Raw genomic sequence first — 144,179 nt, forward strand, 5'->3', positions numbered from 1 at the left:
AAGGAGGCAGACTTCCCTAGTGGAAAGCACATGGGCTTGGGAGACAGGAAACCAGAGTTCTAATCCCAGCTCTACCATTTGCCTGCTGTGTGACCTTGGGCAAGTCATTTAACTCCTCTGTGCCTCAGTTTCTTCATCTGTAAAATGGGGATTCAATACCTCTCCTCTCTTCTACTTAGGCTGTGAGCCCCATGGGCCAGGGATGGTATCCAATCTGATTACCTTGTATCTTCCCCAGTGCTTGGCACATGGTGAACACTTAAAAACATTATTATATTAATATATAGATTATTGGTTTATAGTCATATAAATAAGCTATTTCATTTAATCACATTCTTGCTACTGCCAGTCATAGCCATCTTCTTCCTCCTACACTCAATATTAGTAAACAAATTTTGTTGACCTTTCTCTCCTTTTAGATTGTAAGCCCTTTGAGGGTAGGGACCTGACTCTTGCTTATGTTGTACTCTCCCAAATGCTTAGTACAGGGCTCAGCACACAGGTGCTTAATAAACACCATTGACTCTGTGTTTGACTGTCATGTGATTGGTATTAACCAGTTTTAGTGAGGGAAATTTTATTTGGTTTTCTTATAATAATAATAATGTTGGTATTTGTTAAGTGCTTACTATGTGCAGAGCACTGTTCTAAGCACTGGGGTAGATACAAGGTAATCAGGTTGTCCCACGTGAGGCTCACAGTTAATCCCCATTTGGCAGATGAGGTAACTGAGGCACAGAGAAGTTAAGTGACTTGCCCACAGTCACACAGCTGACAAGTGACAGAGCTGGGAGTCAAACCCATCACCTCTGACTCCGAAGCCCAGGCTCTTTCCACTGAGCCACGTATATACATCTAAAGGATAAAGTCATTAAAAAATTCTTCATGAATTAATTGCCTCTAGCTATCTTCCCACTGCATTGAAATATGCATTTCAGTTTAACAGCAACTTTAAATGTATTGGTTTGATTTATTTAAATGAAGCCTGAAAATGAATAAGATGATGAAGATGATTGTAAGGTATATGAGCCTTCTCTTTTGGCATTTTGTGGTATTTAAAAAATAAAAATCATTATTTTTGTGATCAAATGATTGATTGTTGCCATTTTCCAGAAATCTTAGTCCTCCCTTTTGTCCTCCACTTCCTATGCTCTCAAGAAAAATCATTTGCAGTTATAGGGTTTTTTCACTTTCATAAATTATTTTAATGAATTAATATCAATAAAACAATCCATCTAAAAATCTCAGTCTTGCACTCTTTCAACTATATCATCTTACTGTTTCTGGAATGAATGCTGTTTTTTGACATGGTCAGTTCAGTCCACACCATTGATTGGGCACCCATTCTTTGCTTATTATTCAACTAAGTGCAGCGAGACTGTGAAGGAGAAGAAAAGGTCCTGGATTTCTAGGAGTTTATGGTTTTATTACTAGAAAAGGAATAAAGATAAGAATAATATATGCTATTACTACTAAAATAACCCCTGTCTGGTAGACTTTCTGATGAAAGCAGCACGAGAAGTAACATGGCCTAGTGGAACGAGCACGTGGTCTAGTGGAAAGAGCGCAGGCCTGGGAGTCAGAGGACCTGGGCTTTAATCCCTGCTTCACCACTTGTCTGCTGTATGACCTTGGGCATGTCACTTAACTTGGCTGTGGCTCAGTTAACTCATGTGCAAAATGGGGATTAAGATGGTGAGCCCCACTTGGGACATGGACTGTGTCCAACTGATTAACTCGTATCTACCCCAGCACTTAATACAGCGCCTGGTACATAGTAAGAAAAAATACCATTCAAAAAAAAGCCCCCACAAATTGCTCTGGAATCTTAATACCTGAAGCCAACACTTGAATACCCCATATGTGGATTATCCTTACTCCTTTCATCCAACTCCTATCCTTCCTACCTGCCTTTGAGTTATTGCATTAAACAATTGCATTTCTATTAGAAACAGGGCAAGGAAAAGGTAGGGAGAAGCACATCAATCCATTTTTCCTCCTCATCATTATTCCCAGTAGAAGGTTTCCAGGGAGAGGGGGTGAAATTCATTACTTAAATGAGATGACTGGATCTCATTTATGCACGTACTCCCTGTTGTTCTCCCATTATGTTGGATTATTGAGAGAAGACTGTAGTTGAAAATTTGTTTAGTGGTGCGCCTATGCTAATTTCCACTTTCGGGGGCCCTAAAGCAACTTCACTGGAAGTCAGATTGAAGACTGTATTTAAATATGATATATTATGTAGATGTTTGTCTCCTCTTCTAGACAATAAACTCTTTGTGGACAGGGAACATGGCTAACAACTCTACTGTATTGTTATAGAAGCAGTGTGGCTCAGTATAGAAGCAGCATGGCTCAGTGGAAAGAGCACGGGCTTTGGAGTCAGAGGTCATGGGTTCGAATCCCGGCTCGGCCACTTGTCAGCTGTGTGACTCTGGGCAAGTCACTTAACTTCTCGGTGCCTCAGTTACCTCATCTGTAAAATGGGGATTAAGACTGTGAGCCCCACGTGGGACAACCTGATTCCCTTGTGTCTACCCCAGTGCTTAGAACAGTGCTTGGCACATAGTAAGCGCTTAACAAATACCAACATTATTATTCTCTCCTAAGCACCTAGTACAGTGCTAGGCACATAGAAACTGTTCAGTAAACACCACAGATTGATCCATTTCATGTTAAGTGGCTTGTAATGGCTGTTTGGCATATGACCTCATACGCTAGGAAGTGTGAGGGGCTGATAGTTAGAGAAGTGGTCTGGGCAAGAATGAGGTGACAAACCTTACTCTGAATGCACTCTGTATTTCAGCAGTGCTCTGGGCAAGCACTTCCCCTTCCTGGGCCTCTGTTTATTTGGGGTTAAAATGTTGGTTGTGTGAAACGTTTGTCCTCAGAGGAATGCTAGAAAAAATAAAAACATGTTGATCAAAATATTTGCTGTTCTCAATTCCATGGGCACCCTACAAAGGGCAATTAGAGTATGCAGGGCACAATTGACATATGATGATAATCATTATCAACAGCATCAATTGAAGTTTTGTGTGCAGAGCACTATATTATGCCCTTGGGAGACATACAGAAGAAAACAATTTTCCAGAGAAATGATTATGTATAAGGTATACAGTGCACTTAATCTTTCGTTGACTTGTGGATTTAACATTTTACCTGAGCTACTCTGCTTTGATGTTTTACATTATTATTGTGGATCTCTGGAACAAAACCCCCACAAATAAAACAGACCAATCCTGCAAATCTTAAAACTGGTCCCGAAATTGGTTCCAGCTGCCATCTCCATTTGGGAATTTGAGACTCCGATGAAGCCGAGGCCCATCTGGACCCCTTATCTGACATTCAGTTAAGTTCCCAGGGGAACTTCAGGAAGGGGTGAAAATTTCTAAGGGCTTAACTGTTTCTGTTTGTGGTTTTGTGGTTCTCAACAAATCCCATGAACAATGAAGTTTGTCATACTTTTAAAGATAACTCTATGTGTGTGTACACATATACATATATTCATTCATTCATTCATTCAATAGTATTTATTGAGCGCTTACTATGTGCAGAGCACTGTACTAAGCGCTTGGGATGAACAAGTCGGCAACAGATAGAGACAGTCCCTGCCGTTTGACGGGCTTACAGTCTAATCGGGGGAGACGGACAGACAAGAACAATGGCACTAAACAGCGTCAAGGGGAAGAACATCTCGTAAAAACAATGGCAACTAAATAGAATCAAGGCGATGTACAATTCATTAACAAAATAAATAGGGTAACGAAAATATATACAGTTGAGCGGACGGGTACAGTGCTGTGGGGATGGGAAGGGAGAGGTGGAGGAGCAGAGGGAAAAGGGGAAAATGAGGCTTTAGCTGCGGAGAGGTAAAGGGGGGATGGCAGAGGGAGTAGAGGGGGAAGAGGAGCTCAGTCTGGGAAGGCCTCTTGGAGGAGGTGATTTTTAAGTAAGGTTTTGAAGAGGGAAAGAGAATCAGTTTGGCGGAGGTGAGGAGGGAGGGCGTTCCAGGACCGCGGGAGGACGTGACCCAGGGGTCGACGGCGGGATAGGCGAGACCGAGGGACGGCGAGGAGGTGGGCGGCAGAGGAGCGGAGCGTGCGGGGTGGGCGGTAGAAAGAGAGAAGGGAGGAGAGGTAGGAAGGGGCAAGGTGATGGAGAGCCTTGAAGCCTAGAGTGAGGAGTTTTTGTTTGGAGCGGAGGTCGATAGGCAACCACTGGAGTTGTTTAAGAAGGGGAGTGACATGCCCAGATCGTTTCTGCAGGAAGATGAGCCGGGCAGCGGAGTGAAGAATAGACCGGAGCGGGGCGAGAGAGGAGGAAGGGAGGTCAGAGAGAAGGCTGACACAGTAGTCTAGCCGGGATATAACGAGAGCCCGTAATAGTAAGGTAGCCGTTTGGGTGGAGAGGAAAGGGCGGATCTTGGCGATATTGTAGAGGTGAAACCGGCAGGTCTTGGTAACGGATAGGATGTGTGGGGTGAACGAGAGGGACGAGTCAAGGATGACACCGAGATTGCGGGCCTGCGGGACGGGAAGGATGGTCGTGCCATCCACGGTGATGGAGAAGTCTGGGAGCGGACCGGGCTTGGGAGGGAAGATGAGGAGCTCAGTCTTGCTCATGTTGAGTTTTGGTGGCGGGCAGACATCCAGGTGGAGACGTCCCGGAGGCAGGAGGAGATGCGAGCCTGAAGGGAGGGGGAGAGGACAGGGGCGGAGATGTAGATCTGCGTGTCATCTGCGTAGAGATGGTAGTCAAAGCCGTGAGAGCGAATGAGTTCACCGAGGGAGTGAGTGTAAATGGAGAACAGAAGAGGGCCAAGAACTGACCCTTGAGGAACTCCAACAGTTAAAGGATGGGAGGGGGAGGAGGCTCCAGCGTAGGAGACCGAGAATGATCGGCCAGAGAGGTAAGAGGAGAACCAGGAGAGGACAGAGTCCGTGAAGCCAAGGTGAGATAAGGTACGGAGGAGGAGGGGATGGTCGACAGTGTCAAAGGCAGCAGAGAGGTCAAGGAGGATCAGAATGGAGTAGGAGCCATTGGATTTGGCAAGAAGGAGGTCATGGGTGACCTTAGAGAGAGCAGTCTCGGTAGAGTGGAGGGGACGGAAGCCAGATTGGAGGGGGTCTAGGAGAGAATGGGAGTTAAGGAATTCTAGGCATCGATTGTAGACGACTCGTTCTAAGATTTTGGAAAGGAAGGGTAGTAGGGAGATAGGACGATAACTGGAGGGGGAAGTGGGGTCAAGAGCGGGTTTTTTTAGGATGGGGGAGACGTGGGCGTGTTTGAAGGCAGAGGGGAAGGAGCCCTTGGAGATTGAGTGGTTAAAAATAGAAGTTAAGGAAGGGAGGAGGGCAGGGGCGATGGTTTTAAGAAGGTGAGAGGGAATGGGGTCCGAGGCGCAGGTGGAGGGGGTGGCACTTGCGAGGAGGGAGGAGATCTCCTCTGAGGATACTGCAGGGAAGGATGGGAAAGTAGGGGAGGGGGTTGTTGGGGGGGAGGGGAGAGGCGGAGGGGTGACTTTGGGGAGCTCAGACCTGATCGTGTTGATTTTCGTGAGGAAATAGGTGGCCAGATCATTAGGGGTGAGAGATGGGGGAGGGGGAGGAACAGGGGGCCTAAGGAGAGAGTTAAAGGTCCGGAACAATCGGCGGGGGTGACGGGCATGGGTGTCGATGAGGGAGGAGAAGAAGCTTTGCCTGGCGGAGGAGAGGGCAGAGTTAAGGCAGGAAAGGATAAATTTGAAGTGTGTGAGGTCGGCTTGGTGCTTGGACTTTCGCCAGCGGCGCTCAGCAGCTCGAGCATAGGAGCGTAGGAGGCGGACGGAGGAGGTGATCCAGGGCTGTGGGTTAGTGGCGCGAGAGCGGCGGAGGGAAAGGGGGGCGAGAGAGTCGAGATGAGTAGTGAGGGTGGAGTTGAGAGCGGAGACCTGATCATCGAGAGTGGGAAGAGAGGACAGGGCGGCAAGGTGAGGCGAGATGCTATTGGAAAGACGGATGGGATCGAGAGAGCGGAGGTCTCTGTGGGGCAGTAGCGAAGATTTGCAAGGGGAGGGAGTGTGAGAGATGAGGCAGGTGAGAAGGTTATGGTCCGAGAGAGGGATTGCAGAGTTGGTGAGTGAGGAGATAGTGCAGCGGTAGGAGATGACGAGTTCGAGGGTGTGACCGAGTCGGTGAGTGGGCGCGGTATGGTGGAGGAGGAGGTCGGCAGAGTCGAGGAGGGATAGCAGGCGGGCGGCAGAGGAGTCGTCGGGTACATCCGTATGGATGTTGAAGTCTCCAAGGATCAGAGTGGGCAGAGAGAAGGAGAGAAGGAAGGTGAGAAAGGGGTCAAGGTGGTTGAAGAAGTCGGAGGTGGGACCGGGAGGGCGGTAGATGACGGCGACAAGTAACTGGAGTGGGTGGTAGAGGCGAATGATATGGGCTTCGAAGGAGGGGAAGGAGAGGGAGGGGGGAGGAGGGATAGTGCGGAAGCGGCATCGGGGCGAGAGGAGGAAGCCGACGCCTCCTCCCTTACCGGTGAGTCTGGGGGAGTGGGAGAAGGAGAGGTCTCCGCTGGAGAGAGCCTCTTTATAAAAGATCTCAGGAATGTACCTATAATAATGAACAAATCTGCCTGATTTACCTGCTTTGAAGTTTTCTGTAAGGTATCTAAACATGAATAATCTGGACAATGCCATTAATTTGTTAATCAATGTGTGTATCAAATTATTGTTTTTCCTCAGTATGTGTGGTTTTCATGCCTCGTTTTACTGCTGAGGTGATTTTAGTAGTCCCTTTCTTAAATAATGCAAGTAAAACGTGGCTAAGATTATAGACTTTTACCCTAAATCAGATGACTTGTTTAAAGGAAATAATTACTTCCAGGATATTGTGATTGGAATTTTTTTGATACCAACAGTTGATGTACTCAATAAAGTTAATGAAATGGTTCTAAATAAGGAGTTTGTAATCTATTCTGCAAAGCTGGAATTTTAAAAAGTAGCCTATTAATCAAATTTTATTTACAAGCATCCGATTGGTGTGTATCCCTGAAAAGTGTGGCAAGTTTTCAAGGGAAAAGGAAAATCTTGCTCAACCATTTTTCCCCCCACTCTCATCTCTCTCTCAGGTTGCTCCCATGCTTCTGTTCAGACCGAATGTCTCATTGACTCAAGTCTGGCATCAAAAGCATGTGGGAAGTTGCAGTGCCTCAGCCCTCTACAATGTATTCAGCAAACTGGAAAAAGTCTCCAAAACAAGTCTCCATCACCCAGAAAACATTCTCTGCAAAAACCACAAGGTAAGTGTTTTTAGTTCTTCCATTTTCATCTTTTCCTTATGTACTCTAGTTTTGGGTTTTTCCATTAAAATAATATAGATTCAGGAAATACACATTCTTCTGGAGATAAATGCCCATGCGGATTAAGCAGAAATTGCTCTGGTGTCATGACTATTTCATCATGATCATTGCAGAATTTGAGATGCAGAACCATAAAAATAAAGACCGTTTTGCCCCGAAGGTTATGTCTCGTGGGTACATATTGGGTACACTTGAAGGGTGCTTTTACCATTTTACTATTTTCAACTAGTTATGACAAAGGCAGTCATTTCTCATTGTGCTAACTTTTCATTTAAGAGCTGGCCTAGGAAAACTTGGAGGATTTTTTCCTGCATGGACCAAATCTTTCAAGGCAATATGACCAATTTACATCCCCTCTAGGGCTGAATAATCTACATTCAGCATATCAGAAATACTTTAAGCTTGTTGTGGGGAGGGAATGTGTTTGCTTCTTGTTATATTGTACTCTCCCAAGCACTTAGTACAGTGCTCTGCACACAGTAATTGCTCAATAAATGCAATTGAATGAAATATGACAGAGGAGCAACCAACTCAACTTCTTGATGAGGATCCAGTACCAAGATCCATGCACAATAGGTAAAATATGTAAAGTTTACCTCCCTCTAGTCTCTAGTCTAGTCTCCCTCACCCACATCTGCACCCTTTTCCTCCTCTTCCTCCCCCGACCCCATATTACTATCAGGTGGACAGGCTAAACTTAGTTCATTTACTGCATCTGCTCAACCAGTTGTGCCGCTGCAGCCAACTCAGGGTCACTCGGTGGGGTCAATGTTTTTATTCCCTGGAGAGACCACAGAATGCAACTCTGATATTGGATAAACCAAATGTAGCTCCTCTTTGGGACTTCTCTGATACGGGGCTTGTAAGGACTCTGGGGGGATTCTGAGTGATCGTGGTTGCACATAGCCCCAGATAGTGGAGCAGATGTGATGGTTCGATATGGGAACAGAGTGTTGTAGGAGGCAGAGACCACTGCTGCTTTGGAAGAAGAATGTTGTTAATATCCAGGCAATGGCTCAGAGCATGCGGGTCTTTTTCTATCTTGACATTTTACTGTAATACATGAATTTCATACTGAATATTGCCTGAATGAAAATTTCATCCACCCTCCGCTGATGTTTAGTTCAGGTGGGCTAATTACATCAAGATTGTATCTAAAGTCTTCCCCCTCTGCCCCGCACTGGGCAGATCAAGAATGTATCCTGGAACTGTGGAATCTGTAAAGATCAGAGAATGCTACAGCTCCACCAAAAACAATCTAAAAATGTATAATGCTTCATTTAGTGAAGTACTGAGATTTGAAATGCCTTCCGGTTTCCTGAGGTTGTAGATTTTTAAGGGGAAAGAAAATAACACCGATTTCATTTTGCAAGCTAGTCAATGGGCTCATTTGGCTGGATGAGTCATATGTCTTTCTATAGTAATACATCGTGCTATCTCCATGCTCTTCTGGCATTTGGATAGCTTGCAGCATAATTTCTTTAAATGTGGATAATGAAATTTCTGGTAAAGATTCCTCTTCCTGTTCTAGGCAATGAGATTTTTGCAGTTATCCAAGAGACAGAAGGATAATAGATATAAGCACTTGGAATCTACCACTGGTAGAAGGAGGGCTTTTAATAATTAAGGACACAAGTTGCTAAGGAGATTTTAAATCTAAACACTTGCTAACCGTAATAATAATAATGATGGTATTTGTTAAGCACTTACTATGTGTCTAGCACTGTTCTGAGTGCTGGGTTATATAAAAGATATTCAGTTTGGACACAGTCGCTGTCCTACATGGGGCTCACAGTCATAATTCGCATTTTACAGATGAGATAACTGAGGCACAGAAAAGTGAAGTGACTTGCCCAGGATCAAACAAGCAGACAAGTGGTGGAGCCGGGATTAGAACACAAATCCTTCTGAATCCCAGGCCTGGGATTCTACTACTATCTACTAGGGCTCTATCTACTAGGCCAAGCTGCTTCTAGGCTAAAATACCATATATATGAAAGAATGCCTTGTCTCTCTCTTTCTTGCTTTTGCTCTACCCACATCCCACTCCCTCGATCAACCAAGGCAAAGCAACCTTAGAAAACCCTCTAAAGTGAGATAATGGTGTTGTCAACATTTAGTTGAAGGGCTTCCTAACAGCATTTGAAAATGTAAAGATAATCAGTAGGCCCACTAGCCTACAACAATATGTGTATGAGTATGAAGCAGCGTGGCTCAGTGGAAAGAGCCCGGGCTTGGGAGTCAGAGGTCATGGGTTCTAATTCTGGCTCCACCACTTGTCAGCTGTGTAACTTTGGACAAGTCACTTAACTTTTCTGAGCCTCAGTTACCTCATCTGTAAAATGGGGATTAAGACTGTGAGCCCCACGTGGGACAACCTGATCACCTTTTATCCGCCCCCAGTGCTTAGAACAGTGCTTTGCACATAGTAAGCCCTTAAATACCAAAATTCATTTATTTTTATTTTATACATCTCCCTCTTTAAATAAACAGAAATATGACTATTCTTAGCCACTCTGCATTTCTGTTGGCTGTTAAGGCTAGAACATATACTGATGGAGTCCCCCATCAGAAATGACAGATGAGATTCAATCCTGGGATTTTAGGAACAAGAACCTGCATCAGGGAATTAATTATATAGTTCTAGTGGCTTGCCCTTGAAATCTCTCCTCCTTCCCAGTCCTATTCCTGATATGGCCTAGAATGCAGCAAACAAGTACCTTGTTGCGGGCAGGGAATGTGTTTGTTATAATTGATATATTTTAGTCTCCCAAGCTCTTAATTCAGTGCTCTGCACAGAGTAAGCATTCAATAAATATGATTGATAAAGCAGGCAAAGGTGCAGCACATTGTGATGGGCATGCATGGTCCTCACCCCTGTTAGCTAGCTACAGGAAGAACCAGGATTAGAACCAATTCCCAAAGCAGTGATTTTCCTCAGCCCCCTCTCTCCACCCCCCCACTCCCCGATTAGGCCAACAGCAGGGCTACATTTATAATTCATGGAGAAAGGATTGATTTTTGTTTTTCCCTAACCATGCAGATTTTATTCACCAAACTGAGATATCTATTAGAATGGAGTTGTTTTGTGGATCTCCAATCAATGTTTGCTGTATTAATCACATTATAATAATTCCTTCTAAATCGACTCTTTTTTCAAATTTACTTTGAAAATAACTTATTCAAAGAGGAATTTTCTGGGTTAAACTTTTAGTATTTTTGTCACTGAATTGTTTAAGCTTGACAGACTACATAAAACCACCATTTAAAACAGTGCCAATTTGCACTGATTTCATTGTCATTTATTTAGATTTTCAAGGGGGGAGCCTTAAGTCGAAGTCGTTTTCACTGCATATGCATCCGTTGCCATGGTTAATTGTGTACATAGATGCAAAACAACACAGGAAGAACTCATTTATTATTTTCTGAACCTTTTTCAGAAGTTTGTGTACCTGTAACTTGATGCTGAAAAACTTCAGGCTGAACCTTTTCATTAAATTCTCCTCAGCCAGCTAGATGTTTTTTAACTGATGTTTTTATTTGTCTTGTTCAACAAAAGAGGAAGGAAACTCATAAAGAAGATTCTGCCACAAGAGGCAGGGGTTCAGAATGGTGGGGGAAACTGGGAATTGTTCTTTTCATTGTTGAATGTTGCACACACAATGAAGTGTTTGAGCTTCTTTTACACAACTCCACAGCAATGTGCCAAATTGACAGGCTCCAAACTTGGAGAAGCCAGCAGAAGAAGGGAGTTAATTTGCTGGTAGAAATCATTGCTATGTTTACTCTTGCAAAACCATTTCTTTTCCGTATGTGAGAGGCATCCGGTTGAGAAATGCGGAAGTGGTTATTTTCTTTCAGTCTCTCTGTTCAGTGAAAGACCTGGTCAAAAGTCTGAAAATTAGAAAGCAAGCTGGTCATCCTTTTTTTTCCCCTCTCCCCTTGGTACAAGAATGAGATAAAATTATTGGTAACCTCTCCTAGGGTTTGTGAAGGCACCGGAAACAATGGAAGGATAAAATGGTGAAGGGGCAGATTCTAAAGCATGGAGTTCAACAGATGGTACCTTCTTCCTAGTTGATATAAATTTAATAGGATGAAGATGGATCCTTATTTTCTTTTGAAATTGTATTTTATTAGTACCTCCTAAGCCTGTCCATCTCAAACCTGTTGGATGGAAAAGAGATTTTGAGTTAATACCTCCAGCGCCTTGTAGACCTCTTCCTGCTGACCCCAGACTATCCAGAAGCTCGCTGCCAGTAGAAGGAGGATCACAAGCATCATCGGACATCAACTCTCTAATTGAAAAATTTGAAAGCATCTGGTAATTATGTCTTGGAACTTTTTTAGACTATGATATTTCATTCAGTTCATTCATTCAGTCGTATTTATTGAGCACTTACTGTGTGCAGAGCACTGTACTAAGAAATGGATATAGGAAATACATTTCAACTGAGAATAAAACCTACCTTTTTATCCTGATGTTCCTATGAAATGATCTGTGGACATGAAGTGAACTGTATCTTGCCCACATCACAGAAATGTTGTAAAAATGTAGCCAAATGTCTAATGAGCAGTTTGAAGTTTCCAGATTTGATATGGAACTATAATGCCTTATTGGATAGTACAAGCAATTACAGGATATTCAGTCAATGGTATTTATTGAGCTCTTATTGTGTGCAGAGCACTGTACTAAGCACTTGGGAGAGTACAATACAACAATAAATTCCCTGTCCATAATGAGCTTACAGTCTAGAGCGGGGGAGGATATGTGATGCTCACTCACCAAACTACTTTGTTTTTTTTTGTAAAATAGCTTTTAGATTTGAGAGGTAGTTTACAGGATTAAGCATGTTTATGACTACAATTGACATTATCCTTTTTTGGAAGTAAGAACTCCATTTTCAAAGCAATCACTTTTCCAAGGTTTTATTTGAAACTAAATTGCAGAAAGACCCGTAAATTCCAATATATGTTACTTGACAATATTATTCAGGGCACAAAATGGGTAGAATCTCAGTTCTGGGTTTTGCTTTTTGGTGTGTTTTTGTTTATTTGATTGTCTGGGGTGTATGAAATGAATCATATGCCTGTAAATACGAGAAAAGAAGGGGCCTGGTTTGTAAGGCTGTTTTTTTATCACTAAAGTCCTGGATGCTGTAATTCTATCAAGCCTCTGACTTACAAAAGCTAGAGAGCAATTCTATTGTAAAATTCTCATTGATATTCAGAAATACATCCTTTCACACAGTGTTTTATTATCCCAGGTCATGCTGAGAAGCAGCGTGGCCTAATGGAAAAAGTATGGGTCTGGGATTCAGAGGACCTGGGTTCTAATCCTAGCTCCTCCACTTTCTTTCAGTCGTATTTACTGAGTGCTTTTCTATGTGTAGAGCACTGTACTAAGCACTTGGAAAGTACAATACAGCAATAAAGGGACTTGTCTGCTGTGCGACCCTGGGCAAGGGTTTCACTTCTCTGGGCATCAGTTACCTCATCTATAAAATGGGGATTAAGACTGAATGCCCCATGTGGGACATCTACCCCAGCATGTAGCTTAGTGCCTGGCATAGAGTAAGCACGTAACTATTTTTTTATGGTATTTGTTAAGCACTTACTATATGCCAGGTACTGTATTAAGCTCTGGGGTAGATACAAGATAATCAAGTTAACAAATACCATTAGTTTTTTTTTTGTCTCCCTTTTGGATCTGTGTGCAGGAATGTGATTTGTTTCTGTAAATGGGTTTGCTCCAAAACCACATTTCTCACTCCAGCAAGACGTGCTTATGATTTTAGGTGGCAGGCTGGACTTCAAACAAAATCATATGGTTAACCTGGCTTGTTTGGTTTTGCACCAAAAATCACTTATCATTTTCCCCCCGTTTTCAGGCAACCCATTCACGTCTTTCAAAGAGGCCAGTTAAGTTTAGCTTTTAAGATGGAATCAGGATTGGATTCTTCACCACAACCAAATGCAGCAGACCAAGAGCAGACGGCAAGTTCTGGCAGCTCTGCAAGCGAAAGAGGCGAGCCAGATGAGAAAGAGCCAGATGTATTATGCACTGCAGAGCAATCTAACACAGACCTAATAAAAATTAAAGAACTCAACATCGGGGAGAGCCAAAACTATGAGGACCATTCTCCGGTGAATCCCAGTGAAGAGCCCAGAGTAGAGCACGGGGCTAAAGACACAGCTGCCGAGCAGAATGGAAATGGGAAAATACCAAATCGAGACAGTGGAATTGACAGTCCTTCCTGCAGTGTGGCAGGAGAAACCTTTCCAAACGAAGAGGGAGGAGAGCCCAAGAAAGGTGTTGGAGCTGGAATCCTGACCGGGATGGAGTCTGAGGGAAAGGGTAGGAAGACTTCACCTGCTGAACCCAAGAGAGATTCGACCCAGGATGAAGATAGTGATATTGATGAGGGGAGTAGTGAAGAGCAAGAGGCAGCTGAAGGTCCAAAGTTAGAAGATGTAGATACAGCCAAGGTAAGACACTGACTTTTCTCCTCTTTATCATTTTTCTATGTCGGATTGATGAGATATCTTTCTCTATCTAAAAAACGTATTGCTTTTCCTCCAAGATGTAATAATTAATAGCAACAATGTTGTCTTCACTATCACTCTATTTCTGACACCAGATTTTCTTAGGAATGTTATCAATTCATAAGAGAACAGCAACAAAAATAACTAACATCACAAAGGAAGAAAAAAACCCCCACTAATTCCAGTAAAATTATTAAATTATTTGGAGGCTTTCTTGGAATATAGAGTCATATAGTGCTTGCTTGTAGTGCCAGAATTGTAAAGGAAACCTTTTGTTAATCAGTACAAAGTGGGAAGCAGCATGGCCTACTGAAAAGAGTATGGGCCTGGGAGTCAGAGGATATGGGTTCCAATCCCAGCTCCACCACTTGTCTGCTGTCACCTAATTTATTTGTGCCTCAGTTACCTAGTCTGGAAAATGGGGATTAAGACTGTGAGCCCACGTGGAACATGGACTTTGTCCAACCTGATTAGTTTATATTTACCCCAGTGCTTAGTACAGTGCCCTGACACACAGTAGGCACTGAACAAATAGCATAAAAAACCTCGTTGCTGAAATAATAGATTGAAATGATAATCACAACCTATATCATCTTTTTTTATAACCCCAACTAGATACAGAGTGAGTGTATAATCACTTTATTTGTACTGAGGGAAATTAATTTGACATTGGGCTTGTTTTTAAACCATCAAATGTAAGAACCATCAAGGCTCCAAATGAGTGAAATTAAAGGCCAACATTTGCCCTTTCCTTAGATGTTATGGTGCTCACTGGCTTGAATAATAGCTCGCTGTTAAGGTAACACACAAAGGTTTTGCTGGCATTTGAGAATGCTTTTATTCCAAGGGGGAGTTCTTTCAATTTTTAATGCAGAAAATGTGACTGGTACCTAATATTCTACATTCTGTGAGCTCTGAGTAAATATCAATTACCATAGCAATGATCATCCAGAACAAGAGTAATACCTTCCTTATAAAATTCCCTTCACGAATAATCACCAAGTTCTTTGAAGCCTTAAAAACTGACAGGCCATCTTCTTACAGAGACCATTTCAGTTATCACTGATGAAAAAGCAGCTGCTCCTTAGCTGAATACAGTACAATTGAGGAAAGGAAGCAAAGGTTACCTTATCTAATCGAAAACTGCAGGGGTAATTTTTACATAGACAGGATGTAATTACCCAGTTTGGAATTTGGCCCGGTCATTGGATTTGGGGATGAACTCTTATCAGAGAATGAGATCAGACCTTTAATAGCTGCAAATGGTCAGGACATTAGATTATGACCACTCCTGACTGAGGATTTGCTCAAAAAAAGGACAGGACTGTGTTTTGTCTATGACTTCTTTTAATGCATGTTCAGGTTAAATGAAAAAGTGAAAGGACATTTCGGATCTGGTTTTAATTTTTTTTAAAAGCAGTAGCCCTTGTTTTCCCTTCTGTAGATTATTAGAGAGATTGACAGCTGTCACTTTTGTAACTGCTGATCACTATATAAAGTCATCTGTTCCCAGATGCTTTGCAAATCTAATCTGTTGTCCAGAATGGCTTGCTTCCATTTTATAGTTGGGGAAAATGGAGATGCAATAATAATAATAACAATAACTATGGTATTTGTTAAGCTCTTACTCTGTGCCAAGCACTGGTTTAAGCGTTGGAGTAGATACCAGGTGATCAGGTTGTTCCATGAGTCTCAATCCCAATTTTACAGATGAGGTAACTGAGGCACAGAGAAGTTAAGTGAGTTGCCAAGATCACACAGCCTAATGACAGAGCCAGGATTAGAACCCAGGTCCATCTGACTCCCGGGCCTGTGCTCTATCCACTAAGCCACACTACCACCTAGGACTATAGGACCTTCGCATAGAGGTGGTAACTGAAGCTGGAGCTAATGAATGTAAAGTGAGAAACTAAGGGACCCAGAACAGAGTCTTGAAGGCTACCCAAGATAGGGTGCAAAAAACAAAGAGCTAGCAAAAGAGATTGATGAGGAGTGGCCAGAGATGTAGGAGGAGAAGTGGTGTGCGTAATCAAAGGCAGCGGAGAAATCAAGGAGAATTAGGATAGAGCAGAGCCCATTAGATTTGGCATGGCGGAGCTCACTGGTGATCTTGGAGAGTTTGGTCTCAGTAGAAGGGAAGGGGTAGAAATTAGATTGTAGAGAGTTCAGAAAGTGGTTGGAGAAAAGGAAGGGAAAGCAGCGGATGTGTACAACTTGTTCAAAGAGTTTAGACAGGACTGAACACAGAGAGGTGATGGGACCACAACTGGAAGGCATAGTGAGCTACAGAGAAATCATTTTAGTAAAGATGAATTTTGAGTGTGGTCTAAGGCAGAGGGGAAGGATACATCAGAAAGGATGCAGTTGAAGATGATGGGCCTACTACACATCAGTTTGCACATTCTGCTCCTCCTAAGCTCACCTTCTCCAGTTGCCTTCTCCTCAATTCTACCTCTGACCCTGGCTGAGTCAAGGCTTTCAAATATGCCTGTCATCTTCAAAACCTTTCTGAAATTCCACCTCTTCCAGGAGGCTATTCCCAATTAAACTTTCTTCTCCCTGAATCATATCCTCCCAACTCTCACCTCTGTACCTTTGGGCAAATCAATTCCTGTAGAGTACTATTTGTGTACTTCCTATAGATCTGTAAATTATTTCGTGTCTGTCTTCACTAGAATATAAGTTCCTTATGTGTCTTTTTCCCCTTTGGTGTGTCTTCTACTTTTTTTGTACTCTCCCAAGCATTTAGTACATAGCTCTCCACACAGTAAGCAGTCAATAAATATTATTTATTGAATGAAGATTGAATGAAGAAAAACAACAAATCATGTGAGGTAGCAGTAGAGAGTTCAGCCCGGTGTGCTACAATTAGAAATGGGAAGACTGCCTAAAACATTGGCTTTGGGAAGATTGAGACATCAAGAAGAAGGAATGAAAATGTGGGTAACTCGTACAATCAGTTAATCATATTTATTACCCTGAGCATAGCCCCGTACTAAGTGCTTGGGTAGGTACAATATAACAGAGTTGGTGGACACATTCTCTGCCCACATGGAGTTTCCAATCTGTAGTGGGGACACAAAATAGGCAGCAAATCTATATCAGCACGTCGTGTGGAAGGGATTATAGGTCACATGTTGGTTTATCACATGTTGGTTTAACAAGCCACGCTTGTACACCCCGCCCCCCCCCCGAAAAAAAATCTCCCCAGCAATAGTGTCATCTTTGAATCTATCAGTCGTATTTATTGAGTGCTTACTGTGTGCAGAGCAATGTACTAAACACTTGGGAGAGTACCGACACAAATTCAGTTAAAGAATATAAATTTCATTGGAGCATCATTCATCTTTACTAACTCCATATTACTCTCCCAAGTGATTATGCCAGCTCTCTTCACAGTTAAACACTCAATAAAAATAACAATTGACTGTGTTGATCTTCGTATAGCTATTTTTTAGGTTAATTATGCTTTTTTTCTTCAATACTAAGAGGCATAAGGAGTGTTTCCAGCCTTATAATTGGAAGCATCATAAAAGCCAATTTCATTGTTTTCTCATTAAATGTTTGCATGTGTTATTTGAACTTAGATTTTCTTGGCAATGCACAAGCATTGTCAGTTAGAAATTATCCAGGTTGCCTCAAATTACGGTTAAGATTTGTGATGTGTTCATACTATTTGATTTGTTTATTCATTCAATTGTATTTATTAAGTGCTTATTGTGTGCAGAGCACTGTAGTAAGCACTTGGGAAAGTACAATACAACAATAAACAGTGACAATCCCTGCCCACAATGAGCTCCCAGTCTAGAGGGAGGGAGACAGGCATCAATACAAATAAACAGACATCCATATAAGTAAATAAAACTACAGATATATCCATAAGTGCTGTGGGGCTTGGAGCAGGGGGAAGAGCAAAGGGAGCAAGTCAGAATGGCACAGAAGGCCTCTTGGAGGAGATGTGCCTTCAATAAGGCTTTGAAGGGGGGCAGAGTAATTGTCTGGCAGATTAGAGGAAGGAGGGCATTCCAGGCCAGAGGACGGATGTGGGCCACAGGTTAGCAGTGAAACAGGAGAGATCGAGGCACAGTGAGAAAGTTAGCACCAGAGGAGTGAAATAAGTGGGCTGGGTTGTAGAAGGAGAGAAGCGAGTGAGGTAGGAGGGAGCAAGGTGATGGAGTCCTTTAAAGCCAATGGTAAAGAGGTTTTGTTTGATACGGAGGTGGATAGGCAACCACTTGAGAGTTTTGAGGAGTGGAGTGATGTGTCCTGAACGTTTCTGTAGAAAGATGAAATGGGCAACAGAGTGAAGAATGGACTGGAGTGGGGAGAGGCTGGATGTTGGGAGGTCAGCAAGGAAGCTGATGCAATAATTCACATGGGATAGGATGAGTGATTGCATTAACATGGTAGTAGTTTGGATGGAGAGGAAAGGGCGGATTTTAGCGATGTTGGGACAGTGGGACTGACAGGATTTAGTGACAGATTGAATATGTGGATTGAATGAGAGAGAGGGGTCAAGGATATTACCAAGGTTATGGGCATGTGAGACGGGAAGGATGGTGGTGCCATCTACAGTGACAGGAAAGTCTGGGAGAGGACAGGGTTTGGGTGGGACTATAAGGAACTCTGTTTTGGATGTGTTAAGTTTGAGGTGATGGGAGGACATCCAAGTAGAGATGTCATGAAGGCAGAAGGAGATGCAAGCCTGGAGAGAGGGAGAGAGATCAGGGGAGATGTAGATTTGGGTATCGCCTGCATAGAGATGGTAGTTGAAGCCATGGAAGCAAATGAGTTCTCCAAGGGAGTGAGTGTAGGTGGAGAATAGGAGACAGAGAACTGAACCTTGAGGGACACCCCACAGTTAGGAGGTGGGAGGCGGAGGAGCCCACGAAGGAGCCTGGGAATGAACAGCCAGAGAGATAGGAGGAGAACCAGGAGAGGGCAGAGTCAGTGAAGCCAAGGTTGGATAACGTTTCCAGGAGAAAGGGGTGGTCCACAGTGTCAAAGACACCTGAGAGGTCAAAGAGGATTAGGATAGAGTAGGAACCATTGGATTTGGTAAGAAGGAGATCATTGGTGACCTTTGAGAGGGTGGTTTTTGTGGAGTGAAGGGGCCGGAAGCCAGATTGGAGGGGGTCTAGGAGAGAACTGGAGGAGAGGAATTTGAGACAGCAGGTGTAGACGACTCGTTCAAGGAGTCATGATGGCATGATATTAGTTTCCAGGCTCACTCCCATATCCCTTCCGAGTTAAAGGTGATCGGTTGCTCTATGAGTGTAACTGAAAAGACAATTGCACAGACCTTTCCTCTACTGTGCAGGACTTTCTTTGGTTAGCAGCTATGTCTAGCTTTTGCGAGGCCTATCACTATTGGCAGTATTCTCTTGGTCTCACAGGCTTTATAGCCAGTTTTTCAGAGGAGCATCACCTCCTAAGCACCATGTTGAACTGTTTTTATCTTTTCTACTTAGCCACATGTACTCCTTATCAAACTCATTTGTTGGTTTCATTCCATTCTGCCTATCTGCTTAGAGATTTTCCTAATAGGGGAGGGCAAGAATTAGTGACTATAGTAAACTCTTGACCCCATTTGCATGCTGTAACCACTACCCCATAGGCACAAATAGCTTCTTCATGGTTTTGGACATTATCAAACTCACTTATTGGTTTCATTCCACCCTGCCTATCTTCTCAGATATTTTCCAAACAGGTGAGGATGAGAATTAGCTACTAGAGTGAACTCTTGACCCTTCTTTCATGCTCTAACCACTATACCATATGCACAAATAGCTCCTACATGGTTTTGGGCATTAGCCCAGGAGGTAGTGGGGAGAAATAAAGCTATAAAAGGATATGTGGACTATTAGTTTGTTTAGAGTCTGCTAATTTTAGTAGTATGGTAAAGCATATCTAAAATTTTCATGTGCTTTTCTTGTTTAAACTCTTAGGCAAATGGCAGCTTAAACCAGGTTCAGCAACTTTTCATTCTGAAAAATCTATTTGTTCCTTCTCTATTTTCTCTTTTCGGGTGGCAGGATACCCTTTGGAGGTGGCAGATGGAGTTGAGTTGTTGTTTTTTTAAAGAATGTCTTGGCCTCAGCACTCTTCACTCTCTTCAGCCGTAGAAGGGTAGATGCTAGTCAAATGAAGAAGTTCATTCATTCAATAGTATTTATTGAGCACTTACTTTGTGCAGAGCACTGTACTAATCGCTTGGAATGTACAATTCAGCAAGAGATAGAGACAGTCCCTGCCCAATGACGGGCTCACAGTCTAATCGGGGGAGACAGATGGCAGAACGAAACAGAATGAAACAAAAACAAGACAACATTATCACGATAAATAGAATGAAGGGGATGTACACCTCATTAGCAAAATAAATAGGGTAATAAATAATATATACAAATGAGCACAGTGCTGAGGGGAGGGGGAGGAGCAGAGGGTGGGGGGAGCAGAGGGATGGGGGCTCAGCTGAGGGGAGGGAAAGGGGGAGGAGCAAAGGGAAAAGGGGGAGCTCAGTCTGGAAAGACCTTTTGGAGGAGGTGAGCTCTCAGTAGGGCTTTGAAGAGGGGAAAAGAGTTAGTTTGGTGGACTTGAGGAGGGAGGGCATTCCAGAACAGCGGTAGGACGTGGGCTGGATGGAGTTGGATGGTGGGATAGGTGTGAACGGGGGACAGTGAGGAGGTGAGCGGCAGGGGAGCAGAGTGTAGGGGGTGGGCAGTAGAAAGAGAGAAGGGAGGTGAGGTAGAAGGGGGCAAGGTGATGGAGAGCTTTGAAGCCAAGAGTGAGGAGTTTTTGTTTTGTGCGGAGGTTGATAGGCAACCACTGGAGTATTTCAAGGAGGGAGTGACATGCCCAGAGCGTTTCTGTAGGAAGATGATCCGGGCAGTGGAATGAAGAATAGACTGGAGTGGGGAGAGACAGGAGGAAGGGAGATCAGAGAGGAGGCTGACACAATAATCCAGTCGGGATATTATGAGAGCTTGTACCAGCGTGATAGCCGTTGGATGGAGAGGAAAGGGCAGATCTTGGCGATATTGTAAAGGTGAGACCGGCAGGTGTTGGTGATGGATTGGATGTGTGGGGTGAATGAGAGAGCTGAGTCAAGGATGACAACAAGATTGCGGGCCTGTGAGATGGGAAGGATGGTCGTGCTGTCCACAGTGACAGGGAAGTCAGGGAGAGGACAAGGTTTGGGAGGGAAGATAAGGAGCTCAGTTTTGGACATGTTGCGTTTTAAGTGGCGGGCAGACATCCAGGTGGAGTTGTCCTGGAGGCAGGAGGAGATAGGAGCCTGAAGGGAGGAGGAGAGAACAGGGGAGGAGACATAGATTTGGGTGTCATCTGCATAGAGATGATAGTTGAAGCCGAGGGAGCCAAGTTACTCATTCAGTTGGTCTTTGTCTATCTGTTCAGAAGTCTATAGAAAAATAAGTAGCCGTGATTGCATATTGATCAAGTACTCTAGTAGAATTTGTTTTCCTGGTAAAGTCACTGTGATTCTTAAAAGAAGGAAAGTTCTCCTAAACACGTTAGAAAAACAGTGGACACCCAAAGGCCCACTAGACAAAGATGCCTCAATTGTCGTCTAGAGTGAGAGTAGTTTGCTCATATCCTTCTTTCCTGCCTTAATTCTGGCGGGTCTTAGAAAGGACAAGGAGGATAGATGTGGTCTAGGTCTCACAACCTCTAAATCACATTTCAAAGACCTGGTGGAAATCCAGACCCCAAGCCGACTTCAACCACTTCAAGTGACTTAGTGGCAAGAGCATGGGCTTGGGAGTCAGAGGTCATGGGTTCTAATCCCGTCCCCACCACTTGTCTGCTGTGTAACCTTGGTCAAGCCACTTCACTTCTCTGGGCCTCAGTTACCTCATCTGTAAAATGGGGAGTGAGACTGTGAGCCCCACGTGGGACAGGGACTGTGTCCAACCTAATATGCTGTATCTACCCCAGCACTTAGTACAGTGCTTGGCACATAGTAATTGCTTAACAAATACCACAATTATTATTATTCAAGTTCATTCTCTCTTGCTATAATTCAGCTCTCTCTTCAGATCAGCAACTGTTCTACTCCTCTCTCATTGACTTCCATTCCCACAACCCACACCAAGTATTCCAAATTTTTAACTCCCTTTGAAAGCTTCCAGGGCCTCTACCATCGATTCCCATTCCTAGCCTCCAGCAACCTCAATAACTATTTTGGTGGCACAATAGAAATCATCCAGAGTGACCTTTCTACAGTCCCTTCCTCATCTTGCCATTGCTCTGCCAGTGCTCCTTTTTGCCCATTGCTCCAGAGGAGAGCTCCTGGCTGCTCTCTAACTTTACTCCCTGTACCTGTGCCGCTTTCACTGTTCCCTCATATCTCTTAAAAGCACTTGCTCCCACTCAGCCCCTCCCTTACTGTTATCTTTAAGTCCTTTCTCCTGTTGATTCCATCCCCTCTGCCTTCAAACAAACTGGAGTCTTCCCTACACTAAGCAAATCCTCTGAAGATATCGTCACTTGCCTGTTTCCCCAGTCCTGACCAAATTCTTTGAAGGGATGCATCTGCTCCCTTCATTTCCTCTCTGACAACTCTCTTCTCAACTCAGGTTTTCACCCCCTTCACTCCACTGAGACTGCACTCTTCGAAGTCACCCATAACTTCTTCATAGCCATATCCATTGGGTTCTAGCTTATCCTAATCCTCCTGGACCTCTCAGCCACCTTTGACATGACTATCCAATTTTGGTTTTGCTGACTTGGAACTCTTCTAGTTTTCCTCCTACGTCTCCTACTGTTCCTTCCGTATTTTCTCTTCCAACTTTTTTTGTTTTATTATGGTATTTGTTAAGCTCTTACCATATCCTAGGCACTGTACTAAATGCTGGGGTAGATACAAGATAATCAGCTTGGACACAGTCCTTGTCACACCTAGGGTACAGAGAAGGTAAATTACGTGTCCTAGGTCACAAAGGCAAGTGGAGGAGCTGGGATTAGAACCCAGGTCCTCTGGTTCCCAAGCCTATGCTCTTTCCTCTAGGCCACGCTGTTTACCTACTACCTAATATGTGGTTGCCTGGGCCCTTTGTTTTTGTGCTGGGTCCCTTGTTTTCCCTCCTTCTACACTCTCTTGGGGAACTCATGCACTTGCATGGCTCTATGTGGGTGACTCAAAAATCTCCCTCTTCCCTGATAGCCAGTCCCACCTCTTCTCTTGCCTCCAGGGCATCTCCACTTGGATGGCACACCAGCACCTCAAACTTAATGTGTCCCAAACTGAACTAATCTTCTTCCTTCCCAACTTCTCAATTGCAAACACCACCACCCTCCCCGTGACCCAAGCACACAAGCTTAGTGTGATCTTGGCCTCTTGCTCATTCCACTCTCACATCTAATCTACTATTACAACCTGCCAATTTTTCTTCAAAAGCATTATATGGATCCACTCCCTTCCTCTCCAGCTATGCAGCCACAACCCTGGTTCATGTGCTCCTCACATTATGATTGTGGACTATTGTGTCTGCCTCCACATTTGTCTCCCTCCCTCCATGCACTCTCCCAACACTATATACTGCTGCCTGGATCATCTTACTGAAACATTGCTCTCAGAGCATATTTGCCTACTTTTCAAAATACATCTCATCAAGGACAGACCATTGACCTCAAAACTCTGCACCTACTTTCTTCACTGTACTTATCAGTACTCCTTACCCACTACTGTTCTTACTGTACCCTGTGCTCCTCCTAAGCCCACTTCCTGGCTCTTCCCTGCTCTCATCTTGCCTGCCTCTGACCCCTTGCTCACATGATCCCCAGAACTCTCAACACCCTTTTCTCCAACACACTGGACTTCATCTCTCCCAACCTCAAATCCCACCTCTTCCAACAGTTCTTCCCTGAGTAATCATCTGTACCCCAAATATTATCAACACTATAGCCTCCTGGATAAAGGCAGGGAGTAATAATTAATGATAATAATAATAATGTTGGTATTTGTTAAGCACGTACTATATGCCGAGCACTGTTCTAAGCACTGGGTTAGATACAAGGTAATCAGGTGAGGCTCACAGTCTTAATCCCCATTTTACAGATTAGGGAACTGAGGCCCAGAGAAGTGAAGTGACTTGCCTAAAGTCACACAGCTGACAGGTGGTGGAGCCGGGATTAGAATTGATGACCTCTGACTCCTAAACCCGTTCTCTTTGCAGTGAGCCATGCTGCTTCTCTAACGCCAACACGTGCTTGTCCTATACTCAGAAAATTGCACTCAGATACCATCAATTAATGGATTGATCTGGACTCAAAGTCAGAGTGCTTACTCTGTGCAGAGCACTGTACTAAGCACTTGGGAAAGTACAGTACTCTAGATTGGTAGATGTGATCCCTGCCAACAAGGAATTTACAGCATATGGGGGAGACAGCCATGAAAATAAATTACCGATCAGAGAAATAGGTCCCAAAATGTCTTCTGTAGGTGGTAAATAACCCAGTGAAATTAACAATATAATTAATTTCAAGTGTGGCTTAGTGGAAGGGGCACAGGTTTGGGAGTCAGAGGTCATGGGTTCTGGCCGATCATTCTCGGTCTCCTACGCTGGAGCCTCCTCCCCCTCCCATCCTTTAACTTTTGGAGTTCCTCAAGGGTCAGTTCTTGGCCCTCTTCTGTTCTCCATTTACACTCACTCCCTCGGTGAACTCATCCGCTCTCACGGCTTTGACTACCATCTCTACGCAGATGACACGCAGATCTACATCTCCGCCCCTGTCCTCTCCCCCTCCCTTCAGGCTCGCATCTCCTCCTGCCTCCGGGACGTCTCCACCTGGATGTCGGCCCGCCACCTAAAACTCAACATGAGCAAGACTGAGCTCCTCATCTTCCCTCCCAAGCCCGGTCCGCTCCCAGACTTCTCCATCACCGTGGATGGCACGACCATCCTTCCCGTCCCGCAGGCCCGCAATCTCGGTGTCATCCTTGACTCGTCCCTCTCGTTCACCCCACACATCCTATCCGTTACCAAGACCTGCCGGTTTCACCTCTACAATATCGCCAAGATCCGCCCTTTCCTCTCCACCCAAACGGCTACCTTACTATTACAGGCTCTCGTTATATCCCGGCTAGACTACTGTGTCAGCCTTCTCTCTGACCTCCCTTCCTCCTCTCTCGCCCCGCTCCGGTCTATTCTTCACTCCGCTGCCCGGCTCATCTTCCTGCAGAAACGATCTGGGCATGTCACTCCCCTTCTTAAACAACTCCAGTGGTTGCCTATCGACCTCCGCTCCAAACAAAAACTCCTCACTCTAGGCTTCAAGGCTCTCCATCACCTTGCCCCTTCCTACCTCTCCTCCCTTGTCTCTTTCTACCGCCCACCCCACACGCTCCGCTCCTCTGCCGCCCACCTCCTCGCCGTCCCTCGGTCTCGCCTATCCCGCCGTCGACCCCTGGGTCACGTCCTCCCGCGGTCCCGGAACGCCCTCGCTCCTCACCTCCGCCAAACTGATTCTCTTTCCCTCTTCAAAACCTTACTTAAAAATCACCTCCTCCAAGAGGCCTTCCCAGACTGAGCTCCTCTTCCCCCTCTACTCCCTCTGCCATCCCCCCTTTACCTCTCCGCAGCTAAAGCCTCATTTTCCCCTTTTCCCTCTGCTCCTCCACCTCTCCCTTCCTATCCCCACAGCACTGTACTCGTCCGCTCAACTGTATATATTTTCATTACCCTATTTATTTTGTTAATGAATTGTACATCGCCTTGATTCTATTTAGTTGCCATTGTTTTTACGAGATGTTCTTCCCCTTGACGCTGTTTAGTGCCATTGTTCTTGTCTGTCCGTCTTCCCCGATTAGACTGTAAGCCCGTCAAACGGCAGGGACTGTCTCTATCTGTTGCCGACTTGTTCATCCCAAGCGCTTAGTACAGTGCTCTGCACATAGTAAGCGCTCAATAAATACTATTGAATTGAATTGAATTAATCCCGGCTCTGCCCCTTGTCAGCTGTGTGACTTTGGGCAAGTCACTTAACTTCTCTGTGCCTCAGTTACCTCATCTGTAAAATGGGGATTAAGACTGTGAGCCCTACATGGGACAACTTGATTACCTTGTATCTACCCCAGAGCTTAGAACAGTGCTTGGCACGTAATAAACGCTTAACAAATACCATTATTGTTATTTTCTTAAGGAAACGATACGATTACTTATAAAGAATAGACTTTTAGTAATTGAGGAGGGAGGGACTGCTGGTCTTTGGTCAGACGTTTTGGTTAAATATGCATACTTAAACTTCAAGCAGGTCAGAAGGATTCCCTTTGAATTTGGAAGAACTCTAGCAGGTATTTTCCAATCCTTCCACTGCTGAATCCCTTCACCAGATCATCCATTCTTTTCTCTGAGGTTGAACTGAAATTCATTACTCTTTCTAATATTGTAGATTGGTATATATATTAGCAAGATTGATGGATTAGTCCTTTTATAAAGACTGAATTGCACATCTTAGTTTCATCCTGGAGCTGATGGATTTTCTCAATAGAGTAATGCTATCTTTTCTAAAGGAAATTCCTTCTAATTATCCTGTACCATATGAGGTTCACAATCTAAAATGGAGGGAGAGCTGATATTTTGTCCCCATTGTACAGAAGAGGAACCTGAGGTACAGAGAAATTAAGTGATTTGCCCATAGTCACACAGCAGACTAGTGTGCTCTTTCCATTAGGCAACACTGTATCTCCACCTCAGTGACATGTCTAAATATTTGAGTTAAAAATTGACTTTCTAAGCTGTGAGGCCAGGAGGAAGGGAGGGAGGGAGAGAGAGAAAAAAGAGAGAAGAGAGATGAGTCACTGTCTTAGGTAAGGGACACTTGTTCAGATGTTTTTTAAAAAAATGCTAGAAGAAAATGATATCACTGTGATCTACAATGAAACATTTGGATATAGTGCACAAATGATTTACCAGTAATAATAATAATAATGTTGGTATTTGTTAAGCGCTTACTATGTGCTGAGCACTGTTCTAAGCACTGGGGTAGATACAGGGTCATCAGGTTGTCCCACTTGAGGCTCCCAGTCTTCATCCCCATTTTACAGATGAGGTAACTGAGGCCCAGAGAAGTGAAGTGACTTGCCCACTGTCGCACAGCTGCCAAGTGGCAGAGCCGCGATTCGAGCCCATGACCTCTGACTCCCAGTACTTTTAACAACTATAATAACTTCTGCTTTCTATTTTTTTTTGTTTTTGGTCCTCTGGCTTTATAATATTTGGAGGAAAAATAATCCATATTGAGTGTTAGCTACCCTATAGTGTACTACATCAGTGGGGTTTCTTTGTATAAGCTTTGCCTGTGAGTTGCTAATATACTAATTTTGAACTGATTTTTTTTTCCAGTGTACAGAGCCACAAAAGCTATTCAATATTGCAAATGAACTTCTAAGTACTGAAGAAGCCTACGTGAAAAGACTGCATCTTCTAGATCAGGTATTTCAATCAAAATGTATTACTCTGTCCATTCTGGTCATTTTTTTTTTTTGAGTAAAACTGAAGTTTGCTATATTTTTAGACAATCAATATGTATTCTTTTGGGTGACAATTTGGCAGGGATACACAACTCTCAAGTCAGTTCTTTCAAATCTTCTGGGATGAGAACACTCACTTAAATGAAAACCATCTATGTGATCCTTTTATAAGATGCTTATCTAAATCTTGATATGACCTCCAACCATTAATGATAATAATAATAATGGTATTGGTTAAGCATTTACTGTGTGTCAAGAACTGTTCTAAGCACTGGGGAGTTATACGCTAATCAGGGTGGACATAATCTCTATCCCACGTGAGGCTCACAGTCTTAATCCCCATTTTACAGATGAGGTAACTGAGGCACAGAGAAGTGCAGGGACTTGCCCGAGGTCACACAGCAGACAAGTGGCAGATTAGAACCCAGGTCCTTCTGACTCCCAGGCCCGTGCTTTATCCATTAGGCCTCTCTATGACTGAAATGTCAAATAATGAAACATTGCTGCATGTGTCTAGGCCCAATCAAACAACAATAGAATCTTGGACTAAATAACTGTAACCTTAAGCAAAGATTGAACTTGAGTAACATACTCCTGTAGAAATTTAGTTGACTATAGAAACTCCTCAACTACACTGAGACTTTGAGCCTAATTTATGTATTTGTGGTGGTGTTTTATTTCATCATTCCTTATGTGTCTGTCTCCAATCCCTTCTCCCCACTTAAACTCTTAGATGTGACCCACCCCAGGAGTAAGGGACCATGTCTAATTCCCACTTGTGTATTCTCTCCCAGAGTTTAGTACAGTTCTGTGCACACAGTAAATGCTAAATAAATACTATTAAAATGACTACTACTACTACTACTACTACTAAATAAAACCTGAGGAAATGAGAGAATCTACAATTTCATGACTCCTCCATAAATTCAGCTTGATATTTTTTGGTGAATCAGGGAATTTTCTTTCTGGCAGGGTCTCTTCATCTACTTTATTGGGTAGTCCTTAGGACCTGACATTAACTATGTACAAGCCTGTTTTCAGGTTATAGAGTTTTTTGAGTCATTGGAAAATAATAAAAGAGCATAAATGGCAACACGAAAGCTATGTCCCCAAATCATTTAAGTGATTGATTTTTCTATGCAACTCTCTGCTAAGAAAAACTAATCCTACCCAAAAGTTCAGACAATGTACTAAAGCAAAAAATAATGTTTTTAGAAGTGGAGTAACTTTATCAGTTGTTTTTTGTTAGGTTTTTTGTACCAAGTTGGCTGAAGCTGGGATTCCATCCGAAGTGACAACTGGCATTTTCTCCAATATTTCTTCGATCTACTGTTTCCATGGCAAGTTTCTTCTGCCAGAACTTCAAACCCGGATTACTTGCGAGTGGTGGGTACAAATTCAAAAATCAAAACTGAGGCTGGGGTTGCACAAATATGGCTGCAGTGGCTGATGTTTTCTTCCCTCCCTGTGCACAACTATTGTCAAATGCTTTTTGTAGCTCTGTGTTTTCATTTCCCAGGCCTTGTGATGCCTATTGTTTAAAATGGCCCATCTGTTGTTTCTGCTTCCCAGCAGTTAACAGCTCCACAGCTCCAGTGTTTTCATTGGTAATAAGAAAAATATTTGCAAATATTAGTTTGTCATTATGTTAAATTTCCTCTATCTTGATTTTCTGGAAACTACTATCAATTTCACTTTAGCACTATAATTTTCTGCCTAGCTTTATTTGTCTCAATCATTTATGGGATCAGTTTGGTTCATAATGTGGTATTCTGATGTACATTTGATGTATGTTGTGGAAATCCTTGCTCAGTGCTCACACATTTTGCCTTGGAAGAAGGAAAATAATTTTAAAGGTAAAATTATTATTTATCATCAATCTGCACTTCTCAGCAGGATGCAAATTCCATTTGTAAATCTCAACATCGTGTGCCTCTCTGATAATAGCTCAGAAACTAGTAGGAGCCTGAAGGGAATGAATGAGAACTTGGTCCTATAGCTGCTTCATATTTTAAAGATCCCCAGGATTGGGGATTCCTTTATGGTGTTTCAGGGTTTGATGGGTTACACGCAATCAAATCCTTCTTGAAAAATCTCAATTTTGATTGTTTTTCCCACCTTTGAAATCAATATAAAACAAAGAGTTTGGAATGGACAGTTTTGCAGAAGTAATACATTCAGAACTATGAAGATCATTTTCCTTAATGATAACATTTATTAAGCCCTTACACTAAACTCTGGGGAGGCTCACAATCTCTAAAATGCAAGAGGTGAAGATATTCAAATGAACAACGACAATGCTAACAATTGATTATTGGTTAGGAGGGATGCCTTTGACTCTCCGACTCCATTCTGCTCCCATGTGAAATACTGATCTAAATGGTCACAGCTTTCCCAACATTTTAAATTTTGGAAAGGAAAGTTTAGAGATTCTTTCTTTTCATCAATGTGTAATATGGATTTGAGCTTATCCATTTTTGAACTAGATCTTTTCTGAATTTATTTTAACTAGCCAAACTGCCAAATGCAGCTTTTCAGATATTAGGAAAGTACTTATGAGGTCTATAATATACCAAAGCATTTAAATCACAAGAGCTATAAATCTTTCAAGATGAAATCTAACCTGTTCCATTAATGTTGGTTATACCATATATCACACTGTTTCATTTGACTCTGGAGCCTTTTGGAAGATAAACTGCTCTAATCATAACCATATTAATTTTTTCATTGTGCTTGCTGCAGTTAATATTTCGTGGGGCACAAGCAATTGTTTTAGCTCCACATTTAATGAGACAATTTTGCTGGAGCAAGGTGGTACAGTTTTCTGCTAGTTATACATTCAAAGAACTAAGGAAAGAGAAAGGTGCAGCTTTGATAAGATAAAGGAAATGAGATTTGAACTTAATTATTGGCTATGAAGGTTTTTCCCTGCCCTGCAAAATTGGGCACCTTAGAATCATGATACTGAGATGGGAACATATGCCTCCCTTTCACGTGGTGAATTTTGTATGATATGCATCAGCAATGTAATGTTAGTTTTCAGTGAGGGTTGAATATTCTTATTTCATTGGAAATTGTCATCTCACAAATCATTAAGAGGAAGTTGAATAGACCCAGGGGACTGATTCTGAAGAAAGGTGATGGGAAGAAGGGAGGATGGAGTTTAGGTAATAAAATGATTTGTCCCACTTGAATGTAAAAAGGCAAATACAGGGTTCCCTGCACTTCCTCAACATATGGAACCCCTGGGAGAAATCTCTCATGGGATCTCACTGCTCTCCATTTCTGGCAAGGCCCTAACTTGAGTCCTCTTGGTCAGTCAACCTCATTTATTGAGCAGTTACTGTGGGCAGAACACCGTACTAAGCTTTTGGGGGAGTATAATATAATACAATATTATTACCATGCCCTCCTAGAATCACAGTGTGATTTTAGAGCACAGCGGTTCACAGGAAACACAATTTTTCTTGCACATCAGATGCAGGAGAAATTCAGAGAATGCCATCAGAACTTCCAACCTTGTTGGGTGGACCTCAGAAAAGCATTTGACACCATCAGCAGGCCTTATTTTAGCCAATCACTGAAAAAGTTTGGCTCTCTTGAAAAGTTTAACAAGATCCTGAACCAACTCTACAGTGAAATGCCAAGATGCTATTAGATCCTTTCCCCATCACCCAAGTCAGGTTGTGTAATAGGCTGAATCCTGTTCAACCTATTTCACACAGCCATGCTCCAGGAGTTGGCATCGAAATCCAATTCCAAGCCTTTGGAAAACTCTCTTACAAGACATGCAGATGATTTTGAACTACTCAGAATTAGCAAAGCACCTTGGATTGACAATCAGTCTGAAGGAGATCAAGGTTATGTACCAGCCTACACCTGGCAAACCCTACATCCAACCAAGAATTTATATCAGCAACATATAATTGAATCCTGTAACTCAATTATGTTTCCTAGTAACATATTTCCAATTATGCAAGGGCAGACAAGGAGATAGAAAACGGATTCAAGGAGACTAACATGATTGGCAGTCTCTTCTGCACACATGGGTAGAATTTCATTGTCACTGTCATTGTCAAACTTAGAGTATGCCTATACATGCACACACACACTCAGACTGTTTGTATTATGATAGTGCATGACCCAGGATGGTATCATTAGTGAAATCTGATCCTGGTAGATAATCACATTCTAGCAGCATTCACCATCTGCAGGTTTTGATGTTAGTTTGATGAGTGCTTATTGTGTGCAGAGTACTGATTTAAGCGCTTGGGAGAGTGCAGTATAACAATTTAACAGACACATTCCCTGCCTATAATGATCTTACATTCTAGAGAGGGTGTTACATCTTCCATAACCTCTATCCACCATTCATCTCCATTCTTGTTTAGTGTTACATGTCATTTTGTGCTTGGAATATAGCACAGATGTATATTTCTGCAATAATAAGGTTGGGGAATTGATAAACTGGGATAAAAACAAGGACAAAGGAATATTACAATTCACATTTCATCTCAGTTCTGATTTTTGTTACACAGATCGTTGCCCTTAATAAACATGTATGCCTTTGAATTCTATTTGGTTTCCTGAATGTCTGAGTGTGGCTAAGGAGACCAGATTATTACTTACAGTTGACACACTGAGTCTGTCTTTCGATTCACGGTAGCCATTTAGGAACAGGACTCTATTTGCCATGAGTACCTCCAATCTTTCCATTAGGCTGATCTAATTTTAATGTCATTCTGGCCTTATCTAAAAAGCACTTCTAAAATGTAATGAATCATTGACTTTTGGTCTGTTTGAAATGGTCACTCATTAATATTTCTAGTAGTAGTAATACTCATAGTAGAATCTATCGAGCACTGCGGGACACTGTACTGGATGGTTGGGAAGTACAGGATAAAAAGGTGACACATTCCCTGCCCAAGAGGAGTTTTTATTCTAATGGAGAGACAAAAATAATTATCTGGAGTGGTCAAGAGAAATAAATCAAGCAAACGTGTGTAACAATTGCCTGCTACTTTCTGACTTGATTCCCTTCCAGAATATTTTGATATTTTGAACATACTCCTTCACTTCTTAATTGAAAACTTAAAAATAGTTTTCATTTTTTATTTCATTTTATAAAAGTTTGTGTTTATTAGGGGGAGAAGAGTCTTGCAGATTGTTAATTTTCATGTCATTCGGGCTCCACAGTGTCCTAGAAATGTCACAATACTCCCTGAAATAGAACGTTTATTCATCTCTTACTAGTAGGATTTTTCAATTGTTTCTTCCTCTCCACGTAGTATTGGGATCACAGAAGACTGGCAAATAAGAATGAGCTGTATCCTGCCACAGAGTATTTCCGCATCATCTCAGAATTCTCAGTGCTCTTAATGAATTTTGAAATGTCAGACTAGTGGTGGGAGAAGCCAAGCATGCAATCATATATGAAAGAGACTTATATGTCTTGTACTTAAAGGTGTTGCTTCTTTGGTTCTTTCACCCACGATGTAGTTGAATGGCCATCTTTATGATGCTTTGTAGCACGTGTAACCTTGCTCCATTTCACCAACTGATACAAATTGTTTCTCTTTACATGCAATGAAATTACAAAGGAATACAAACCCCAGGATCGGAGACATCCTTCAGAAGCTCGCTCCATTTCTGAAAATGTATGGAGAATATGTGAAGAACTTTGACAGAGCCATGGATATGGTGAACACTTGGACACAGAGATCATCCCCATTTAAAGATGTTGTTCAAAACATTCAGGTAGGATGAAAAGTCTATCTCAGATTTCTTTTGCACTTTTTGTTTAGGAGTGATAGAAACAACAGAGTGATTTGTATTTTAATCTGATGCATTCCCCAAATCATCCGAAGTGTTATATTCGTTATTTCAATTTTAAAGATTGGAAAACAGAAATGGAGATTGCTCAAAACCGTACAAAAGAATGAGATGGAGCCAAAGGTAGAGCCCACAATACACGAGCCCAATTGCCTTGTTCCCTCCATTAGTACAGTGTTTCTCAAAATGTTTTCTACTGAGCACTAGTGGCCATATCTATGACTACATCACCACTGCCACCAGACCCAGAACTTGCTTTTATTTCCTGCAGAGTATTCTAACCACCTTAATTCCTGGTATCTTTCCTGATTCCTGTACATCTTACTGGGGCTACTACTACCCAGTTCCATTCTTAAAAAGATGTCCTCAGGGAAATAACTGGGGCCCAGCACAACAGAGTTCTGAGATGGAACTCATTCATTCAGTAGTATTTATTGAGCGCTTACTATGTGCAGAGCACTGAACTAAGCGCTTGGAATGTACAAATTGGCAACAGATAGAGACAGTCCCTGCCCATTGGCGGGCTTACAGTCTAATCGGGGGAGACAGACAGACAAAAACAATAGCAATAAATAGAATCAAGGGGATGTACATCTCATTAAAACAATAATAAATAGAATCAAGGTGATGTACATCTCATTAACAAAATAAGTAGGGTAATAAAAATACATACAAATGAGCGGACAAGCACAGTGCTGAGGAGAGGGGAAGGGAGAGGGGAAGGAGCAGAGGGAAGGAGGTGGAAAAGGGGGCTTAGCTGAGGGGAGGTGAGGGGGTGGTAGAGAGGGAGCAGAGGGAAAAGGGGAAGCTCAGTCTGGGAAGGCCTCTTGGAGGAGATGAGCTCTAAGTAGGGCTTTGAAGAGGGGAAGAGAATTAGTTTGGCGGAGGTGAGGAGGGAGGGCATTCCAGGACAGCATGAGGACGTGGCCCAGGGGTCGACGGCGGGATAGGTGAGAATGGGGGACGGTGAGGAGGTGGGCGGCAGAGGAGTGGAGTGTGCGGGATGGGCAATAGAAAGAGAGAAGGAAGGAGAAGTAAGAGGGGGCAAGGTGATGGAGAGCCTTGTAGCCTAGAGTGAGAAGTTTTTGTTTCATGCGGAGGTTGATAGGCAACCACTGGAGGTTTTTAAGAAGAGGAGTGACATGCCCAGAACATTTCTGCAGGAAGATGAGCCGGGTAGCGGAATGAAGAATAGACTGGAGTGGGGAGAGACAGGAGGAAGGGAGATCAGAGACAAGGCTGACACAATAATCTAGCCGGGATATAAGAGCCATTTGGGTGGAGAGGAAAGGGCGGATCTTGGCGATATTATAAAGGTGAAACCGGCAGGTGTTGGTGATGGATTGGATGTGTGGGGTGAATGAGAGAGCCGAGTCAAAGATGAAACCGAGGTTGCGGGCTTGAGAGACAGGAAGGATGGTCATACCATCCACATGATAGGGAAGTCAGGAAGAGGACAGGGCTTGGGAGGGAAGATAAGGAGCTCAACTCGTCACTCAGAGGTGTTCTGTGAGGACTTTTCCCCCGCAAAACAGTTCTCAGATGGAAAAGTATAAGTACCTTTGGGCTTGAACCGTCTTGCAAGTGGCTCTGAGGAAAATAGTAAAGAATGTTGGTTTCATTTTCTTTCTACTGCCTGTGGTGGTTCTTGGTGGAGGGCAGGATTGTGCTCTGTGTACTTGTAAATTTGGTGGTCTTATTTCCAGACCATGTTTAAGCATCCTCTTTAACCTGTCTTTACTTGGAGAAGTTTTTAATGGCTTCTACTTCCAGCTTTCTCAGTTTGAAGAAGTATCCTCTGATACTACAAAAATCAGTAGTTGGTAGAGTAATTCGAAGTCACGCCTGATCAGATCTATGACAATCTCCATAGGGAAGAAGTAATACATTTTGCCTTGGCACAGTCATTGAGCTAGAATGGAGTTTTAAGAGTCAGTTCTTGACCTATTATGAGTGGGGGTAATGGTTCCTTTCATCAGTTTTTTGGATGATGTCCATTTTTCTCAGTATGCATTGTTCAGTCTAGTGATCAACATCCACTCTCAGGATCACACCTGGAGAGTTTCCAGTACTCTACCAGTCTAGACTATGAGAGGGCAAGTCAAGCAGAGGCATACCCATTCCATTCCTAGCTTGGGTAATGGCTAGCGAGTAGAAGGCAATCTCCTACAAGTCAAAACTCACCTGTGCTGGCCAGCGTGGCATGGGATAGAGTCGAGGGCAGAGACTCAAGTTGCATGGAAGAAAACTCTATGGATACACTACCAGAACGATTGCAAATGGAGGTGGGGTGATTTGGGAGAGATGTGTCCATGGAGTCGCTATGGGCTGGAGACAACTTGACAGCATAAGACAAGATAACATAAGCTGTCTTGTCAAACCAAATACTTGTATTAAATTCTTAATAATGGTATTTAATCATAGAAATCACCATGGATGATCATTCCTTTAGAATGTACCTTGATTTCCACTTTGTATTTCTTCTGTTCAACAGATTCCTTTTGATTACAAAGGGATTTCTGTGCACAGAAGTGATACCCATGTTAATAAGTGGGGTCAAGGACCTCTTCGTAGCCCTCAAAATGAGCACACGCTGGTGACTTTCACTTTGATTTTTCAGCCAGTTTCACTTTCTGGTGCTCACTAATTTTGTTTGTTGTTGTTTCACTTCATAATTCCTCAGGGATACTCTATAGCCAGATAAACCTCATTTTATTAGTTTTTTAAACTCAAAACCTTTTCTATGAATAGTGGTTTTCTTTTGATAATTTTTTTGAAAACCTGCACTTTAAAATTAAGGGGTTGCCTAAATTACAGGTGTCACATATGGTGGTTCTTAAACAATAAAGACCCAACACAACTTAACAGTTGGTTCAATTATCTTAAATAAGAAAAAGATGACAAAAGAAAAAAAAACCTTCAATTTACTGACAGATCTCAGGTCAACATTTCACATCAGTAAAGTCTGCATTGGTGAGGGAGAGCAAGTGGGAGAGCAAGAGTCTTTTACATGGAAAATGCTAGATCTATAATAGACATAGCAGAAAACACCTGGGTTTTCCAGGTACCAAATAGAAAATATACCCCTGCTTGACATAGCAAGCTAAATGTTCAGGGACTTTCTCCACTCTTTACTTCCTGGAGTCCTTATCCTTCTTTCCAGCAGAACAGATTAAGACCTTGTGAAGGGTTCAAGTTAAACATAATTTGAGGTGGTTAACTATAAGCTACCCTCAGAACAATGTGCAGTGTGCTCCATGTAAAACACAGTCCCAGGTTATTTCCAAAGTTAATGAAAATGCCTTTGATTGGAAACATGTTTAATGTTTTTTTGTGAAACATTTGTCTCATAATCATTTTCTTCCTAACCTTGAAAGCTGGCAAGTCAGCATTATGTCTGCCACTGTAATATTTATGACAAGTTTTGCAAGTCCTATACCTGACCCCTAAAGGTACAAAATTAGGGGATAGAATATTGCTGCAAGAGGTTTAAATGGAAGTTTAGTGATCCCCTAATGAACTGTTCTTCTGAGATTTGTTTAGATGATGGTAAGGGATGACCATAGGTGAATGGCAAGTGTCATAATTTGAGATACTTTTGGAGGAAAGTCAGCCTTACAGCAGGTGCAAGCTTGGGAAGCAGCGTGGCCTAGTGAAAAGAGCACAGGCCTGGAAGTCAGAGGACCTGCGTTCTAATCCCCGCTCTGCCACTTTCCTGGTGCGTGACTTTGGGCTAGTCATTTAACTTCCCTGTGCCTCAGTTTTGCCAACTGTAAAATGGAGATTCAAGACCTGTTCCCTTTCCTACTTAGACTGTGAGTGGTAAATACAATTATTAATAATAATTATATTAATATTAATAAACACAAAAAACATTATAAATATCTGTCACTGAACTTGTGGACCCTAGAAAATTAGTATGAGTTTGATGTTTGTTGGGTGAGGGTGGGCGTCAGGACATTCCACACCTCAGCTATTCAAATATCACATGTAGATCTGTCTTGGTAGCCGCATGCCCACTCTGGATAATTGTTCTTTTTTGGGGGTGATTGTGCCTTCCATAGAAGCAGGAGGTGTGTGGGAACCTAACGTTACAACACCATATGCTGGAGCCAGTACAGAGGATCCCTCGCTATGAGATGCTGCTCAAGGATTATCTAAAGAAGCTTCCTGGGGAGTCTCCAGATAGAAAAGATGCTGAAAGTAAGTCAAATTCCATGGGCTGGGCCATAGAGGCAAATAGTCCTCTAGATTGTCAGTTCCTTGAGGGCAGGGAAAGTGTCTACCAACTGTATTTGTTGTCCTCTCCCAAGTATTCAGACCAGTGCTTTGCACACAGTAAACTCTCAAATGCCATTGATTGCAGTAGGAACTTTTTGTTGGATTGAATTTGAGGCCGCTTTGCTGTATAGCCATAAACCAGTACCAATATCAGCCTGCTTGTATTGAAAGCTATGTAGGGAAGGCATGGAATCAGCAACTCCATCCAGAATCTAGTGGAAAGTTCAATGTAGGCCCCAGCAGTACCAAACACCCAAAGTAGGCAAGATCAATATCAGGATTTAATTTATATCAACAATGGGAAAAATCACAATAGGGAAAGAGGAAGAAGAGGTTTGTGAGATAGCATTTACAGGCTTTGAGGGTTTAGACCATCAGCCAAGCTGGGGAGGTCTGATTACCAGGTGCCATGGTTATGAGAGCCTCATTTGGGGAAAACCTGAAAAATAGGGGTTTAGACTAAAATCACTCACAGATTAAGCTCAGAACCATTGGATCCATTGCTTTCTGAATTCTGATTCTTCATCCTTCCCTCCCTCCCTTCCTCCCCTCTCTTGGAGCCTTAGGACAAAAGAAAAGGGCATATTTGCTATCAGGAATAGATACCATCTTATAAAGGGGCAGAGCCAGGGAAGCTCCATGTCATGTGACACCCAGAGAACCAAAGCTCAATGGGGCAATCCAATGCAATTGATTCAGAGCAACTCATGACCTCCACACTGACCTTGTAATGTGAACTGAGCCCAAGCCAAAATAAAAAGTTACTGATGTTCAGAACGAAACTAGCCATCTGTTAGGAAGATATGGGAAAATGGTTGCCAACTAGCCATGGACAGTTTTTCCTTTGCTTTTTTGTCTGATTTCTTTTGTCTGATTTCATGAATTTAGTAACTCAAATGGGCTATCACCTGAGCCTTGACCTCTTGAGAATACCAAACTCGGTTTCAGTATAATACAGTGTTCCCTGCCAGCAAAGAATTATAGAATAAATTTTCAGGAGAATATCACATGGCCCTGGTGGGTCATGTGGTCTTGGTCTTCAAGACTGAGACCAATTTTAGATGTATTTTGCTGTAAAATTATTTTGTCTATTTAATTTCAGAATCACTGGAGCTCATCTCAACAGCAGCAAATCACTCAAATGCAGCTATTCGTAAGATGGTGAGTATACGATCTATTTGAAATATACAGCATTATCTGTCCCTGAGGTCAGGCTCCAAATGGAAAGATAAAGGCCTCAATTCAATCTTCAATGGGAGGGTCCTGCTCCAATATGAAAGGCTAGCACTTTCTTACTGGAGGACCGTCCACATGGGTGAGGTTGTGAATGTAAGTTCCGTTCATTTAAATCATCTTTTTTGCCCCCCAGAGTAATTCAATAAACACTGTTTTCCTAAATGCATAGTACCAAGGCCAATGCCTATTTGCAGATATTCTGGATCATTGTGTTTTTCTGGGGTTTTTTAATCCAAAGGTGCATTCATAAATACATAAATTCATTTATAAATAGAAGGATGGCATCCTGGCCAGGTCTTTAATATTTAGTTACCTGCCCACTTGTATTATGTGGTGATAAAAGTCTTAGGTGATATCCATTTTCTATCATCAGTGTGTTTTGCCACTGAAGTACAGTACTCCCTGTCTTTTGTTCTTATTTGTACCAAAATGTTGTTTATCAAGTGCAGTAATGTTTCCATGGTATTTTGGGGAATGCAAAGTGGAATGTGGGGTGGGGCCTCCAGAGGAGTCATCAAAAAGGCAGGAAAGGAAAAAAGATAGACCAAGAGCCAGAGAAGGGAGAAAAACTAAGACTGCGGTAGACCCAAACAACACACACATACATACGCATACACCCAGTCTCCCCAAGTCATCGCTGCTTCCTCTCTCACCGTGGCCACATGTGTGGCAGCTGTGACATCCATGTCGCAGTCTGTTTCCTGCGTCGTCACTCTGATGCATTTTTGGCCATGCTGGAAACCTCCAGGAAGTGGCCAGTAGAGTTGCAGCGATGGCAGAAGAGGATGTGGCCAAGCGGCCTCTCCTCCATCGGTGTACTGAGCCTGATCCACCATTTCCACTTCCCCAGCTGAAAGCGGGACCCTAAACAGTCCCTCTAGTGACTTCTCAGGTGGCTGGATGGGATCCTCAGGTTATTAGGTAGGATCATTGATTACTTTAACCTAATGATAGTTCAGGTCTTCCATGAAAGGAGAGGGTTTGGATAAAGGGTCTGGCTTGTTTCTGAATTGAAGTAGATGGAGAAAGTGTGACAGAGGAGAAGAATTTGGGTTATTTCCCGGAATGGTTGTTCTGGGTGATTCCAAGCCAAAGTGATCACGTTGCATTAATCATTAATCCCTGGTGACAGCTGTCCCATCCTCCAGATGCTTAGCCTTGCAATGTACTGAAAAATAGCCAAGAAATTTTTGGTTTGTTACACACAGACAATATCCATAATGCAATATATTAGATTGACAGTGAGCTACCGTGGGAAAAAAAGAACATGATGTGCTTATTTTATTTATGGTATTTGTTAAGCGCTTACTATGTGTCTAACACTGTTCTAAGCGCTGAGGTAGATGCAAGTTAATCGGAGATTAAATTTATGCTGAGATTAAAACTCATCATGAGAAAGGATGTGACTTCCCTGGAGGAATGGAAAATGTCAATTAATTAAAAGTTCTAGTTAACCAGGAATCTGCCCCAGGACCACTATGGTACCCAACTCACCTGAGCTGAGAGGAAATTATGCACAGTCTAGGCCTGGCCTAGCAAAATCAGATTTTCCCCCTCTTGGTGGCCTCCCCTGCAGGCCTTCATTCACTGGGGTGGAGCCTGGGAGAGAGATAGGTATTCAGCACTCAAACATCACTCCCAGGACAAATTAAGCCATATTTTATTTCAGAATCAGAATTGTCCGGAACCCTTCCCCACTCCTCTGTTGGGAAGAGGCTTCCTACAGAAGCTGTGGGCTAATTTGATTAGCAAACAATTTTCCTTTCATCACAACACAGTGTTACTGGCCTATCTTGCCTTGCCCTAGATAGCCTTTCTAGGAGCATTCAGGAAGATCCCATGGGAGATGCCCAAGAGCTACATAGAGCCTGCCCCATTCTTATCACCACAGGGAGAAATAAAACTCTGATCATTGTCAATTCCTTCTGTTTGGTGATGGTGCTTCTCACAGGGGATTATTGACCATCCAGCGTTTAGTACAGTGCCTGGCACATAGTAAACACTTAACAAATACCATAATTATTTTGATGGCAAATATCAAAAATGTGGATTTCTAGAGCTTTCCATTTGGTTAAAGAAAAACTCCTATGAAAACTCTTCTCCTTTGCCTTTCAGGCTTTCCATCAGCTGGCTCTCTTCCTTATCCACTCTCTTCTCCAGCTTCTGCTCTTTTTTCCCACCAAGCAAACCTCTCATTGTCCTGCACTCTTGACTCTGACCTATCATCCATTGCTCATGCTTTTCTTCCTAACCCTCTCCCCTTAGCTTTGCCAAACCATGTTCCTCCTCCCTTTCAAAGCCTTCCTAAAGATCACTTCCTCTAGAAAACATTCCCCAATTATTTCTCCCAATTTTCTGGTTTTTTCATCCCATCAGCCACCTCAGCACTCATGCATTTAGCTATTTAATCATTTGGTATTAAGGTACTTATTCACCTGCGTTTAGTAATTTCTATCTAATCCCATGTTCTTTTTTTTTAAACCATTTGATATCTGTTGACAGTATTGCCCAGAGGAAAGAGCTCGGGCCTGGGAGTCAGCATTTACCTGCTGGGTGAACTTGGGCAAGTCACTTAACTCCTCTGGACCTCAGTTTCTTCATCTGTAAAATGGTGATTATATGCCTGTTTTCCCACCCCATATGGGACAGGGCCTGCGTCTGACCTGATTAACTTGTATCTGCCCCAACCCTTAGTACAGTGCTTGGCACATAGTAAGGGCTTAATAAGTACCACAGTTACTATTAGTATTACTACTGTTGTCTCCCTTATTAAACGGAAAGTCATTCCAGGGCAGGTATCCTATCTTTTATTTCTATTGTGCATACCCCAAGCACATAGTTTAGTGCTCTGTGCACAGTAAATGCTGTAATATTCATTCAATCATATTTGAGTGCTTACTGTGTGCGGAGCACTGTTCTAAGCACTTGGGAGAATACAACAATAGACACATTCCTTGCCCACAAATCTTGGAATCTAGTTTCCAGGATGTGGAAAATTTACTATCCAATTTCCAGGACCCTCTCCTCACTACATTCTCCAAAATACCCCATCTATCATCATTATCATTTATTTGTTTAAATGCCTACTTTGTGCCAAGCATCTGCTGGAGACAGAATCAAGGATGATACTTGGGCTGTGAGCCCCATGTGGTTCAGGAACTGTGTCCACCCTGATTGTCTTGTATCTACTCCAGCACTAGGTACTATACTTGGTGCATAGTAAGCCCTTAACAAATACCACGATGTTGATGAATATACTTCAGATGGGGCCCTAGCTCACAGGGGTCTCTCAATCTAAAAAGGGGAGAACCGATGGCCAGTTTACAAGAAAACATGGTAAATGCAGCAACAACACTGAAAGCAAAGCACTCAGTATGTTACTGCTTAAAGGATGAGTTTTCAGGCTCCTCTTTGCTTTCAGTGAGAATGGGGTGTGAATGTGACCTATTCTACTCTTGAGTTGTCAGGCTAAGGTAAAAATAAATAAGTTAGTTTGTGCAAATCCTCTTTGACTTCTCACTTTCTGTTCCTGTGACCTAAGAGTGTCCTAGAAGGCATTGTTAAGGCAATGTGGTACGGTTTTAGGGTACAGCCTTATGGTTATAAAGGATTTCTGTGAAATACAGCAAAGTTAAGGTGCAATGTGAAAAATACCGAACTTTTGCACTGATCATTCAGTAGTATCCGTAAAGTGCCTACTGTGTGCAGGGCACTGTGCTTGGAAGTTTTTAAAACTGTTCTCCAAAATATGGCTCCCAAAGCCATATTTGTTCCAGCCACACTTCTTTGCAGGATGTATTTATGGTACCTTCTCCTGAAACTGCCCTTTGCTGACACTAGTGTTAGGTTTTCTAGAGTCAGCATTTCCTGCCAAGCACTGACGAGTGGTTTCTGTGGAACTGTGTCTTTTTCATGTTTGTTAATCTTTCCTGTTTTTGGCCCTAAATCTAAATTTTGACACACCACTCATGCTTTGCCTCCTTTTCTTTCCTACCTACATTCAGTACTCTAGCTCTTTACCATTTTCTCATTTATTCATTCATCGATTTAGTGGTATTGATAAGATTCCTTCTTCTTTCTGCCATACCCTTTCCAGCTCACTCGCTGATACCACCCTATAGCGCCCATTCAGACCCTGTCTGTACTGTAGCAGCTTCCCTTGAGACTCTTGGAAAACGATTGCCTCTCACAGGGTTATGCAAGAAAAACACGCTCTTTAGAGATGCTTTGGAGAAGGAAGCAATGTAAGACTGAGGTGAAAAGTGCTGGATTGACAAAGAGCACTTCCCTTAAGGGATTAAGTGATAAAATATCCTATACCCTTCTGCTGTGGAGCATATTCAGCTTACAATTTCTGTTCCCTCTCCCTGGGGAAAGAATGAAATGTCTTGGGAGAAGGATAAAGGTATATGGAGTATTTAGCCTAGAGAAGGAAAATGAGAGGACCCTTACTAGTGCTTCTCGAGACTATGAATGGTCATTATGGATAAAATCATCAGTGGGAGAGAGAGTGCACAAAGAGGCTGAAGGCTAACCGGCTGTTCTCCGTCTCCCTTCAGATAGAGTAAAACTAAACAGGCTTAAAGTACAGCTTGAAAATGTTATGCTAGATGCAAGAATAAATAGGTGATGAAGAGGATTGTTAATGCACAGAAGATGTTGATGGAAGTGGTGATGGGTTTTTCCCTAGAAGTACTTAGGAATAGCATAAGTATCTACATGCTGTGTAGTAGTGTAGTCCAGGTGTCGGGACATCTAGGTTCCCATCACAGCTTGGCCAATGGCCTTCTATGTGACCGCTGGTAAGTCATTTGGCCTCTCTTTGCCTCAGTTTCCTCATTTGTAAAACAGGGAGAATTTTACCTGCCTCTTCCTTTATTTCACAGGTATAGGTTGAGATTAAAATGAGATCATTTAGGTAAACCACCTTGGAAAAATAAAATATTACACAAATTCCAAATCTAATTGGTATTATTATTATTATTGTCATTTAATTATTATTCCCACCTGCTAGTCCTGCTTGGAGGCAGGGGTATAAAAGCCTATTGATCATTCTGCAAATGGGAGTCCTGAAATGTAATATGACAACATTTTCACTCTCTAGAGTAAATTGCATTTCCTGATGAACACACATCTCTCTGCTGAAATAGGTCTGGGTTTGGGCAAGTTCCTTTCCTGCTCTCTTCCTGCTTCGGAAAAAGGACTGAGTAGGTCCAAATAGATAGGCATCACACTGATGAAGAACACTAGGTGTCGCTTCCACTCCGAGTGAGAATCCTCAGTCGCAGCCAAATGTCTAGGTTGCAGTTGGCAAGAACAGGTAAGTTACTATTTTTTTTTTTTTGGACTTGTCCCCCCCGTCCTCTCCCACCATTCCCCATCCCCTTTCCCTTCCCTGATCGCCCTGCCTTTTTAGATTTTGTTATTTAGAGTTAAAAAGACTCCCCCGCGGGAAGGCCCCCTGGTTCCCAAAACCCAAACGCCCCCTTAACCCAGGTCCTATCTCCCCACCCAACCATTCTTCAGTGCGCCAGCCTCTTTGCTCTCCTCCACACCATCCCTGCCTGCTTCCCTTGGGGCGCGGAGGGAGGGGGGAGGGTAATGGGACCCAGGTGTCCTGGCTTGGGGTGGGGGTGGAGAGAAGGCTAATCTCTGTTGGTTCAGAAGGACCCAGGAGTCCTGGCTTTGGAAGGGAATGGGGGACCCAGGTGTCCCAGCTCTGGGAGGGGAATGGTGAACCCAGACATCCCAGGTCTGGAAAGGAATGGTGGACCCAGGCATCCCAACTCTGGCAGGGAATGGGGGACTGAGGCATCCAGTTGTGGGAGGCAAATGGGGGACCCAGGCGTCCCGGCTGTGAGAGGCAAATGGGGGACCCAAGTAGCCAGGCTCTGGAAGAGAATGGGGGATCCAGGCATCCTGGTTCTGGGATGGAAATGGTGAACCCAGACATTCCAGCTCTGGAAGGGAATGGTGGACCCATGTGTCCCAGCTCTGGAAAGGAATGGTGGACTCAGGCATCCGAGCTCTGGATGGGAATGGTGGACCCAGGTGTCCCAGCTCTGGAAGGGAATGGAGGACACAGGCATCTCAGCTGTGGAAGGGAAGTGGGGACCCAGGCATCCTTGCTCTGAAAAGGGGAACCCAGGCATCCCAGCTCTGGGAGGGAAATGGGGGACCCAGGCGTCCCAGCTCTGGGAGGGGAATGGAGGACCCAGGCATCCCAGCTCTGGGAGGAGAATGGGGAACCAGGCCTTCCCAGCTGGGAGAGTAAAGGGGGACCTAGGCGTCCCGGCTCTGGGAGGGGAATTGGGGACCCATGCGTCCTGGCTTTGGGATGGGAATGCAGGATCCTGGGCATCCTGGCTCTGGGATGAGAATGCAGGAACTTGGGCATCCTGGCTCTGGGAGGGGAATGGGGGACCCAGGTGTCCTGGCTCTGGGAGGGGAATGGGAGAACCCAGGCGTCCTGCCTCTGGGAGGGGAATAGGGGATGCAGGCGTCTCAGCTCTGAGGGGGAGTGGGGGACCCAGGCGTCCCAGCTCTGGGAGGGGAATGGAGGACCCAGGCGTCCCAGCTCTGGGAGGAGAATGGGGAACCAGGCCTTCCCAGCTGGGAGAATAAAGGGGGACCTAGGCGTCCCGGCTCTGGGAGGGGAATTGGGGACCCATGCGTCCTGGCTTTGGGATGGGAATGCAGGATCCTGGGCATCCTGGCTCTGGGATGAGAATGCAGGAACTTGGGCATCCTGGCTCTGGGAGGGGAATGGGGGACCCAGGTGTCCTGGCTCTGGGAGGGGAATGGGAGAACCCAGGCGTCCTGCCTCTGGGAGGGGAATAGGGGATGCAGGCGTCTCAGCTCTGAGGGGGAGTGGGGGACCCAGGCGTCCCAGCTCTGTGAGGGGAATGGGGGACCCAGGTGTCCCGGCACTCAGAGGGGAATGGAAGAGCCCAGGCGTGCTGGCTCTAGGAGGGAAATGGGGGACCCAGGCATCCCAGCTTTGGGAAGGGAATGGTGGACCCAGGCATCCCGGCTCTGGGAGGGGAATGGGGGACCCAGGCGTCCTGGCTCTGGGAGGGGAATAGGGGACCCAGGTGTCTCGGCTTTGGGAGGGGAATGGGGGACCTGGGCATACTGGCATTGGGAGGGGACTAAGGGACCCAGCGGTCTCAGCTCTTGGGGATGTGGGATGGGAGAGGATCCATCCCTATCCACCCCCTTTACACCCCTCCCCCCCCTTTGAAGATAGGTGTGCTGGGGATGAGATAGGGGTGAATGGGGAACCTGGCACAGCAGGGATGGGAATAGGACCTGGGTTGGGAGGATTCTTCAGTCCTCCCAACCCATCCCACCTGGGTTTGGGGGATCGGGGAGCCTTCCTGCGGAGAGCCTTTTAACTTTTTAAAAAAAGCCAGCAAAGGCAGGTCAAACAGGATGGGGTGGGGACTTGGTTGGGTGAGAGAAGACAGGGCAGGGTGAGTTTAAAAAAAAAACCACCCCAAAGTAACCAGACTGCTGTTGCCAACTGTGCCCTAGTCGGTTGGCTGCTACAGGAGGTTACTGATCAAAGTAGAAGTGACACTTTGTGTTCACCTGTGTGCCATGTCTCCTTGCAAACAACATCAAGCCTGCCCAATGGAATGATGAGCTAAGACTTGGGTGGGTCACAGTATTTTGTCATCTCTACAGAATCAAACAGAAAGAAGTTACTTGTCTATTATTTAAAAAAGAAAATGCTCAGACTCTTTCGTTTTCCCCACTGAACACTGAGAGGTGAAGCAAATGATTCTGCAGTTAGTTTTGGCAGAAAGGAATAAAGTGGATATTTAGATCATTTTTAATGCAAAAAAAATATTTTTCTAAGAGTACTTGAAAATCTTTCCCAATTACACTGGTATTCATTCTGGAGGCAGGATAATTTAGAGTCTGTTTTTCTCTTGAAATTGTTTTCCTTTCCTTCCAAAGGTAGTACCTGGAGTCCTCTGTAATTTGTGCCCAGCAAACAGCTCATTATTTTGAGTTAAAGATAATTATGGACTAAGTGGTAAATACCAAAGCTGCTGTTCAATCAGCCTCCTCATTGCTCCAGGAAATAGTTGTTGCTTCCGTTTGCAAAATTGGCAGCCAGCCATGCACTTGGTTTTGTTCGTTTTAGCAAGACACCAAGAGGCCACTTTTCTTTCCCCTCTTATCAAGAAGCAACCAGCTGATGTGGGAGTATTTTTAAATTTCTCTGCCTCTACTTATTTTTGTATTGGTAATACTTTGCAGTCTCTTAGGAGAATCAGCTTTCATTAGGAACTGGTTGCAATAGTAAATCCTTAACTCCATTATTATGCTCAATTGTACTTTTGGGGTAGAACAAGTTTCACTAGGATATTGAGAAAGCTTTGCAAAGGAATAGTAATAATGCTATTTATTAATTGCTTACTACGTGCCATGCACTGTACTAAGCACTGAGGTAGATACAAGATAATTAGGTTGAACACAGTCCCTCTCCCACATGGGGCTCATAGTCTAAGAACCTGGTGAAGCTTATTTTGTGACATTTTCTGCTATTCTGGGCCAAGTGAAGAAGCATCACCTTGGGGAAGCTGGAGAGAGGAAATGTTTTTAACCTCGGTTAAACATGACAGACGAAGAAACTGACAGTAAAGGGTAGAAGAAGTTTTGACATTCCTGTTGACTGTGGCTGAATCCAGGTTAGGTTCACTGAAAGGAGAGGTTTTGGATTTGGCTGACAGCTTTTCCTGCATAAGCATAGACCACTGTCAAGGGAAAGCTGCTAAATTGTGTTACAAAAGGTATTTGAGTTCAAGAATTTAAATTTTGCTCCTTAATCATTTGTCTTTAGAGGTTTTTGATATAGAGCTCTGCTTTTATTGCTCATTTCATTGGAGTTCTTGACACTTGAAAAACATGTTGTTTGAGGGGATTTTGAGCAGAGAAGACTTGTTCTCTGTAGTGGTGATGTATGCCAAGGACCCTTTGTCACCCATGGTATTTTTTTCCAAGCAGATGGAATAGCTTAAAGAATTAATGAATTAGGCTTGAAGATAGGTAAGGTTGTTTTCCTTGAATATTTCACTGGATAGATTCTTAAGGAGCTGTCCTACTTGGGAAGGATGATGTTTATAGAAGGTGGAGTTTGTGGAATATGCATGTGGACTTTTGGAAAAGGTAGTAGTAGTAATGGGATTTACTGAGCACCTACTGAGTGTGATATATTCTATTAAAAACCCTTGAGAAAGTGGGACCAAAGTACAAGCCACATTCCTTGCCCACCAGGAGCAAAGAAGCTAAAGGTACTACTGACTAGATCCAGATATGCTACTCTTTCAGAGTGTTTTGGGTTTTTTTAAAAAAAATCTGTTCTTGAATAGTTGAATGCTCAGAGCCTCTATGTTGCTAACTCAACCTTACTGTAGCCTTTGGGCAGCAAACTAAAACCTTCCCTCTTTGAACGGATGAATGACGTCCATTGGGGTTTCAAGGGGTCAGAACTTCCATAAGGATTGAGATCATCATTGAGGGGAAGCTTTTCCTCCACAGATTTTGGGGCAGTTAGGGCAGCTGTAGCTAGCCCACCCCCACCTAAGGAGCCAGAAGTGGAGCCAAGATGTTGGCTTCAATTTTTTTCCCCTCAAACGCAGCCTACACCTGCAAAGCTCAGCCCTATCATCACTGGGTTCTGGGAGACAGGCCAGAAGCTAGTCTTGTCCCCAGGCCCAGACACTAGTGGGGCTGAGCTTTACACCCATCTGAGACCCAGTCTGTCCAGATGGGCTGGGGAATCCTCTGAGGACGAGGCAGGGGTCAGGGTTATGGAGCTGCTGTGGTAGCTCCGGAACTGCTGTGGCACTGGTTGGCACAGCCTCCGTGCTGCTTCCAAGCCCAAAGCCACTGTCCTCTGACTCCACCACCCGAGCAGCAGCGGCCCCAACCCAGCTAGCCTGTCATGGGCTGGCACCATTGCCGCTGCTGCTCGGATAGTGGTAACAGCTGTGACAGTAGCAATGGCGGAAGATGACTGAGGCATCATGGCTGGTGAGTAAGTACCCTCTTCCTTTCTTGTCCCTCTCCTCTTCTCATTTTCCCCTCTCTCCCTCTCCCCCCCTTATTTTTCCCTCTCTTCCTCTCCCTCCTCATTTCCTCTCTTCCTCTCCCCTCCTCATTTTCCCCCCTCTTCCTCTCCCCTCCTCATTTTCCCCTCTCCCTCCCCCCCCCATTTTCCCCTCTCTTCCTCTCCCCTCCTCACTTTCCTCTTTCCCTCTCCCCTCCTCATTCTCCCCCTCTCCCTCTCCCCTCCTCATTTTCCCCTCTCTCCCTCTCCCCCCTCACTTTTCTCACTCTCCCTTTCACCTCCTAATTTTTCCCTCTCTCCTTCCATTTTATTCTTTCTCCCTCTTTTTGCTCTTACTCCTTCTGCCCCATCACTGCTGTTTTCTGTGTCTCTTCAGAGTCCCACCCTAGAGCTTAAAATGGAAAGTTGGCACCTTTGCCTGTGTATTTATTGCTAGTGGCTAAACCTTGCCTATATTCCAGGAAAAGATGCACAAGCTCTTGGAAGTGTACGAACGGCTGGGAGGTGAAGAAGATATTGTTAATCCCGCCAATGAGCTCATTAAAGAAGGACACATTCAGAAGCTCTCTGCGAAGAATGGCACAGCTCAAGATAGGTACTTGTTTCTGGTGAGTTGAAGATCTTCATTCTCCCCCAACCAATTTTCTGTGACTTCAAACTAAAAGCCATTTGTTTGCTTTTCTCTCCTAGAAAAAATGACCATTCCCAATCTAGCCTCTCTAGTCACCCTTACAGCCCAATTTAAAGATCAGTGCTGCACCATTCTTGAGGCAAGTGGTGATTTGCTCCCTGATCCCTGTTCTTGAACTATGTCCATCTTGGGACCAGTTTTGAGACTGCTTTTGTCTTTGTGTTTCATGGGCATATTAAGAAAGAAACTTGGTTTTCAAATTTCTTCTCCTGGAAGTGTACCTAACTAGTCCCTGTTAGTGTCTTTACTGAATTGGATCTCATTTTGCTGACCCTTCTACTACTAAAATCTTGTCAGATTTTTAAAATTATAATTGTCTCACATTTTTACCTTCCTAAATCTCTATTCTTCAAGCTTCACATAGAATGAAGCAGATAATTTTTTCTTGGAAAAAAACATTAGCATCACTCCCTACTCTTGCAACTTTTATTTCTTCCTGGCTCTGATAGACTGATTTGCCCTTTTTTTCCTTGTGATTCTTTCTAGATCAATCTGTGGTATTTATTGACACTTGCTGTGTTTAGAACACTGTACTAAGGGCTTGGGAAAGTTCAATCCACAGAGTTTGTAGTCACATGTCCTGCCCCCTAGGAGCTTACAGTCGGGAGTGGGAAACAGATGATAAATTAGAGATATGTACATTAGTGTTGTGGAGCTGAGAATGGGGTGAATCTCAAGTGCATATAGGATACGTATCAAGTGCATAGGTGACACAGAAAGGAGAGAGACTTTAAGCCCGGTGTGGGCTGGGATTCATTCATTCATTCAATCGTATTGAGCGCTGTGTGCGGAGCACTGTACTAAGTGCTTGGAAAGCACAATTCGACAACAGATAGAGACAGTCCCTACCCAACAACAGGCTCACAGTCTAGAACTCTAGTTCTGGGAGAGATGTGTCCATGGTGTTGCTATGGGTTGGAGACAACTCGACAGCATAAGACAAGACAAGGGGCTCATAATAATAATAATTGTAGTATTTGTTAAGCCCTTACTATATGTCAGGTACTTGTCTCTATTGCTGAATTGTACTTTCCAAGCGCCTAGTACAGTGCTCTGCACACAGTAAACACTCAATAAATATGATTGAATGAATGAGAGAGAGAGAGAGAAGGAGAAATGAGGGCTTGGTAATGGTCTCCTGAAGGAGTTGTGATTTGAATAAGCCTTTGAAGGTGGGGAAAGTGATGTCCTGTTGTATATGAAGGAGGAAGAAGTTCCAGGCCCAAGAGAGATAGGGCTTTGTTTCTCATGTAGTTAACTCTTCCACTGGGTACATAAATTAAGCACACAATAAACATTTTGATGGATTGACCTTTACTTATTAAATACTTCCCCTCAAGCTTTTTCACTGGTCTATGTTTGACTCTCTCAAAATCCTCCTGGGAGATAGTTTAGGATGGGTGCATTTTGAATCATATCATCACCTGCATTTCTTAATGAGCATATCCGTTTCTCTTTCAGTTCAATAATATGGTGTTATATTGTGTGCCTAAACTGAGACTCATAGGTCAGAAGTTCAGTGTTCGTGAAAGGATCGAAATAGCAGGCATGCAGGTTTGTGTCTCTTTTGACAATCTTTTCCCTGGTCTTTGGTTTCTAGACAGAAGTAAGTGCTCTGTAGCTGATGCTGAATTTGGTTGGATGAGGAGAAATATGTGAAGTGGTCGGGATTTCTCTCAGATCATTCTTTTTTCTGTGGTGTTTTGAAAGGTTTGGATTTGGAAACTTGTGTAGCCCCGAGGATCCATCCAGGGATGACATCATGGAGCCATAACAAAAAATGTTACTATAGATACTCTAGAGGACTGGGTAAAATCTACTCAGTGGGCCAGATACAGCCTGCCAAGTCATTTAGTCAAATAATGGGTCAGATTTTTGCTGACTCTGAGCTAACCACTTCCACCCACAGTAGCTCCTTCCTCGCTTCATTCCCACCACAAATGCTAGCAGGAATCTCATGGTCTACTGCGATCCCAAGATTACTGGCTTAAAGTGGGTTAATAACTGTTTTTGCCATCAACATAGAGGCAGGAAGGAGTTGCTGTAGATGAAAATGGCTGCTCTTGTGTGTGTTATTCCCCTCCACTCACCACTGCTTTTCACTACTGGGCTACCTGTAGCCACTTACAAATCACAACAAATGGCCTATAGGCCAAAATAGTTGCTCACTCTTGCCCTAGATAGGATCCTCTTCATGGCCCTGTTGTTTGGTCCGGGTCATATTATTTTTCTACCCTGTTGTAGTCTCTACATTTTGGAAACAGACCTACAGTTACATATCCTTTGGATAAATATTATTCAGAGTGTGTGTGTGTTTGTATTTAAAGAAGAAACTTGAAGTGATATTACTTCATGAAGTACACCCATGTTGACACTATGAAAGACTGAGGTCTAAGTGGGATCAAATTTTCTGGGGGTTAGACATAGAAAGTGTGATGAAGAGGTATTGTGGCATCTCTATAATTCTTTAAAGATCTATAATAGCCTAAACTGTCTGGGATCATGTCTAAATACAGGGGGATGAACTGGATAACCTCTCAAGTTCTCTTTCAGTTCCAGGATTCTGTGACATGTAAGAAAGCACAACTTTTATATCTAAATTGATCTGTCACTCGTGAAAACACATTTCACTTTTTAGCCTTGTAAAAAGACACTAAAAATATGTAATAATAAAGTTGAATAAATTATTTTTATACATGTTGGAAAAAGTGAACCACTATTGAATGTTTCATGGTATGTTTTTTGACATATGGCTTACCTTCCATCTTTGGACATTTAAAAGAGACAAAATATTTGAGGTTTGGCCTTTTGAGAGCTGTGGTTAGGATACGTATATTAAAACTGTTTGAATCTCTTTCAGGTGCAGGAAAGTGTGAAGCAGAATGCAGCACATACATTTATAATAACAGGAAAAAAGAGATCTTTGGAATTGCAAACTAGGTATAACCTGGATCTATTGCTTTAAAATTTTAAATATGTACTGTAGCAACATGGCTCAGTGGAAAGAGCACAGGCTTGGGAGTCAGAGGTCATGGGTTCTAATCCCTGCTCCGCCGCTTGTCAGCTGTTTGACTTTCGGCAAATCACTTAAATTCTCTGTGCCTCAGTTACCTCATCTGTAAAATGGGGATTAAGACTTTGAGCCCCATGTGGGAAAACCTGATCACCTTGTATCCCCTTAGCGCTTAGAACAGTGCTTTGCATATAGTAAGTGCTTAACAAATGCCATCATTATTATTATTATTATCCATTTTGAATCTAAGAAAAGAATTCACAATTTATCTCTTATGCGAGCACTAGAGATCAATATCAAAGGTGATGAATTGTGTGGGAGATGGAATTTACTGGGATAAAGTTAAAGCAATTTAAAGGAAGTATTTATTCACATCTTTTATTAAGTAACCATAAAGTCTGGTATATCAGAATCCAGCAAAAATATTAAAGACTTTAGTAATTCTTTTTTATAGTCGATACTGTGAATGCTATTCACAAGACAGCAAATATTAAAATTGCCTGATTTTTAAAAAAGCATAAAATAATTACAGTGATAACAGTTGATATTAAAAGAGAAATCCTAAATTGTGTTTCTGTCTTTTTAGAACTGAAGAGGAAAAAAAAGAATGGATTCAGGTTAGTAAAGTTTTGATGGCCTTCAACGAAGTTCACATGTTCTTTTGACTAATATGACTCTCATTTTGATTACCAATAACTGCCAGAATCATGGAACCTAAAAATCACTTGCCTGAGCAATCCCAATATCCCAAAATGTCCCTTTCTCTGAGTAAGACATTCATTGTGCTGGGGAGTGGAAAGTGCTCCTAGTAGATATTTTAACTTTCTCATCCTTTGGAAGTTTGGGTTAGGTCACATTTGAGTTGTCAGATATCAGCTAGCCACTAGATGGGTGGGGCTGCAAAAATCCCTGCAAAGCAGCACTGCAAAATGCAGCCAATGAGGGGTGAGAGGTCAGGTGAGCTTAAGGTGGAAGAAACATGAAGTTTGTCATTTGGTTTTTGGTGTTTGGTCTTTTGGTTTGGTTTTGGAAGTTGTCCGGGAAGTTGACTAATTATTTCGTTAAAAGGGTCATTTCAAAAAAGACACTGACTACTTGTCTTGCACCTCTATTGAGGCCCTTATATACATAGTAAGAGAGATTACATTAGTCATAAGAAAGAGCTTGGTGAAAATCAGGACAGTTCAATACTAGAATCGGCTAGCAAAGGAGACTTGGGACTCTTCATCCCAGGAGAGCTAGAGAAATCAGATATACAGCTGACGGATAATGTTTCAGGGTGGGCGGTCCTAGGAATGGGGTGATTGGATGGCTTTGAGGTCCTTTCCAGCTATCTGAAATTCAGACTTTGGGGCAAAAGAGCACAAGGAAATATTAGAGAAGTAGTGTGGCTCAATGGAAAGAGCCCGGGCTTGGGAGTCAGAGTTCATGGGTTCGAATCCTGACTCTGCCACTCGTCAGCTGTGTGACTGTGGGCAAGTCACTTGACTTGTCTGTGCCTCAGTTCCCTCATCTGTAAAATGGGGATTAACTGTGAGTCTCACGTGGGACAACCTGATTACCCTGTATCTACCCCAGCACTTAGAACAGTGCTCTGTACATAGTAAGCGCTTAACAAATACCAACATTATTATTATAAGTGACAGAAAAAAAAACTGAGTAAAAGTATACCGTTGTGGGCAGGGATTGTCTTTGTTGCTGAATTGTACTTTCCAAGCGTTTAGTAAAGTGCTCTGCACACAGTAAGCGCTTAATAAATACAATTGAATTAATGAATGAATGATTGTTGTTATTAAGTGGTTACTATGTGCGATTTGCCCAAAGTCACACAGCAGGCAAGTGGCAGACCCACGATTAGGACCCAAGTCTCCTGACTCCCAGTCCTGTGCTCTTTCCCCTAAGCTAGATTCTGTACTTACTGTGTGCCACACATCGTGCTAAGGTCTGGGGTAAATACAAGATAATCAGATCGGATATAGTCCCTGTCTCACACAAGGCTCACAGTCTGAGGGAGGGAGAGCAGGTATTCATTCATTCAATCATATTTATTGAGCGCTTACTGTGTCCAGAGCATTGTCCTAAGGTTTCCTATCCCCATTTTAAAGATGAGAAAACCGAGGCAAGGAGCGGTTAAGTGACTTGCCTAAAAACTTTCAGAAGGCCAGCGACAGAGCTGGGATTAGAACCCAGGTCTCTTGATTCCTCGTTCAACACTCTGTCCGTGAGGTCACACCACTTATTTAAAATTTTAACTATAAAGCATTACAATGTGTTCAGACATCAGATATGGTCTAAAAATCTACAAAAAATGTTAACACTTGTTCAGACTTAAGATTGTGGATTAGTTGACTTATTACTGCAAAAATATAACAATGAATGAGAAACAGGCATATATGACTGTTTTTTCCCCAAATATTTGTGGAGTTCAAAAAGATCATAATCCAGCTACGGAGTAGTTTAAATTTATGAGAGAATCAAGATAATATTTAAAACTTATTTATGTTCTGATTGCATTTTTAAGATAAGAATAGAATTTTCTCTACTGATTTTTAAACTCAAATTGCTTTAATAAACCTAACCTTTTCTAAAACAGTACATAATAAATCCAGCCCCAAACACTGTCGATTGCCAGAGAACCACAGAAAGTTGTTGTTGTTTTCTGTGAAGCTGCTGGTGCTGTTTGGGTGATCTACAAATAAAACTATATCCAATTCCCAATTCTCCATAATAGTGGAACTTAGAACATGGCTAAATTAAATCTAATCAGTAGTGTTTGTTGTGACTTTACTCTGCAGAGCACTGTACTAAGCGCTTGTGAGAGTACAACAAAGTGGGTTTTTTATGGTATTTGTTAAGCACTTATTATGTACCAGAGAAGCAGCGTGGCTCAGTGGAAAGAGCCCGGGCTTGGGAGTCAGAAGTCATGGGTTCAAATCCCGGCTCTGCCACTTGTAAGCTGTGTGACTGTGGGCAAGTCACTTAACTTGTCTGTGCCTCAGTTCCCTCAGCTGTAAAATGGGGATTAAGCCTGTGAGCCTCACGGGGGACAACCTCATTACCCTGTATCTCCCCCAGTGCTTAGAACAGTGCTCTGCACATAGTAAGCTCTTAACAAATACCAACATTACTATTATTATTATTATTATTATTATTACAAGGCACTTTACTAAGCACAGGGGCAGATACTAGCTAATCATCCCTGCAGATAATAATATTATTATTATGATGGTAGTAAATGCTTGCTATGTACTTGCCAAGCTTCTGGTAGACGATGCTCAATAAATGCTAATGCTATTACTACTACTAAGAGCCAAGCACTGTGATATGTTCTAATGTCGAAATAAGAGGATTGGACCTTCTCATTGGCAGGTAGAGGAATCTCGTGTTTTTTCTATTAGACCATAATCCCAAAGCTGTATTTTAGCCAAGGGTTTCAATCTCCTTCCCGATTCAGCTTTTGTTAGGCAAGCTGACAGGTAACAGCATTTGACACATTTGAACTTCATGACCTCTACTTCCCTCTTTTCGATATTGCCTTCTCTTCCTTTTCCTCTTTCCCTTCCACCCTTTGTGTCCTCTGGCAGATTTCCTAATGACCAACAGAATGTTTAAATAATGAGCAGCAGCAGAACAGGTGAAATTCTGGTACTTTGAATAACTGGGTAATCGGCTCCAGAATAATCGAGTGGTGAAAACCAGTCCCCTTGTCACAGTTTGCTTACGGCAGATTTTGCTTACCTGATTTCAGAGGAAGTTGCTCAACAAAGGATAGAAAACATTATTACAGGAGCAAATTGGCCTTACTGCTTGGGCTTAACTTGAAAGCAAATATTATTTTCTCCCATTGTTTTTAGTATCTGCATCTAAGTATATTCATAAATGTGCCATTTTAGGGAATGTATGCTCTCTGATTTGTCTTGATTTTTTTTTCCTTTAGGTCATTTTAGCAACAATTGAACTGCACAAGCAAAACAGTGAGACATTCAGAGCTTTTAACACTGCTCTCTCTCAGGAAGAGGACCATTTACTAGACTCACCTGTTAGTATATATTGCTTTCTTAAGTTACATGTTTCCCTTGACCCCCTAATATATTGATTGTGTGTTTTGATTCTACAGTTTGCTGTCCAGAATAAGCCTAATTGAAACTGTGTTTCTATTAAGGAGGTGGGTTTTTTTGGTATCCTGTAGCTTGGTCCTTTTTATTTGACTCTCTGTATTGTTCCGTTAGTAGTGAATACATATTCCCTTCTGTATCACCTATGCACTTGAATCTGAACCCTTTAAGCACTTGATAGTCACCCCTCCCTTACGCCCACAGCACTTATGTACATATCCATAGTTTATTTTAGTGTCTCTCTCCTGCTCTAGACTGTAAGCTCCTTGTGGGCACGGATTGCTTCTACCAACTTGATTGTACTGTACTATCTCAAGTGCTTAGTACAGTGCTCTGCACACAGTAAGCACTCAATAAATACCATTGATTGAGTGATACCTAATCAGTGGTACTTCACCAGCCTTTGCTCTTTCCAAGATTGGTAGCTGCTCCAGAGAAATAAATGCAGCTTTGAAATGTGGTGAGTGCTTTTTGCTCTAACAAAAAGGTTTGAATGTTATTTGACTGACTGGAATCTTCTTTCTGCCTTTGCCTCAAAAAGATATTGAAGAATGAGGTTCAGCCCCAGATTTTAATTCTATTGTGTTAGAATGATTGAGGTGCTGATGATAATAGTTATCCAAAGATCCAACTTATAAAAGCCTAGAATAGGTTGTTTTCACTTGAGAATTTCCAGAAATATTGGTTTCCAGAATTTGGTGTCTTTAATGACCAAATTACTAGTTCTTAGCCATTCTTCATTGACAAATAAATTAGGCATGACTTCGTTTTCTACTTACTAATTATGCCTACTTTCCTAAATTCCAATTTATTTTGTGGTTGTGCTAATGAGATGTTCACATTTATACTCTAGCAATTCTTAAAAAGCAAACAATGAGATTATGTGGTTCATCTCTTAACTGCAGTAAGAATGCAATTTCCTCAGCAGTTTTCACTCTAACCCATTCTATATTTTGATAATAATTTATCAGCATGAATAATTTTAGGATTTTATGTCAGGCTAAATGAGTAAAATTCAGCATCAGTAAAAGAGAACTGGTTTTCCTATGCAAAAGAAATAGTTGAGAATACAATTATAGGACCAAGCAAAAACAGGTAGGCGATGGATGGGGTTTGCTAATCTATGACTCTAATAGATTACGCTCAAGTAATCTATTTCTTGAGAAGCAGCGTGGCTCAGTGGAAAGAGCACGGGCTTTGGAGTCAGAGGTCATGGGTTTGAATCCCGGCTTTGCCACTTGTCAGCTGTGTGACTGTGGGCAAGTCACTTAACTTCTCTGTGCCTCAGTTACCTCATCTGTAAAATGGGGATTAACACTGTGAGCCCCACGTGGGACAATCTGATTCCCCTGTGTCTACCCCAGCACTTAGAACAGTGCTCTGCACATAGTAAGCGCTTAACAAATACCAACATTATTATTATTATTATTATCATGTTCTTTACAGGTGAAGAAGCAGTTTAAATTCCATTTCCCTACCAGGGAGAGCCTAGCCTGAAAAGACAAAGCTAAAAGATGAAGATCATTAGTTTTTCCATAGTTCTCCAGATTTTCATGAAATGCTTCACGGCCTGGGTAGTCTGGCTCTGAAAAATGCTTTATCATGTTTTCCCGAATGTGAATAACTAGCTGACCCTGTGCTTTACTAAGAAAGGCCTATAGTACAGCATCCTCTTGGAACAGAATTCTGGACAGTCCTGGCCATTGCTCTCACCTAGCAATGGTCTCTAGACTGTAAGCTCATTGTGGGCAGAGAATGTGTTTTTTTATTATTGTATTGTGCTCTCCCAAGTGCTTAGTACAGGGTTCTGCACACAATAAGCGCTCAAAAAATATGATTGAGTGAATGAATGAATGCATTTCTTACATTGTAAGGTAGTGAGGTGTATTGTTGACAAGAGCATAGGGTTAGAAATCAGGACACCTGGGATCTAGACTGGAAGCTCCTTGTGGACAGGGGATATGTCTACCAACTCAAGTTATTTTGTACTCTCCTCCCAAGAGCTCAGTGCAGTGCTCTGCACACAGTAAGCGCTCAGTAAATACCATTGATTGATCCAGCCCCTGCTGTGTGACTGGTCAAGTCACTCAACCTCTCTGTGCCTCTGTCTCCTCATCCATAAAATGGGAATAAAACATGCCTCTCCCTATCTCACAAGGAATTTGTGAGACTAGAAAATGAGATCATTGATGTGAAAGCACTTTGGAAAAATAAACATGATATACATTTCTAAGGTAACATCATGTTCTTATGTTTATTAGTAGTTAGATGCATTTTGAGTTGTATTTAGTATTATGGTTTCAGGCCATTAGGCATGTTAAAGGCCAGAGAGAGGTTTCAAAATAAGCATTCACAATAGGGTTTTAGTCTATTTTCTCCACAGTTATTTCATTTTGTTGCCACTGCCTGATTGGCCCCCAAGTTTGTAACTTACAGGGCATAATACTTTTGAAATGGGAAAATTCAGAAATCCCTATGCAAATAAAAGTTTGTATTGTATCTGTGGACTTGAGGTGTCTCTAAAAGCCAAAGCCCTTGTGAAATATTCCATTTTGAGAAGGCTGAGTTGTGAGTTCAAGATTAATAGCTCTCTTCCAGAGTTTCAGGGTCTACACATGCTATGTCAGTGGAGTAAAGTGGTGACTTTGCACTTTAGAATGATCTTATTTGTAGACTTTATTTCACTGGTAAACCATATTACACACAGTCCAGGATTCCATTAGTGGTTTTCAGGTTCCATTTTTCCCTCTGAAACCAGCTGGGTTGAGTGAGTCGCTACAATAGAGTAGAGTCTACAAGCACAATTAAGTTATAATTTTCAGGATTCAGAACAGTTGAATTTTTCCTTTCCCATTCATTTCACCAAAAACTGCATTTATTAAGTGCCTCCTGTGTGTTGAGCACTGTATTAGACACTTTGGAACGTACAACAGAAATAAAAGACCAAGACCCCACCCTTAAGGAGTTTATGGTCTATCAGAGAAGAAAAACAGATGTAAATTGCTCAAAATTCAAAAGGTAAATGAGTAGGAGCATGTTGTATGCCCACTAGATTGTAAGCTCATAGCAGGGATTGTATCTACCATTTCTGTTGTACTCCCCCAGATTGTGTAATACAGTGCACTGCACAGAATAAATACTCAGGAAATACCATTGATTAAAGTATGACTATAGACCATGTAATCTTTATGCTGAAATATTCTATGTGGCTTCTATTTTCAGATGGTGAGCACCTGCTCTGTTGAGTCTATGGTTGGGGCAGATGGCTATGGTGGAGCTGGAGGGGTAAGAACCCTTGCTATTCATTGTTTTCAAAAGAGAAATCTTTAAGATAAATGTGTTACCTTGTATTGCTTGGTGAAAAGGTTTGTATTGTTAGTTCACCAAGCACAGAAACAATAAAATTTAATAATCTCAGGAGATAGAAAGTTTTGTGACATTTCCATTATCACAGTTACTTATTAAGCATTCTTTTGTGGTGTTGTGCTAGACACCATGTCAAAAGTTAAAACTGATTCAAATATTTAAAACGAATTCTTAGACCACTATATTTTTTATTAGGTGTCATTCCCATCCTTTATGATATATTTATTCAACTAAACAAATATGCCTAAGTGCTTGAAAAAACAGTATCAGACTGATTCTAGGTATGAAAATTTTGGAGAAACTTTTACAAATGGAGGATATTTTAAATATAGGAATAAGAGCAAATCTCTACCTCTTTGACTGCTACCCTTATGAGAGGGGCAGAAAGAGTCTGAAATATTTTCCTATGACATTGTACCTTACAACTCAAAAACTATGGCTCAACTGTTCCCAAGATGTTTCTGAAATGTTGAGGCTGGGAGTGCTCTGCCACTTCTCAGCTGTGTGACTGTGGGCAAGTCACTTAACTTCTCTGTGCCTCAGTTACCTCATCTGTAAAATGGACATTTAGATTGTGAGCCTCATGTGGGACTACCTGATGACCCTGTATCTACCCCAGTGCTTAGAACAGTGCTCTGAACATAGTAAGCACTTAACAAATACCCCCATTGTATTGAGTGTGTGATGTTTCAGCACTGTATCCTCTTAGTGCCCATCGACACCACACAGTTTGCAGTATTTTGTTCAGTGTGGTGAGTTAAGGGAGCATCACTTGGGAAATGTTCATTTTCAATTATTCAGATTTTCCTAGTCTTAATGCTGTTTCTTTTCCATTGTGAAAGCTCCTGCAACCTCCCTGAAGTTTGCCCTATTTCTACTGACAACTATACAGTTTCACCACTTGGTGGTGTTGGTTCTCAAAAGAATAGATCCTTCACTTGAGTTACGGAGTTAAAGAAACATTGTACACATCTAGATTTCCTGCTGTATTTTATATTTGCATATTCAGACCTTCCTTCCTCCTGCCCCTTCTTCAACTCTCCCATTTTTCCCAGCGGAAACTCAAAAGCAGATCTCCTGCTTCCTCTCAAACTCTACCCCCTCCACCTGCACCTCTGACGCCATCCCTTTGCATCTTATCGAAACACTTGCCCCTCCATTCTTCCCTCCCTGACTGCCAGCTTCAACTGTCTCCCCTACCCAGAGAAAATCCTCCCTCCCATGGCTCCCTCCGGTTATCACTACCTCCCCTCCGATTATCTCCTTGACCCCCTCTAATCTGGCTTTCGCCCCCTTCACTCCACAGAATCTGTCCTTTCAAAGATCACCAGTGATTTCCTTCTTTCCAAATCCAAGGACTTGTTCTCTATCACAATCCTCCTTTACTTCTCAGCTGCCTTAAACACTATGGACTGCCACTTTCTCCGAGAAACTTGATCTAATCTTCACTGATACTATCCCCTCCTGGTTCTCCTATCTCTCTGACTGCTCCTTTTCAGTCTCTTTCACAGGCTCCTCCTCTGCTTATGGGTCATTTGCTCTCATGGCTTCAACTACCATCTCTATTAGGATGATTCCCCAATCTACATCTTCATCCCTGATTTTTTTCCAACTCTGCAGTCTTGCTTTTTTTTCTGCCTTCAGGATATTTCTTCTTGCATGTCCCACCAACATCTTAAACTTAATGTGTCCAAAATAGAACTCCTCATCTCCCCACCCAAACCCTGCCCTTCCCCTGACTCTCCCATCACTTTAAACAGTGCCACTATCCTTTCTGCCTCACAAACCCATAACCTTGGCATTGTCCTCGACTTATGTCTCTCATTCATTCATTCAATCGTATTTATTGAGTGCGTACTGTATGCAAAACACTGTCCTAAGCATTTGGGAGAGTACAATATAACAAACAGATACATTCCTGCCCACAATGAGCTCTCAGTCCAGAGGGGGAGACAGATGTTAACATAAATAAATGAAGAGATGAATAAATAAATTATAAATATATACATATGTGCTGTGGGGATGGGAGGGAGGATGAATGAAGGAGCAAATAAGAGCGGCACGGAAATGAATGGAAGAAGGAGAGGAGGGCTTAGTCAGGGAAGGCTTCTAGGAGAAGATGTGCCTTCAATAAGGTTTTGAAGTGTGGGAAAGCAATTCTCTGTCAGATATGAAAAGGAAGGGCATTCCAGGCCAGAGTAGGATGTGGGTGAGAGGTTGGCGGTGAGATTAGACAAGATGGAGGTACAGTGAGAAGGTTAGCATTAGAGGAACAAAATGTGTGGGCTGGGTTGTAGTAGTAGAGTAGTGAGGTGAGGTAGGAGGTAGCAAGGTGATTAAGTGTTTTAAAGCCAATGGTGAGGAGTTTTTGTTTGATATGGAGGTGGACGGGTAACCACTGGAGTTGCTTGAGGAGTGGGTAAACGTAATCTGAACATTTTTGAAGGAAAATGATTGGGGCAGCAGAATGGAGTATGGACTGGAGTGGGGAGAGATGGGAGGCAGGGAGGTCAGTAAGGAGATTGATCAAGGGGGGATAGGATAAGTGTTTGCATTAATGTGTTAGTAGTTTGAATGGAGAGGGAGGGGTGGATTTTGGCTATATTGTGAAGGTAGAACTGACAGGATTTAGTGATGGCTAAATCTGTCACCAAATCCTGTTGATTCAACCATCACAACATCACTCAATCTGCCCTTCCCTCTCCATCCAAATTGCTACTGTGCTTATCCAAGCACTAATGGTATTCTGCCTTGACTACTGCATCAGCCTCCTCACTGACCTCCCTGCCTCTTGCCTCTCTTCCCACCCCAGTCCATGTTTCATTCCGCTGCCCGGATCATTTTTATACAAAAACATTCAGTCCGTGTCTCCCCATTCCTAAAGAATCTTCACTTGTTGCCCATACACTTCCTCCTCAAATAGAAACTCCTTACCAGATTAAAAGCGTTTAATCACCCTGCCCGTCCCCCAATTTACCTTGCTGATTTCCCAATACAACACACTCATTTCGCTCTTCTAACACCAACCTACTCACTGTACCTCAATCTTGTCCATCTCACCGCTGACCCCTCACCCACATCCTGCCTCTGGCCCAGAACTCCATCCTCCTACATATGCAACAGATCACCACTCTCCCCAACTCCAAAACCTTAATAAAATCACATCTCCTCCAAGAGGCCTTCCCTGACTAACCCTCATTTCCCCTACTCCCTCTCCCTTCTGCATCACCCTTGAACATGGATTTGTATCCTATATTCACCCCACTCTCAGCCCCACAGCACTTAACGTACATTTCCATAATGGATTTTAATGTCTGTCTCCCCCTCTAGACTGAAAGCTCCTTGTGGGTAGGGAGCATGTCTACCAACTCTGAGATATTGTACTCTCCCAATTGCTTAGTACAACATTCTGCATACAGTAAGTGCTCAATAAATACCATTGACTGATTGATTGATAATTCAAAGGAGTTTCTTATTCTATTGTAACATCCCAAATTAGACAAATAACTAATTGAAGCAAGTGATTTTGCCAGTGTCCCACATTATCTCATGATGAAATTGTATGATTCAGAGAAGTATGTAACTCCTAAGCTATATACAGTCCAGTCTCCCACTGAAATGTTGTTTAGGCTTAATCAAGATAAATATGGTAGGTTCTGTACCTGAATTAATGCACTCAAAAATGCTTTACTTCCAACAGAGTTTCTAGAAGACATTTTTCCCATGCAAGGTAGAATTGAAACTATAAACTGACCTTTTTGTCATGACCTAACTTGGCTTATATTGAAAATATTTATGCAGTTTTTCAAGGCTGCATAGTTTTCAGGAGAAATTGACTATTTAACAGCAAAGCATTTAATGCCATTCCTTGCAGTATTCTGAAGACTGATTTCCAATCCATAGTCACTCACCAATCTTTACCCACTTTCCCCTCCAAGCAGTTTTTAAAATTACACTTGTTTGTTGTGAGTTCTAACCATTTAAGAAGTGTTCAGCTTGTATCTAAGAAAGTGTCCCCTCAAACATTTAATTAGCGTGAAAATCAGAGTTATAATTGTAAAGAAGCCCATCCAAAAGAAGGATGTCTTTGGCCAGTTGAAATGCTGAAGAAGATGGTGCTCTTTCCACCTCATGTTGATTATCAAGAGTAATCCAAATCCCTTTAATTTTCTGTCTGATTTTAAGAAGGTTAATACATTGTACAAAGAAAGTCATTTGTGACTGAAGACATCATTTAATTGACATTTGTTATGCTAGCTCAAGGGTATTGGTTTCATTTGCCACTCAAGTCAAGGTGAAACATGTTTTTATAAAGTGTGTGTTTTCTTTGACAAGCAGCCAGCTTTTTTGCTTATTATAGTGCTGCAGACCCTGCATGTAAAATTTCTTTGCATGTACTTTGCCATGTGCTGCCCCTCTGCCCTTCTATTTGCTTATTGCACTCTAGCCAGCAGGACCTTGGAGGGCAGCTGGGTGACTGGCTCACAGGGCTGTGATATATTTGCCTTCCAATTAGAGCATGAGGAAAATATACATATAGACATTAGAAAGCAGCAGGGTGTAGTAGAAAAAGCCCAGGCCTGGGAGTCAGAGAACCTGGGTTCTAATCCCGGCTCCATTACTTGCCTGCTGGGTGACCTTGGACAAGTCACATAACTTTTCTGTGCTTCAGTTTTCCCAACTGTAAGGTGGGGATTCAATACCTGTTTACTCTCCTACTTTGACTGAGAGCCCCATGTGGGACAGGGACTGTTTCCAACCTGATTAACTTATATCTATCTCTGTGCTTAGAACAGTGTTTGACAGCTAGTAAGCACTTTATGAATTCATTCAAACATATTTATTGAGCACTTACTGTGTGCAGAGTACTGTACTAAGCTCTTGGGAGAGTACAGTGCAACAGTAGACACATTTCCTGCCCACAAGGAGCTTACAGTCTAGAGTGGGGGGAGACAAATATTAATATACAAATACCATTAAACAAACAGCTACAGAAAAATAACACAAAACCTTGAATAGTAGAGATGGGAGGGAACCCAAACAACTATTATGATAATCACATTCTCAGTTCTGGTGTCTCTCAGGACTGAGGCTCCTCTGTAATTCTCTACAGGAGACTCCACTCTAATCATTTTGCTGAAATGCATAGTTTTTGAATCTCCTGTATTTTTTTACCAGTAAAGAGAACTTGGTGAGTTCTCAGTGAAGCCAAACGGCATTTTCTATACCAAATTTGCATGCTACTAAATTTGTGATGAGCCCAATATCCTTACTGTAGTCATTAAACAAATCAAAAGTCTGGTGGGATACTTAAAAAATATCAAATAGGTATAAGACATATTCTGAAGAGAGAGGGCAACTCTGGAAGATTCAGTTTAGCTCTTTGCCTGTGGCGAAGGAGCCAGGCAGGTTCAAGCTTGCCTCACGGGCAGCCGGCTGTCCTATCTATCAGTGTTCGTTACATAAGCAGAGTTGTGGTCAAACTTGAGGAGGCCAGGGCAAATTGATGAACGACAATAATCTCATCAGCTTTCTGAATTCTCTCTTTCTATCTCAGTTTGAATCCAGAAAATCTTCTAAAAACAGACGAGATAAAGAGAAGCAAATGTGTAAAGGCTGCAGTGAAACTTTTAACTCAATCACCAAAAGACGGCATCATTGCAAGCAGTGTGGTGCTGTAAGTATTCATCATCAGAAAGCAACATCTAATGTTCATGTGTATATCCTTTTACTTGACCACGTCCCTAGTCTGTAATTTATTTTTATGTCTGTTTCTCCTGCTAGATTGTAAGCTCCTTTGGGCAGGGATCAGATCTACCAACTCTGTTGAATTGTGCTGTCCAAACTCTTAGTACAGTGCTCAGCACACAGAAAACACTCAATAAATACCACTAATTGCCTGATAGGCTGAAGTAGTTAAATGGTGCCTGTGAGTGTAAAAGTGTGACTTGAGTGTTCATGAATATACCTTCCATTTTAAAAAATGTGTTCTATACTGTTGAATTCATTCAGTCGTATTTATTAAGCACTTACTGTGTGCGGAGCACTGTATTAAGCACCTAGGTGACTACAGTATAACAATAAACAGACACATTTCCTGCCCCAAAGTCCCAGGGTATTCCACAGGGTCTACTTTTTCCAGAGTCAGCTTTTTGGTAATGTGAGATTTATCATAATAATGAATGAGAACAAACTGCTCATGTGGGCAGGGAATGTGTCTATTGCTGTATTGTACTCTCCCAAGTGCTTAGTATAGTACTCTGCACACAGTAAGCGCTCAGTAAATACAATTGAGTGAAGTTGGAGTGGTAGTAGAAAGGGGGTGGCATAGAAATTGGGCTTAATAACTCTTTCTGACATGTTGCTAGTGGGTAGGGTCAGGAGGACAGAGGTGCTACCTCTCCAAACCTGGAAATGTGGAGTTTAGTCTCCAGTCGAATGCTCCGATGGAGAAAAGAGAGGAGACGGGGAAAAGAGTAGGAAAAAGGAAAGAGAAGTTGCTACTTTTTTTTAATCTTCAGGGCCTAAACACAACTAAATTTAGGTCTGAATTAGAAGAAAAAAATTGGAGAGGAAAATTTCTCTTCCACTTGATAAACATAAACTTGATAAAAATGTGATAAACATTTCTCTCCTCTTATCCCAGTTCCCTGCAGTTCAGAGAGGTGAAACAAGTGTTTGCAGTCAAATACTGTTCATCCCTCAATTATATCCATCTTACACTGAGTTCTGCCATAACCTGCGTTGTCAACACGCTTTTTGGCTGGAACCATATTAGGGAATTAAAGAGCATTCTTCCTACCATTTGAGCTAGTTTGGGCTCGACATTTGTTGTTCTCAGAGGAAGGTGCTTGTGCATGGAAAGGATGAATACTACAATGCTGTGAGTCTTCCTTAATGAAGCTTGGCAAGAATGCAACTCTTGCACTATAGGAGAATTGGATGTATAGTGGAGGATCTTTGATGGTCTTGAATCTTTAGTGATTCATTTCATAATTATTTAGGACATCAAAAATCTTATTTCCAGAGTATAGATTTTTATACCAATAGTTATTATTCAATTAAAGCCCTCCCTTCAGACAAGAAGTTGTTGAACAAGGAATTTTTGAAATTAAGTTATTACTTAATATTGAATGAGCAAGTCAGAGTTAGCCCATCTGTCTGATATGGCACCAGCAAGAAAATCTAATGAATTAGTTTGCCTCAAGCAAAACAATGCAGTGCCCACATGAGTCAGTGTGTTTCATTCAGGCATCCATCAATCCATCAGTTGTATTTATCAAGTGCTTTCTGTGTACAGGGAACTTTGTCAGAATGCTGCTAAATTTAACACATTATATTCACTGAGACAGAAGGTGGGATATGCACACACCTAAAATCCATGTTTCTTAAGACTGAAGATTGTCAGTAGAATTTTAGCAAAGAAAGGAGCAAATTAAAGCATGATAAGCCAGGAAGACCTGAAGCAGTAAGGAAGAGGGGAAGCAAAGAAGGGGTGTGTGTGTATTGCAACAAGGATTAACAAAGAAGTGATGACACAGCAGCCAGAGCTTGAATTTAAAACAACTCTAAGTTGTTAGGGATGCTTCATCATCAAAATCATCAGCAAATAATATTTATTGAGTATCTATCTGGTGCATGAGTTGGTGTTTTCAGTCAGTAGATCTTCTCATGTTCATTCATTCACTAATACTTACTGAGCACATACTGTGTAAGAAGCACTGTAGTAGACACTGGGGAAAGCATTATAGAAAAAATAAAACTCACTGTCCATGCTCTCAAGTTTACAATCCAATGGGGAAGACTGGCAGGCCTAAAATGTATACAGAAAGTAGGAGTATGAGGTTAGTATATAGTTGGTAGTAAGAATAGGAAAAATCAAATAAATATAGATGCTAAGAGTGGCATTTGGAATAATGACATGACCGGGGTGGTGGAAAATAGTTGGGGAATATCGGGGAGTGAGTTTTCAGGGAATTTTTGAAGATAGGGAGAGGTACAGTCTTTCAGAGATGAGTGGGAAGGAACTGTAAGCAGAGGGGAAAGCATGAGCATGGGGGCAGAGATGGGAGAGTACAGAAAGCGGTACAGAGAAAATGGTCTACAGAAAGAAGGTGCCTTGGGAGGAGTGAAGTGTATAAAAGCTACATAAGGTGGGTTGAGAACAGGTCTGTAAGAAGGAGAGTTAGTGAAGAGCCTTGAAGGCGCTCGTCAGAGCTTCTGTTTGATGCAGAAGGAGATGGGTAGACATTGGAGGGTCTCTGGCGTGGAACGCCCTCCCTCCTCAAATCTGACAGACAATGAACTCTTCCCTCCCCCACCCCCCCACACTTTAAAGCCTTATTGAAGGCACATCTCCTCCAAGAGGCCTTCCCAGACTAGGCCCTCCCCTTCCTTTTCTCCCACTCCCTTCTGTGCTGCCCTGATTTACTTCCTTTGTTCTCCCCTCGCCCCTCAAGTCCCCCAGCACTTATGTGCATATCTATAATTTATTTTGTATTGATGTCTGTCTCCCCCTTCTAGACTGTAAGCTTGTTGTGGGCAGGGCATGTGTCTGTTTATTGTTGTATTGTATTTTCCCAAATGCTTAAGTACATTGCTCTGCACACAGTAAGCACTCAATAGATACGATTGATTGAATAAATGAGTAAATTAATCTAGGCGAGAGAATGTACTTCAGACCCAGGAATGGGGAGAATAAGAGGAGACTGATTAAATAGACTCTGTGGGAGATGACAAAACCTCCCATCAGGTTGGGGGTGGGGGTGGGGGCTGTAATAAAGGAGAAGAAAAGGCTGAGCCAGGATATATTGTGGAGGAAAAAAAAGCAAGTGGGTAGATATTCATCATGCTAAATTACTAGATGAGAAACTACCTTAAAAACGAATAGGTTGGATAGGCTAAGAGATGACTAGTTTGGATACAAAACTTGCTCAGAATTAGTATGTGTTCAGGAGTTTGGGAAGACTAAGCCCGGTGTGGGCAGGGATTGTCTCTCTTTATTGCTGAATTGTACTTTCCAAGAACTTAGTACAGTACTCTGTACACAGTAAACACTCAATAAATACGATTGAATGAATTAATGAATGAATACTGCACTGCCTCATACATACTGGTTTGGTGAGTAAAGGATCTCTTAACCCTTTAGGATTCTCAGTCTGACTTTTTCACAAGGACCAGTTTGACTTTAAATGACTTTCTCAAAAGTATCAGTTTCACTCTAGACAATATAAACAAAGTTCAGTTCATAAGGGTTATGAAAAGTCATAGCTTTTGTAGTTTAGAAGGTTAACACTCCTGCTTTCTACCCAGCAGAAGCTTGTTAGAATTTTGAGCCTAGGAAATATGGTTTCAAATAAACATGCATCATGACATTTTTATCATTTCTCTGTCTCCACGGTTTCTCCTTGTTCATTCTTTATTCTTCTGTAGACTGTAAGCTTGTTGTGGGCAAGGAATGTGTCTACCAACTCTGTTGTACTCTGCCAAGCACTTAGTACAGTGCTCTGTACAGAGTAAGCACTCAAATCCCATTGATTGATTGTTTGATTCTTTGCCACTGCTCTCTTTCTTCTCATCTAACCAACTGTCTTCTTTTGGTTTTTACTTGTCTCTCTCCTCCACTCCTCTTCCCTTCTTTCACTCTTCTGGCCCCACCCCTTCCCATCCCCACCCCACCTTTCATTCATTCATTCATTTAGTTGTATTTATTGAGCACTTACTGTGTGCAGAACACTGTACTAAGCGCTTGGGAGAGTGCAATGCAACAATAAACAGACACATTTCCTGCCCACAATAAACTTACAGTCAGTCCTCTCTCCCCAGTCTCCTTCATTATCCTCCTCACAGTCTCTTCTTCTCAATTCCTTTCATCCAACCACCAGATTGGAAACAGAACCCAGGTTTCCCTGAACCCTTTATAGCAGAGGGGGTTCTGTTTTTAGCTCCCTTCCCTCCTGGAATATGAGTTATAGGGGAGCAGTAGGACAAAAGGATCCTATTTATAATATTTAAGGGACTCAGAGGGCGCCTGTTTCAGGTTGCAAGTCCCTTCAAGGTCCCCAGAGCTTCCAGGTTTGACCCTTCCCGGGGTACAGTGGCCGGAAGCACGAGGCCTTCTTTTCCTCTTGCCCCCTTGTGGCTAACATAGCCAAAATTAAGGTGTGATAGAAGGAGGAGTGTTACTTTTAAAGATGCTGCCAGCAAATTTGAGAGAATGTTTAATGTTCTATTGTCTAACATACATTTTTTGTCATCAGTCAATCAATGGAATTTATTGAGCACTTACTGTATGCAGAGCACTGAACATAGTGCTTGGGAGAGTGCAGTATAACAGAGTTGGTAGACAAGTTCCCTGGTCACAGTGAGCTTTCAGTCTAGAGGGGGAGACAGGCATTAATATGAATAAATAAATTATGAATGTGTTCTAGGTGCTATGGGGCTGAGGGAGGGGTGAATGAACACAGTAGTGATTAAGTAATTACAACTTTCTTAAAATGGGGCAGCCATGGGGAAGAGATAGGGCAACATGTGTAGCCAATGCATATGTAATGCTGATAAAACAACCACCAATGGGTATAGAAAGTACCAAGTTGTGCAGACATTAAGCCTGTCGATATGTTTATTCAATGTGATTATATTGATATCATTTTGCAGGTTCCTTCTTTCTCCCTTCCTCCCTCCCCTCCAACTTCTTATTTTGCGGCCAGTGGTTCTAATGAAATGAGTTTCTTCTTTGTTGTGGAAAATAAAATTCTGTCTTCACGATTCAGGTGATCTGTGGAAAGTGTTCAGAATTTAAGGTCGATAACAATCGCCAGAATCGTGTTTGCAAAGAGTGTTTCCTTGTATCATCCACAATTCCTAGTAGCCCAGGACCAGAAGCTCTTGGTGATCAAAAGAAGAAAGTGGAGGTAGGTATCATCAGCTCTCGGAAAAGCTTTGTAACAGGTGGTATTGGGTCAAACTGGGAATCCCAATTATTTGGCTTTACTTTAAGAACTAGGCCTTGTTTGTCACCGGAGCCAAGATTTTGGGGATGGTGCCTCTAAAATTGAACTGTGTTGTCAACAGCCTTTGGACACGGATTTTTTTTTTATTCTGCAATATTTTCAGTACACACTGTAATTCTAGCTCTTCACTAGGAAGCAAGCTGTGTAAGCATCAGCACTGCTTATGGTTTCTCAACATAATGCTAATTCAAAACATCTATCTTCAGCAGAGCCCAAACAGTTGAGAACTCTTTTAATACTCACAGCAAGAAACTCTTTCATGACAGAAATACTTGTCTCAGAATCTTGCCTCAGAGAAGCAATTATTTGGGAAAATGTGGATTTCTCAGTACTTCTGGGCATATCTAAGTCTTTAAAAGAAAATTCAAAAAGGCAAAATAGAATAGACAAAATAGGAAAATCTTTGGGCATGGTTATTTTTCTTATTTCCATTCGATTCAGATAATGAGCTTAATGATGTCCAGGGAGTTTTTGCCCTACACTTCTTATTAGGAGTTGGAATTGACTCTGGACAGATTACACATGAGAAGGGCTAAAGTGTTGAGGCTTATTTTTCCCCAGATATAAGACAGTCATTCCCGGCATGACTCCCCACAAAATTTATGGTACCCTAACACCCCTGCTATTCATTTGATTTGAACAGGGACTGTTTCGCCCTCTTGGAATCACTCTGTCCTGTTTCAAAGACTTCCTAATTTTTTTCATGTCATCTTTGATGCAGTATCTGTCCAGTATCTTTGAACTAAAGTTTATGTTTTGTTAAAGGTGTGTGCCTCTTGTTTTTATATGTTCTCATTTATCCTGGCTTGGGTTTTTCATTCTTGAAGCCTGGGCTCCTATTCCAGAACAGAATTTGCCCAGGTGGACATGTGCACTGAGCTATATAATGCCTCTGGGCTTTCCTTTAATCCTAGATGCACTGTGATATTTCATTTGAAATGTTGGAAGATGAAATGAATCCAAGTTCATCAGAAAATTCTTGCATTCCCACTCCAAATGTAGAAATCCTTTTGAAGTTCAAATTCAGCAAGTTTTCCATGAGCTCAGGGGTTGATTTAGGGATTGTCGGGTTCTTCCCACCTGGAGGTTGGGAAGAACAGCAATCTGGACCAGGTAATGTAGAAAAGGGCTTGGCTAAAGGACTCTGGCCTTTTGTGGCCCTCAGGTACTTATTCCAACACTTCGGCCTCACTATTGCTACCATCCCTGTGGATGGAATGTGAGACAGAATTAGGCAGATCCAAGTTGCTCAACTGCTCTCCCACAGTCTGCTTTGACAAGGAGGGATGAGAGCACAATTATCCCTGTTTTTTAAGGCAGTAGGAAAAACAGGTTTTCAGGTTTCTGATATTAATCCAGAGGATTGAGACCCTCTCTAAATGACTCACTTCAATTTAGATGATAATGATGATGGTATTTAAGTGCTTACTCTATGTGAAGCACTCTTCTAAACTCTGAGGTAGATTCAAGCTAATCAGGTTGTACACAGTCCCTGTCCTACGTAGGACTCACAGTCTTAATCTGCATTTTTACAAATGAGGTAACTGAGGCACAAAAAAATTAAGCGACTTGCCCAAGGTCACACAGCAGACTTATGGCAGAGAACGGATTAGAACCCAGATCCTTCTGACATCCAGGCCCATGCTCTATCCACTAGGCCAATTTAGATGCTCCAAGTTATCAGCAGAAAGACTCTAAAAGACAATTAAAACTGGAGTATTTTGAAAGGAAAGATATATGAGTTATCCATATATCTTGGGACCTTAATGGTGAATGTCATTATGTGAATTTAGGGGTCACTTAATAGCCATTCCTCCCTGAGCCCCCCTGCCAAATGGGAAATATATCTGAGATCCTGTGAGACACCCCTTCACTCACCCACCTCCCCCAGACACACCCCATTCTGTCCATTGAAAACCCTGGGTGACTAGCATAAATTGCAAAAATATGATTCCGTCTTTCAACACTTAAGTTGTCGTATACTCAGTTTTAAGTCTGGATTGATGGAGTGTTGTGGTTAACCCCTAAGACTGTAAAAATCCCTTTTTTCTGTGTGGACACCCCAAGGGAAACAGCAACTACTAATCTGGGAACTTTTATTCTGTTTCCAAGATCAGCCATTGATACTACATGATGATGTCAGTGACACTTATTAAGTGCTTACAATGTGCATACAAAGCACTGTATTGAAGGCTAGGAAGAATACAAGCATATTCAGAGACCGTCCTTGGCCCATAGGGAGCTCACTATCTAAAAACAGCTAGGAGGAGAGGGAGGGAGAGAGAAAGAGGAGGACGGGCATAGACAAATAGAACAATGGAGCAGTTTTATTAGCAGAAAGTGTAATTTTACTAGATAGTCCTCAGGCACCTCACTGTTTCAGGCAAACAGTCCTCAGTCCTGACTGAAAAATCCACCACTAACATCCCAATATTGTACTACTGTGGTGGAGTGCAGCAAGGAGGGAGAAGCCTCCCCAGGGGTAGGTGAATCTGTCATGATATCCCACTTTGGGGGAGCAACTAAGTAAACCCATTGTCACCCCACCTCCTCCCCAGCCTCTGGCCTTTCCTCTCACCCTCCCACCTCCACTCGATTGATCTTTAAAAATGTATCCTCTCCTTCCCTACCCCACCTGGCCACTGTGGCTTTTAAAGCATTTCTCCCATTTCCCCACAGCTCTCATGTGCACCCTGCCTGATGCCCCCAAGTCCACTTCCCTAACTTTCTTGTGGTTTCCCCCAGTCCTTTACCCTGGCTTGCAGCACCTGCTTCCCTGACTGCCTCAGTCATCCCGGTCCCCATGGCTTTGACACTCCCATAAGTAGGAAAGGCAGGTCACTGAGGTGCCAGCCATGGCAGAAAAATAAGTACAAAATAAAAAAGCAGAATCAGATTGGTGGCACCGTGGGTGAGGATTAGGAGGAGCGGAGGGAGGGACAGGGAACACTTCTAGAAGAGGAGGGAAAAGGGGTAAAAAATGTTAAAACCCACAGCTGGGGGGGTGGGAGTTACAGTGACAGGGAAAATAGGAGTGCCGGGTGAGGAAGCGCTCACCTGGTTGCTACCCAGGGTCGCTAGTGTGAGGTGGCAAGGCAAATTTACTCAGTGGAGAAGTGCCATTCCTCTGGCAGCTCTGATCTTGGGGGTGCTCCAGGCTACCTGTTCATGGGATTCTGCCCACCATCCATTCCTGAATGTCATCGATTTCATTTTATAGCCCCTTTCAGGAAATGCTGCTCAGTTATAGTTGAGCACATTTCTCTCCCTAACTTTCCATATTCCTTGAATATGTTTTTGCTGAGACTCTATTCCCATCTTCTGTTTGCCCTATGGAGTTGGAATTTGAACTTTACTTCCTCAGAGAACAATAATTCTGGATCTGTTTTTAGGAGCACACTCTACCTAGAGTTTAATAACGAATATTTCATTTGAACATGTGCTGACTCCTTAGTATTTATACCTGGTTCAAACCTAGGTACTAACTCAATATTAATGCTAGAAGCCTGTTTCACATAAATGTTTAATGCCATTTCAATACTCTGACTCCAAAAACGTCCCTAGAGGGGATGAAATAGTGGCATAAGTTCAGATTGAAAAATATACATTCCCTATAGGACCAAAGTTTAGGCCTTAGATTATTTCATAGGATTGAATGAAATAGGCATTTTTGGTCTTTTGAGTAAGACCTCAGAAACCAGGATCCCATACTCCCTTCCTGAAACTCCAGACTATCCAAAGAAATCATTTTTTTTCATTCCCAAGAGAAGCCAGCAGGTAAACATCTTGTCTGTTAGATTGTAAGGTATATGAAGACTAGGGTGTCAAGTTTCCTCTCTTTCTCTCCTGCTTAGATTTCTACAGAGACCTTTCCTTAACATTCAAAGCACTAAGGAAATGCTAAGATGGTCTCACTTTTGAAAAGAAAGATCAGAAAGGTCACTATAGAAGTGATGGTAGCATCTCAGGCTGGAGGACCTGGTGGCTACTAGCAGCATGGGGAAGCATAAGGAAGCAGTGTGGCTCAGTGGAAAGCGCCTGGGCTTCGGAGTCAGAGGTCATGGGTTCGACTCCCAGCTCTGCCACTTGTCAGCTGTGTGACTATGGGCAAGTCACTTAACTTCTCTGTGCCTCAGTTACCTCATCTGTAAAATGGGGATTAACTGTGAGCCCCACGTGGGACAACCTGATTCCCTGTATCTACCCCAGCGCTTAGAACAGTACTCTGCACATAGTAAGCGCTTAACAAATACCAACATTATTATCTCAGTGCTCTCCATTGCTAATAAAATCCTAAGCAATGTGGTCTATTGGAAAGAGAATGGGCCTGGGAATAGAAAGGCCTATTTTAATCCTGGTTCTGATACTTGATTTCTGTGTGACCTTAGCAAGTTACTGAACATCTTTGTGCTTCAGTTTTCTCATCTGTAAAATGGGGATGGAAAACCTGTTCTCACTTAGACCAATAGCCCCAGGTGGGGCAGGACCTGCATGTATTGTATCTACCCCAGCACTTAGTACAGTGCTTAGCACATAGTAAGCCCTTAACAAACCACAATCATTATTATTAAGTATAATTCTGATTATTATCAATCATCAGTCCTTCTGGATTAGCTACAAACAAAATTCCTCAACAGGTTTATCCACCTGAAGTTCATCAAGATTCTGAGGTTTCTCCATGACAGTAGAATCAGTCGAGGCTGAGTTGAAGATGCATTTTCTGGCCCTTTTCCCTTCCCCAAGGAGTAAAGTGAGGTTGTACAATAAGTCCAAACCATTTTAGAAAATATTTCTGAGGATGCAATAAGTGATCTAGCAAACAAATATTAGAATATGTAACTATATAAATATGTAAATTATGTATGAAAAGACTGACATTCCGTACCAACCACCCAAACCTTCCACACAAGCAAAGACATTCATCAGCTCCAGAGCTAAAATCTGTGGGAGTTCTGCTTCATAGACTGTATACCGTGCACTGATGTCCAAATGGACAAAGAAATAGAAAACCAAATAAAAAAGGCCAGCATTTCTTATGGGGGTGCTGGCAGGCAGAGTTTAGTAGCATCGAGCTCTGAGCTCCTGCCCAAACAGAAGATCTCTGCAGTTTTGCAACTCCTCCTCCCTTCAAGACATCTCTACTTGGATGTCCTGCTGTCACCTCAGACTTAACATGTCAAAAACAGAACTACTTATCTTCCCAGCCAAACCCTGTCCTTCCCCTGACATTCCCATTAGTGTAGACAGCACCACCATCCGTCCTGCCTCACAAGCCCATAACCTTAGCATTATCCTTACTCCTCTCTCTCATTCATCCCACATATTCAATCTATCACTAGATCCTGTGATAAAACTAGAACCCTCACAACATTGCTAAAATCTGCTCTTTACTCTCCATCCAAACTGCTACCATATTAATCCAAGCACTTACCCTATCCCACCTTGATTATTGCATCAGCCTCCTTGCTGACCTCCCAGCCTCGTGTCTCTCCCCACTCTAGTCCATACTTCACTCTGCTGCCTGGTTCATTTTTCTACAAAATGGTTCCCTCCATGTTACCTCATTCCTCAAGAACCTCCAGTAGTTGCCTATCCACCTCCACATCGAACAGAAACTCATTGGCTTTAAAGCTCTCAGTCACCTTGCCCTCTCCTACCTCTCCTCGCCTACTCTCCTACTACAACCCAGCCCACACACTTTGCTCCTCTAATGCCGATCTACTCCCCATACCTCGATCTCATGTATCTCACTACCTACTTCTCGCCCACATCCTGCCTCTGGCCTGGAACACCCTCCCTCTTCGTAGCTGACAGACAATTGCTCTTCTGGCCTTCAAAGCCTTATTGCAGACACACCTCATCCAAGTGGCCTTCCCTGAATAAGCCCTCTTTTCCTTTTATTCCACTCCCTTCTGTGTCTCCCTGACCTCTTCCTTTTATTCATTCCCCCCCACCCCCCAGCCCCACAGCACTTTATGTACATATCCATAATTTATTCATATCAATGCCTGTATATAAACTCAATTGTACCTCCCCCAAGTGCTTAGTACAGTGATCTGCTCATAGTAAGCACTCAATAAATAAATAAATTGATTGATTGATCTCCAGAGCAGTAGTAGTGCCTTCCATGTGCCTGTGAGATCTGGACTAACCCTAGACATGGCATCTGGCTTCCAGTTCAATAGCATCACCTATGAGCATAGCATTACATTTAAAATTACACAGCAAGACAGGATCACAAACAGAATGGTCCTGGAATACAGTCACCCTCTCAGCAGCAATCCAAGGATCTGTGAGGAGAGTAGATGGTAAGGTGCAGATAGCAAATGAAAAGACTTTGAATCTTTTCTGAATCTAATTTACTTATTTTAATGTTTGTCTCCCCCTCTAAACTGTAAGCTTACTGTGGGCAGCGAATGTGTCTACCAACTTTGTTGCATTATACTGTCCCAAACTCTCAGTACAGTGCTCTGCATATAGTAAACACTCCATAAATAACATTGATTGATTTGAAAGATACAGGGAAGCATAACCTCATCCCATGTGGCATAACTAATAATGATACCAGTGGTATTTGTTAAGTGCTTACTATATGCCAAACGCTGTTCTAAGCACTGGGGCAGATAAAGGATAATTAGGTTGGACATTGTCCCTATCCCACCTAGGTGGTACAGGCTAAGGGGGAGGGAGAACAGATATTTGGATATTTGGCGAGGAAACTGAGGTCCAGAGGAATTAAATGTCTTGACCAAGGTCACACAACAGGCCACCGGCAGAGCTGAGATTAGAATCCAGGTCCTCTGACTTCCAGGCCCATGCTCTTTCTACCAGGCCACACTGCAGAAAACTAGTCTGGTATGTGGTATTGAGGAATGGGGCAACTCAGATCATGGAGAGACTTCAGGAAGATTGTAAACTGATGGAACAGAATCAGTGCCATGTGTTGCAAATAACAATACAACAAAAGCAGTGTGACCTAATGGAAAGAGCCTGGGCCTGGGAGTCAGAGGACCTGGGTTCTAATCCTGACTCTGCCACTTGCCTACTGTGTGACCTTGGGCAAGTCACTTGACTTCTCTGTGCCTCAGTTACCTCATCTGTAAAAAATGGGGATTAAGAGTGTGAACCCAATCTGGGAGAGGGACTGTGTCCAACCTGATTAACTTGTATCTACCTCAGTGCTTAGAACAGTGCTTGGTACATAGCGCACTTAACAAGTATCATAATTTTTTTTAACGATACCATTGAAAAAAGTCCCTATTTTGAATTACATCTCTTCATGTTGTGTATTTGCTAGGTGGTTTTTGCCCACAAAGAGGGGATGGGAGACTGTGTGCTCAACTTCAGCTTAAATATGTCTTATGCTACATTTTGATGGCCTCACCCAAAATCCTATCACTTCCACCTTCTCATTTCCCTATGGCCTTCCCCATCCCTAGCCAGCCTTCTGTTTTACTGTGCAGAGTTGTCCACTAGACCTCATAGGAGCAAAGATATGATCAAATTGCATTTTATAATCCTGAATGTAACTTTTTTGCCCTTGTTTTTTAATAGAAGCCAAGAGCTGCAGCCCCTGAAAACAGCCTGTTTTGCAGCAATCTCCTGATCCTTGACAAAGGGAAGGCTTGGAGCAAGGTGTGGGTGACCATTCCAAAGACCGACCCTCTGGTATTGTATCTGCAAGGGAGCAGCCAGGTGAGAAGGATATTCACTCTGGTACCTTCCAGCAATGGAAGCAGAACTTTAATGATGTCAAGCTGAGAAATAGGTCAAGGGATTTGGCTTGCTTTCAACAACAGAAATGAACACGCCTGTGAATTTAGCACAAAACCTCAGAGGTTTCAAACTTCCTCCTTATCGGCTGTTGGGCTTATGAAATCGCTAGCAGAGTCTAAGCTCGCCTCTTTCCTCCCCAACCCCTGCCCCCCCTGCAAACAATGTTTGAAGAAAAGAAAGATAAACCCGTGTTGTAAAGTTTTCTTTTCTAAGATTGCTGCAGAAAGTTGAGCGTTTGAATTAAATCTTTAAATGGGTTATTGGTCTCTCTTCTGGAGAGACATTGGCACCTGCAGACTACTGAGCCCTCAGGATTGGAATAATTGAATGGTTGTTACTTTGAACTTTCTCATGAATGTTGTTGCTGTTCTGGCTTACTCATTGATATGATATTTTTCTCCCTGTGGGATGGTTTTATAGAATTATCGAGGCCAATACTCCTTGGCAATCGATCAAGGGTATTAATTGAGTGCTTACTCTGTGCATAGCACTGTACTAAGTGCTTGGGAGAGTACACTACAACAGAGTTGGTAGACAGGTTCCCTGCCCACAAGGAGCTTACAGTCTAGAGGGGGAGATAGATATTAATATAAATTGTAGATATGTACACAAGTGCCCTGGGGCTGAGAGTGGGGTGAATATCAAGTGCTTAAGAGGAAGAAAGCAGCGTGGTGTAGTGGATAGAGCACCGGCCTGGGAGCCAGAGGATCTGAGTTCTAATCCCAGCTCCACCACATGTCTGTTGTGTGACCTAGGGCAAGTCATTTAACTTTTCTCTGCCTCAGTTACCTCATCTGTAAAATGGGATTAAGACTGGGAGCCCCATGTGGGACAGGGACTGTGTCCAACTTGATTAACTTGTTTCTACCCCAGCACTTGGCACATAATAAGAGCTTAACAAGTATTATTATTACAAATCCAAGTGCATAGGTGATGCAGAGAGGAGAAGGAAAAGAGGGCTTAATCGGAAGACCTCTTGGAGGAGATGTGATTGTAATAAGGCTTTGAGATGGGAAGAGTGGTGGTCTGTTGTATATAGAGGGGGAGGGAGTTCCAGGTCAGAGGGAGAACGTGGGCAAGGGATTGGCAGTGAGATAGGCAAGACTGCACTACAGTGAATAAGTTGGCATTCAAGAAGCGAAGTGTGCAGGCTGGGCTGTAGTAGGAAATAAGCCAGGTAAGGTATGAGGGAGCAAGGTTTTGAATGCTTTAGGGCTAATGATAGGGTGTTTCTTTTACATGCGAAGGTGGATGGGCAACCACTGGAGGTCCTTGAGGAATGGAGAGACATGGACTGAATGTTTTTTATAGAAAAATGATCCAGGCAAGAGAGTGAAGTGAGGACAGGAGCAGGGTGAGACAGGTGTCAGGGAGGTCAGCTAGGAGGCAGATGCAGTAGTCAAAATGGGGTAGAATAAATCCTTGGATCAGCGTAGTAGCAGTTTGGATGGAGAGGAAAAGACAGATTTTAAAGACAGATTTTATCGATGTCGTGAAGGTAGAACAGACAGGACTTGGTGACAGATTGAGTATGTGGGTTGAATGAGAGTTGAGTGATGATCTCCCTGCCTCCTATCTCTCCCTACTCCAGCCCTTAACTTTCCAAAACAACATTCAGTTCACATCTCTCCACTCTTCAAAAGCCCCTGATTACTGCCTATTTACCTCCACATCAAAGCAAAAACTTTAAAGCACTTGACCATCTTGCCCCCTGCTGTCTAACCTTGCTGATTTCGTACAGTGACCCAGCCCACACTTCAGTCCATTTTAACACCAACCTACTCCCTGTACCTCAATCTCATCTATTTTGTCTGGAACTCATTCCCACATCATATATGTTAAAATACTCCCATCCTCACCTTTGAAGCATTATTAAAATCACATCTCCTTCCAACAGGCCTTCTCTGATTAAGCCTCCTTTTCTCCTACTTCCTCTCCCTTCTTCATCACCTATGCCGTGTATCTGTACCCTTTTAAGTACTTGATATTCACCCCACCCTCAGCCCTAGAGCGCTTATATACATTTCCATAATTTATTTTAATGTGTATCTCCCCTTCTAGAATGCAAGCAGGAAATGTGTCTATCAACTAGGTTTCATTGTACTCTGCCAAGCACTAGGTACAGTGTTCTGCACACAGTTAACACTCAATAAATACTGTTGATGATAATGTCAAGGTTATGGGCTTGTGAGATAGGTAAGTACTGGGGTTGTTTACAGTGATGGGAAAGACAGGAGAAGGACAGAGTTTGTGTGGGAAGATGAGAAGTTTTGTTTTGGATATGTTTATTTTATCTTGTTGGTGGGACACTCAGAGAGGTCCTGAAGGAAGGGGGAAATGTGAGATTGCAGAGAAGGAGAGAGATCATGGCTGGAGATAAAGATTTGGGAATAATAATAATAATGATGGTATTTGTTAAGCACTTACTATGTGCCAAGCACTGTTCTAAGCGCTGGGATAGATACAGAGTTATCAGGTTGTCCCACGTGGGGCTCACAGTCTCAATCCCCATTTTACAGATGAGGTACAGATGAATCATCTGTGCAGAGATGGTAGATGAGGCCATGGGATCAAATGAGTTTTCTAAGAGAGTGTGTGTGGATGGAGAATAGAAAAAGGCCCAGAACTGAGCTCTGAGAGACTCCCCCAGGTAGAGGGTGGGAGGCAGAGGAGGACCCTGTGAAAGAGGAGTGGTCAGAGAGAGGAGGAGAACCTGGAGATAACACTATTAGTGAAGCCAAAGTTAGATAATGTTTTCAGGAGAAGAGGGTGGGTCACATGTCAAAGGCATCTGAGGAGGATTAGGATGAAGCAGAGTCTGTCCGATTTGGCAAGAAGAAGGTCATTGCTGACCTGAGAGAGGGCACTTTCCATGGAGCAAAGGGGGTGGAAGCCAGATTGGAAGGGGTCAAGGAAAGAATTGGAGGAGAGGAAATGGAGACAGCAGGTGTAGGCAACTCGCTCAAGGAGTCTGGAGAGGAATGGTGGGAAGGAGATGGTTTGATAACCGGAGGGAGCCGTTGGGTCAAAGGAGGGTTTTTTTAGGGTGGGTTTATATGACCATGCTTGAAAACAATACGGAAGAAGCCATCGGAAAGTGAATGTTTGAAGATGACAGTCAGGGAGTGAAGAAGGGAGGGGGCAAGTGTTTTCATAAGGTGTGAAGGGAAGGGTTGGAGGAGGTAGATTTTGAGAGGAAGCAAGAGCTCTCTTCTTGAGGTACTGCTGGGAAAGATGGGAGAGTTGAAGAAGGAACAAAAGGAAGGAGGGACTTGAGAGGAATAGGGGAGATTTTAGGAGATCCTGCCTGATGGTTTTGATTCTATCAGTAAAGTACACATACTTGAGAGGAATAGGGGAGATTTTAGGAGATCCTGCCTGATGGTTTTGATTCTATCAGTAAAGTACACATACTTCCCCCCAGGTTATTAGGGGGAAAGAAATGGTAATGTTAGTAGGCCATTTAAGAGGAGTATTAACTCTTACAGATCACTAAGTGTTAGCCTCAAAAACTCTCCAGTGGTTTCCCTGCCCTTTCCACATCAAATAGAAGCTCCTGGTTATTGGTTTCATTTAAGGCACTTAGCTCTCTCCCTTCTACCCATCCACTCCCTTCTCCCAGCCTCACATTCTTTGCTCCTCTTAAGCTAAACTCTTCACTCTACCTTGTTCTTATCTCTCCTGCTGCCAGCCTCTTGCTCCGGTCCTTGCTTCTGCCTGTTATTCCCTCCCACTTCAAACAGAGTACAGGCTCCTCGTGGGCAGGGAATTTGTCACTTTTGTCATTCTGGACTTCTCAACACCTAGTAAAACACACTGCACCAAGTGGGTGCTTAATAAGTGCTGTCACTACTTTTACCATAGCACCCTCCCATTGTCTGTCTTTCTGAAATCGCATCTCCTCCTAGGGGTCTTCCCCAGTTATTCTCTCAGCGTCCTAGGTAATATCTGCCCTATTGTCTGCTCAGGAGTTATTTAGCAGTTATATACATATCTTACGTACCCTGCTACTCAAGCACTAACTCAAGTACATATCCCCCTTTCCTTCTGCTTCTCATCATATATCTGCATATTTAATGCCTGTCTCTCCTGCTAGGTTGTAAGCTTCTTGAAGGGCGGGATCATGTCTGCTTACTTCTGTTCTCCCAAGAGCCTAGTAAAGTGCTCTGCAAACAGATACTCAAAAATAGTGCTGTTGATTGATTTATGTAGTGCAGCCTCTGTCGGTCAACTTCAGTGGGAAGTGGCTGGGGGTGCAGAACAAACAGTTTAATGGTAGAACAAAGATTGTCTCAAACACTATGGTGTAGTAGATTCGCAGGAAAAGGGCTTAATTTGTATGGAGAGAGGTACCAGGAGGCTGCAAATTGGAGCCTCTCCCAGTGGCTGAAGCATCTCTAACACACAGCCGGCTTCCAAAGATCACTTCATAGAACAGAAACAGGAAATCAAGTATTTGGCTTAACCCCAGTCCATCCACTCCCACCTACATCTCACCACCCTATTAGACTTAGCGCTCTGAAGGAAAGATGGCTAGTAAGATCTTCTACTTAAGGGAGAGTATGACATCGGGGGATATATAAAATATTTGTTATGGTGATGCATAAAATAGCAGTTACATTTAATCTTTTAAAATCTGTCCTAGATTCTCCATAAATAGCCCAACATTAAAGCAAAGAGTCTTTGCTTTATCTTTACCTCTTTCTATGCTCCAGGCAGTACTATCACAAGTCAAGGCAGCTGAGACCATGAACAATGGAAAGAGATAAAACTGCAAACATCATCTGCTTCAGGATTTGTAGGCGAGACAAGTACAGGGTCCCCACCATCTGTGGCATATTGTACGAAGAGAATCTCCTCAGACCACAATAACAACAACAAAAAAATACTACCCAAGCTGGGTTCCCTTCCTTCCTATCCTTAGATAATTATCCTCTTTTTATTCTCCCTGCTACACGCCTAACTTAGCACCATAACTGAGCATTCCTTCCTGTCAGTGGCACACCTGACAGGGCCTCTCCTAAAGCGAGCTCACTTTCTGGTGGTCCTTGAGGTCATCACACATGGTATTTATTGAGTGCTTACTGTGCCCAGAGCACTGGACTAAACGCTTGGGAGAGTACAATACAACAGAATTGGTAGACACGTTCCCTAGCTGAGAAATATTTATAAAATGACTCCCTTCTCCTTGCAAAGGTGCACTTCAGGGTTTGGGCGAGTGTGTGTGTGTATTCTTCCTACTAAAAAGATCTATTAGTTGCTAGAAAAAAATCCTTAGCTGTCATTCAGAAAGACTGAGCTGTTATTCTATATAAGATTTGTGATCATGAATAACACTGCTAGAGATTTTAGTAAGAGGTTTCATTGGGGATACAGAGAAAACCAAATCTCCTTTGGAAATGGGAGGAGTGCTAAAGTAATATCAGTCAATCAATCAATCATTTATTGAGTGCTTACTGTGCACAGAGCAATCAATCAATGGTATTTACTGAACACTTACTACGTGCAGAGCACTGTACTAAGCACTTGGGAGAGTCCAATACAACAGAATTAGCAGATACGTTCCCAGCCCATAACGAGCTTATATAACAATACAATATTCATTCATTCATTCAATAGTATTTATTGAGCGCTTACTATGTGCAGAGCACTGTACTAAGCACTTGGAATGAACAAGTCGGCAACAGATAGAGACAGTCCCTGCCGTTTGACGGGCTTACAGTCTAATCGGGGGAGACGGACAGACGAGAACAATGGCAATAAATAGAGTCAAGGGGAAGAACATCTCGTAAAAACAATGGCAACTAAATAGAATCAAGGCGATGTACAATTCATTAACAAAATAAATAGGGTAATGGAAATATATACAGTTGAGCAGACGAGTACAGTGCTGAGGGGATGGGAAGGGAGAAGGGGAGGAGCAGAGGGAAAGGGGGAAAAGAGGGTTTAGCTGCGGAGAGGTGAAGGGGTGGTGGTAGAGGGAGTAGAGGGAGAAGAGGAGCTCAGTCTGGGAAGGCCTCTTGGAGGAGGTGAGTTTTAAGTAGGGTTTTGAAGAGGGGAAGAGAATCAGTTTGGCGGAGGTGAGGAGGGAGGGCGTTCCAGGACCGCGGGAGGACGTGGCCCAGGGGTCGACGGCGGGATAGGCGAGACCGAGGGACGGTGAGGAGGTGGGCGGCAGAGGAGCGGAGCGTGTGGGGTGGGCGGTAGAAAGAGAGAAGGGAGGAGAGGTAGGAAGGGGCAAGGTGATGTAGAGCCTTGAAGCCTAGAGTGAGGAGTTTTTGTTTGGAGCGGAGGTTGATAGGCAACCACTGGAGGTGTTTAAGAAGGGGAGTGACATGCCCAGATCGTTTCTGCAGGAAGATGAGCCGGGCAGCTGAGTGAAGAATTGACTGGAGCGGGGCGAGAGAGGAGGAGGGGAGGTCAGAGAGAAGGCTGACACAGTAGTCTAGCCGGGATATAACGAGAGCCTGTAGCAGTAAGGTAGCCGTTTGGGTGGAGAGGAAAGGGCAGATCTTGGCGATATTGTAAAGGTGAAACCGGCAGGTCGTGGTAATGGATAGGATGTGTGGGGTGAACGAGAGGGACGAGTCAAGGATGACACCGAGATTGCAGGCCTGAGAGACAGGAAGGATGGTCGTGCCATCGACGGTGATAGAGAAGTCTGGGAGAGGACCGGGTTTGGGAGGGAAGATGAGGAGCTCAGTCTTGCTCATGTTGAGTTTTAGGTGGCGGGCCGACATCCAGGTGGAGACGTCCTGGAGGCAGGAGGAGATGCGAGCCTGAAGGGAGGGGGAGAGGACAGGGGCGGAGATATAGATCTGCGTGTCATCTGCGTAGAGATGGTAGTCAAAGCCGTGAGAGCAAATGAGTTCACCGAGGGAGTGAGTGTAAATGGAGAACAGAAGAGGGCCAAGAACTGACCCTTGAGGAACTCCAACAGTTAAAGGATGGGAGGGTGAGGAGGCGCCTGCGAAGGAGACCGAGAATGACCGGCCAGAGAGGTAAGAGGAGAACCAGGAGAGGACGGAGTCCGTGAAGCCAAGGTGAGATAAGGTATGGAGGAGGAGGGGATGGTCGACAGTGTCAAAGGCAGCAGAGAGGTCAAGGAGGATCAGAATGGAGTAGGAGCCATTGGATTTGGCAAGAAGGAGGTCATGGGTGACCTTAGAGAGAGCAATCTCGGTAGAGTGGAGGGGACGGAAGCCAGATTGGAGGGGGTCTAGGAGAGAATGGGAGTTAAGGAATTCTAAGCATCGATTGTAGATGACTCGTTCTAGGATTTTGGAAAGGAAGGGTAGTAGGGAGATAGGGCGATAACTGAAGGGGGAAGTGGGGTCAAGAGCGGGTTTTTTTAGGATGGGGGAGACGTGGGCATGTTTGAAGGCAGCGGGGAAGGAGCCATTGGAGAATGAGTGGTTAAAAATAGAAGTTAAGGAAGGGAGGAGGGCAGGGGCGATGGTTTTAATAAGGTGAGAGGGAATGGGGTCCGAGGCGCAGGTGGAGGGGGTGGCACTTGCGAGGAGGGAGGAGATCTCCTCTGAGGATACTGCAGGGAAGGATGGGAAAGTAGGGGAGAGGGTTGGTGGGGGGGAGGGGAGAGGCGGAGGGGTGACTTTGGGGAGCTCAGACCTGATTGTGTTGATTTTTGTGAGGAAATAGGTGGCCAGATCATTGGGGGTGAGAGATGGGGGAGGGGGAGGAACAGGGGGCCTAAGGAGAGAGTTAAAGGTCCGGAACAATCGGCGGGGGTGACGGACATGGGTGTCGATGAGGGAGGAGAAGAAGTTTTGCCTGGCGGAGGAGAGGGCAGAGTTAAGGCAGGAAAGGATAAATTTGAAGTGTGTGAGGTCGGCTTGGTGCTTGGACTTTCGCCAGCAGCGCTCAGCAGCTCGAGCATAGGTGCGTAGGAGGAGGACAGAGGAGGTGATCCAGGGCTGTGGGTTAGTGGAGCAAGAGCAGCGGAGGGAAAGGGGGGCGAGAGAGTCGAGATGAGTAGAGAGGGTGGAGTTGAGAGCGGAGACCTGATCATCGAGAGTGGGAAGTGAGGACAGGGCGGCAAGGTGAGGAGAGATGCTTTTGGAAAGACGGATGGGATCGAGAGAGCGGAGGTCTCTGTGGGGCAGTAGCGAAGATTTGCAAGGGGAGGGAGTGTGAGAGATGAGGCAGGTGAGAAGGTTATGGTCAGAGAGAGGGATTTCAGAGTTGGTGAGGGAGGAGATAGTGCAGCGGTAGGAGATGACGAGATTGAGGGTGTGACCGAGTCGGTGAGTGGGCGCGGTATGGTGGAGGAGGAGGTCGGCAGAGTCGAGGAGAGATAGCAGGCGGGTGGCAGAGGAGTCGTCGGGTACATCCATATGGATGTTGAAGTCTCCGAGGATCAGAGTGGGCAGAGAGAAGGAGAGAAGGAAGGTGAGAAAGGGGTCAAGGTTGTTGAAGAAGTCGGAGGTGGGACCGGGAGGGCGGTAGATGACAGCGACAAGTATCTGGAGGGGGTGGTAGAGGCGAATGATATGGGCTTCAAAGGAGGGTAGTAGTAATGGTATTTATGTAGTGCCTACTGAGGACAGTACAGTGTACTGAGTGCTTTGGAAAAGACAGCTGAAGCATAAGACACATTCCCTGCCCATGAGGAGCTTACCCTCAAATGGAGGAGAGACATACTCATGCATTCAATCATATTTATTGATTGCTTACTGTGTGCAGAGCGTTTGGGAGAGAACAATATATCAATAAACAGACACATTCCCTGCTCACAGTATTTACAAGAATAGGAGGAAGAGGAGGAAGAGTGGAGATCGTTTAGGGAGTAGAACAAATATGGCAGGGTGAAATAGAGTAAATCAGAATAACTAAATGCACAACTAAATACACATAGAATCATAAGTGCTAGGGATGGCTATCGGGTTGCTATGACTCTAGATGTTGGGAATTCACTGGGGAAGGCTTGGAGGAGGAGGTGGAATTTTAGGAGAGCATGTGGAAGGCTGAAATCTTGCAAATTTGGTGGCAGAGGGAATCCAGATGGGGGGAACAATGTGAACAAGGGATCAGAGTTGGGAAAGTTGAGCTTGGGAGGAGTGAAGAGTATGAACTTGGGGAGTAGCTGGTGAAAAGAGTCGCTATGTAAAATGGGGAAAATTGATGTAGAATCGGAAGTTTTGCTTGATGTGCAGGGAAATGGGAAGCCATGGAGGCTAATTCGGCAGTCTAACCACGATAGAATGAGTGCTGGAACTGCTTGAGTGAAAAAGAATGGACAGATCCAGAAGCGGGTCAGAGGATCATCACCATGATACCCCAACCAAAAGACCCTCTTAGGAATGGTGAATTCCTCCTTTGGACTCAAGCTGCTACAGACAAAAGACAGATGATGATCCATGAATACACTAAACTCTTTTAATGCAGCACAACTTTGGAATACAGCTCCAGCCAGGCTGCATTAAAAGCACCCATTGCACATGCTGATCTGCATTCATCTGAAGCACCCTGACCCAGTGGGGGCGCCTTGATCCCTGAACACCCCCTCCTCTGAACCTTGACTCAGCTGGAAAGTAGATAGGCCAGCAGCTCCTCTCTTCTGCTCCCTCTCCTGTCTGGGATGCTTAAACAGGAGCAGAGAATTATGAATTCTGCCCTTCTCTTTCCAAGCTGGAGTTCCGAAGGGTGGATGCTGGATGAGGTAGGATTAGAATTCATCTCCATGCTGTGGCACCCACACACCTGGGAGATTGCTGGAGCCCTTTCCCTCTTTCTTCAGCAGGGAGACCCTTTCTGTCATACCCTCCCCACATTCTGAAGGTCAATCCTTTCTGCTCCAGTTCTGCTCCTTTTGCCACCCGCACCCCTCCCTCAATGCTCTGTCTGTTGCAATAATACCAAGCAGGGAGAGGCAGGGTCCATATTCCCTTTCAAAACCCTGGTGCTCATTCCCAACCCCCAGCTACTGGGGAGGAAAGCCAGATTCTATGCCGTCTCGGCAAAGAGTCCTCTGGACTATAAACTTGTGGGCCGGGAATGTCTGCCAACTCTGTTATGTTGTATTGTCCCAAGTGCTTAGAACAGTGCTCTGCACATAGTAAATGCTCAATAAATACCAGTGATTCATTGACTGATTGATTGATTGAACTCCTGGACTTCATTCTCTCCAGATCTTGGAAGAAGTCCCACTGCTAGGTATGGAGTCCTGTTGACTAGCATTGCAGAAGCAATAAGTGTGTGTGTGTGTGGGTATGCACATGTGGTGTAAGTTGTCAAATGGTGAAAGTTACATGAATTCATATGCCAACTTATTTGTGGCTGTATATTGCTGCCAAATATCCTACCTAACGATATGATAGTTATGGGTGAGTAGCAGGTGTTTGCCAAAAAGATCTTATTCCTTCAGACTGGTAGCCCAGTTTATTCATTAATTTGATCATATTTATTGAGTGCTTACTGTATGAGCACTGTACTTAGCACTTGGGAGAGTGCAATGCAACAATACAGGTAGGTGTGTGAGGCAGTGGCATTTTGTGTTGGTACTAAATCTAGCACTTGGCTTAAAACCCTCTTGACAGAGGTCTCTGAACCAGCATATACCTGCTGAAGTCCTCTCTGTGGTTCTAGTGCTTGATTTGGACTGTACCTACATGAAGTCAGTGACTTTAATAAAATACAGTTAAATAAATGAATACCAATTTGCATCCCTACTGGGAGCAGCATGGCCTAGTGGAAACCTCATGGGTCTGGGAGTCACACATTAGCCTGCTGTGTGACCTTGAGCAAATCACTTAACCTCTCTTTGCCTCAATTTCCTCATCTGTAAAATAGGGATAATAGGGCCTGCCTTTTCCTGCCTCATAGGGATGTGGTGAGGATAAAATGAGATAAGTAATATCTTTGGAAAAATGAAAGCACTATACAAAAACAAAGGGTTATTGTTATTACCTGATGTATTGTTCTTCCTCTTACATCCACTATTGATGAGGAACAGTATGCCCTAATTGAAAGAGCACAGCCGTGAGAATCAGAGGACCTGGGTTCTAATCATGGCTCTGCCACATACCAGCTGTGTGATCTTGGGCAAGTCACTTGATTTCTCTATGCCTCAGTTTCCTCATCTGTAAAATGGGGATTCAATGCCTGGTCTCCCTCCTACTTAGACTGAGATGGGGACTGTGTCCAACCTGACTAACTTGTATCCACTCCAGCACTTAACAGTGCTTGACATAGCATAAACGCTTAACAAATACCACAATGATGATGATGATGACAATAGTAATAATAATTAGTTTGGCGTGCCTGATTCCTTAAGCTCCTTGTGCTTCTAGTGTACTTTCCCAGTAGAGTGTTCTGTACTTGATAAATAACTTATTAACTGATTGACTGCAGGAAGCATTTTTAGTTTTCTAAGTTAGTTACTGAAGGCACGTTTGTGACGGTCCAAGTGGAAACCCAGTGAGGTGGTGTTTCGTAGACATTCACTTTTGCGTGTCTGGTTCTAGGACGGACGGACTCTCCGGACCATCCCCTTGCCCGGGTACGAAGTGAGTTTGCCGGGACCAGCCGAGAAACTGGATTCCAAGCCGCACGTGCTGAAGCTTTGCCAGTCCCACCAGACCATATATTTCAGTGCAGAGGATGAAGAGCTACAGATAAAATGGATGGACATTCTCACCAAAGCAGCCAAAGGGGAGATGGATGAGCCTGCCGAGGGAGCCAAAAACCCATAGGGCAGTTCAATGTAGCAGAATCCATACTGTGAACAGAGCCGCTCAATTCCAGTGGCCCTGGAACTTGGGGATATGTATGGCTTTCTATATCTTCATGTGTCTGCATAGAAACTTCAGTGTTGTCTCTGCTCTTTCCATTAGAGGAGGGGCGGGCCCAGGTGGGTTGTCCATTCTCCAGCAATTAGGGCCCCTGGGGAAGGAGAGCCCTTCCAATGCCTGGAACTGGGCTGAGATGCCACCAAGTAGTGGCTCACACATGATATGGAGTGGCTAAGGGGGGATGCTGGAGAGGAAGTGGAGGTGGAAGAAAGTAGTAGAAAAAAAGGCCTGGGCCATTCTGAGAGTCCATGTGTTCATTCTGTGGAGCTAAAGTCTCCATCAACTCTTCCTCAGAGCTCACCTGCGTAATAATTGTGGTATTTGTTAAGTGCTTACTATGTGCCATGCACTGTACTAAGTGCTGGGGTAGATACATGACCATCAGGTTGAATCTAGTCCCTATCTCACGTGGGGCTCGCGGTCTAAGTAGGAGGGAGAACAAGGTATCTTATCCCCTTTTAACTTGTGTTTCTTGACCCTGACCTATTTCCTTCAGATCCTGCCACCCAGTATGCCCTCTCCCATCTCCGCTCATGTAATCACTCCATCAGTGGTATTGAGCGCTTAATCCATGCAGAACACTGTGCTAAGCGCTTGGGAGCATACAGTACAACAGAGGTGACAGACACGATCCTTGCCCTAGAGACGTACATAGAGGTGAAGGGAAACGAGAAGTAAGAAGCACGACATCAAGTCTTGAGCCTGATGGGTAAGGACTGAAGGAGACCAGGGGTCCAATTGGTGGTGTCGTGTCCCCCCCCCCCCCCCCCGCTTCCCCACCACCGATGTGTGTGAACTGGCTGTTGCCACTGCATATGTACAAAGGTAGTCGTAGTTGCTGATGATGTTCGGTGGTGCTGACCTCAAAGAGGAAGAGGAGAACCACTCATTCTGTCCAGTGGTGGGGACAGTCTCTTGTTTTGCTAAATGTCTATTTCACCATTCCTTCAGATTGCTATTCAGTGCAGAATGTGGAGTATTTGAGTAGTTAAGTAAATCCCGGGTTTAAGCTAAATGCTTTAAAGGCTTGGAGCTGGTGGGGGGGGAGGAATTCTCTCTTCCTTAGCCTTTGTTTGCTGATAAAAAATGGTCCCTGTAAAGCATCAATCATGTAGCTAAGTTTTCCTTTGGCTCAAACTGTCGCTCTGCTGGTTTCTGATGATCCCTTGTAAAGGAGAATGCTGTGGAAAAGGACTTGTAATCTTTTCTACAGCTTTCTGCTGAAATGATAATTTGAAGCTACCTTGAGTGTTGGGAATTTACCTAATGTGCTATGTGTATTTTTATATCCCAACCTTTCTAAGTTCCTTTTTTAAGATCTAGAGGGTGACTTTTTTTTGTATACTTAAGGCATTGCCAATCAATGAGAATATTTGTAGTCTTCACAGGAAAGGTGGGTTTTTTTTCAGTTGTTTTGTTCAATTCTCCAGTAGCCTGGGGTTTATTTATAATTTGTACATAATGTTTCATAAGTATTTCCAAAACTTTAAAGGATTTGCACTTGTAACAGAATTTAGTGCATAGAGTGCTGAGATATCAAAGTGAATTTGAATTTCTTGTTAACCAGCATTTGTTTTGTTCCCAAAGTCCTGTGCTTGTCTATTTAAATAAAAACCCTGCAGCCAGCTCTCAAGCCAACTCACTGGATTGTTCCTGCTGTGTCTTGACTCTGCTACTGGATAACAAGTGATGCTTCTTGGGGCAGTGAGGGAGCAGATTTTTTTTTTAAAAAAACACACATTCCCAGAGTTGAACTTCTGTAATGATTTTCACTTTGCTCCCCATGTTTCCTACCTTCTAGATGTTCCTAAAGATGGGTTTTTTTCTATGTCTTGTCAACCGATGGTAACCGGAAAAAAGCAAGATTCACCTGCAGCTAATAGGAGTCTCATTCTTGATGTGGCACATGTCTGTAGCCTCATCTATCATGACTCATAAGGTTTCCTACCCACCCACCCCATCCTTTTCTCAGATTTTGGAAGGAACCAGCTGCAGGTTTCAAGGTCTCTACCTTCAGGGTTTCGGCTGAAGGAAACTTTGAGGAATGGCTTAGATTCCAGCCCCCTAGTTTAGCTATAGCTTTTCTACTCGATGTTTTGTTAGTACAGTTTCCTCCTTCCACTCCTCCCCCTCCTCTGGTCCCATCATTTATCAATGAATTGTATTTGAGCACTTACAGTGTGCAGAACACTGTACTAAGCACTTGGGACAGTACAATATAACAGAATTGGTAGACATGTTGCCTGTCCACAGCAAGTTTATTTATTACCAAAGGACTTTTATTGGATGTTGGCTTCTCCAGCTCAGTTTGGAGGATCGTGGGGTATGTTCTCTCTCTGCCCCTGTCTTTCTTTCACCCTGAGTGACAGTTGGTGGGACATCGAGCCCCGGAGACTGGGTGAATTCCTGGGATGCCAAGCCACTAGGTGGCACTTCCAGGAGTGAGGCTTTGGGGTCTATCCTTATGACGTCACTAGCTGGTGAGGTAAAGTGCCAAAAGGCCTTGAATTCCCTCTAAGTTAAATTCATTCAATAGTATTTATTGAGCGCTTACTATGTGCAGAGCACTGTACTAAGCGCTTGGAATGTACAAATCAGCAACAGATAGAGACAGTCCCTGCCCTTTGATGGGATACAGTCTAATCGGGGGAGACAGGCAGACAAGAACAATGGCAATAAATAGAGTCAAGGCGAAGAACAGCCCATAAAAACAATAGCAAATAAATAGAATCAGGGTGATGTACATCTCATTAAACAAAATAAATAGGGTGATGAAGATATATACAGTTGAGCGGACGAGTACAGTGCTGAGGGGGTGGGACGGGAGAGGGGGAGGAGGAGAGGGAAAGTGGGGAGAAGAGGGTTTAGCTGAGGTGAAGGGAGGGTAGAGGGAGCAGAGGGAAAAGGGGAGCTCAGTCTGGGAAGGCCTCTTGGAGGAGGTGAGCTTTAAGTAGGGATTTGAAGAGGGGAAGAGAATTAGATTGTCGGAGGTGAGGAGGGAGGGCATTCCAGGACCACGGGAGGACGTGGCCCAGGAGTCGACGGCGGGATAGGCGAGACCGAGGGACGGTGAGGAGGTGGGCGGCAGAGGAGTGGAGTGTGCGGGGTGGGCAGTAGAAAGAGAGAAGGGAGGAGAGGTAGGAAGGGGCAAGGTGATGGAGAGCCTTGAAGCCTAGAGTGAGGAGTTTTTGTTTGGAGTGGAGGTTGATAGGCAACCACTGGAGGTGTTTAAGAAGGGGAGTGACATGCCCAGATCGTTTCTGCAGGAAGATGAGCCGGGCAGCGGAGTGAAGAATAGACTGGAGTGGGATGAGAGAGGAGGAAGGGAGATCAGAGAGAAGGCTGACACAGTAGTCTAGCCGGGATATAATGAGAGCCCGTAGCAGTAAGGTAGCCATTTGGGTGGAGAGGAAAGGGTGGATCTTGGCAATATTGTAAAGGTGAGACCGGCAGGTCTTGGTAACGGATCGGATGTGTGGGGTGAACGAGAGAGCCGAGTCAAAGATGACACCGAGGTTGCGGGCCTGAGAGACGGGAAGGATGGTCGTACCATCCATGGTGATAGGGAAGTCAGGGAGAGGACTGGGCTTGGGAGGGAAGATGAGGAGCTCAGTTTTGCTCATGTTGAGTTTTAGGTGGCGGGCAGACATCCAGGTGGAGATGTCCTGGAGGCAGGAGGAGATGCGAGCCTGAAGGGAGGGGGAGAGGACAGGGGCAGAGATGTAGATCTGCGTGTCATCTGCGTAGAGATGGTAGTCAAAGCCGTGAGAGCGAATGAGTTCACCAAGGGAGTGAGTGTAAATGGAGAACAGAAGAGGGCCAAGAACTGACCCTTGAGGAACTCCAACAGTTAAAGGATGGGAGGGGGAGGAGGCGCCAGCGAAGGAGACCGAGAATGACCGGCCAGAGAGATAAGAGGAGAACCAGGAGAGGACGGAGTAGGTGAAGCCAAGGTGAGATAAGGTGTGGAGGAGGAGGGGATGGTCGACAGTGTCAAAGGCAGCTGAGAGGTCAAGGAGGAGGTCAAGCTAAATGACTGGCGTGGCAGCACTCGGCTATCGAGGAATAACCAAAAACTTTCAAAATTACTTTATCACCCTGATCAATGTATGTCTCTCAACTTGTGGCCCGAAAACCACTGCCCAGTTCTGCACAGGTCAAGACAACTGGAAACTAATGCAATGATCCATTTGATATGTTCATTCATTCATTCAATAGTATTTATTGAGTGCTTACTATGTGCAAAGCACTGTACTAAGCACTTGGAATGTACAAATTGGTAACAGAGACAGTCCCTGCCCTTTGACGTGCTTACAGTCTAATCAGGGGAAACAGACAAGAACAATATGTGTCATGGCCCTGGCCCAAAGGGATAATCCAGAAACAGAAATCTACTTGGAGCTCTTAATGATCGGATGGGATGTACACAGAGAGCAAATCAACTGAATAACTGGCCTCAATCCTCCCCATAACTTGGGCTGTGTAGACCTAACCCTTGTTCCTAGCACACTGATTTACACTAAGTAATAGCTGGGGTTTTCATTTATAAAAATGCAGAGCAAGCAATCAATCGTATTTATTGAACACTTACTAGCTGCAGAGTACTGTACTAAGACGTTGGGAAAGTACAATACAAGTGTTGGATACATCCCCTACCCACAACAAGCTTTTCAAAAATCTTTACTCCAAGGATTCTAGGTCTCAGTCTCTCACTGGGGATCTCTCCCATGGCAGATCTGCTGAACCTGTCCTCCGGCATACTGCCATCAGTATGCTGATCTAGCCCAAGTAAACTTAATCTCAGCTCTCAGAAGACTGTCCCACAAATGGCTGCCACACAAATACCTGGGAGGACTCCTTCTTACATATAATTATGGTAGTTACTAAATGTGCTCAGCCCTGGGGGTGGATTATTAGACTCTGAGATTTGGAGGGGCACTTAAAGTAATAACCCCAAACTAGACCAAAATCAGTCATCTGGAATTTAGTACCATCCAAGGAAGTTGTGGGATTAAAAGCTTCAGACAGGACCCAGTCAAAAATTATGTGAAAGCCCCAGTGAGCATGGCTGAACCAGGTTCCCAAACTAGATAAGATCAAAGTTGAGATTTAATTGGTACTTCCAAACTGGAATGAATCACAACAGAAAAATCACAAAAGTTGAGTTTTACAGGGTAATGATTAAAGTCACTGAAGTTCAAGACTGCCAGGGCCAGGTGGATGATTATCTGAGTATGGAAGACAGACCCTCGGTTTGAGAGCTTGCTTAGAGAAAGAGTGAGAAGCAGAGTTCAATCAACCCTGTTATATTATACTCTTCCAAGTGCTTAGTACAGTGCTCTGCACACACTAAGCCTTCAATAAATATGATGGATTGATTGGTTGATTCAGTCTAAGAGAACCCCCAAATTAACTTGCCCTAGCTTCCGTTTTGTTTCAGGCTTACGCCAAGAGGGATACTTTACCATGTGGAGATCTCTTCTGGCTGGGTCACAGGGAGCAGGAAGGCACAGTATATCACATCACGTTACGGCAAGGCCACAGGCTAACTCAGGAGAACTCAGCCCAACCCCCAAGTGGGAGTGAGACTCTCCCACTCTTGGCAGAGGAGCCAGTGTCTGCCCAGAATGCCCCTTTGCTCCATGGGATTTGTAGTCCACGTTTCCTTTACTGCAATTCTCCTGCCTGGCCAAGTTAGGATTTTAAAACACCGTTCTCCAGCCAGGGCTTAATTCTGCATCCTAGATACAAAGTTATAAAATTGGACACAGTTCTTATCCCACATGGGACTCACAATCTATTTTATCCCCGCTATACAGATGAGGAAACCGAGACCCAAGGAGGTGAAGTGATTTGCCCTAGATCACACAAGCCAGGGCACAGCTGAGAGGGAAGCACTGTGGTCTAGTGGAAAGAGCATAGGCCTGGGAGTAACAGAACCTGGGTTCTAATCCTGGCTCTGCCACATCTCTGCTGTTTGACATTGGGCAAGTCACTTAACTTTTCTTTACCTCACTTACCCCCTCTGTAAAATGGGGATTAAATCCAACTCCCTACTAGTTAGACTGTGAAACCCATGAAGGCCAGAGACTGTGTCCAACCTGATTAACTCATATCTACCCCAGCACTTAGAACAGTCCTTGGTACATAGTAAATGCTTAACAAGTACGATTATTATTGTTATTATTATTGAAACCAGAAACCAGGTCTCCTGACTCCCAGTACCATGTTTTTTTCAAATAGTCCATCCTGCTTGCAGGTCTCAGTTTTCAATACCTCAAATGGAAATTAAGAAAATTCTGTCAGTATTGAAAATCTGCATTTTTCCATTTACTAAACATTACAGTTTATCAGGTGCCTTTGCTGGGTTGGGTAAGTTAGAGTGAGCAGGGAGGAATCGTATATGTCTTTAAAAAGGGTCTAAAATATGAGTTCTGTATTTATGGCACATAATGTTGGCCTGTTTTGTTTTTCGCCATTTTGGATGGAACTGACGTTACCCCTAGAGAAGAATTCCACACTCAGTTGTGTCCCAAAGACTAATTTGCGCTGAAAATTTAAAGAAGTAATAATGTAGGTGACTTTTTTCACTGGAAATGTTCTGATACAGTTTGTTCACCTCCCCCAGTATAAAATCCTGGGAAATTGAATTGTAGTTATTGAACTGAGAGGGGATGGATTGGTCCATGTAGTTGGAATGACCAATACAGGCCATTCTCCAGAATCCAGCCCAAATGTGTGTGTGGGGGGGTGGGAAACCATTTGGAGAAGAAAATGGCATGACTTAGTGGGCAAGGGAACATCTCTGAAGGAACAATAGATTGCAAAAACAAGTGCCCTGTTGGCTGAGAAGGAAATACCCAAGGCCCACCAAAAGCCTAAATCTTGTGAATGTGATTGCAAAGTACCACTAGGGGGAGATGATAAACCAATAGAGGGCTGGTTAGTGGGGCCAGAAAGACGTTTATTTTTTTATTTCCTTATCTAGGAGCTCAGACCTGGCCACCTGCCAGGGGGTAAAAGAGTCCCTTTCTGTATATGATAAGCAAAGGGCTGTATGACAGACCAAAGACTCCACTCAATGGTCTTTTAGGAATATTGTCACAAAGCTAACCTTGGAGTAAGCTTACCTAGGTTCATACAAAACAAGGCCAAGTTCCAAGCCAAATAAAGTTCATTATAGTTCTTGAACCAAAAAGCCCTTCTTGCCCTGTCTGAGAACTAAGAGGGCATTCTCTCCAATACCTCTTTCTTCACTCCTCCCCTGGATGAGAATGGGATTGTGTAGGTGAGGAAATTCCATGGGAGCAGAGATGTGATCTCTAGAAGTGTCAGTTCGACACATTACTTGGCCTAGAAGCAGGGAAGAAAATGGCTGCCTCAAGTGCATTCACCCTGGTCCACCACCACTGGCCTAGCCATTTGCCTTTGGCTATGTCTGTGCTCATGGAGGGAATGTGTAACTAATCCCACAAAGGAGAATAGAGGACACTCGGCAACAAATTCTCAGAACCTTAGGGAAAGACATAGGTGCAGTCAAACTGCTATTACCAGAGGCAGAAGAGGCTATGGAAACAATTCAGAGTAGATAAAACATAAATAAACAGGGGGGTCAATTTGGTGAAACTCAGCTCACCTTTTCTGTAAGAGCAGTCCTTTTTGTCATTGGGGCCCATTAAGCACCCTGTTGCTCATTATTTTGTTGATTATGTGTACATAGTGGATGCATAAGTGGATGCATGTCTAGTATGAATTCCATTAATAAACATGTAGCTTAATTCTACTTGCTTCCTGATTGAATTGGGTTGCAGCGAAGGTTCTCAACAGGAAACTACAGGAAGTTTTTGCACTTCCTGGGCAGTGGGATTGGATAAAAATGAGACAGGCCCACAATGGACTGGGGAAGTGGACATGCAGACACACATAGAGGATTGCACAAAGGTCTTAATGACATTACTACTACACGGGGCTACACACACGTCACACAGGGGAAGTGGCCAGGCTTGGTAACACCTCTTGAGCCAGGGACGAGGAGTGGCTCAGAATGCCTGTTGCTCACAGAGCCCAGGGATCGGGGCATACCAGGGTATGGAACCTTGTCACACCTCCAGCTTCTGGCAGTCTCCCTTCTTAGGTGAAGGGGCAAGGCAGGTGGCCCCAATCCTATAGAGATAGTTGTCTCCAGCACCCCTAGGAGTTGGTACCCCAACTTCACCTATGTCCCAAGTTTTTTCCAAATAGTTTTCTGTAGAACCTTTGCCTGTCCAGCTGTCATTCAATCAATCAATGGTATTTATTAAGTACTTAATGTGTATAGAACACTGTTCTAAGTGCTTGGGAAAGTACAATGTAACAGAGTTGGTAGACATGTGATAATTATTATTAGTAGTCCTTGTTAAGCATTCACTATGTGCCAAGCACTGTTCTATGCGCTGGGGCAGATACAGGTTAATCAGGTTGGACACAGTCCCTGTCCTACATGGGGCTCACACTCTTAATCCCCATTTTACAGATGAGGTAACTGAGGCCTAGAGAAGTTAAGTGACTTGCCCAAGGTCACACAGCAGACATGTGGCAGAGGAGGATTAGAACCCAGGTCCTTCTGACTTCCAGGCCCGTGCTCTATCCACTAAGCCATGCTGCCTCTCTAAGTAGATGCCCAACCAGACATGTGGAGTCAAGATTAGAACCCAGGTCCTTGCCTATGAGGAGCTTACAGGCTAGAAGGGGAGGCAAACATTCATATAAATAAATTACAGGTATGCATATAAGTGCTTCGGGCTTATGATGGGTTGGTTGATTCCTTTGAATGAAAATTAAACTCTTGAATATCAATGATTCAAATTTGCTGCAAAGTGTTGGGCCTGTTTGGTGAACTATGCCTGCATTTGGGATTTTCAAGTTGGTCGGGCTCTCTCCCTGGTGCTTTTCAAAAACACTGGGTCTCATATGCACAGCTGTCGATCAGGCACAGCTGTCGATCAGACACCGCATGGCTTCCCTGCAATTGATTCATCTTTTTTTTTTTCCACTTGAAGAAGCAGCCAAGCTGTTTCACAGGAGACCAGCATTCTGCAGGGCGTGTGGGGGTTGTGATAATCACACCCTTTGGTTGCTGGAAGCTTTTGGTCTTTAATAGCTGTAGGACTGAGAGATGCAGTTATCTAACAGACACCACTAGTCCACTATCATCCCCGTAAGTAGTACAGCCAGTTACTACTGGCCCGACAAGCATAGGAAAAGATTGAGACCCAAGGGGCAGGAGATTGCCCCAAATGGTGGTTCCCTCTGTAAAACTCACCAGCAGGGGTGTGTGTGTGTGGGGGGGTGGTAATAGTAAAGGTTAGCAACTCTAGAATTGTTTCTCCTGTCTGTACTTCACTCTCACCATTCCTTTGAAGACAAAATTTTGTCATGTGGTCTACTGGCAATTTTTTTGCTTGAGCACAATGAGATAATTGAGAGAAACTGATTGACTGGAAATTGCTGCATTAATGGTTTTCTTGACTGGATAGCTCACAGGGTCTCTTCTAGTTCCATTAATGATTCTGGGCTACATTACTCTATTTCTCTTCTAGTATGTGGTGAGAGAGCTTCACAGAGGAACAGGCTCAGTGCAGGGATAGCATGCAAATCAAAAGATGAATGGCAGTTGTTTTAAAGGGACTTGAGTCAATTTTTCCAGAGAATGGAGTGGGAAACCTTTACTCAGTCAATAATATTTATTAAGCACCTACTGGGAGCAGAGCACTGCATTACCACCGGCAACTCAAACAGAACAGAATTCCTTATCTTTCCCCCCAAACCCTTTCCTCCCCCTGACTTTCCCATCACAGTGGACAGCACCACTATCCTCCCTGTCTCATGAGTCTGTAACCTTGGCATTAGCCTCAACTCATCTCTCTCATTCAACCCTGCATATTCAATCTGTCACCAAATCCTGTTGGTTCAACATTCACAACATTGCTAAAATCCACCCTTTCCTCTCCATCCATACTGCCACCTAATTAATCCAAGCATTCTGCCTTGATTACTGCAGCAGTCTCCTTGCTGAGCTTCCTGCCTTATATCTCTCCCCACTCCAGTCCATACTTCACCCTGCTGCCTGGATCATTTTTCTCTAGTACTACTCAGTCCACATTTCCCTATGCCTCAGGAACCTCCAGTGGCTGCCCATCCAGCTTGGCATCAAACAGAAACTCCTTACCATCGGCTTTAAAGCACTCAATCACCATGCCCCCTCTTCCCTTACCCCCGCCCCCCCGAATTCCCTACTACAACCTAGCCCACATATTTCACTCCCCTAATACCAGCGTATTCACTGTATCTCGAGCTCACCTATCTCTCCACTAACCTCTCACCCATATCCTGCCTCTGGCCTGGAATACCCTCTCTCTCCATATCTGACAGTCACTCTCCCCCCCCTTCAAAGGCTTATTAAAAAAACATCTCCTCCAAGAGGCCTTCTCTGACTAAGCCTTCATTTCCTCTTCTCCCACTCCTTTCTGCATCACCCTTGCACTTGAATTTTCACACTTTATTCAACCCTCCCTCAGCCCCCAGCACTTTTGTATATACCCATAATTTATTTATATTTGTCTTCCCTTCTAGATTGTCTACCCTCATTGAGGGTAAGGAACGTCTGCCAACTCTGTTATATTGTACTCTCCAAAGCTCTTAATACAGTGCTCTGCACACAGTAAACACTCAATAAATACGATTGATTGATTGATTGAAATAGGAGTGGGGTTTACAAAAATAATCCATCCTCCCCAACTCCTTCCCCTTGTTTCTAGGTCGCAACTAAAGTAGTTTAAACCGTTTAGACAATAGATGAGGCAGTGAGACTCTGCAGTTCCTTATCCCCTCATCTTGGAGGTGTTCGGTAGATAAATGTGTTGTAGTTCAAAATGACAATAAGCCTTTGTTGAACCTATTACCCACTTGGGAACTTCATCCAATTATTGGTGTCTAGTGAAAAATCAAGTGTTTTTCCAAAGCAAAATATCTGAAAAACAGTGTAGACAAGTTGATAGAGCATCAGCCCATGATTTAGGAGATGTAAGATCGAAACTCAGCTCTGCCACTAATTCAGTCGGTGACTTATTGCAGGGCACTTAAGCTCTCTGGGCCTCTGGTTTTCTATTTGAAAACGGGATAATAATGTTCGCCCCCACCTGCCATATTGGGATCTCATGAAATATGTATGAAAACCTCTAAATAAATCCATGGTAGAAGTCTTATCCATCCAATTCCTCATAGTCAGTGAACAAACAGGGTAACTGCCAACAGTTTTGCGTTTCTTCGGTGATCAGCACATTCAGGTTTATGCAGGAAGTGGGTTCCACTGACCCTCCAAAATGGTTTCCCCATACTTCTCTATGATCTAATCTTTCTAGGCGGCCCCATGGTAGGTCTGATATCGATGATGTCATCCGTCGATCAATTATATTTATTGAGCACTAACTGCTTGCAGACCACTGTATAAAGTGATTGGGAGAGTACAATGCAATCAAGTTGGAAGAGAGATTTCCTGCCCGCATTTCCTGTTTACAATCTAGAGGGGGAGACACATTAAAATTTATAATGTATACAATATAACAAAGTTGGTCCACACGTTCCCTGCCCACACGGAGTTTACAGTCTAGGGAGGAGACAGACATTGAAGTAAATTACAGATACATACCTAAGTGCTGTGGGGCTGAGGGAAGGGTGAATAAAGAGTACAAATCTAAGTGCAGAAAGGGAGAAGAGAGAAAATGAGGGCTTAGTTGGGGAAGGCCTCTTGGAGGAGATGTGTTCATAAGGCTTTGAAAGTGGGGAGAGTGATGGTCCGTTGGATATGAATGTGAAAGGGCTTGCCAAGCCAGAGGCAGGATGTGGGGTAGGGATTGGTGGTGTGATAGACAAGATGGAGGTACAGTAAGTAGTTTGGCATTAGAGGAGTGAAGCGTGCAGGCTGGGTTGTAGTAGGAAATCAGTGGGGTAAGATGAGAAGCAAGGTGATTGGGAACTTTAAAGCCAAAATTAATAATAATAATAATAATGATGATGGTATTTGTTAAGTGCTTACTATGGGTCATGTACTGTTCTAAGCACTGGTGTAGATACAAGATAATCAGTTTGGACAAAGTCCCTGTCCCACATTGGGCTCACAGTCTTAATCCCCATTTTGCATATGAAGTAAATGAAGTACAGAGGAAGTGATGTACCCAAGATCACACAGCAGACAAGTGGCAGAGACGGGATTAGAACCCAGGTCTTTCTGAGTCCCAAGTCTGTACTCTATCCACTAGGCCATAGTTTCTGTTTGATGCAGAGGTGGATAGTCAACCACTAGAGGTTCTTGAGGAATGCGAAACATGGACTGAGCCATTTTTAGAAAAAGATCCGGGCAGCAGAGTGAAGAATGGGCTAGAGTGGTGAGAGGCAAGAGTCACGGAGGTCAGCAAGGAAGCTAACGCAGTAGTCAAGGCGGGATAGGATAAGTGCTTGGATCAGTGTGGTAGCAGTTTGAATGGAGATGGAAGGATGGATTTTAGTGATGTTGTGAAGGTAGACCAGTCAAGATTTGGTGACAGACTGAATGTGTCACAATTCTATAGTTGCTGAAACTACAGTTGCTATATAGTTGCTTTTAAACTGTGAGCCCATCTTTTAGACTGTGAGCCCATTGTTGGGCAGGGATTGTCTCTATCTGTTGCCGAATTGTACAGTTCCAAGTGCTTAGTACAGTGCTCCGCACACAGTAAACACTCAATAAATACGATTGAACGAATGAAACTCAACTAGCACTGAAAAGGTGAGAAGCAGCGTGGCCTAGTGGATAGAGATTCTTTGGTTTAGGTTGGCAGTAGCAAAATAGTCAGAATTTACATAAATGTGTTAAAAACACTACTGATTGGTGTCTCACAGCAATGAAGCAAATAGGTTACTTTTGCAAGTCATGCTTTGCGTTGTGTTGGCTGCTGATAGCTGAAGGCTTTTGTAGGCCTCCAACACCCCAGGGGCCACTACTGAAGTTCCTTGCCTGTTTCTTGCTGGTACCATCCCCTGTCAGTATCAATGGCTGGCAAGCAGCCCCACCTGCAGTGTTCCGATTTTGTTCTTTTCAAACCTGCAATTATAAAATTCAGAATCACTTGCTTCCTGTGTCTGAGTGTGCAATAGGGTCCATTTCATCTCTCCTCATTTGCATCCTATCACAGTTTCCCAGAAGTGACTGCACCCAAAAAGCTTGCCAAATGCTGAAGTTATAGATAAAGCTTGTGGTTAACCTACATGACACTTATTTTATTTCCTTTGCAGTCTTTTGCTCATAACACAGAGCCCTAAATTGCTATATATAAACAGCGAAGTATGGGGCAGAACTCAGCAGTGAATGTCTTTGTTCATTATCAAATGCTCCAACTCTTGCCCTGAATCAGATAGTTAGGTCCCAACCCACCACACAAGCCTTCTGTTGAGTGGGAAGGAAGGAGCAAGACTCAATCCTGGGCTGGTTGGCAGGATGCAAGAAACTTGATGAGCATTGAATAATTTCATTTGGATGTGAATGAAGCAGGCAGAAAATCCACTTTTCAGAAAGCCAGTCCCACCAGTCTTCACAAAATGTCACTGATTCTGTGATTGTAACACATTAGGTGTGAAGTAGCATTCATGTTTTTGGTCAATGGGTCAATGCATAACGTAAGACCTCATCCCCTTTGGGATGAGGTGATTATATGGGTCTTAAAGGGCAAGAGGGGTGTCTATTTGGCACTCTAACTATGCATACCAGCTTTTGCCAGCTTTGCTTATTCATTCTATTCCACATGTGAAGTTAATAGGCCCTGCCATTTTCCTCCTCAGTATGATTGAACTTTAATATCACTCTCATATTCATAAAGAAGCTCCCCCACCCCCATCCCGAAGATAGTGTGAGCCACAGTTCAGATCATTTCCAGAACAGCGGCTTTTGGAACACCTCACTGGCCCAGGTTCTTCAGCTCAGTCCTAGAAAAGATGCCATGCCATTGGATGTATTGACTGCAATCCCAGTTTGAATATTTCATTTTTCCCACCCTCCCACCCAGATCCTGCTCATCAAGGTGATCCACCCTAAAGCAATATGGTGCAGAATTCTTCCTCAATTCCTTAAGGATTTGCCCCTCCATTTTTTAGGAGGGTTGGCATTTCCTCCATACTGTCTCTGAGTCATTCAATTGGTAATATTTATTGAGGACTTCCTGTGTGCAGAGCACTGTACTAAGGTCTTGGGAGAGTACCATAAGGTTAGTAGATATGATCACTGCCCTCAAGAAGCTTACAGCCTAGTTGTGTGTTGGGGGGGAGGGACTGGGGGAGAGGTGGGACAGAACTCTGTGTGTCAGGAGGCACACTCCAGATGTATAAACTCTAGGACCGAGCCACTGTCATTCCTATCTGTTGACTGAGGGAGGATTGAGCACAGCGCTGGTCAGTGACGTGCTTCATGTATTATTAACCCCACACTAGCTCCACTTTCAAGTATTTTTTCCTTTGATGAAAAGCCTGCCATTGACTAAAATATAGAGATGTTATTATTGATCGACAGAAGCTAACAGGTCCACTCATGAAACTTTGATTGTAGGAGGTTTAGAAGCTGTCATGGCTCTGGACTCAGGAGCTGCTGTAGGGCCTGATTGTAGAATCCTGGACAGAGCTCCTTCCCATCTGCTGGAAGCACTCTTGGTTATTATAATAATAATAGTATTTATTAAGCATTTACTATGTGCAGAGCACTGTTCTAAGCACTGGGGTAGATACAAGATTATTGGTTTGGACAGAGTCCCTGTCCCACTACCTAGATAAGAAGAAATAAGACTTAATCCCCATTTTAGTTAGTTAATCATATTTATTACTATGTGCAGAGCACTCTAAGCACTTGGGAGAGTAGATTATAGCAGATGATGAGGCACAGAGAAGTGAAGTGATTTGTCCAAGGTCATACAGCAGAGAAGTGACAGAGCCAGGATTAGAACCTAGGTCCTCTGACTCCCAGGCCTGGGCTCTTTCCACTAAGCCATGCTGCTTTACTGATGTTTTGCTTTGTTCCATGGCGTGTTGGTAAAGGAGGACGTGGCGGAAGGGGAAGGGAAATCTATTTTGCTACCTTCCTCTTTCACTTCAAGAAAGGCAAATTTAAATACATTGACCCTAAAGTCAGCTCAATCAGAGTAGCTGGTGCTAAGGCTGACATTTTACCAGTCTTTCTGGAAGGGTTAACTGATAAAAGGAAAGATGTTCATTTGGGGAGAAAAATCACAGATACATTTCTATTCCCATTTTTTAAGAATCTTGGCAATATTTAGCAGGAGGGTGGATTCACTGAGATATTCTTGAAAGAACAAATAAAATAAATAATAATAATTGTCATATTTGTTAAAGGCTTACTATATGCCAAGCATTGTACTAAGCAAGGGGTTAAATACAAGACAATTTAATCCCAAATGGAAGAGGAGGAGGAAGAACAGATCTTGGATCCCCATTTTGAGGATGAGAGAACTGAGGTACATAGAAGTTAAGAGACCTGCCCTAGGTCACATAGTAAATGGCAGAGCTGGGATTAGAACCCAGGTCCTCTCCCTCCCAGGCCTGTACTATTTCCACTAGGCCAGGCTGCTTCCCTTATCTACTCTAGTCTTTTAATCAGATAAATTTTGTAAATAGATGATTTGGAAAAGCCACTCGAAAGAAGTGGAAAAAAGTCAGTCAAGATCGTACCTGATGATGAAGGGTGAAGTGAGCAGATGAGGGGCCTGACCAGCAATTCAAAGCCTGATAAACAGAACCTCTACTCAGCACCGACTCTACAACCAATGGGAGTTGGAGGAACTGTTCTAAGTGCTTAGTACAGCACTCTGCTTAGTGTACTAAGAACTCAACAGATATCACTGATTGGTTATATATGTATGCTAGGAATATATTACTCCTTGAATTTTATGTATGTGTATCTAAGGGAGATGATATAGATGATAGATAGGGTCGAGGTATGATTTCCTCTGTGATTTCACATACAAGTCTGGGAGTCAGAGGACCTGCTTTCTGATCCCCTTGCCTGCTGTGTGACCTTGGGCAAGTCACTTAACTTCTTTGGGCCACTGTTGCATCATCTGTAAACAGGGATTAAACTCCAAGCCCCATATGGAACATGGACTATGTATAACCTTGTATCAACCCCAGAATTTATTGCGGTTCCTGTCTCACAAGCCCGTAACCTTGGCATTAGCCTCGACTCCTCTCTCTCATTCAACCTGCGTATTCAATCTGTCACCAAATCCTGTCTGTCCCATCTTCACAATGTCGCTAAAATCCACTCTTTCCTCTCCATCCAAACTGCTACCCCAGCAATCCAAAGCACAAATCTTGCATCAATTACTGCATCAGCCTCCTTGCTGACCTCCCCACCTCCTGTCTCTCCCCACTCCAGTCCGTACTTCACTCTGCTGCCCGGATCATCTGTCTATAAAAATGTTCAGTCCTGCTTCCCCACTCCCCCAGAACCTCCAGTGATTGCCCACCCACTTCCACATCAAATAGAAACTCCTCATCATTGGCTTTAAAGCACTTGATCAACTTGCCCACTCCTACCTCATCTTGCTGCTCCCCTACTCCAACCCAGTCCGCAAACTTCGCTCCTCTAATGCCAACCTACTCACTGTCCCTCCATCTCATCTATCTCACCACCGACCCCTTGCCAGACTGTAAGCCCATCAATGGGCAGGGATTGTCTCTATCTGTTGCTGAATTGTACATTCCAAGCGCTTAGTACAGTGCTCTGCACATAGTAAGTGCTCAATAAATACTATTGAATGAATGAACTGTGATTTGATTCAATTTCCTGCTTTTCTCAACTTTCTCTGTACGGGACATTGTATTTTCCTTGCTTGTTAAGCTGCTTCTGATTTTGATGGTTTCTGGGCTTTCAGCCCTCTGTCCTTAGCTGCTTAGTTGCATTCTGCATTATTTTCTTTTATTTGTTGGCAGGTTTCCAGCTCTGTCCCCCCTAAGAGGCATAAGTGCACAACCACACAAGATCCTTGTAAGTGCCACAGAGCAGAATCAGTAAAGCACAGTGGTAACACAGTGGATTTTAAAGTTGTGCAATAAGAGAAGTTCATGTCACACCTCCTCCCTCAAAAAATATCATATCTAACCTCCATCAGGGGTTTTCCCAGCTTCCCCAGAGCACCCATTAGTTAAGAACACCAGTAGCAGCTGCCATCATCTTTGTTGTTGAGCTAATGAGGATGGTGATTCTATTTTCCTTCCCCATTGATTTGTCCCTTTGCCCCACTTGCTCCTCCCCTGCCTGGTCCCCCAATGGCAGCATAGCAGCCACAAGACTGCAGAGTGCCAGGTTCCCCCCATCCCAAGACTTCAATCTGGTGCTCTGTTGGGAATCAGCAACATGGCCAAGTGGAGAGACCCTGAACCTGGAAGTCAGAGGACCTGGGTTCTAACCCCACTTCTGCCAAATGCCTGCTGTGGGACCTTGGGCTAGTCACTTAACTTGTCTGTGTCTCAAGTCTCCTGTTCTCCATCCTGCTTAGATTGCAAGCCCCATGCAGTACAGAGACTGTGTCCAACCTAATTAATGTGTATCTGCCCCGGTGCTTAAGACAGTGTTTGACCCACAGTAAGCAGTTAACAAATACCATGAAAAAAAATCCCAGAATGTGCACAGTGAATATCATATGACTACTACTACTACTAGTAATATCTCCTCCAGCAGCTGAGACCTGTCCTGAGAGATAGGCAGCTGGGTGGGTGAGCTATAGACTCAGGAAGGATCTGCTCTGGTACTGGTCACAGAGGGCACTTTCTGTGCCTGTTATACTGTCTCACCCACTGTTTCCTGTGTCTATATCTGATGAGATGAATCAAAGCTTTTGGCCATAAAATACACTATGAGATGATGCCAGGCTTCTGTGCTAGTTATACAAAGGCCCTATGGTTCTGATCTGATTTGCGAACATATTGAGAAAAGGGTTAACTGGTCACCAACCCTTGAGTTCATTTAGTGAAACTGCAAGTCAGTTGTACTCGGCACTTGGATCTCTATTGGACAGCCCAAAAGAATGTAGAGGAATATATGCAGATGACACCCTACAGAGCTACATCTCTAGCTCTGATTTCTCTCCCCCTCTCCAGTCTTGTATCTCTTCCTGCCTTCAAGACATTCCTATTTGGATGTCCTCCCATCACCTCAAACTTATGTCCAAAACAGAGCTCCTTATCTTCCCACTCAAACTCTGTCCTCCCACTGACTTTCCCAAAACTGTAGATGGCACCATCATCTTTCCTGTCTCACAAGCCCTTGGCATTATCCTTGAGTCCTCTCTCTTTCAACCCACATATTCAATCCATCACCAAATCCTGTCGGTCCCACCTTCGCTAAAATCCGCCCTTTCCTCTCCATCCATACTGCTACCACATTAATACAATCAATCATCTTATTCTGCCTGGATTACTGCATCAGCCTCTTTGCTGACCTCCCAGCTTCTGCTCTCTCCCTACTCCAATTCCTACTTCACTCTGCTGCCCAGATCATTTTTCTAAAAGAACGAACTGGACATGTCACCCAGCTCCTCAAAAAACTCCAGTGGTTGCTCATTCACTTCTGTATAAAACAAAAACTCCCTTCCACTGGCTTTAAAGCAGTCCATCACCTTGCCCCCTCCTACCTCATCTCGATTCTCTCCTTCTACAACCCAGCCTGCACACTTTGCTCCTCTAGTGCTAACTTCTCACTCATTCTCTCCTGTCTCGCCACCAACCCTGGCCCACGTCCTGCCTCTGGCCTGGAACGCCCTCCCTCTTCTAATCTGATGGACAACCACTTTCCCCAGCTTCAAAGCCTTATTGAAAGCCATCTCCTCCAAGAGGCCTTTCCAGACTTAGCCCCACTTTTCTTTGTCTACCACTCCCTTCTGCATTGCCCTGACTTGCTCCCTTTGCTCTTCCCACCAGCCCCCTCACCAGCCCCTAGGCACTTATGTACATATCTGTAATTTTATTTACTTGTATTCATGTCTGTCTCCCCAACTCTGGACTGTGAACTAGTTGTGGGCAGGAATATCACTACTTATTGTTGTTTTGCACTTTCCCAAGCGCTTAGTATAGTGCTCTGCACACAGTAAGTTCTCAATACATGCGATTGAATGAATGAATGAATAATGGATGTGGAGGTGAAATTTTAGATAGGATGAATTGGAATGAAAATATTAGCAGTGTATGCGAAAGGCATATGTGGCCCGAGAAACCACACAGCCCCAAAACGAAAGGTGGCTTTATTCCCTTGTAGAATCTGGTACAAATTTAGGGAACTGAAGCACTTATTACGTTTGGCTAATGGGTTAAGTCTAAATGATGAGAGTAGAGTTTAACATAGCACAGTGCATTAACTCTGGCTAGGGATCAGCAGCTCAGGCAGCCATGGTAAGTACCTCCCATGCTACTCCTGCTACTGCTCTCTCCAGCTGCCACTGCTGTTTTGGTACAGTCCTACAAATTTTAACAGGCAAGCAGCTCTGAGAAGAGTGCCCTTGAGACCATTCTTTCTATAGCAGATGTGGACAGGAGAAAGAGTAGGACAAGGAGGAGCAGGAGGAGGTCGAGGAGGAGGAGGAAGAGGAGGACAAAGAGGAGGATGACGATGATGATGAAGAGGAGGGAAGTGGTATTTAAGTGCTTACTCTGTGAAGCACTGTTCTAAGTTCAGGTGTAGATATAAGATACTCAGATAAGACACAGTCAGTGGTCCACATGGGACTCACAGTCCAAGTAGGTGGTGGGCATCTCTTATAGAAGACAAGAACTTAGTTTCTCCACCTTCCCTTGACCCCAAATTGCCTTAGATGTTTTGTTTCGTTTCAAAACATCTAAGTTGATGTTCGGCTCATATGGTCCCAAACCAATTCTAAAATCATCCTCCTAATTGGGCATAATTTGTTTTTCTCAGTGAGAAGCCAACAAATAATAGGAGAATTGCAATTCAGGACTGAATCACCACCAGGGAATTGGGGGCGGGTGAGGATGGACTCTGAGGAGAAGCTTGTTCCTAACATCCTTGGAATCTCTATGATTGACAGATGTGTGAATTACAAATGCTTTTTTTTAAAAAAATAAATTGGAAAAGAGCAGGAAAGTCAAAGTCCACCCATATAAGCCAAACATCAACCTAGAGGTCTTGATATGAAACTTACTGATAAACAAGTAAATTGGGAACAATCCTTTTCCAATCCTTTTCTGGAAAAACCTCCAGTCACCTAGTTTGGCAATGCTCCAAGGTCTAAAAGTCCCTGACTCCTGAGTCGGGAAAATGCCCAAAGGACTGGTTGGCTTGAGGCTTCTTGGACTAATTCATCAGAGGCTAAGCATTGAAACAGAACATTCCAAACTAAACCAAAATGAAACCCCAGCCTAAACTTGCTGCCCGTCCAAGGAGAAGAGAAAACAGCTTTTTAGAACATGAATCTGTTCCCCCATCCCCTTCTTCATATACATTGTCATGTTTAAGGATTTCAATAATAAGACTTTGTGGAAGTTTAGGGCCAGTAGCTTCTTCAGAGCATCTATTGGTTTGAACTGAAATCATTTGATCTCAACTGAGTTGCACTACATTCTGTCAGTCAGAAAAACCTCCTTTCTGATTTGTGCCCTAAGTCTGAAACAGGGTCTTCAGGTGACAGGAGAGCCAAATGAGGGAGAAGCCTCCTCCTAGCTACATCAGAAATGCTAAGTTTTCTCTTGGCAAGAAGCCTCTGTGACATAAATCACAGTGGCCTTCATTTCTGGGTCTAGCCATGCAGTTAAGCACCACATCATTACTCAGTAATTTATCTCTTGTCAAGTCCCTTGGTTTAACTTCATGTGCTATGATGGCATCAATCCTCAGCAATATGCTAGAAGACACTGTGATGCCCAGGCAATGTAAACTAATGGGAGCACCTCCAAGACAGAAACTTTCATTGTTGGTCAGTGAAATTGGTCCTTAGGAAAGACGTGTCGAGGCTTCCCTCTCTCAAATTTCCAAGTAGATGTAGTATAGTGTTATCTTGTTATTCATTAATTCAATAGTATTTATTGAGCGCTTACTATGTGCAGAACACTAAGCGCTTGGAATGTACAAATTGGCAACAGATAGAGACAGTCCCTGCCCATTGACGGGCTTACAGGGTTATCCTAGGTGAAACCAACAGCAAAATAACTCAGGGCCTGGGAAGAGGAAGCAATGTGGCCTGATGATCCGCCCTTTCCTCTCCATCCAAATGACTATCATGCTGTACAAGCTCTCATAATATCCCGACTGGATTATTGTGTCTTCCTTCCTCCTGTCTCTTCCCACTCCACTTCATCCCGCTGCCCAGATCATCTTCTTTTAGAAACACTCTGGGCATGTCGCTTCCCTCCTCAAAAACCTGCAGTTTTTGACCTTCGCACGAAACAAAAACTCCTCACTCTTGGCTTCAGAGCTCTCCATCAGCTTGCCCCCTCCTACCTCACCTCCCTTCTCTCTTTCTACTGCCCATTCTCTACACTCCACTCCTCTGCTGCTCATCTCCTCACTGTCCTCCATTCACGCCTATCCCAACGTCGACCCCGGCCCATGTCTTACCGCTGTCCTGGAATGCCCTCCCTCCTCACCTCTGCCAAACTAACTCTCTTCCCCTCTTCAAAGCCCTACTGAGAGCTCACCTCCTCCAAGAGGCCTTCCTAGACTGAGCCCCTCCTTTCCCTCTGCTCCCCCTCTCCTCCCTTCCTCCCCACCCTCTGCTCTTCCCCCTTCCCTTCCCCTCAGCACTGTGCTCATTTGAATATATTATTTATTACCCTATTTATTTTGTTAATGAAATGTACATCCCCTTGATTGTATTTATCTTGATAATGTCTTGTTTTTGTTTTGTGCTGCTTTGCTTTGCTGTCTATCTCCCCCGTTTAGACTGTGAACCCATCACTGGGCAGGGATTGTCTCACTGGGCAGGGATTGTCTCTAACTGTTGCCAAATTGTACATTCCAAGCACTTAGTACAGTGTTCTGCACATAGTAAGTGCTCAATAAATACTATTGAATGAATGAATGAATGATGGAATGAGCATGGGCCTGAGAAGAGTCAGGGGACCTGGGTTCTAATCCCAGATCTACCTCTTGCCTGCTGTGTGACCTTGGGCAAGCCACTTAACTCCTCTGTGCCTCAGTTTCCTCATCTATAAAATGGGGATTCAAAGCCTGTCCTCCCAACCCCTGAGACTGGGTGCCTGATGAGGGACAGGGACCAAGTCTGATTTGATTCTCTTGTATTTGCCCCAGTGCTTTGTACAGTGTTTGGCACATAGAAAGCACTTAACAATACCACAATTGTTATTAAGAAATGAGAACTTTTTGCCCTCCATCCCTGTAAGATATTAGCTTGCTAGGTGGCAGCCTATTAGGCACCTCAGCCCCCATCTATAAAATGGGGCTAATTCTCCTCTCCTGAGAGGGAGGAATAAGCAAGGTGGGCAAGGCATGTGGCCATTTGAAGGGGAAAATTATGGAAATGTAAGAACAGTATCATCTAACTATGCCTGTGGTGATGCTTCTCCTCTTCCTGTTCTAATAATAATTATGGTATTTGTTTAGCATTTACAATGTACCAAGCACTGTTCTAAGCACTGGGTACTTAGATACAGGGTAATCACGTTGTCTCACACAGGGCTCACACTTTTAATCACCATTTTACAGATGAAGTAAATGAGGTATAGAAGTTAAGTGACTTGCCCAAGGTCATACAGCAGACAAGTGGCTGAGCTGGGATTAGAACCCAGGTCCTCTAACTCCCAAGCCCATGCTTTTTCCACTAAGCCACACTGCTTCTCTAATAGCAAAGCCCACAGTCTCAGACTAGTCTGTTATTTTTACACTCAGCAGGTCCTGTAAAACCATTCCGTGGAAATGATAGCTCTGTCTAGCTGTAAAATGGGAAGTGACCATGTGTCCTTGATGCCCTCAAGCATTTCCCTGAAACTACAATTTTGGTATTAGGGGAGCAGGCTGCCACCATCCAAGCTTCAAGAGTTATCTTGAGGTAAGAGCTGAAAGTGGTTCCTATAGAGACACTCTACTTGTAAATATATAGAAAATAAATGGTTTTATGTTTTTCTCCTCTCTTAAAGAGTAAACTCTTTCTGGGCAGAGAGCATGTCTCTTCAATCTGTATTGCCTGAAGACCTAGTACAAATGCCTTGCACCAAATGGGCATTCACTCTATACTCCCACTATTAGATGTAGGTGGAAAGTCTAACATATTTATTGCTCTCTTCTCTCCATTTCTCATTTTGCAGTTGAGCAGTTAAAACAGTTTCTCCCTGGGGTTCTAAATTATTGGCTTCCAACAGATATGCAACAACCTGCCCATGTGATGTGGCAACCACGTGGGTGTGCCCCAGCCATCCTGGGTACTGCCAGGTTTGCTTCTCTTGCCACCTACAGAGGTGGTCACATGCACATCCTGTGAGCCTGGGACTTTTTTTGTTTTGAAGCACATGGCAAACCTGAGGAGAAAGATGTGAGGAGTGTTTGCTCAATGTCCATTAGTTTGCAAGTTCTTTGGGGGTGAGGATCCTGCCTATGAACCCTGTTATATGGTACTCTCCAAAGTGCTTAGTACAGTGCTTTGAATACAGTAAGTGCTCAAAAAATACCAATGATTGCTTGGTCCCTCCTTATCCCCAAGAACAAAGAAGATTGAAAAGCCCTGTTTGAAATATCCAAAAGCAACTTGTAAATATAGGCGGTTAAATGGCAAAGGGGAAAGGTAGACCTTATTTTTCAAGTCATCAGTTAGTCATTCACTCTCAGCGTACACACTCATCCACTGAAAGATAAAGAATTTTCCCCACTTGTCCCGTTAGGATCAACACCCTCTTCAGCATTGCAGCATTGGAAGTAGTAATCTTAAAATCTAAACACTTACTCCCTCACTCCAAGTGATCTCTGCAGGAAATTTACAGTACTAAAATTATGTTTGTCAGATGTCATTTTATCTCTGTGGGTGGTAGAAGAGATCCCAGTAGTCTGTTAGTCTGTGGCTGGTTTTTTTTCATTTGTTTTTTGTTTTTTAAATATATAGGCAGAACTGTTTGAATAATTTTCTTCTACTATTGTGGACCAGCTACACCTTATAGGCACTGCATCCCTGTGCTCTGCGTATTTTACCAGGGTGAGAACTATCTGGATGTTGGTTTGTGATGTGGCCACGTGACCCAGAGAGAGAGAGAGGTGATATGGTTTGATTTTTAAATTAATCTTCAAAGGATGAGAAGAAACCAGGCTCCTTTTTTCCCCCTCTTCATCAAGTCTAACTCTACTATCATTCCTAAAGTTAGAGGTTCTGTTCTTGTTTACCAGTTTTGTGATTTGCATTTCTGCAGAGGGTGATATGCGCACTCCCGAAGTAGTGATCCTTGAGTCTTCTAATCAGATCTGTGTTCACAGATCTGATTGTGCATCAAGGTTGATGCAGTAATCTATTTGGACAGAGCTGAGCACTACATGGCTCCTGTGAAATAAGGAAAAAGATTTAGAAAAAACCACTTTGAAATTACCATCCACAGAGTAGGATATCTTTTCCTCTTAGACATGCTGCTGACAACCTGCTTAATAAGGTTTTTTAATAGAATCAGTGTACACTTTAGAAGGAAATATGTTTTTCTGTAAATACATATATCTATGCACATGTATACAAAACTGGCAAATATTACATTTAATGCTACATTTTGGAATCAGTGATCATTCAGTACTTACTGAGCACTTAGTGTGCAGAGTGCTGTACTGAAAGTACCTGGGAAAGTATGATAGAACACATGATTCCTGCCTACAAGGAGTTTACAATCCACCAGGGGAGAAAAGCATAAAATAATTGACCAATAAGAGGAAAAAGAGCTCAAATAGTAGAGTATGTGATGTGATGGGTACAAAGGTGCAGTGAGAAGTAGTGAATGTAAAAGTGATGAAGCAGTACAAAAGTGTGGAGAAGATAGTAGGGGAGATGGACCTTGGGGAGGAGAAGGAAATGAATCTTCCCTACTATCTTCTCAGCACTTTTACAATAGACCAAACCAAAGCTTGGTAAAGGGGATTAGAAAGGTTCTTTGGGTTCTTCATCAATCAATCAATCAATCAATCATATTTATTGAATGATAATTATGTGTGGAGCACTGTACTAAGCACTTGGGAGAGTACAATACAGCAGAATTAGCAAATACGTTCCCTGCCCATAATGAGATCATTCATTCGTATTTATTGAACGCTTACTGTACGCTCTTACTAAGTCCTTACTGTGTGCTCTTACTAAGCGCTTGGGAGAGTACAATACAACAATAAACAGACACATTCCCTGCCCTCAAAAAGCATACAGTTTACACGGGAGGAGAAAGACATTAATATAAAATAATAAATTACAGATATGTACATAAATGCTGTGGGGCTGGGAGGGAGGAAGAACAGAGGGAGCAAGGGAAGGAGGGGAGAGTAACTGTCTGTTGGATTTGAAGAGGGGAGAGAATTCCAGGCCAGACAGGATGTGGGCAACAGGTCGGGGGCGAGATAGGCGAGATCGAGGCATATTGAGAAGGTTAGCATTAGAGGAGTGAAGTGTGTGGGCTGGGTTGTAGTAGGAAAGTAGCGAGGTGAGGTAGGAGGGGACGAGATTACTGTATGGAGGGGGACATTAAGGACAAAGGATTGGAAGAAAAATGGTTCTTATGATCTAGTGCTCTTACAGTTCTGTCACCTTGGGGAATATATAAGGACAGCAAGGATCATAGTTGAAGAAAGGCTACCAGGACTGACCCCAAGGCCAAATCTCTTCTTGCAGCAGCAGCTAGCAGTGAACTCTCTGAGAGAAGTATTTAGGTCCTGTGCTTGACAGTGTCTGACTCATGGTTGTTGATCTGGTTTTTGCCCTGGGGAGGGAAGGTTAAGAGAAGTTTGGAATAAATCTGCATAGAGCTGAAAGTTCTTGTTACAAATAAATCTAGGTAATCAGATCATACAAAAATGCTTCCTGATACTCTGACCAAACTTGATGCTGAGGAACTTTTGAACGCTTAATTATTTTGGGCTATTTTACACACTCTAGCTCCTCAACTATGGGTAGAATTATCATTTATTTATTAATAGAATTACCACTAAAATTGCCCTCTAGGCTGTAAGCTCCTTGTAAGCAGGGAGCACAACTACCTACTCTGTTGTATTGTACTCTTTGAAATGATTAGTACAGCACACAGTAAGCACTCAGTAAATTACCATTGATTGATCGATTGGTATAGCTGGGGCAGAGACTATAGGTCTCCAGAGCCTTGTGGGAGCCCATTTCTCATAGGAGGCACCCCATCTGCAAGTCCTAGAAATCCTAAGGGTTCACATCCATCCCCTCCAAGGACTATGGATGGACCCCTAACATGAAGAGCATCATGCTCAGTGCAATTTCCAGAGGCCCCAGACCTGTGCGAGGAGGCTCTTACATGCTCCCAAATCACTTCTCTGGGAGAGAGTCTATGCTTTCCAGCAGTAAACTCCTCCTCCCCTCCAACCCCCCCAGCCCTTCTCCTGCACTCACAGTCACTAATGTTGGTTCAGCTGGGTGTAATTGGGGAAGCAGCATGGCTCAGTGGAAAGAGCCCGGGCTTGGGAGATAGAAGTCATGGGTTCGAATCCCAGCTCTGCCACTTGGCAGCTGTGTGACTGTGGGCAAATCACTTCACTTCTCTGGGCCTCGGTTCCCTCATCTGTAAAAGGGGGATTAACTGTGAGCCTCACGTGGGACAACCCAATGACCCTGTATCTACTCCAGCGCTTAGAACAGTGCTCGGTACATAGTAAGCGCTTAACAAATACCAACATCATTATTATTATTATTATTAATTAATTATTATTAATAATGATGTTGGTATTTAAGTGCTTACTATGTGCCGAGCACTGTTCTAAGCGCTGGAGTAGATACAAGGTAATCAGGTTGCCCCATGTAGGGCTCACAGTCTTCATCCCCATTTTATAGATGAGGTAACTGAGGAACAGTGAAGTTAAGTGACTTGCCCAAGGTCATACAGCTGACAAGCAGCGGAGCCGGGATTAGAACCCATGACCTTTGACTCCCAAGCCCAGGCTCTTTCCACTGAGCCACACTGCAGGGGTGCCTTGTCCCAGAATTCATCCCCTGCAGAACATGCAGAACTCCTTCCACCCAAGGTTCCCAACCGTGTATTCCTCACTGGGGAACATTCTGATTCCATAATGGGGAACTTTAAAGAGACTCCAAATCAAATCCCTCCATTTTCCTTTTCCTCCTTTGGTTCCTTTAAATGCACTGATTAATGTTATAGCTGAATCACTGCCTCCATCCCATTCACTTTGGGTTGTGTGACCTTCCGCAGATGTGGAACAAAAAACACGTTTGCACTGGAATAAGAGAATTCCTTCTTAATCTTTGTTATCCTACTCTTCACCACTAAATGTTACTTCCAACCCATCTCCCTGCCACTAGCAATCACTTTCACATTCAATCATATTTATCGAGTGCCTACTGTATGCAGAGCTCTAAGTGCTTGGGAAAGTACTGGGAAAAAAAAAACCAAAAGGTTTGGTGTCTGATACCAAAGGAGCTTTAAATCTAACTGCTTCATCCACATCTTTCCCCTCTACCCACTGCCCTCCTCCAATTCCCTCAGCTGTCCCCCAAGAGCAGCTCTCCTGACTGCTCTTTAAATCTAACTCCTCTGCCTGAGCCTTGGACCCCATTTATATTAATGTTGGTCTCCCCCTCTAGATTGTAAACTCTTTGTGGGCAGGGATCATGTCTGCCAAATCTACTCTCTCAAGTGCTGTACAGTGCTCTGCTCACAGTAAGTGCTCAATAAATATCATTGATGGTGATGATGATGATGATGAAGATTCCCCTCTCATCTCTTAACAATACTGGCATCCACCATCCACCCCTGTGTCATCACAATCTTCATTCTTTGATTTCCTTCTGGCTCCTTCCCCTCCACTTTTAAATATGCTCAATTCTCTCTCATGTGCCAAAATCCTTCCCTTGTCTTCACTACGGCCTCCAGCTATCATCTTTGTCCTTTCATTCCTGTCCAGATTCATTGAACAGATTGTATATGCCCGTTCCCTTCGCTTCTTCACTAAGTCTCTTCTTCAACCCCTGCAATCTGAATTTCACCTCTTTTATTCAACTGAGATTGCACTCCCTTCAGTTTCCATTGTCCACCTTCTAAGTCTAATGGGTCTGTTCTGTCCTTATCCTTTTTGACTATCTTTGATACTATTGACTACCCACTCCTTCTAGAAACTCTCTAACCTTGGTATTACCAACACTGTCCTCTCCTGCTCTCCTTCCTGCCTCTTTGCCTGCCCCTTCTTAGTTTCTTTTGTTGGCTCTTCATCCTCCCCTTGACCTTTAATTGTGACTGTCCCAAGATGCTCTAATAATGATAATAATAATGGTATTTGCTAAGCACTTATTATGTGTCTAGCACTGTTCTAAGCGTTGGGGTAGATTCAAGCTGATCAGGTTGGACACAGTCCCTGTCCCACATGGGGCTCCCAGTCTTAATCACCATTTTGCAGATGCGGTAACTGAGGCACAAAGAAGTTAAGTGACTTATCCAAGGTCACACAGCAGACAAGGGGCGAAGCCGGGATTAGAACTCAGGTCCTTCTGACTTCCAGGCCTGTGCGGTATCCTCTAGGCCATGCGGCTTCCTGTTCTGTTCTGTTTTGGGTCTCTTACTCTTCTTGCTCCACATTCACTCTTGGGAAGCTCATCTACTCACAGGGTTTTGTCTATCACCTCTTTGTGGACGACTCCCAATTCTCACTCACCAGCCCCAACATAGAAGCAGCGTGGCTTAGTGGATAGAGCACAGGCCTGGGAGTCAGACAGTCATGGGTTCTAATCTCACCTCCACCGCATTTCTGCTGTGTGACCTTGGACAAGTCACTTCACTTCTCTGAGCCTCAGTTACCTCATCTGTAAAATGGGGATTAAGAGTGTACGCCTTATGGGGGACAGGGACTGTGACCAACCTGACTAACTTGTACCTACCCCAGCATCTAGAACAGTGCTTGGCACATAGTAAGCACTTAACAAGTACCATAATTATTGTTATTATCATTATTATTATTATTTCTCCTCCTTTGCAATCTCACATTTCTTGCCTCAGGATGACCAACTGACATCTCACACAATATGTCTAAAATTCAGCTCCTCATCTTACTTCCAAACCTGCTCCTTTTATTAACTTTCCAATTGTAGTTGCTTATTCCACCATTCTCCCTGTCCTAGAATCTCATCACCTTGGTGTTTATTTTTACTTTCAGCTTGTTTTCACCTCCCTCTCTCAGTTTTTCAATTCCACCTCTTTTTTCTTCGCAATATTTCCCAAATCCACCCCTTGGAGGTCCTAGAATCCTCCTCTGTCTGCTAAGAAGAAAACTTGGATTCAGAAGATCAGGACAAGTATGACTTAATATGGCAGAGTGTAGCATGTGCTGCTCTTCAACTACCTCAGCATACCAGGGAAAGAATGTGCAAAATATCTTTCTCCGGGCTGCTGTGCAGGTGTCTTCTCCAGGACAGATTTCCCCACAGGGAGAACACTGAGCTGTTCAGGATGGAAACCCAGAACAGAGGAATCCACCCACTGATTTGAGAAGCAGCATTGCCTAGTGGATAGAGCATGGGCCTGGGAGTCAGGAGGACATGGGTTCTAATCTCAGCTTTGTCACTTGGTTGCTGTGTGACCTTGAGCAAGTCACTTCACTTCTCTCTGCCTCAGGTACCTCATCTGTAAAATGGGGATTAAGACTGTGAGTCCCAAATGGGACAGGTACTGTGTCCAACCTGATTTGTATGTCCACCAGTGCTTAGTACAGTGCTTGGAACATAGTAAGTGCTTAACAAATGCCACAGTTATTATTATTATTACTTGACACTACACTGAACACAGTTCAAGTTTACCAGGACTTCTCATTGCTCCTATCAAAAACATTGCATATCAGAAACACACATCTCACTTATCTTCTTTTGGGAGCCTTGCTAGGTAGGCATTCACTTCAGCACTAAATAAATTAAAGGTATTAGTATTGGCAGAAAGTAATGGGAAAGGAACCTGAGGAACACAGAATGAGTGGATGGGGAAAAAGAAACTTTAAAAATAGCCAAACGATTTGATGCCTAAGGACCTAAAAGGAATACGCACTGATGCATAACTTATGTGGATTTATGTGGGTGATGTGAAGGAGAAATTGCAAATGGTAGGACTATTCCCCTGCTCTCACTCTTGCTCAGATGAAGAGGCTCAGAAACTCTAAACCTCTAAAATGGAGATAAATGGGATGCCTCATTTGTGACTGGTAGGCAAGAAAAGTATATATATATGTCAGACTCTCATGCAGATGGTAACTGGAAGGGAACTTTTGTATGTACTGTAAGCACTTCATTGCTTTTTCCAAGGGCTTAGTCCAGTGCTTTGCACTTGATAGGTTCTAAATACATGCTGCTGCTGATAGACACACACACATACCCACACACTCCCTTATATATCTGGATATAGCTGTCCTTTGCATTGGAAGATGACACTACCCTGGATGATGTTCTACCCATGTGTGTAAATGTGTCTGAAAAGACTGTTGAGACACACCCTCCTGCACTGTTTACAAGTAAGGCTAGATCTTGCTGTGCTAAGGCCCTCAGGCCTCTGTGTTTTCTTGTCTGTCTCCTTAGGACCTAGATTCTTGAAGACTTTGCCCTAGAAGAGCAAACCCTGTCCTGATTTCTGCCCACCAGGCTGCTCTGTCTGCTGCTGCGGGCTCCCAGCAGTTCACTGCTATACTGCATTGTTTGAGACTGCACTTCACCAAAGCTGATATCATAATGCCCTTTCAATCCCCTGGGAAGCTGCTATGTGAATTCCACATTACCAGAATCTTAAGTCTCTTTCTCTCTCTCTTTCTCTCTCTCTCTGGCATACACTCCACCCCCACCTCTCTTTATCTCTCATTTTCCCCTGTAGCCATTCAGATCCACTATGAACCTTTTAGGGAAATGGAGTGATTGCTCTGCTTTAACCATCATATAATAATCGTGGTATTTCTTAAGCACTTACTATGTGCCAGACACTGTAATAAGCTCTGGGGTGGATACAAGCAAATCGGGTTAGACACAATCCCTGTCCTATATGGGGCTCTAGGGTTTCAATCCCCATTTTACAAATGAGGTAACTGAGGCATAGAGAAGTGAAGTGACTTGGCCAAAGTCACACAGCAGACAAGTGGCAGAGCTGGGATTAGAACCCATGACCTTCTGACTCCCAAGCCCATGCTCTATCCACTATGCCGTACCATTTCAGTCATCTGCTCCAGTATTGATCTGGACTGCAAATAATACTTTGGGCTTCCAAATATGAACAAACTGATCCTAATGAGCTGTTATGTGAACTCAGAACACAGCTCCTACCTTTTGCTGACTGAGTGGATATTCACCATGGCCACAGATCCTAGGGAAAAATACCTCAGTGCCCCCAATCTGCATTTGTTTTCCTCTTCTCACTCTTGACTTCAAAGCTCTCCATCACCTTGCCCCTTCCTACCTCACTTCCCTCCTCGCCTTCTACAACCCAACCCTCACCCTCCACTCCTCTGGTGCTAACCTTCTCACTGTGCCTCATTCTCACCTGTCCCACCATCAACCCCTGGCCCACGTCCTATCTCTGGCCTGGAATGCCCTCCCTCCTCAAATCCGGCAAACTAGAACACTTCCCCCCTTGAAAGCCTTACTAAAAGCTCACCTCCTCAGGGAGGCTTTCCCGGACTAAGTCCCCCTTTTTCTCTGCTCCTCTTCCCCTCCCCATAATCACCCCCACTCACTCCCTCTTCTCTAACCCACTCCCAACCCCACAGCACTTGTGTGTATATATAAATATATACATATTTATAATTCTATTAATTTTATTAATGATGTTCATTCATTAATTCTTTCATTCAATCATATTTATTGAGCACTGTACTAAGCACTTGGAAAGTACAATTCAGCAACAGAGACAATTCCTACCCAATAATGGGCTCACAGTCTAGAAGGAGGGAGAGAGACAACAAAACAAAACAAGTCAACAGGCATCATAGCATCACTATAAATAGATTGAATTATAGATATATGCACCTCATTAATAAAATAAATAGAATTATAAATATGTACATATATACACAAGTGCTATGGGGCTGGGAGGGGGGTAGAGCAGAGGGAGGGAGTCAGGATGATTGGGAGGGAAGGAGGAGCAGAGAAAAAGTGGGGCTTAGTCTGCACATAGAGTGGAGAAGCAGCATGGCCTAGTTATAATTCTATTTATTTATATTAACGATGTGTATATATCTAATTCTATTTATTTATAGTGATGCTATTGATGCCTGTTTACTTGTTTTGGTGTCTGTCTCCCCCTTTTTAGACTGTGAGCCCATTGTGTCTATTTGTTGCTGAATTGTACTTTCCAAGCACTTAGTACAGTGCTCTGCACACAGTAAGTGCTCTATAAATACAACTGAATGAATGAATAAAATTCAGAGAAGTGCCTCCCCAGCCCCTATTTCCTGTTCAGCAGAGAGCCTCAAAATACAAATTCAGTAGCCAGTGGTCATATGTGAAGTTAAATTAAATGCTTTCTAATAGGGACTTACAAGGAGTTGAAGGTCTCACATAATAATAATACTTATGGTATTTGTTAAGTGCTTACTATGTGTCAAGCACTGTTCTAAGCACTGGGGTAGACACAAGGTAATCAGGTTGTCCCACGTGGTGCTCACAGTCTCAATGCCCATTTTACAGGTGGAGTAACTGATGCACAGAGAAGTTAAGTGACTTGCCCAAGGTCACACAGCTCACATGCAATCCTCAAATTGTAAACTGGCTACATGTACATAAATGCACACACACACATACACCAGGGTTTTGCCCCAAGCTATCTTTGTCATGCTCATTGTCTGCAGCCAGGGAAGGCTCACTTATGTAGTCTGTTACTTCCCCCTATCTGTAATATATTAGTATCTGTCTGCTCTGTTAGACTGTACACTCCTTGAGGGCAGAAACTAACTCTATTGTGCTCTCCCAAGCGCTTAGTCCAGGTGCTCAGTAAATGCAATTGATTGCTTGCTCTGAGGGAAGTTATCAGCTGGCTGATGAGGCACTGAACACTACTCAAGCACCCTGGCATTTAGTCCTTATGTCTCCCCCCCACCCCCACCAGTGCAGTTGGCCACAGGCCTTTCCACTCAATAATAGTTCTCTTACTGCTGGGATTCCCTCTAGAACACAGTCCCGATGGGAGTCAGTCCCATCCATTCAGTAGCATCTCTGGGAACCAGCAGTGCCTCTGGAAACCACTTTCTTGGCTCCAGCTTCACTTCCTTGAGGACTCTGAGCTTGGTTCTCTTCTGAGCTTGGCACTTTTGAGTTTTTAACAGAGGCTGTGTTGGGTGCAGTGGGCTGGGTTTCAAGGTCTTTGACCTGCAATGGTGAAAACCAAAACCAACTCTAATTTGTACTGAGGGATGCCAGGGGGCCAAAGAGCAGCATCTTCTCCCCGATTCCACCTGGCTCAACTGGTGGAATGTGTGAGTGGGGATGTAGGGGGTTGAGGAATGGAAGGAGCCCTTCGGGTAGTAACGGGAGCAGTTTGTCTCAGTGGCAGTATCCACCTGAAGCTGGATGGGTGCATTACAGAGCACCCACACATCTTTGAGGTACTGGGGTTCTGTCTAAGGATGCCAGAGCTACCACACAGGTTCTGGGGCTCTGCCTGTCACTACCTGTCTGAAGCCCTCCAAGCCCAGCACAAAATAAGCACTACATTGATCCTTTTTTTCTCCTCCAAGACAAAGGGCAGTCGGTCCCCCCCCCACCAGCCTGAAGGGCCTACAGTCAGCTTCTCATTTTATTGGAACCTAGAGATGCTTTATGGATCTGCATGCCCACATCTTATTCCCTTTTCATATGTTCGGGATAATATTTTTCATCTTGTTTCAGAACCTATATCACTGGCAAGAAAACAAATCCAATTATTGCTCACACACTTTAATACTCCCATCTCATCCCCAAGAGCTCCCTGTCATCTGGGCAGGCAAATGAATGAGGGATTGGCTGTTGACTAGAGAGTAAGTGGCTCACCTTTCAATTCTTATTGTTCTAGAATATTACAAGTGCTAAGACCCACGTCACTGATCTCAGTCCATTCCCCTATTGCAGTCAGAAGATAATGGAACATGTCAGTCCTTGTTTTGCACAAGAGGGACATCAAAAAGCCAAGAGAACAATGTGAGATACAATATAGCTAGATATTGCTTCCTAAAAATTTTTTGCTTCAGAAAAATCTCAGTTTCTAAACTCCCTGACTTGTCTGTGGTGAGAACAAGGCATTCCCAATTTCTTCACAAAGCTTTGGCTGACAGAAGCCTACTGTTTACCATTCAAGTTCTGACCCTAAAAGGCCCTTCTCTTTTCATGTCATGCTGTCAGTTCTGATTTTTTCTCTCTGCCTTCTTGTAGCCTCTTCTTCTGGTAGGGATGGTGCCCTGAGAGGACAGAAAGGCTGGAGAGAATCAGAGTTCATCATCCCTAGTTTGCAGTTTTGTAAGTAGGGCTTGGGGCCGGGAAGCACTCTGGCTTCCTTTGGGAACACTCTGCAGATAAATACAAAGAAGACTTTCCCCATTGATTGCTGTTTCCATTACAAAACAAAACAGCACTATTTCAAGGAGCACAAGAGAGAAAAAACTGGGATGGGAGAGCCATTTAAAATGCTGGCATGGAGATGGAGGATGAGGAGGCAGCATGGCCTAATGGAAAGAGCACGGGCCTGGGAGTCACAAGATCTGAATTCTAATCCCAGCTCTGCCACCTGCCTGCTGTGTGACCTTGAATGAGTTACTTCACTTCTCTGGGCCTCAGTTTTCTCCTCTGTAAAATAGGGCTTCAATACCTGTTTTCCTTCCCCTATTGCCTGTGAGCCCTAGGTGGGACAGAGACTGTGGCTGAGCTGATGTCTTCTACCTATCCTAGCATTTAGCACAGTGCCCATAGTATGTGCTTGATAAATGCCACAATTATTATTATTCACTCCTCCACTAGAGGTACTTTCAGTTTTACCTTGCATTCTCAAACTCCCAAATTCAGTAACATCAAACCATCTCAGATGAACACAAAGATTATATTGCAGCTGAATTGTACTTTCCAAGCGCTTAGTACAGTGATCAGCACACAGTAAGTGCTCAATAAATACGATTGAATGAATGAATAAATGAATGAATTGAATAGATAAAAATAGCACTTTTCCTCCCCTTCTCCTCCCCACTTCTGCCCCACTTAGACAAGAATAACATTTTGCAGTACCTTTTTCCTCTGTTTCTAGGATGACTGCAGTCCTGCCTGGAGGCAGCGAGGTGAGTGAGATGATTCTGGATGTCTCAAATCGACATCCTTTTCTTTGGATCTTCATCTAGCCTTGCCCCCAGCCATAGCACGTGATGGTAAGACTCTCAGGGATGTACTCTTTACTCGAATAGCAGCCCAGAAGAGGTCATTTTAAATTTGCCTCATATTAACGAAAAATGATTTTTCATTTCATTCCGCTAGCCCTGGGTGGAAATTTGCATTTCAAATCAAAGGATTAAAGGGGAAAAAATTTCGCCCCAGGGTAAACTTAGTTTGACCTAAATAATTTATATTCAAAGCCACGGTATACAGAATTTCAGAAACACAGCAGAAGCTCTATTAGTTTAGGAAATTAATGATTTTTTTTGCTTTGACTAGTTATGATCATTATTCATTTTTCTACCAAGCGAATGGTTCGCCCAGCAGGTGCTAGGTTCCACATTAAATTTTTCACCAACTACACTATCGGGCTTAGCCAAGATCCAGAGACTATGTATGATGCCTGACTTGTGGAGTTTCCTAGTAGTTGGCAGGTACTTGGGAAGGTCATTTAGTCCATTACTTTTCAACACATTGCATGAAACGACCTGAACAAGTGAGAACTTGCCTTATTTTTAAGGACTCCAAGAAAGGAGGCCACCAGCTCCCTCAGTAACCCTTTGTAGGATTCAACAGGTTTCAGTGACTGTCAGATCATTCTGATGGGCATTTACACATCAACTTGTCCATAGGCTGAAGTGAAATCCTTAGTCCTCTCTGAGGACTAGTGAGAAGTGCCTTTGATGTGGTTCCAGTCGGCTTTACTGAGCCAAGATGCTGCAGTTCAGCATAGTTCTCTTAAGGCTGAGGGAGGACGAAGCCAACTTTTGAAAGATGGATAATTAGAAAATAAAGGGAAATACCCTAAAAACTGTATTTATTTGTTAGTACCTAGTCAATCTCACAGGAAGGTTGGCATGAAGAGAAAAATCATTTTTGGGAGTTGTCCTTCTTTTTGCCTAGTTCACATTCTTTCTCAGGGTTGGAAGCTGTTCCTTGGCTAAAAATTGATGAATGAACCCAGATAAAGCCCAGCAATAGCTCAGAACCCCTCGGTGGGTTTTCCACCATTCATTTTTTAAATGCTTCCAGACAAGCTATTTCAGTTTTAACAGACCTAACTAGAAAGATGAATTCTGGGGACTCAAGTTTGACCTGCTTATTTCTTGCTCTGGAAAGCTGACAGCTTGCATTTCTTGGTAAAATTATGGGCAGTTTACCTGTGGATGAATGATCTCATCTCTCCACAATGGCCTTAACCCAAACAGGCTGGTGGCAAAATTTTGAACACAGCTTTAATGAGGAAAAAAATTCAAAATAACTTCTTATAAATGAGAGCAGAGGCAGGTTTAGGGGGCACTAGACCACAAATTTGAAGAAGCCACCAGACCCTCCCCCTCCCCACAAACTGTAGAGCCCCTTAGGAAAGTGGTGTCAGCTTTTCAATTTGCATATAGGTGTGAAGTTGGGAACAGGGCCTTTGGATAGAGCTTTGAAGGGACAGAAGAGGAAAGGGTGGTGACAAGAAAAAGAGGGACTGATGAGGAAAGCAGAAAAGAAGGAGAAGCAAAAGTTATTCACTTGAGCTGTTCTTCCTCTTCTTCATTTTCCACCACTCCTTTCTAGTCCTTACTGATCACTTCTTGCCCCCATCCCAAAGTCTTATGAGGAGGACCCCTCTGCCCATTTCATGCAGGGCCAGCTTCAGATGCTAAACACAGTAAGTCATTGCACATGGTGCCATAGGGAGGGGCCTTCCTAAAATGGCATGGCTTCTCTCAAAGATGGCCATGTCGCTACTCTTCTCCAAGATAACAATGGGGTGAAAGTGAGATATCAGCCAAGAAGAAGTCAGGGTCTCAGAGCAGAGCTGCTTCAGCACTCGGTTGAGGGGCAGCCTTGGAGGGGGAGTGGCGCAAGGCTCTTCTGCAAAATATTGTGCATATATTATCCTCTTTTCTTGCTTGTGTGTGTGCAACATGAAAGGGTGGCATCACAGAGAGGGGAGGCAGCCCTATTGTCTGTGCCACAAGGTGACCTATGCCTGACCCATCCAGGTAGCCGGCAGGAGCTGCTATGGAGGGGTGGGGGGTGGACAGCCCTCCAGAGCTGCTGGAGCAGTGGGCCTGCCCCTTGGGGAGGCACTGTGCCGCTTTTAATCCAGGATCCTCTAGCCTCAGCCATGACTGCTGTCACTACAGAAGCAATCTGTCTCTGCCATTGTGAGCTGGGTTGTCTCTGCCATGCAAGAGCCACAGATCCTGATCTGGAAGCAGTTCAGTGAATTTGCAGCTTTGAGGAGGGAGTACCGCTGTCTCAGGGGCTGTGGATCACCAACCCATTCTGGTCCTAATAGATCCCCTGGTCTAGCTGAACCAATCGGTTGAGTGGCTTCTCACAGAGCTTCGGACTTGAAGTCAGCAACCTCTTGTACCCAGCCCCGGTGTCGTGTGAGGACTAGTAAGCCCGTGGCAGCACTATTCTCCTCCTCCTCCTCTTCTTCTTGCCTGCAGGGTGCAGGCAGTTGAGCTGCCATTTTAGCTCCATCTTTCTGGCTCCAAGAGGTTGAATGGGCCAGCTGTGGCTGCCCATCCTGCCCCCCCCCCCAAACTGTGGCTTTGAAATATTTGACAAAGCTGATGCCTTTGCCTCATCTGTGCCAGATACATGTGGGTGATTGCCCCCTGGGTCTTCGATGGAGTTGGCATCTGTGCCTGAGGGGATTGCCTTATTTTGATCCTCCCCATCCAGTTGTTGTTTTTGTTATATATAGATATATAGGTAATTGTTAAGTGCTTAGTATATGCCTGGCACTGTACTAAGCACTGAGGTAGATCTAAGATAATTAGGTTTGACAGAGTTCATATCCCACATAGGGCAAACAATCTTAATCCCCCTTTTACAGATGAGGTAACTGAGACACAGAGAAAATAAATGACTTGCCCAAGGTTACCCAGTAGGCAGGTGGTGAAGCCAGGATTAGAACCCAGGTTGTCTGACTCCTAGGCCTGTGCTCTTCCCACTACACAACACTGTTTCTGTGTGGGTGTTGAAACCTTTTGAGGTGATCTTGCTATTAGTCAGTGTGTCTTACTGAAGGGCCTCCTTTATGCCATTTCCTTTTTCAAAGTCTATACCCAAATCGCTGTTCTTTTCTACCTTTTATCTGATCTACCATTCATCTGTGTGTCACTTGTTTAATCATCATTTTTCACTGAAAGTGAGGTCCTGCCCAGAGGCGGTGTAATGGACAAGAAAACCTTGCCAAGTCTCTTCCATCCTTAGGATTCTTTAACACCAAGTCAAGATGACAATGACCTTGGGGAAACTACTCTCATATTCCTCTTTTAATGTTTATCTGCTTTTCATTTAATTGATTACTAGTACTGAGTGTGTTTTCTTGGAGTAGAGCAGCAGCATTTGCTTTTTGTAACATTCTCACACTCCAAATGATACTTACTGAGGCAGCAGCAGCAACCCCAGGCTGTGGACAGGGAATATGTTGCCAACTGTTCTATTGTCCTCTCCCAAGAGCTTAGTACAGTGCTCTGCACACAGAAGCACTCAATAAATACCAATGATGATGATGGAACTGCCAAGAAGTACAGCTGGAGGCCTAGATCTTTTTTGTAATGGTAAAGTTATTTGCTAAATGCTTACTATGAGCCAGGCACTGTACTAAGCACTGGGGTAGAAATAGCTAATTAGGTTGGACACAGTTCATGACCCACATGAGGCTCACAAGTCCTATCTCCATTTAGCAGATGAGGTATCTTGCAGAGACGTTCAGTGACTTTCCCAGGTTCACACAGCAGACAAGTGGAGAGGCCAGGATTAGAACCCAGGTTCCTCTGACTCCCAGGCCAATGCTCAATCCACTAGGCCACCATCACTGGCTTAATAAATCCCTCAGTGATGTACATACCAAACCGATCGGGTCAAGTTCATTTAACCAAAAGGACTACTTTCGGGGAGAGAAGGGAAGTGGTGTGAGAGTCTCTATATGCTAGAACAAACTTCTTCAGGTTCTCCCCATCTGGGATGGAGCACTTTCATTTGAAGGGACAAATATCCAGCCACCCCAGCTAAGGCTGAAAATTTCTAATTCTGTTTTTTTGATCAGGCAAAGAAACATGGGGAGGCATTGTGGCCCAACAGAAAAAGCACAAGCCTGGGAGTCAGGAGACTTTGCCACTTGGCTGCTGCGTGACCTTTGCTAAGTCACTTAACTTCCCAATGCCTCGAATTCCTCCTGTGGATAAAATACTCGCTTGCCTTCCCTTTTAGAGTATGAGCCTTTTGTGGGCCAGAGACTGTCTGATTTATCTTAGATCTACCTCAGCATTTGCCACATTGAAAGGGTTTAATAAATGCCATGATTATTTTTTTATTAGAATGATTGGACCTGAGCCCAAATTGGAATTGGCAATCAAATGAGTCCATTATGGGATTTGCCTTTGCATAGTCTTCACCTTGGACTAGTGTTTGGGTGCCATATTCCCATAAGCTATGTTCATTTCAAGCCTGCCAAGTGAGGCTGTAGCAGTCCAGATATGGATTTACCTAAGAAGATCCAAGAAAACCTAAAATCCGAGTGGACATTTGGGTGATCTGCTTTTGGGGAAGCACACGCCATGGAGACATTTCTCTCTCTTTTTACTTTCTAATGGAAGTTTTCTGCCTGAGTGGAGAGGCAGTGAACATGACCTGCATCTTCTCCATCCTTAAATAATATTCATTAATTCCTCTTGGGCATGGTTCAATTCTAGACATGATACAGATTGGGTCAAGCAGACAGGCCCCTTAAGCCTAGAAGCTTATATGTTCAGCATCAAAGAGGACTCATTTGGAGCATGTTTAGCAGGTAAAATGATGATACAGATGGAAACAAATGAACGATAAGAAGCCAAATGTTGGCAGGGTAGTATTTGCCAATTTTAAGTGTGTTCAGATGTGTAGGGCAGACAGAAATCCAATAATCGGAACAATTAGAAACATCTGACAAATAATAGAAAGAGGACAATGACATGATAGGGTCCTAATTGGGGTTTTTCCAATAGGGCAAAGTCCCAGCTGAAGTTTTCAAAACAAATAAGATTTGCAAACCGTGACATTCAGCAAAGGTAGGAAATTGTGTCATGATTTCAACACAGGCTGAACTATGGTGATATCTTTCAAATTTTGCTCTTGGTCCAGTGGAAAGAGCACTGCTTTAGGAGACAGGAGAACTGAGAAGCAGTGTGGCCTAACGGAGAGAGCACGGACCCAGAAGTCATAAGGTCATAGGTTCTAATCCTGGCTCTGCCTGGACCTCTCTGCTGTGTGACCTTGGGCAAGTCACTTCATTTCTCTGGGCCTCATGACATCTGTAAAATGGGGATTAGGACTATGGACAGGTTCTGTGTGCAACTCGATTTCCTTGTATCCACCCCAGCACTTAGTACAGTGCCTGGCACATAGAGCTTAACAAATACCATCATTATTAATAATGACAATTGCGGTATTTACTAAGCATTTACTACATGCCAAGGACTGTACTAAGTGCCAGGGAAGATTCTAGATCAGACACCGTCACTGTTTTCATGGGATTCACAGTCTAAGTAGGAAGGATATCAGATACTGAATCCTTATTTTACTTATGAGGGAACTGAGGCACAGAGAAATGAAATGACTTGCCCCAAGACACACAGCAAGCAGGTGGTGGAGCCAGGATTAGATCACAGGTCCTCTGACTCCCAGGCCTGTGCTCTTTCCCCCAAGCTACCTTGGGGCACAGCGTGAAGTTCCACGTGAAATTTTTATCACATGAAGATCTCATCTGGTTTCCTTTTTGCCTTCTTACCAACCAGATTCAGGCAACAGGAAATCAATAAGCCATGTCTCTCCTTTTGATTCATTTTACACAGAGGAGAGATTTCTGATGGAGCATGGTTCCCCTTTTCCTGGCTTCCTGGCAGGAGTGATGTAGATGGTGGTGGATTTTTAATCTTTTCAGGTGTTTAATTAACTTCATTATCTCTAAGCCTCCCTTCTACCTCTTATCCCTGATGCTTGGGCACTGCACGATGACAAGAACCGTCATTGTCCCGAAAGGGGAGCATTACCAGTAGCTCAGGTGAAAGTTGCACAGCTCTAGGCAGAATCAGTATCATGGCACTGGGTGAGGCAGTACAGTCAGATAAAGGATAGCTCACAGGGACAGGTACTGGAGGCCCCTTGTTTGATGATTTTTGCTTTTGCTCTGGTTTTTGCGTGAAAGTCGAAAAGACCCCCCCAAGTCACGTTGACTGTTGTGTATATATTCATATTTGAAGAAGACACCTCTTGCCTATGCTGTCGAGTCGTCTCCGACCCATAGTGACGCCTTGGACACATCTCTTCCAGAACGCTGCATCTCCATCTGCAATCGTTCTGGTAGTGTATCTATACAGTTTTCTTAGTAAAAATATGGAAGTGGTTTACCATTGTCTCCTTCCTCACAGTGAACTTGAGTCTCCGCCCTGTACTCTCTCCCATGCCGCTGCTGCCAAGCACAGGTGAGTTTTGACTTCTAGTAGGTTGCCTTCCACTCACCAGCCACTGCCCAAGCTAGGAGTAGAATGCGTATACCTCTGCTTGACTCTCCCTCCTGTAGTCGAGACTGGTAGAGTTGTGGAAACTCTCCAGGTGCGACCCTGAGAGGGGGAAAGAAGACATCACTGATGGTGAAATTCATCTATGAGTCCATGGGTGACTGAAAAGGCTAATGCTCCCCCCCTTCCCATTTTTTAATGGTATCTGTTAAGCACTTACTATGTGTCAAGTACTTTTTGAAGCATTGGGGTGGATACAAGATAATCAGATTGGACACAGTCCTTGTCCTACATGGGGTGTGCAGTCTAAATTGGAGGGAGGAGCATTTAATCTCCATTTTACAGATGAGGTAACTGAGGCACAGAGAAGTTAAGTAGCTTGCCCAAGGTCACACAGCAAGCAATTGGCAGAGTCGGAATTAGAACCCAGGTCCTCTGATTCCCAGGCTCATGCTCATTCCATTAGGCTACATTGATTCTCATTAGTCCATACTGCTTGTTGCATTGTCATGCCTGATGTTTGCAGTGCCTGGCCCTGTTTTCGGTCTTACCTCCTTTATTTCTCATGATCCAAAAGAGTCTCTCCCCTAGTGATAGCAGTACACCATGCTAGTCCATCCTCGACAGTTGACTCTCCCTCTTCCACTTCTCTCCCTCTTTCACTAAACAACATGACCTAGTGGAAAGAGCAAAGGCCTGAGAGTCAGAGGACCTGGGTTCTAATCCTGACAATTCCATGTGTCTGCTGTGTGACCTTGTCTCTATGACCGTGTCTCTGTGCCTGTTCCTTCATTTGCAAAATGAGGATTCATTCAGTACCTCTGCTCCCTCCTACTTAAAATGTGAGCCCCATGTAGGATCTGATGATCTCGTGTCTACACCATGCTTAGTACAGCGCTTGGCACGTACTACGTGCTTTGCAAGTACCCTAATAATTATTATTAATATCATTATTATTATTCCTGCATATTCAAGGGAGTTTTCTGGTTTGGCAGTGGGCAAGGAGATGAGTTGATTAAGGGGAAAGTGAGAACTCAACACGTGTGCAATTGGAGTTGTTCCAAGTAAAGTGGGAAGTGGGCTGTGAAGGGAATGAGAAAATGAAATACAGGGGATGAAGTGAAAATGTGATTGAGGGATCAAACAGAGAGGAAGGAAGGATCGATTTGATGAGAAAGATGATGTTAAGAAGAGGCAGACAGGTGGAGAGCTTTGAAAGCAAGAGTGCCTCTTACATCAAATACAAATTAATCAACAGGGAGTCAGTAGAGGGTTCTAGGTAAGGGAGTAACATGCTCATCACGGAGGATGAAAATGCTGATCCTGAGGTTGCTACCTTGCAAGATTTGCCTAGAAATAACCTCACTAATTTCTTTAAACCCAGGTCACCCTTGTGCTTGCTGTGATTTGCTGTGAGGTATCCAATCAATCAGAGGTCTTCTCTAGAGGGCCTTGATTGGGAAAGTTTCCTGGGTTTGGATTAAATTTGGGACATATCGAATGCCCCCTAAGTCCCCCTTGCTGCCTCAGCAATAAGGTGGAAATTGAGGGTGCATGAGTTTTCCCCTTAAAGGCACAAACTATTCCTGGATCCAAATGAAAAAGGAGGAAAGTCCTGGCTATTTATTTGGCCTTTAATTCTTTAAGATTCAGGACAATGCTTACTTAGTCTGTTCTCTGAGTTTCTTAAAGGATAGATTTTGATTATTGACTGTGCCCTCAGTTTTCCTGCTGAGAATTTTAAAGAGAATCAAGGTTTCATGTGGTAATTTCATCTTCCTGGGAGTGTGGTTTCTAAATACAGGCCTATACCCCAGGTTATAACCATTTCACATAAAAATAATAGTAGTAATAATAATAATTTTGACATTGGTTCATTCATTCATTCAATCGTATTTCTTGAGTGCTTACAGTGTGCAGAGCTCTGTACTAAGCTCTTGGAAAGTACAATTCAGCAATAAAGAGAGACAATCCCTGCCCACAATGAACTTACAGTCTAGAAGGGAGGGGGGGAGACAGACATCAAAACAAGTAAACAGACATCAATAGCATCAAAATAAATAAATAGAATTATAGATATATACATATACACATCAAAACAAGTAAACAGGCATTAATATAAATAGAATTTTAGATATGTACATATATACACAAGTGCTGTGTGGTGGGGAGTGGGGTAGAGCAAAGGGAATGCGTTTGGACAATGGGGAGGGGGAGGTGAGGAAAAAGGGGGATTAATCTGGGAAGGCCTCTTGGACGAGGTGAGCCTTCAGTAGGCCTTTGAACGGGGGGAGTGTGACTGGCGGATTTGAGGAGGGAGGGCAGACAAGGAGTAGGACGTGGGCCAGGGGTCGACAGTGGGATAGGCGAGAATGAGGCACAGTGAGAAGGTTAGCTCCAGAGGAGCGGAGTGTGCAGGCTGGGTTGTAGAGGGAGAGAAGGGAGGTGAGGTAGGAGGGGGCAAGGGAATGGAGAGCTCTGAAGCCAATAGGGAGGAGTTTTTGCTTGATTCGGACTGGTTAAGCACTTATAATGTCCCACAGTACAGTCACCCCTAAAAGAACCATTTCTGACAATGCTTTTCATTGCATGGGCACGTGGATGCCCCTTGCTGTACTCCACATGTCTGGTACCATTTTTGTTTCTGCATCTTGGCGTCATGATCTTCTAGAAGTCTCTATATTCTGGACTTTTGTTCTTGTATATTCTTTTGTTACTTTGTCTCAGCTATCCACAACTCTGGCATATTGTCTTAACTGTGTCTTCCAAATGTTTCTTCTGTCCACCTTATTTACGGTCCTCACATTTCAGCTCTTCACACTGTAATATTATAATAACAATAATAATAATATTTGTTAAGTGCTTACTATATTCATTCCATTGGATTTATTGAGTGCTTAAGGTGTGCAGAGCACTGTACTAAGTGCTAAGGTAGATGAAGATAATCAGGTCAGATCCAGTTCCTGTCCAACATGGGGCTCAAAGTCTAAGTGGCAGGGGAGAACAGGTATTGTAGCCTCATTTTGCAGTCAAGGAAACTGGGGGACAGAGAGGTTAAGTGATTTGCCCAAGGTCACACAGCAGTTAAGTTTTGGAGACAAGACCCAGTTGTCCCAACTCCCACGTCTGTGCTCTTTCTCCTAGGTTCTAGCTCCTAGCTGCTGTTCTTTGGGCATTCTATAGATGTCCTTTCTCCTCAAGTTGTCCCCCAAAGAAAAGTGTAATGTGATGAGCACTGCTTTGATGCTGGTGAACTTGCAGTGTTGCAGGACCTCATTTTTGTGATTATATCTTGCCAGTTTGACTCAATACCAGTTTGGGGCCACATGTTGTTAGTCCTCCAGACAGCAAGTTAGTCTTTTTGAAACTCCTACTAGAAAGCTAATGTTACTAGAAAATTGGGCCATGTACTAGATATATAGGCCCCCACATGCCTTTCATCTTCAGTATATTGGTTTCCAATTCTGCTATTTTGTCTACAGAATTCTGAGGTGAGGAAGTTTCCAGCTATTCAGAACCTCAGTGAATATACATTCACATTCCAGAATTACCACTTCACCACCCTCTTCTTCCTCCTTCTTTTTTTCCTATTCCTCCTCCTCCACTTCTCCTCCACTTCTTCCCCCCACCCCCCACCTGCCCCCCGCCAGGCCCTGGCCATTCTTCCTTCTCCTTTTCTTCCTGTTTCTCTTTGTCCTCCTCAAAAATGTACTAAGAGGTCATTGACTGAATGGCATTGTAACAGACTCTATGGGCTAAGCATAATTTAGAAGCCAAGACTACTCTATCTGTTCTAAGATTTTAAAAGTGACCCTATTTAGGGAACCTTAAGGTGTGACCAGGAATGAGCCTTCCAGGGGTGGAACTTAAGGGGCAGGGCCAGAAAAAGAATGGGGGAGAGGAGAAGGAGAGAGAGAGAGAGAAGAGAGGGGGAAAGGAGAAGTGGAAAGGGAAGACAAAAAAAGGAAGCAAGGGATAAAGGGGAAAAGATCAGGACGATGAAAGAAGGAGCTTATCTCCTTCTCTACTGCTGCTGTTGCTGTCACCCAGCATTCTCTGCTGCTCACCTGCATTCATTTTGCTGTATTCAGCTGTCACTGTCGCCACCCAACCCCAGAAGTTCTGCCACTGCCTCTACCACTCATGCCTGCTGGTGATGCTAGGTAGCGGTGGGAGGTGGGTAGCAATTGTGGGCACCCTGTGCTCCAAAGTTGGTCCTTCTGAGCTGTGGATAGTGGAGTTTCTGGTGCAATTGGGTGAAGTGTTTCCTCCAGCTACAATGGAAACTCCCATCCACAGTCCAGAAGAACAGTGGCAGCAACTGTTGATGTCCCTGCTGAAGAACCACCACTACCACCATTACCACCATGGGTTAGAAGTTCTGTCCCACTCCAACTAGGATGTCTGGTCACCTTATTCATATGGGTTGGATAGAGAAAGAAGTGGCCAACTGCCTTGGCCAGGAGAAAGGAAGCAGGTGAATGGGCCTGAGGAACCAATTTGGCAGATTTTCGGTCGTCTTTCTAAAAAAAGCAGTCTTTCTTTGAGAAGCAGCATGGTGTAGTGGTTAGGGCACAGGCCTGGGAGTCAGAAGGTTATGCGTTCTAATCCTGGCTCCGCCACTTGTCTACTGTGTGACTTTGAGCAAGTCACTTCACATCTCTGGGCCTCAGGTATCTCATCTGTAAAATGGGGATGAGATTGTGAGCCCCACATGGGACAGGGACTGTGTCCAACCTAATTTGCTTGTATTCACCTCAGCGCTTAGTACAGTGCTTGGCACATAGTAAATGCTTAACAAATATCATAATCATTATTATTATAACACTGGAAAAGATTTATGTCTCAAAGACACATTTCTATCTCATTTCAACATAATGGGCAAGTCTGAAGTTGGGTCTTCCTAACTCTTAATTTCAGCTCATGCTTTCACCCTTTTGTTGACCGCTTCTAATATACTAAGCACATACTTTCTTTCAACCTTTCTGCTCCCCTCTGCCAAGTGATTCACGGTGGCAGTTGCCTAAATTAATTTTATTCCCCATTGATGCTTTATTTTATCTTTGACCCTAGGCAGTCAGAGCAAGCAACAACAGTGTATGCAGGAGATAATATTCTGAACCCAGACATCAGTGGACTCCTCTTCAGGGTCTGTGTCCCCAAGCAGAAAGCCCCTCACTGTTGTTCTTTGACTTCAAAAAGCTATGCAAGCTGGGAGAATACAGTCAGGATACACAGAGATCCTCTTTCCTCGTGCATTTGTTTCAGAAAAGTTGAGATGGCCTCGAAAAATATATTCACACATACTCTAAGCATGTTCACACATACTTCCAAGTATGTTCATACATACTTTTACTTTAAGCATGGAGAAAGCACCTGACTGAGGCAGATTTATCTAGGGCCCACATGCATATTTTGAGTATTTTCTGGCTTGTGACCTCTGTGAAGAACGTCAGGGCAAAAAACTGCCTAATGCAGAATCACAAAGAAAAAGAAGAAAGTGCCAGGGCCCAATTCAAGTCCTGCTTTTGTATTACTGGTATTTCCACATCTGAGGACCCTTCTGCCTCTTACATTAGTGGACTTCTTCCCCCAATAAATCAGCGAATCATATTTATTGAGAATTTGCCATGTGCAGAGTACTGAATTAAGCACTTGGGAGAGTACAACAGACTTGGTGGAAATGTTCCCTGCACACAATGAGCTTACAGTCTAGAGTAGGGGACAGGCATTTATATAAACAAATAAATTACAGATACGTACCTAAGTACTGTGGGACTGAGGGAGGGGTAAATAAAGGGTGCAAATCCAAGTGCAAAGACAATACAGACAGGAGTGGGAGAAGAGGAAATGAGGGTCTAATCGGGGAAGACCTCTTGGAGGAGATGTGCCTTCAAAAAGGCTTTGAAGGTAGGGAGAGGATAGTCTGTCTGATATGGAAAGGGAGGGCGTTCCATGCCAGAAGCAGGATGTGGGTGAGAGGTCGGTGGTGAGATAGATGGGATTGAGATAGTGAGTAGGTTGGTATTAGAGAAGCAAAGTGTGCAGGCTGAGTGGCAATGAGAGAACAGTGAGGTGAGGTAGGAGAGGGCAAGGTGATTGAGTGCTTTAAAGCCAGTGGTAAGGAGTTTCTCTTTGATGCAGAGGTGGATGGGCAACCACTGGAGGTTCTTGAAGAATGGGGAAACATGAAGTGAACATTTCTGTAGAAAAATGATCCAGGTAGTTGAGTTAACTATGGACAGGAGTGGGGAAAGAAAGGAGGCCGAGAGGTCAGAAAGGAGGCTGATGCAGTAATCAAGGTGGGATAGGATAAGTGCTTGGATTAATGTGGTAGCAATTTGGAGCGAGAGGAAAGGGTGGATTTTAGTGATGCTGTGAAGGTTAAACTGACAGGATTTGGTGACCGATTGAATATGTGAGTTGAAAGAAAGAGATGACAATGCCAAGGTTACAGGCTTGTCAAACGGGGAGTATGATGGTGCTGTCAACAGTGACAGGAAAGTTAGGGGGAGGACAGGGTTTGGGTGGGAAGATAAGGAGTGCTTGGAGGGGTCATGTAACTCAACAAACTGGGATAATTATTCTACCTCTGCCCAAGTAGTTTTATATGCCTGGCAATGCCCCCATCAATCTGGGGTGAAAGTTGCTTTTATTGATTATGGGTGGGAAACTTGTGAAATTTGACCTTGAATAATTCTACCTCAGAGTGGTATTTTTATCGTCTGCCTTATACTGTATCTGCTGTCCTCCCCTCTGAGTTTTTATTTTTGCATGCATCTCTAATTACGAGGAGTTTTTTCCATTAGTAATTGATAGAAAAAAACACCTATGTAATTGGTAAGCCATGGAGCACTCCTGGAACTAACTACTGTTTGTGAATTGTTAAATTTGGTGTTTTAGAATTTATCCTTTGGAGAAAAGATATTGCTTCACAGTAACTAGTTAGAGGACACTAACTGAGCCAATAGCAAAGTGAAAAATATATAGCAAAGAGTTGTGAGAAGGAGAAAAATTTGCTGGAAATGATTGAGTACTGTGACCCACTCATCCATTCAACAAGATATAATGATAATAATGATGGTATTTGTTAAGCACTTACTATGTGCCAAGTGCTGGGGGAGATAGAGGTTATCAGGTTGTCCCAGGTGGGGCTCACAGTCTTAATCCCCATTTTACAGATGAGGTAACTGAAGCACAGAAAAGTTAAGTGACTTGCCCAAAGTCACTCAGCTGACAAGTGGCAGAGCTGGGATTAGAACCCATGACCTCTGACTCCCAAGCCCGTGCTCTTTCCACTAAGCAAGCTGTTTCTCTAGGAGAAAGGAAAATTAGAATGGCAAAATGTTAACCATGAACTCATTTTCAAATCATTTTAATAACTTGAATCTTTTCTGCCCATTCTGAAATGATTAACCCTTCATTTCCACTCATTTCTTCCAACCTTGGAATACCATTTCTCTCTTTAGGAAAGTCATCTCAGGTCATCTTGTACTTTGGGTTTGGGCCTTATAGGAAATTCTGGTGTGGATGATGCCACAGAAAGGGTCTCTAAAGTGTAAACTGAAAATAAGAAGGTCAATCTCAGATTAAATCACAAATCTGGAGAAAAGCAATTCACCATGGACTTAGACTCAGGCTATCCACTGGAAAAACTCCAACTTGGCTAGGCTTATGAGGGGTTATCTTATATTCTCTGACCCAACCACTAACTTAGAGTAGTAGAGTTTATCCTGCTTTCTAGGCTGGGATTGTTCTATATGTTTAAACAAGCAAAGCAAACAAAAAACAAACAAAAAAAACACCCAAACCGCATGCTTTATCTAGTATGTCAGAAATAAAAGACACAGAAGAGACAAATACAGAAGGAGGCAGACAAGAGGAGAAGAGAAACAAAATAGCAATCAGAGAAAGAAATAGGAGGCAATCAGGCAAGTGGCAGAAATATAGAGTGAAGACCCAAAGGTACATAAACACAGTGACAAGAGACTTTACCTGCTATTGCCACTACTGTTCTGCTAACTTGGGGGTCTCCTGGTGCTACGCCCATCATGGCCACACGAGTGGAAAGTGGAACTTTTGTGTATACTGCTAGCTGTGGATGTTGTGGCTGAATGTCATGGCTGACTGTGGGATTCTATTCACGGGTGTAAATGTTGTTGAAAGATGAGTTCTTCCATGCTGGACACACCATAAGATGAGAGAGCACCTTCCTGGCCCCCTAACCCAGTGGGAGTGAGCACTGCATCTCTCTAAGTAGGGGTGCTTGGACATTCATTCATTCAGTCATTCATTCAATTTATTGAGGGCTTACTGTGTGCAAAGCACTGTAGTAAGGGCTTGGGAGAGTACAATACAACAACAAACAGACACATTCCTTGCCCACAATGAGCTCACAATGTAGAGGGGGAGACAAACATTAATATATTTAAATACATAATTGCAGATACACACATATGTGTTGTAGGGATGGGAGGGAGGATGAGTGTTAGACTGTGAGCCTGTCAGTGGTCAGGAATTGTCTTTGATGCTGAATTGTACATTCCAAGCACTTAGTACAGTGCTCTGCACACAGTAAGCACTCAATAAATACTATTGAATGAAAGGAGCAAGTCAAAGTGACGTGGATATGAGTGGGAGAAGAGTAGAGGAGGGCTTAGTCAGGGAAGGTTTCTTGGAGTAGACGTGCCTTCAATAAGGCTTTGAAGTAGGGGAGAAAGTGAAGGTCATCTAAGAAGCTGTCGAATGGCAGCACTATCCTTCATCAACAAGAGCCAAACATTGGGTTACTAACTTTGTAAGACTTTGGTTTGGGGTGGGCAAGGGAGAGGGATATCCTGCCATCAGCAGGTCAGAAGTTTGAGTTGTTTTTGCAGTTGTGGGGATAGGTTTCATTGAGCCATCCACACTCTGTTGTCCAGTCCCCATGGAGCCAACACCTCACATGGAGAAATGGGTGGCAAAGGCAGGGGGGTGCAATCTATGATCATAAGATGGAATATTTCTGTGAGACTGGTCAGCAGTAGACAAATCTGTGCCCTGTGCCCTGCAACCTAACAAGGACCTCTTGTCCAAGGTATCGATTCAATCCTTCTAGAGTCCTTTAACACCCTTGAACTTTTACTCCTAGCCTCCCTAACATTCCCTCTTATAATCAAAGTGGTAATCACTGTGTTGTAAATAGAACATTTGAGAATGAGTGATCTTAGGAAATATATTTAAGCAATGCCCTAGCCCTCAAAAGGTGTCTTCCATAGCATGGCATTTTAGGCAGCCACAAGCAACACACCCAGATAGGTGGGCCTTTATGCGAGCAGGTGGTCTTCTCCTGCATATGGCTTCAGATTCCTAGGTGAGGGAGAAAGCCTTGCAGAGCAGGATGACCAAACCAAATTGCATCTCTCTTTTTCTCCTCTGAGTTTTTGTTTCCAGCTGGGTCAACATTAGATGATTTGGTTCATCCATTGGTGGTGATAGTGGGGCCATTTCTGGAAAATGATTTCTCCTGTCATTGTTCAGTCCATGTCTCCCAACTGAGAGTGACTGATAGGATTCCCATATCTTCTTAGCAATGGCCTTTGTGGGTCTCTAAGACTCTGAGAACTGAGGATCTGGGTCCCTGAGTCAAGAGGGAAAACCCTTAACCCCAACCACCATTCATGTGTTTGAGATCATTTTCAGTTATGCCACTTCTGAAGCATATATGTGTATTTAGCTTAGCTTATTTTTTCAGGCAGAAAGCAAAATAACTGTAATAAATAGTACCCTCAGAAACAGCATCTCTCAGACAGGGGAATTCACAAAGGAAATGATTATGTTTGTTTGTAGAGAGGACTGACAATGTTGGGTGCAAAGTGTTTTAAATAAGTTCATTTAACTACTCAATCTAAGTTCATTCATTCATTCATTCAACTGTATTTATTGAGCGCTTACTGTGTGCAGAGCACTGTACTAAGCGCTTGGAAAGTACAATTCAGCAACAGATAGAGACAATCCCCATCCAACAACGGGCTCACGGTCTAGAAGCGGGAGACAGACAACAAAATAAAACAAGTAGACAGGCATCACTACCATCAAAATAGATAAATAGAACCGTAGATAAATGCACATCATTAATAAAATTAATAGAGCAATAAATATGTACAAATATATACAAGTGCTGAGGGGAGGGGAAGGGGGTAGAGCAGAGGGAGAGAGTAGGGGCAATGGGGAGGGGAGGAGGAGCAGAGGGAAAGGGAGGGCTCAGTCAGGGAAAGCCTCCTGGAGGAGGTGAGCTCTCAATAGGGCTTTGAAGAGGGGAAGAGAGTTAGTTTGGTGGGTGTGAAGAAGAAGGTCATTCCATGCAGAAGTAGGACGTGGGCCAGGGGTCGATGGCAGGACAGGAGGGAACAAGGCACATGAGGAGGTTAGTGGCAGAGGAGCAGAGTGTGTGGGTTGGGCTGTAGACAGAGAGAAGGGAGGTGAAGTAGGAGGGGACAAGGTGATGGAGAGCTTTGAAGCCAATAGTGAGGAGTTTTTGCTTCATGTGAAGGTTGATAGACAACCACTGGAGATTTTTGAGGAGGGGAGTGACATGCCCAGAGTGTTTCTGCAGAAAGATGATCTGGGCAGCAGAGTGAAGTATAAACTGAAGCAGGGAGAGACAGGAGGATGGGAGATCAGAAAGGAGGCTGATACAGTAGTCCAGTCAGGATATTATGAGAGATTGTACCAGCATGGTAGCAGTTTGTGTGGAGAGGAAGGGGCGGATCTTGGCGATGTTGTGAAGGTGAGACCAGCAGGTTTTGGTGACAGATTGGATGTGTGGGGTGAATGAGAGAGCAGTGTATATTCTATATACTCTGTGTTCTAAGTATTCCACTAAGTGTGGAACTAAGTGTTCCCCTATGTGGGAAACGAAACACAATAATTTAATATCTGCATTAAAACACAAGTAGATTTAGCAAGGGCTCTGCCCAGCTCTACCTGCATTTATAGCAAACTGGTCCCTTTCTCACAAATATGTTTCCTACATCAAGCCCTTGCTTACCTCCACAGTCACCATAGCTACCGACAATGTGGCAACGATGTTGGTGAGAGTGTGTGTGTGTGTGTAAGGAGATTAAATAAATATCAACAGGATTTATTGACCACCTGTTATGTAGAACACTCTGTACTAAGTCTTTGGGAAGAATATAATAAAAATAGAATATACAGTCCCTGCCCTAGAGGAGTTTACAATCTAATGTGGGAGAGAGGCAGACATCAACTGTTTTCATAATGGGAACTGGAAAAAAACATAGATAAAACTGGCAAACTGGTAAAAACAAAAGTAAGCAAACATGAATAAAGAAATGTAATACACAGATGTATCTGTAAGCACTAAAGGTAACTGATGGGCTGAGAGACATGACCAAGGATGTGGGGAATCAGTCAGTCAGGCAAACCTCCCAGAGGAGGTAGCATTTTAGGAGAATTTGGAAGTGGGAGGGGGAC

At 43.6% G+C, this 144,179-nt stretch overlaps 1 protein-coding gene and 2 non-coding genes across 4 annotated transcripts; 2 read left to right on the plus strand and 1 right to left on the minus strand.

Annotated features, from left to right (window-relative positions):
* The first annotated feature begins 7,122 nt into the window (after window positions 1-7,122).
* Window positions 7,123-92,243, plus strand: FGD3 (FYVE, RhoGEF and PH domain containing 3). 2 transcript variants are annotated; one of them, XM_029051348.2, is made up of 18 exons: window positions 7,123-7,287; window positions 11,488-11,671; window positions 13,239-13,836; window positions 27,258-27,347; window positions 28,635-28,771; window positions 32,986-33,142; window positions 37,282-37,420; window positions 38,601-38,659; window positions 49,280-49,426; window positions 50,971-51,063; window positions 52,370-52,449; window positions 53,109-53,139; window positions 56,460-56,561; window positions 59,860-59,922; window positions 65,561-65,680; window positions 70,776-70,916; window positions 78,570-78,710; window positions 90,275-92,243. In XM_029051348.2, exons 3-18 carry the CDS (start codon window positions 13,288-13,290, stop codon window positions 90,500-90,502), a joined length of 2,277 nt encoding a protein of 758 aa, XP_028907181.1. In that variant the 5' UTR covers window positions 7,123-7,287; window positions 11,488-11,671; window positions 13,239-13,287; the 3' UTR covers window positions 90,503-92,243. The 2 variants fall into 2 exon arrangements, with proteins under 2 accessions (XP_028907181.1, XP_028907179.2); XM_029051346.2 differs by lacking the exon at window positions 90,275-92,243 and having other exon boundaries at window positions 70,871-70,916; window positions 78,570-78,611.
* LOC114806753 lies at window positions 35,254-35,391 on the plus strand. Its single transcript, XR_003754815.1, has one exon. It is a non-coding gene; the product is annotated as a small nucleolar RNA SNORA7 (small nucleolar RNA).
* A 40,435-nt stretch (window positions 92,244-132,678) lies between the features above and the next one.
* On the minus strand, window positions 132,679-132,816 carry LOC114807223. The gene has a single exon (XR_003755275.1). It is a non-coding gene; the product is annotated as a small nucleolar RNA SNORA7 (small nucleolar RNA).
* Between the last annotated feature and the right edge of the window lie 11,363 nt (window positions 132,817-144,179).

The sequence above is a fragment of the Ornithorhynchus anatinus genome, chromosome X1 (genome assembly GCF_004115215.2).
Source record: "Ornithorhynchus anatinus isolate Pmale09 chromosome X1, mOrnAna1.pri.v4, whole genome shotgun sequence".
Classification (NCBI taxonomy): domain Eukaryota; kingdom Metazoa; phylum Chordata; class Mammalia; order Monotremata; family Ornithorhynchidae; genus Ornithorhynchus; species Ornithorhynchus anatinus.

Bases quoted from the DNA above. Each gene is read 5' to 3' on its own strand.
- FGD3 (XM_029051348.2), top strand. From the start codon at position 13,288: ATGGAATCAGGATTGGATTCTTCACCACAACCAAATGCAGCAGACCAA. The intron at 37,421-38,600 runs GTAAGTCAAATT...ATTTAATTTCAG, and splicing joins AGATAGAAAAGATGCTGAAA to AATCACTGGAGCTCATCTCA. The intron at 56,562-59,859 runs GTTAGTATATAT...TTCTATTTTCAG, and splicing joins ACCATTTACTAGACTCACCT to ATGGTGAGCACCTGCTCTGT.